At 36.0% G+C, this 122,338-nt stretch overlaps 1 protein-coding gene and 1 long non-coding RNA gene across 4 annotated transcripts; one reads left to right on the top strand and one right to left on the bottom strand.

Annotated features, from left to right (window-relative positions):
- Nucleotides 1-1,324: 1,324 nt before the first annotated feature.
- On the bottom strand, nt 1,325-94,759 carry clip2 (CAP-GLY domain containing linker protein 2). Of its 3 annotated transcripts, none has more exons than XM_030154178.1 (18): nt 94,219-94,759; nt 88,977-89,195; nt 69,587-70,092; nt 53,691-53,815; nt 44,019-44,232; nt 41,790-41,987; nt 41,590-41,693; nt 40,355-40,415; nt 34,811-34,915; nt 29,021-29,392; nt 26,299-26,874; nt 26,146-26,203; nt 21,162-21,245; nt 14,946-15,102; nt 7,429-7,588; nt 4,187-4,375; nt 3,921-3,980; nt 1,325-3,817 (listed from the first exon to the last, which is right to left on the bottom strand). In XM_030154178.1, the coding sequence occupies exons 2-18, from the start codon at nt 89,089-89,091 to the stop codon at nt 3,806-3,808; spliced, it is 3,096 nt and encodes a 1,031-aa protein (XP_030010038.1). In that variant the 5' UTR covers nt 89,092-89,195; nt 94,219-94,759; the 3' UTR covers nt 1,325-3,805. The 3 variants fall into 3 exon arrangements, with proteins under 3 accessions (XP_030010038.1, XP_030010039.1, XP_030010040.1); XM_030154179.1 differs by lacking the exon at nt 34,811-34,915 and adding an exon at nt 32,758-32,808; XM_030154180.1 differs by lacking the exon at nt 34,811-34,915 and having other exon boundaries at nt 94,219-94,757.
- A 6,216-nt stretch (nt 94,760-100,975) lies between these two features.
- Nucleotides 100,976-120,733, top strand: LOC115433353 (uncharacterized). The gene is made up of 3 exons (XR_003937344.1): nt 100,976-101,089; nt 118,198-118,203; nt 120,720-120,733. It is a non-coding gene; the product is annotated as an uncharacterized LOC115433353 (long non-coding RNA).
- The last annotated feature ends 1,605 nt before the right edge of the window (nt 120,734-122,338 follow it).

The following is a 122,338-nucleotide window of genomic DNA, read 5'->3' as shown; positions in this document are numbered from 1 at the left end:
ACTGTAATAATCATACACTATCCAAATTATGTCTATTTTGACTGTACAGAAAGTGTTCATACATGGACTGTGTGTCTTAAACAGATCAGTGTTTTTGTGATGTGATTGCCTAAAATATCTGTTTAATATCTAGGATGAAGTTCAGAACCTAAAGGAAAGGAAGTGAAAAATACATCATCTCATTATAATCTGTGTAGTTTGTGATATACTACTTATTTATCCATTGTTTGGAAGGATACTGAAATGTAACTACTCCCTATACATTTGATCACTTTCCACACTGTTGTGCATGAAGTTGTAATATAATATTTTTACCTCTTCTCATGAAATCATTTTGACAAAGTGATTTATTCTTGATAGTATAGTGTACCAGGGACTCAGTATATAATTATTGCATCATGTCAAAGGTGATTACTTAAGTGTATAAACAGGAATAATAAGAGAAATGTGTCCAAAAGCAGGATTATTCTATCTTTATGGGAAATAGTATATTTTGTTCCAAATGCATCCATGTAAACCTGGTAGTATAAGCCTCACAACAGTATTCAGCACTTACCAGTGTATCACTGTTATTTATTTTTTTAAATCCTCTGTATATCGACTTAAGATTGTAATAGATAGATTTGAAAGCTCAAAACAAAACACAAATGTGTTCCGTTTATGCCTGAAAAAGTCATATACAGACATAATCACTAATATTCTAATCAGTAACTAGTTATTTCCCAGCACCCGACATCTTCAAGTGATTTTCACCGTGTGCCAAAACTAGATTTGTTCAGATAAACTGTACTTTTTCCTCATTCCTTCCTTCATAACCAATGTCACCAGCATAACCAGTCTTCCCTCTAGCAAAAAAAGAGCCTGACATTTACCAAGACAAGGAAGTGAAAGAAATATATCTGGAGGTTAGAGACTCAGTAATTGTAGATAAACATGCACCGTCTGGATGAACCAGAAACTTGGCCCTATTTCCACATAAAGGGAATGCTGTGTTTTCTTTTGGCTGTTGGTTTAAGGATGACATCAGCTCATCTTAATGGCTAATATTCACCTTGGATGAGTGTGTGATATTCAAAACATTGTTTATTTTATCCAGTGTGTGAGTGTGTGGCTATGGAACGGCTAAATGGTTATGGTATCTGGCTGAATTTCCAAAACCAGACTTTAAAAAAAAAAAAAAAAAAAAAAAAGGGGGGGGGGGGATCTGACACCACTTTAAATCAGCTTTACAGAAAATTCATGTAACTGCTGTCTCAAAAAACCAAACATACAAGAGGGATATGAGCATGAAAAGAGTGTGAAATAAAACACCACCAGCCCTTGCCCACATTGTTAATATTTAATGACTCAATCTCCGAAACCATTGCAGCAATAATCTAAAGGGTCTGAACCCTCCAGCTGAAAAGATCATGTACAATATCCAATGGAAAATTTAGGTTTTTATCTTAGCTGACCAGCGCCTGTCCTACATATTTTGCTCGGGAAAACATTCCTCTGAGCTTTCAATCGGGCTCAACACTATGTAATGTCTCCAGTAAAGCAATAATAAGCTATGACCAACTACAAACAGGATCTCCTGGTTCAGTTGACAGATGACTTAAACAATATTTTGGAAGACTTACATTATAAATCTCATAACATATTTGTAAATGAAATCCAGACGTTGCGAACCTGGGGAAGGCTGAGTGGAACATCCACATGTGTGTACAGTAGTTTGGGTTTTAGCTCTGGTGACAGCCCTTCAGTAGCCCTGCTTAACAAAAAGTCAGTAAAGTAACCCAGGGACATTTTTAACAGCAATAAAACGGGCATCAAATATGAATGCTGTAACATATAAGATTAATTAATACTTAAGTACGCATGGAGTCTGAATTGATACATAGCCCACAGTAAATAAACCAACTGATCATTACAAACGTAGTCAGAGGTGTGTTTGTATAGGGTCAGACAGTTTTAAAGAACTGGAATAATTCGCTATATTCATAGTATAAACATACTGTAATACGACTCAGAGCAAAAAACAGCAGGACGCCAACTTTCAAGGATTTCAGTGTCAGTCCAAGCAGGGTGTCCACTGATGTGCGGTGACTAAAAAGGACAACTCAGACTTTTTTGGGCTCCTTTGGCGCCTCACTCAGTATCTCTAAAGAGGATTGGAATGAAGTCATCTCCATCAGAAATGTCAGAACCCAACACACACGTCTATGATTCAGACTGTAGTGTGGTAAACAGCCACCGGTGATTATCCAGATGTGAGAAAATAAGAGCGTGAAGCAGCTCCGAGGCTTCATGGTTAACAGGTTTTGGAGCTTTTCCGTGGAAAATACCTGTCACCGGACTGGAAGTGCCAAAAAAAGAAGCAAAAACCTGAAAATAGTTTGGTATACTTCCTACAGTCATTTTAAAAAAACTCTATCAAGAGCACTGATAGTGAATATTCTATTGTGGAAACTGATAGATTTTGGGAGTATCCAGATCCTTTGCTAAAGAAAAGTACTAGAACTCACTATTAAAACACTCCACTACAAGAAAAAAAACTTTATTCAATTCCTTTCTTAGGGTAAATGCATTTAAATTTTATCAGAAAAATGTACTTTAAGCATAAAAAGTGTAAGGAGTCACTCTGCTTTGAATGATCTATCAGTGTTTTACGATTACGCATGAGTTTTTACGATCTTATTATTGTGTATTAACAAGTACTTTGAGTTCATTTCAACTAATTTATATAATGTTGGCTACACTGCTCTGGAAAATCATCTTATGTTTGTACCGTCACTGTCATCCTGTGAGAATGATAAATGCATTAAAAATTTAAAAAAAAAAAATCAACATTTTTCATGAGCTCAAGAAAACAGGCTTGTTTTCAGCGTGACAATGAATTTTGAGTTAATTGAGTTTATTTAGTTTTTAAGGAGTTTTTACTGGGAATGAGATGGAGTAAATATCCCCCAAAGACAAATATAGTTGAGTAAAAAGTACAATATTTGCTTATGAGTTATGGTAAAGAAGAAATATATAACTACATAAAATGGAAATACTTAAGTTAAAGTATATAGTTACATTGCACCACTGAGTACACATTACCTGTTTTCCTGGTTCAAACCAAATACATGAATCTTGAAAAAAAACAGAGTATGGAGAAGATATGGATATGCAGTATATAAAGTTAGTCGACCTGGATTACCTTAAATAACTCGTAGTACTGTGAATACTCCACTGACCTTATTGAGATGACTTTACTACTTATGCTCTTGGAGAATTCATGTTTTTAATCCAGCGACCAATGAGCCAAATAAACTAAAAAGTCTGTTTTATCCTTCATGTGTTGCTCTGGATGTCACTGGCCAAGGCAATTTACTTATTCAGGATTATTACAAAGCTGAGAAGCAAAATAAAAGTAATAAATAAATGAAACAAAGCAACTGAGACTCGGTTCTTCAGTTCCTCACATTGTTGTCCATCAGCCGTGTTGCCTTCAGGGTCATAATTGTCAAAAGTTTCAGGGCAACTCGTAGATTCAAACTTTCTAACTACTGTAAAGCATCAAAAGTTGCCATGTTCTCAGGAGATGTACTGATAATATCTCTCCATCACCGTGTTCCATTTCTGTTCATGTTTTATAGTACTTTAAGCGGTCTTCATGATTGGCTAATAGGTGCTTTCTGCAACAACACATAAATTCACTTGAGACAGAGATTCGCTGATTTGGTTTTAACTGTAAACTGAAATTTTCTCCAGGCATCAGCTTTTCCTTTTATGATGTACTTCTGCCCGTCCCAGCTCAGTTTTATCTCTTCTGCTCATATCAGTGTTGTTCCTGTAAAGCACAAAATAGGATGTGTCAACACTCAACAGCATCATAAATATCACACAAATACTAGTATATAACTGAGAATATATTACAGTGAAAGAATACCAACATCTTGAGTACCGTCTGACCCCTGATGATGGATTCCATTGGCTGAATTTGCTCCATGCACCTAAAAAATACAATTAACAAATGTCCTTAAGTCTCATGCATTTATAACCACTTAATTTTTGGGGCAAGAGCTGGATTATATACACACGTTATTGCTCACATAATGTCTATGGTTATATAAGAGTGAATGAAAACCTCTCATCTACATTAACTTCATGTGTATTTTTTACGAATTGAGACTATTAATGCGACTCTTTTCCACTTTACCGGGCTTTTCTCTGGATTCCTGCGCATGGCTTGCACCAGCTGGTCGACCTGCTGGTTGTGTTCCAAGGCGTTTCTCAGGGCGTCCTCAGTGCTGAGGAGCCGCTGGCGCAGTCGGTTCACCTCCGAATCCAGGACTGAAGGATCCAGCATGGAATACCGCCTGTGGTCTGGAGAAGAACGTTCTCGACCCTGAGACAAACACACACAAAGACATGAATAGAATAAAGTTTGGTCTATATTATAGACAGGGTTTTTGCAGGTATCAGCAAATCTATTTTTTTTTTTTTTTTTTTTTGCGATCAAATTTTTATTTTCATTTTTAATTAACAAATTCAATCAAACAGAGGTATTTCCAGTTTTACAATATTAACTGGAATGGATTCTCAGAGCAAATCTAATTTAATGCTTTTTAATGCCACGTTAAAACAAACTTAATGCCCACGTCCAACTGCAGATACAGTTTTATAGTTTTATGACAGTTTACCATTGACAGGCTTTAACCAGGTTCTGAATAGTTCCTCCTCCAATCACTTCTGCTGAAACTTGCATTTTCCCATTTTTCTGACATTTGCTAATATTCCCTCCACTCTTTCGCCACAGCATGAGCACTCTCACAGCATGTTGCATTCCAAGCATCTGGTGTTGTGACTCCGTGCATCAGCCATAAACAATAGCCAATTAAAGGGTTCTACCTGTCAATCATCACACTATAGTTCCGATCAAAATTATTAAATGTTTATATAATCCAAATAAATCGTGAATAACAATGCTCTATCAAGTGTATTGAATTTTTTAATGCCTCTGGACATCGAATGTAATGCTTTTTAATGCCATTTAAGGCCTTAATTTTAATTTTATAATGACCTGCAGAAACCCTGATATACATATACGTTTAGTTTCTTAGTTTTGTCTTGCTGATCTGGTGAAGAAAGAATTTATTTATTTTTGATACAGTCCTACAAGACAGTGCAGTTAACTCTATATACAAATATGAAGATAAAAAAAAGGGTAAAAACTGAGAATATAAAAAATGTAAAACTGTATTGCACAGGATGGTTGAATATTTACAGAATAAAAAAAAATGATTGTGACACCTTGATTTATTCTTGATAGATAAAGTGGAACTGGGACTGAGTTATCCTTGTCAAAGGTGACGTGTATTTTTTTTTTTTTTAAATCCAAACTCAAAGTGCTGGAGAACAACTCAATGACTTGCACGTGCTTTTCATAGGTTGACTTGTCCTGCAAATTATTGTTTGTTGTAACATCCTGTAAATTTTGTTTGTTGTAACTGTATGAAGTTACTGTATGTTGTAACTATGTGTTGTGTTACATGCTGTCTCTTGGCCAAGACTCCCTTGGAAAAGAAGTTCTTAATTTCAATGGGATCTTTTTCCTGGTTAAATAAAAAAATCAAATAAATAAATAACCAGGCAAATATGACACAGTCAGGCCAACAAATGCAAACAAATGATTCTGTTAAGTTACAGTCAAATTAAAATACAATGCAGCGTTTTTATACCGCTGTTCTCCTTTGCATATTTTTCTGTTGTTTTTATCAGAGCTAAATGCACATAAAATAGTAATTTAACTACAACAGGTAAACACCAGTAGCCACATGTTCAAACTGACAGACTGTGAGGAAAATCTTCATTTCATTACTGCAATGTAGTTCGAGAATCAACCCCAACAAATGTTAGAGGTGAGAGAATGTCCTTAATTTTATCATGCAGCCCAATCTTAAAGCAGCATTGAACTAAATACTGACAACACCAACATGTCAAGTGGAATATTGAGGGTTACAACAGAATGGCACTGACAAATAAGAAGGTTGGCTCTAAAGCTGCATTTGGAACTAGGCACTGCTATGTCTTCTTCTCTTGCTCTGCCCCCACAGACTTTTTAGCATCAGCTGCCACTGAGGGCCAGACATGGTAACAAGTAAATAACAATGATTAGGAATTATTTGTTTAAGAGGCATGCTTTGAATCCTCAATTTTGAATGCAAATAATTATTCATTATTATCTATCTATGGTTGATTTGACAGGAACAGATACAACTACATAGATGAACTAAGAATTGCAGTCCCATTTAAGTATCACAGTTTTGTAGCAAATGTTAATTTGGGACATTTATCCCTAGAAGGGCTCTTACGGAATCAAAAAAAAGTAAAATGTGAAGTATGAAGTGAGTACAGTTTGAAAGAAATACAACAAAATATTGGAATGTTGATCAAAACTGATTACAGCAGGACATCAGGACTATAATTTAAAACACATTACATTTAGAATTGGACATGAGTACAGTATTATTGCTAAATAAACTGGGATTTAGTGGCTCTCTTGAAGAAGGTGAAGTTGGTAGCAGATTTCAGAGGATCAGGCCATGATTTAGCTCCTTTCAGAGAGTGAAGTCTGAGCAAAAGGTTTTTAACAGAAAGGGACTTTGCAGATGTGACATGAAGCTGCTGTGGTGGATCTGCTGCAGCTTTGCAGTTTATTTATGTATTTGCAAAGAAGCTGTGTAAAGTGTCTACATGTAGACCAGATAGTCACACCATATGACAAAGGTGAGAATATCATAATAAAGCAAGGTACAGTAAAATGTCACACAATTCCAGATTATCCTCAAACAGTTTAGATTAGCCTTAAATGTTTTACTCATCTTTTTAACACAGCTTTTAAAATCCAACCGAGAATATAAGTAATATCTCCTGTGTTATTTGAGTTTGCCTTTAATTCTACTGCTCCAGGATTCTGTTGCAAATAATTTTAATAGAAAAACAAACAGACCTAGCCTTTGGGTCATTCCACCTCAATTCAACAAGTGCCTCCTGCTCGACCATCTTAGATTTGCTTGAAATTTTTACCATATAAAGTTCAACACTAAAAAACACCTCAGCAAAAATTTCAGGTTGATATATCAAATAAATTTGAAGAAAAAAATTCATCAATTCAAGTATTTCTTGGTATTTTCTTTGTATTCAATGTCAGAATTGTCAAACAAAGCTCATACTTTTCTAAATTTGTAGCAAGTTAAGGCCAACACAAACAGAAATCCAAAAATAATTTTTATGTTTACATCTAAGTTATAATATCCTTTCACTGGTGCCCAATATGGTGATGACTGTCAGTCTTCAATGAGGAAAGCCAGTGGGTTAGGGTTGATACAACACAATCTCCTTTCACATTATCATCAAGTACAGTTGATTCAGGGTGTCTTATGTTCCCTTCTTTCTCACCAGTAGGAGCAGTTTTTCTCTTAAGGTCTTGATATCGTCCTGCAGTTTCTGCTCCTTGACCTTCCACTCAGCCTTGTGCACTTCTCGGCTCAGGTCCTTCTCCATGTCCCTCGAGTGGCGGTGGGATTCCAGGAGCAACACCCTCAACTCATTCAGACTCCTGGCACACAGAAGACAAATCATGGGAAATATAAACATGAAAACCATGAGTACTCAGCTCCTTTTTTCATTTTTACAAATCCCATTTCCCACTGGCTCACTGTGAACTGGATGGATTCTCATTCCCCCCACATGCCAAATTCTGGCTTGAACATACTTTACCACAATTCTGCAGTTAGTGCATGCTACTAAACTGCTAATCATTTCAACAACCGTTCTTAAAAGCTACAAAGTGCTCATTATTTGTAGAAATGTTGTACCTCTCACATAATCCATAAGAGGTCTCATTTGCAACAAACCTGAGAAATAACAAGAAAAGCTAATTCATTAAACACTAAAACCCTATGACTAATTGGGGGACAGTAAAAGCAGCAGTAAAGAATAAAACACAAAAAAAAAAAACATTAAGAGGAATTCAGGTAATAATCAATTTACAAAATTAGAACCAGTGCAGCTAGAAGTAAAATATAGTGAATTAAAAATGTACATAGCCCTAGAGATAAAAGATGAAACACTCTTATGGGTTTTCTGTATGCTTTTCCAATTTACAAGTTCACGATGAAAAAACTACATTTAACAAGATCAGTAAAAAACATGACACCTGTAATAGACATTATTTAAGTGTGTTCATTATATTGAGCAACTGCTACTTTTAAAGAAATAGTTAGAGAGCTGTAAACTGGAGATACGGCACAGTTAGCCAGTAAGGAATAGTATGCAAGACTTTACAGCTTGTGGTCATAAATAAACAGTCAAACTCTGCCAATTGTCTGCACTTAACGAATGAGACAGCGTTCAAGCTAATAGAACAAAAGGCAAGATGGACTATTTTCAGATTTTTTTCTCCCCAGTGGTTACTCTTTAAAGCACACATCCTCCTACCTAAACCACTGCTAAATTTCACATAAACGTTCTAGAACACAGTTGTCAAACATGCGGCCCGGGGGCCAAAACCAGCCCGCCAAAGGGTCCAATTTGGCCCCTGGAATGAATTTGTGAAATGCAGAAATTACACTGAAGATATTAACAATCAAGGATGTTCGAATCATTTTAGGTCAATTCAATCTCAACTGGGTCAGACAAGTAAAATACTATCATAATAACCTATAAATAATGAAAACTACAATTTTTTCTCTTTGTTGTAGTGTAAAAAAAAGTAAAATTACACAAAAATGTTTACATTTACAGACTAGCCTTTTGCAAAAAATGTGAATAACCTGAAATTTCTTAAGAGAAGTATGTGGAATTGTACCAATATTCTTCCTCTTACTAAATGTTTTGTGCATTTGTAAATCCACTGTGATCTGTAAGTTGTGATGCACATGTATAAATGATAAACTAAGGCGTAATATTGTTAAAATTGCACTTAGTTTTCTTAAGAAATTTCAGGTTGTTCGTATTTGTTCTTGTTATGTTCAAGTACGGTTCGTAGATGTAAACATTTTCATTATGGAATTTGACTTTTTTTCACTCAAAAACAGAGAAAAAAACTTTGGAGTTGACATTATTTATAAGTTCTTATCCTATTATTTATATTATTTTACTGGTCCGGCCCACTTTAGATCATATTAGGCTGTATGTGGCCCCTGAACTAAAATGAGTTTGACACCCCTGTTCTAGAAGAAATACTGTCCACAAAGTACATTCTGTCTGTTCCCAGTGATAGATCATTGTTAGAGACAGATGACAGTCCTGAATCACACTAGGAGGAGCGCAAAAGAGAAGCTGAGAATGGATTCATTTTATATGTTCCTTTCACACATGCTGCACAGTGCTGTTAGTGATTGGCTGAATGTACATACAGGGGTTGGACAAAATAATGGAAACACCTTCACCTCAAGATGATAATGCCCCAATCCATACAGCTAGAATTGTTAAAGAATGGCATGAGGAACACTCTAATGAAGTTGAGCATCTCGTATGGCCGGCACAGTCCCCAGACCTCAACATTATTGAGCATTTATGGTCAGTTTTAGAGATTCAAGTAAGACGTCGATTTCCACCGCCATCGTCTCTAAAAGAGTTGGAGTGTATTCTAACTGAAGAATGGCTTAAAATTCCTTTGAAAACAATTCACAAGTTGTATGAATCAATACCTCGGAGAATTGAGGCTGTAATTGCCGCAAAAGGCGGACCTACACCATATTAAATTATATTTTGTTGATTTTTTAAGGTGTTTCCATTATTTTGTCCAACCCCTGTACAAACACCTGAAGGTCGAAGCCTAGAAAAGACCCAAACACAGGAAAACATGAGGAAAACAGGAAATCCAGGTGGATGGCAGCAGCTCAGGTAAATATAAAACCACCCACTGATAGAAGGTCAAACATGATGATTAAGAAGGGTTATTATGCTGAGTCTGTGTAGTGTTCTACTCTGCCTGCCTGCTCCTAAGCAGAGCAGTAGTAAGCATGGCTCTGTCCAAATGTAACACAATCATCCTCTTAAGCTCACTAATTAACATATTATAGTACATGTGTTTATTCCATAAAAACTCTAATATCTGCTGGTTTACTTCCTTATTATCTTTACTGCTTGTACAATATGACTGATCTGCCAGCTTTTAAAGATGAAACCGTGTAATAATGTTCACAATGGACAAATGCACTCAGCTCTTCTGCTAAAAGCATGTTCTTGATAGAAACAGCAGTAACAACCTTAAAGAGGTTTTTGACGCTACCCTGCAACAACACTAACTCATGGGAGGACACCCACTGAATTTTCAATGGCCTTTATTGCATACAAAATAATTGCCCAGCGATGATGCACAGGCTAATATTCTGTTATAGCCAGAGGCACTTATTTTTAGTGCCTTGTAGCATTTACTAGCATTATAACCATCAATAATGTATGAAGTGCATAATGTAAGATAGCCAATAGTGTAATACAATTAGACCAAAGTGTGGAGCTCCCAAAGCACTGCAGAGAAAATGCACTGTCTGAATGTGAACGTGTCTGGACTTTAAGAAATGAAACAAGACTGTTTAACAAAACCTTTCACCTCTGCAGTGCTTTTACTTGAGTTTGAAATGTGGGAAAACCTGCTGGGAATATGATCACGTAAATAAAGACAGGAATTCTCACTACTATCATTGTGCAATTTTCACATCATCATCCTAAAGTAGTGGGGCTGAATCACTAGAAGGAAAATACTGACATGAAATACTGAATGCCTTTTCACCTCATCTGTATCCATTATCTGTCAGGTAAAATCTCATAATCAGTCTGATTCACTTAACAGACCATTTGGTATAAACTTGCTATAATTGTCTTAGTTTCGTATCTGCTTAAATTAACCTACTTTTATATTCTCAAAAAAATGTCAAGCACAGTCTCAAACAGAGTTGATTAAAGAGTGCACGACTTAAATAATTTAGTGTGTTATAAACTGCTTGCTTATTAGGATCTGTCACTACATGAACTGCAGTTTAGTCTAAAATACCCTGAAAGCATTAGTTGTTCTCATGAAAAAAATTCAATAAGACTCCTTCCTGAAATGAACACAAAGCAAACATAAGGACAGGAACCCTTAACTTGTTTCATGTGAACATGAGCAAATATGAACCCAAATTACATTAGAAGGATGTAATAAACAAAGATGGGAAAATAATAAATTACAAGCCACGTTTTATTTGGCATTTACTCAAGAAAACCCTGCATTTAACGACTGCATAACCGAACGAAGCACTCACATTCAAAAGAATCAACCAGTGATGTAAATGCATTCGAACGCCCATTTCTATGTTTTGCCATTTAGTTTTGCGCTGTAGCAAAACTTAAAGAAGTGATATTTTGCTTTTTTAAAATGGAATTATGCATTTTTAAAACATGTCCCTGTGGTCTACATAAACTGTAAATGCTATGCTTGGGTCTGAATTCTTCATTAATTCAGCTCCACAGGTCCATCTTCAACGCTATTTCTGAGTAATGACACCAGAAAGGTCATTTTGAGCGCTGGCCCTTTAAATGCAAATGAGCCACTCCACATACCACCCCCTCCAGGTTGTTGACTGTGCTGCTCTGTCCTGTTCAACCAACAACAGAAAATTTTAGGTAATCGGCTCGAAGTTTGGACATATTTTCAGTATGGACTACAACTGCTGCTGCTGACAAACAGTTATGTCGTACTCGGAGAAATGTTCATCAGAAATCTTGACCTTGTACGTGCAAATGTCGTGATGTAATTAGTTATAGACGTAACAAATTAAGGAGGTATTAAAACAAGCTGTAGAAATCCACTTGATTTTTGCCAAAATGAATATAAAGATAGCTTTGCAGCACCTGGAGGGTTCAAATTCAAACTTTTGGAACTATTAGGGTCCAAATACACAAATAAATGTACCAAAGACTAATAAAAGTAGGTTTAACAAAATATGACCCCTTTAAGTCAAAGTCTGTGGTTATTTCATTCTGCGTTAGATGTTCTGCTGCATTATTTAAGGAATGAGATGCCTTTAATGCTTTTGTTTACCTGAAACCTGCAAAGTACTCAAACACGAGAGAAAAAACCCATAACATTACTGAACTGCAGCTGCAGAGCTTATTTTATGCTGAATATGTGTAACGGTTCTGAAACAAAGACCAAATCTGCAGTAAAAACTCCATGTTCTCTCCACAGTTCTGTCTTTACATCGAAAAGTATGTGTGAGCAAACTGAATTGCCATTTAGTTAAAAAAAAAACCCAAAACACTAATAACATAAAGCATTTAGAATTTTGATGAAATAAAAACCTTAATATGGATAATATGAACATTTGCTGTTGTTAAGATGTGATAAATGTAAAATATTTTTAAGGTCTACAGGGTGTCCCATAAGTCTCCATACATAGGAGACATAATACATTCCATACATATATGGTTCTAGCATGTATTTCTTTATATTTCTTCTTTATAGTTCTTCAGCAGTGGAGGACACGCATTGAAATGTGTTCCCGACAAAATGGCAGTCATATAGAGCATATTATATAAATAAAAATGGTTTATGTCAAGAAACGTTTATTTTTCCTATGTATGGAGACTAATGGGACACCCTGTATATCTGTATGTCCGGATGCCTTTCTTCTGTACTGAAAAATCTATTTAACTACAAGTACGAATCAAAAAAAAACCTGAACCTGATCTAAAAAAAAAAAATTAATGGTCTTTCAAAACATTAATTGCTCCTATTACTGCTCCAAAGGAAAAATACAAAGAAGATATAGAAGTTATTCATTTTTGCTAAACTCACTTCATTTATCTGATAGGCAGTTAACCTTCATAGTGCTTTTGTGCGTAGCTGATTTAATAAAATTTAGAAATTCTTCTAAGGCACTTATTTTACATCCACAGTGGAGGACGGACAATTTTTTTTTCTCTTTTTTTTTTTTAGCTCAGTTTATTTCGAATATGCAACAAGACAAGTTAATCTTACCTAGTCTTTAGAAATAAAACAGGTTGTAAGAAGTCATGGAAGAAAACAAAAAAACCCAAAAACAAAACATATACATGACTTCATTTGCACATTCAAAAAGGAGTGGGAAGACGTGTAACTTATTTAATCCAACCCCCTCTCCACACATCAGTCTATCCTTTAGCTTCCAATCAGCATAATATAGATATTATATTAACCATTTATGAGGAATAGCACACTTTCATTTAGCAGTGACCTACTCCAGCAGAGCCTGAGATTTACGAGTTTAAATGAACAAAGTCCACAGTCCCACATTTTAATATTTTGTTAGAACACCTTTAGTTTTGACTATGACACACATTCACTGTGGCATCATTTTGATAAGCTTATGCAGTGTCACAACATTCATATCAGTCATTTTTGGACACAAAATGCTGCTGAAACTATACCTGACCAAGTGAATCAACCACAGATCATAACACTGCCCCCACAGGCTTGTACTGTAGGCACTAGGCATGATGGGTAATCACTTCAGACACCTCTCTTCTCACCTTGATGTGACCATTAATATGACCTGTTGAAACACATTCCAGTTTTTATGCTCTATATCAAACTAGTGGTTGTGTAAGAAACGAGGAGCTACTCACTGCATCAGCTAGTTATAATATATACGAAGCAGTGCCGTAAATATCAAATGGAAGGATCTGAACTAGACTTTTTCTTGGCCAGGATGTGTATATATGAAGAATTCCATAAATATACAGTCATGGAAAAAATTATTAGACCATCAAAAGTCGTCAAAAACAATGCTTATGCAATCAAGTACTAAACTCCTGTGTGAATCATGTGACTAAAACAGACAAAAGAAAACATGGAATGCCTAAAAGCACTGGTTTTGGCAGTACAATGCCATAGCTAGCTAGATTTGTATTTCATGATTGGTTAATTTGATTTGCATTTTTATTGTTTTTACTTTAGTTTATTATTTCAGTTATATCATATTTTTAATTATTTTTTTCTCTTTTTGTTTTCCTGTGTATTGTTTATTTCCGGGGAGTTATTCACATTAGCCTTTCTTGGCTTCTATCCTCTCCTGCACAATAATGTTACTTGTTTGAATGTTGTTGTTTTTTTTTAAATTTTCTCTTGGTGTTTTATGATGTGCAAATAAATTAATAAATAAATAAATAAAAACATACATAAATAGCTATTGATTGATTTTAGTAATTTTAGTAATTATGTCAAGAAAACCATGAAAAATTGATAGATATCAGCTCTGAAATTAAACTCTTATGAGCTATTTTTGTTGTTATCATTATATTTGTCCAAACAAATGTATCTTTAGTTGTATCAGGCATTAAAATGAACAAGAAACTGAAGAAAACAAGGGGTGGTCTAATAATTTTTTCCATGACTGTAGGAATGATTAAAATCCAAAATCCAAATGCAAAACATTATTCTAAGGTTAAGAGCTCTGTATTGGTTTTGTGTTTTTTTTTTGAAGGAAGAATGAGCAAGGAACACTGAACAGGGAATCTATATTTAAATATAAATGTAACAAAGAGTGATATTTGTACAACTAAGAAAGAACAAGTCTCAGATGAATAGTACAAGAAAAGGACACCGACTCCACTTATAATGCATTTTTTACTGAGCAAAAAGCTGCGCGAAGACAACAGTTGTAACACTGTTGGAGCTGCTGTTGCTGCTAATGTTGCTAACAACCAATTTATTCACAGGTTCCATTACTGGACATTTTTCAAGCTGATGATATTTAGACTAAAATCAATACAGCGCCTGTGGGTCTGAACCATGTTCCAGCTCTCTGAACATATAATAATAATGAGAACATGATATATTTTATGCATCATGTCTGCATGTGCAGGGAGATTATTTTTCACTCCAGTTATTCACAAAGTGCTGAGGCAAATTGTAAAATCAATACAGTGCTGCCTCCATGTTCAATTACCTCTCCTTCTTCAGCAGCTCCTGGCTGATGCTGACCAGCTGCCCAGATGCATCATGGGACTTCCTGGTCATAGTCTCCAGCTCTGCCTCCACACGCATCTTCTCCTTAACCACTGCTTCAGTTTTCTTCTCTCCTGAGCGGACTTTGCCTTCCAGCACTGATGAAGGAGAGACAAACAACAGCTTTTGTTGCAAGTTTTCATTGAAATGTTTTAATTTTTTGGCACAGGATATAAATACTCTAGACCAGAATCTCCATCTATTGCAAACCAATAATACTTAAAATAAGGCCACAGTATATTTGCTTAAAACAACACTGATTACTCTAACATTCGCACATCAACTCAATAACAGAATTTCCTTAACCTCTCTTCAAATGGCGATGCTTTGTAAAAGTAATTTAGATGCTCTTTTTGGAACATCTTTTTTTTTTAATATGATGATGACGACCCATATTAGTCTTTAATTTGTTACCCGTGTGTTGTGTTTCAATAATATTGTGGAGTGGGAAGACGAGTGGAGCGTCGGCCTTGGTCGACTCTGTGATCTTTGAGTGCTGTTCTGGGTTTTCATTTCTAAAGAAACCAGCACAAGCGAACATCTAACCCATTGTTAATTTAATTCCCTCTAATTATTTCCACTCAGATTGCCTTTTTAATTTATTTTGAAACAGACATAGAATTCTAGCTAAATTTCAGCTTCACGGTGCTATCTTTTTCTCCTCCGTTTGCTGAACCAGTTCTGTAATTATTTCCCCATTTGATTTCTCGACATGTAAATGTTTGCATTTAATTTCACTATCCACTGATCACACTAATAAATTGAGCTATTTTATTTGAACTGTTTAAGTGAACTGAAAGGTCTAGTCTGAACACAACGGTTAAAATCCAGAGATCAAATTAGATTTTTCTATGTATTTCAGCAATAAAGTTACATAGAGAATCGGTCTCTTTAATTTGATTTTCAACTTTACACTGAAAACATCTCTGTTAAATGTCACTTTTCTCTCCCTCCAAATATTAAACCTATTTTTCATCCAGGAATAGAAACAGCAATTAGGAAGTTGGCTCTGACTCTGTTTACAGTCACTTAACATTCATTTTCTCTTTAGGCACCAGTCACTTGTTAACAGTGCATCCAATTTTCCCTTATTTCATTATACTTACATAAAAATTGATACTGAAGCTTCACCAAAGTACAACTGACACCACAGAACAAGCTCTTTGAGAATAATATATCACTTAGATGAATTAAAGACCTAAATCCCTGGCAGATGTGAAGTAGATCCCTTGTGTCTGACATGAACATGCATGTGATTAATCATGTGCTAATTAATGCACCGTTCCTAAAGGTTACTGCAATACTTCTTGATCTAAATGTGTCTTAATCTGCCTCACCTTGTAACTTCATAAGTCTGGCAGAACTCTGATAGAACATGTCAGATTCTGAAGTCTAATTATCAGATGTGACTAATTTTTGATAGATGTTGCAATGTATCTGCTGCACAAAGCTGTTTTGTTCAAAGTAGGACTAATTTGCAGTGACTCATGGGTAAATGAAGACCCTTTTCAGGCATACATGTACATAAAAATGAGTGTAATGGGAAAGTAATAGGCTGTTGCTTGCTCTAGAAAATTATCATCAAACCATAAACTATGACCTGTGTGTTCCTCCGTTCACTCAGCGCCACAGGTGTCCCTAGTTGTTGCCTGGAAACAGAGGTATTTGTTCCAGGTTAGGTTTAGTTTTTTTTTTTTTTTTTTTTTAGGTTTTTAGATCTTTATTTTTGAAACCTGCCAACACTGCACTAATATAAACACCCCTGTCTATAATAATTATGCATCTATTTTCATATCATATAAAGCCACTTCCTTCTTTTGCATTTGCTATGATAGACAGTGGATTTTATTTGTTTTTAAAGCCCTCACTGGTCTTTTACTATCTTATATTAATTTTTTAGTATCTTTTAATGTAAGTTCATATCACACTCGCTCAAAGGACTGGCTCACACTGCAGGTTCCTTCAGTTCATACTGAATTGGGAAAGTCCAGTTTTTCTTACTGTGCACCTGAAACCTGGAACCCTCTCCAAAACCATCTGAAACTCACCCCATTTTTATCATTAGGACAATTTAAATCCTTAATCACTTCTTATTTTACCTCCAGCTGCTCCTGTTTTTAAGTAGATGTCTTTGTTTTTAGTTCATCTTTATCACTTTTACTTTTTGGTACTTCTAATATAGCATTGATCCAGAATGCTGCTGCCAGAGTCTTGACTAATACCAAGATTCTGGACCACATCACACCGGTCCTCATTGGCTTCCTGTGAGTCAAAGGATAGAGTTGAAAATCTTACTCCTGGTCTACAAAGCACTGAATGGCCTCCGACCCAAATACAGGGTGTCCCATAAGTCTCCATACATAGGAAAAATAAACGTTTCTTGACATAAACCCTTTTTATTTTTATATTTTATTTTATATTTTATATTTTTATTTATATAATATGCTCTATATGACTGCCATTTTGTCGGGAACACATTTCAATGCGTGTCCTCCACTGCTGAAGAACTATAAAGAAGAAACATAAAGAAATACACATTAGAACCATATATGTATGGAATGTATTATGTCTCCTATGTATGGAGACTTATGGGACACCCTGTGCATCCTAGACTTATTAGTTCCCTATGAAGCATCCAGACCCCTGAGGTAATCAGGGACAGGTTTACTGTGTGTTCCCAAAATCAGAACCAAACAAAGTGCAGCAGCATTTGGTTCTTGTGCTCCTCACCTGTGGAACAAACTTCCTGAATACCTGAGGTCTGCTCAAACTGTCAGCTCATCTAAATCAGGCCTGAAAACATTATTGTTTACTGCAGCTTTCCTTTAAACTGTTAAATAATGTCTTTTAAATGAACTTTAACATCACGTTTTATTGCAGATAATTTTAATGTCTATTTTAATTTGAATGTTTTTATATTTTAACTTTCTCTCATCTTAAATGTATTTTTATGCCGCTCCTGTGATGCATTTATGTTTTATGTAAAGCCCTTTGAATTCTCCTGTACATGAAATGTGTTATACAAATAAACTTGCCTTGCCATTGTATGTTTCAAATATTTTGTGTTTTAAATCCATAATTCCATCTTATTTTACCTCCAGCTGTTTCTTGTTTTTAATTTGTCACTTTCACTTTTCAGTATTTCTGATATGTCCATTGGATGTTTCAGCTATATTGTAAATGAGGTTGCGTCCTCAATATATCTCCACATTTAAATAAAGGTTATAATGATGATGATTTTCTTTATTTTACCAGAAGACAAATGTGAATACAAACTGTGAACAGGCGACTGATAGCGACCTGCAACTGTTTTCATTGTAGTTTTTATTACATTAACAGCAAAGTTCATTATTTCAGTTAATATTATTTTTCACTGCTCATTTTAGCTCTGGTCTTTTGTTAACTTTAACAACCCCGTGGCAGAATAACTATGAGCATTATCAATTTAGCTGTAATTTTAGAACTACATTTTAGATCTAAATTTGGACAATCATCTCACCCGTTATGACCCTGCGGGCATGTTTCATCTTTATATTGGATTTTAACTGTGTTTCCCTCTTTGTGCTTTTCTCCTTCCCTTCCTGATGGGAGGGAGAAAGCCATTTTTTAGCCTTGCTTTTCATCAACATTGGTCTTCAGAAATAATTGTAAATAACTTGATTCCTTTAAGTCCATTTAGAGAAAGGGGATAAGAAACTCTTATTTTGTGCCTATTCTCTGTTTGAATAGGTAGGTGAGAGCATGTATTTCTGTTAGGTAAGCTGTTTAAATATAGACTGTTCTGTTTGTTGTGTTGGATACATCCGCCCCGACGCTGTACTTTAATTTTGTAAATAAAATTATCATTATTTGGGGCTGCAATTTTGTGCAGCACTTGTCCTGAAAGCAGAGAGTCTCTCTTTATGCTCCATTCAAATGCTCCAAATCACGTATAACACGTATTATTAACTGAAATTAAACAAACTACAGAAATAAAATCACTCACAACAAAATACCTATAACTATTTTTATGGTGCCCTCCAAATGACTTCTTCTCTGTATTTATTTATATTTACACCTTTCCTATGTGATTTATCACCATTTATTATAATATTATAGTGAAAGCCATATATTTTCCAGTATTTAACTCACTGATCATGTACAGGGTGGGGAAGCAAAATTTACAATGAACATTTAGTTGTTTTTTCTCAGCAGGCACTACGTCAATTGTTTTGAAACCAAACATATATTGATGTCATAATCATACCTGACACTATTATCCATACCTTTTCACAAACTTTTGCCCATATGAGTAATCAGGAAAGCAAACGTCAAAGAGTGTGTGATTTGCTGAATGCACTCGTCACACCAAAGGAGATTTCAAAAATAGTTGGAGTGTCCATAAAGACTGTTTATAATGTAAAGAAGAGAATGACTATGAGCAAAACTATTAGGAGAAAGTCTGGAAGATACTATTAAAGAAGAATGGGAGAAGTTGTCACCTGAATATTTGAGGAACACTTGCGCAAGTTTCAGGAAGCGTGTGAAGGCAGTTATTGAGAAAGAAGGACACATACAATAAAAACATTTTCTATTATGTACATTTTCTTGTGGCAAATAAATTCTCATGACTTTCAATAAACTAATTGGTCATACACTGTCTTTCAATCCCTGCCTCAAAATATTGTAAATTTTGCTTCCCCACCCTGTAGATGTTCATAAAAGAAAATTCAAAGGTTATTGTATTGTATAGAAAAAGTGACTTTCTCAGCAAAATATGCCATTAACTGGATGTAAAAACAAACATCTACAACCACTGATAAGTCTCAAAATAAATAGGTTTTTCTGGTAAAACAATGTTGCAGAAGATGGTGTTTCGATATTCAATACGGAGCCTCTGAAGGCCCAAAAATAGACACGTCTGATGCCTGTAAAGCTGAGAAACAGCAAATTTACCTGAAATATTTACATGTTGATAGAATTAGTATTTCAAAGGTTTTAAAATATTTTAGATAGGTTAAGTTATGAGGGTCAAGGGCCAACTAAAAGCAAAATACTCTGTATGTTACGGCATGTATTTCTGTATTCGATTTTATTGATGTGTATTTTGTATTTTAATCATATAAATGCCTGAATGAGGGGTAAAAGGACGCATGATGCAAATTAGTTTCTACAGTATATTCGACATTTCAACAAGGTCAGCTGCATTGTCCAGGTTAAAGAAACAGGCAGTTACTGCAAATGTGTTGCATTTATACATGGCTCCAGATTAGAGAGGGGCAGATCCACCCAGCATCACTTTATTAGTCAGTATTTGAAGGTTATTCATAGAGATCTGTTATACTGCGTGTAATGACTCACAGCACGCAAAGACTGTTGAACATCGCTCCCAACTAAACTTAATCAATTCCATTATGATTTAAAGCCTTATTCATGAACACTGGCCCTTTATTCATTACTTCACCAAGTATCATTTCCCCTGATGAGATTTTTGCTAAGTGAATGAGATAATAACAGGCTCTTCATTCTAATACACTTGCTACAAATTTACGTGGCGCCTTCTACCAATAATTGCCCCCCCCCCCCCCCCCCCCGTGAATTATGAAAGGATTATTGCTGCTTTTATTAAAGTAAAACCTTAAACTTGCACTGTAGTGATGTTTATTTCATAGAAGTCAGTCAAGGCTGGAACAATTCAGCTGTTCTCCACTTTGTGCCTCACTGTTGAAATTATTTATAATCTGTTTTTCAAAGCGTGTCACTTTGATTATTTGATTTACACGAAGTCTGTTTTAAGTTCTTTTGATGTGAAGGGGCTTTTAGTTTTCAAGCAACAGCGAGACGACATATTTCTGAGTGATGATCAAAGAATGTAATGGCGGCGATGAACACGATGCGCTGTACACTCAAGTCAGCGTGACTGGCAGTAAGTGAAGTGAAGCCTCCAGTCACCACACATAGAGCCACTGCACAGGCTTAATATCACTGATGAAGGTCACCGAGTCAGCATGACACTGTAAGAAATATGGTGTATTTTTCCTCATGGACATGTTAATTGGCTGAGAGATGTCCTCTAGCAAAATAACAAGCCACAGACAATGTACTGTAAAAGAGTCTTTGTCCTGAATTTTTGGGAATTTGGGAAAGGTCAGTGACTGCTCTCAGGCATGACATTTACCGCTGATCTGTGATTTGAGGGCTTCAACCTGGGAGGTGAGAGTGGAGACCTCTTTTTCCCTTTTCAACAACTTCTCCATAGTTTCTGGAAAACAAAAACAAAAGGCAAAAGGTCTGTTAACATGGACAACCGGATGTATTTGTAGACAAACACACAACCCTCCACTATGTTCACAGCTTTGAATATAGTCCATTAGGCAAACATGGTAATGCACAGAAATACACCATAACATGTACTAAATCAGTGGTTCACAACCTTTTTTGCCAACATCACAAATTTCTAGCGACCCCAGAATTTTTTTTTGCTAAAATTTATTTGTTTTTGATCATTTAATAGTTTGCTATACTATGTTGCAAATAAACATTAATTTTAGATGATGTTTAATCTATATAATGTATATTATTATGGACGGAGGCAGTAAAGCCAGGTGTAGATTACTGCACAAAGTGAGAATTTGATTTTCCTTGGTCAGGATATGTACAGTCAGTCCAGCTTGGATTTACAAGGCTGACAATTAATACTGAACAAACAATAACTCAAACTATGAATTATGAAAGAGCTGCAGCATCTGAAACTGACCACAATGAACATTTGAAAGATAAACAGTACCACAGTGCTTCAGTTTCAGCTTCACAGTTTGTCATGTCTTTTATGGATTGTGATGGATTGTATCTCTCAACTCATCATATATTTTTTATTAGTAATTTTTTTTTGTTATCAATTACTAGAAATTTCAGGTGACCTGATTTGAATTCCAGGCGACCCCACGTGGGGTCCTGATTCCCAAGGGTGAAAAACACTGGACTAAATTCACCATGTTGTTAAACTGTCCACATATCCTTACTGTAGGTTTAAATGCACATTATCTCCTTATGTGTGTCATGAGCATGTAGATATTTTTTGCCTGAGGACTCAGACTGTTGTTGATAAGAAGTGTGAATTCTACAATTACACCATTTACATAAAAGTGCAGGTTCACATAAATTAAAAACTAATCTGTCTGTCTGCTAACAATTAAGCTACATTTCTTGACACTATTTTATTAAAGTGATTTATTCTGAATCATATTTCATCATTTTATTTTATTGTTGTTATCTTGAATCACTTGAACTACATTAATTTATGGCTGACTGATAGAACGGTGGTCAGATGTCTATATATTAATTTAAAAAGCCTTTTCTTGTGGATATTTGCTGAGCTGAGCTGTGCTAATGACCCGTTCTTAATGTGATTTCTGTGCAAGTGAAGATAACCTGACACTTTGGACATTTATCATATAAATGTCTATCCAAGAAACACTTTTTTGTCTGAAATGCTCAGGTTTTTTCACATTTCCTCCTCGGCTAAGACTGACCTACATGCAAAACGCCTCCAGAATAAAAAGAGTGATCCTTAGCAGTATAGTGGGTCACTGATGACGAAAAATTAAGTCAAAAGTGCTAGTTCACAGAGCAAGTTTTAATCAAAGAAATGTCTGTCTCTGAGCCATAAGTTCTACCTCAAAACACTGCACATTAGAATACATTCACTTTTCAGATTCCTTCTAGTGTAAGATTTATATATTACACAAAAACCTGTGCATATATTTATGTAGTAAAAGTTAATTAATCTTACCAAAGTATGTAAGATATCAAAAAAATATAGGCCACTGTTAATTAGTGTTAAAAGAAGCAAAGAGAGCACATTCTCACTTGATCTGTCTATCTCAGACTCATCCCATCCTCATATACAGGATTGTGCAAAAAGTCTAAGACCACCTCTAGGTTCATTGTTTTTTCAGAGTTGAAATAAGCAGACATTTTTATTTTTGATTCTTTTTTCTTTTCTTTCTTTTCTTTTTCTTCAGATAGAACAAAAAAATACAGGAACTATGCACACAGTCTTAAAAGACACATAAAAAAGCTGAAATAAATGTGTTGTAAAGGTTAAAGACACTATTTAGTGTGACCCTTGATGCCATGACAAGAAGCAGCACAAATACTTAGAAACATCTGACATGTGTTCGATGAAACCCGGTATAAAATATAAAAAAAATAATGCAATAAATCTCACATTGTCTGAACGAGGGTTAAAAACATATTAAGTGCAATTGGGGAGTCACACTAAATACAACCACTTTAGTTTATAGAAGCTGTTTTTTCCCTGAAACTTTTGTTTTTCCTGCTGTACATACTTCACATATATCCAGATCGGATCTTAACCCATAAAGACCCTGTGCTACTTTTGTGTTAGTTCCCAAATGAATTTTTCTCTCTATTTAACCTTTCTTAAATAATATATCCCCAATTATTATGATATTATCCCTCCTTTTTCCCCATTTTTAAGTATAGACTATGTATTTGTCCTATATTTAATTCACTGATCATGTAGATGGTCATGACAACTCAAAGTAGATTCGGAGGTTATTATATTAAAACAGAGAAAACTAAAAAAAAAAAAAAAAATTAAAATAAATAAATAAATAAATAAATAACAGACCTTTTCTGTAAAATCTATCATTAACTGAACATAAACCAAGTGTGTCCATCCACTGCCATTTATCCAATTCCATGGGTATTACTGGTCAATCAATGTTGTAGAAGATGATGACGTTTCCACGGTACCTATGGAGCCTCTGAACGTCCATGAAAAGATGACAAACTGCACTTTACACCAATTATTTACATGGATTGGTAGGATTAATGGATCAACAGTGATTCAATATCTTAGGTCAGTAGATTTTGTTCGCTGGTGGCTGTTTGGGTCCTTATGGGTTCATAGAGAGACTGAGAAACGCATACAGGGTGGGGAAGCAAAATTTACAATATTTTGAGGCAGGGATTGAAAGACAGTGTATGACCAATTAGTTTATTGAGAGTCATGAGAATTTATTTGCCACAAGAAAATTGACATAATAGAAAATGTTTTTATTCTATGTGTCCTCCTTCTTTCTCAATAACTGCCTTCACACGCTTCCTGAAACTTGCGCAAATGTTCCTCAAATATTCGGGTGACAACTTCTCCCATTCTTCTTTAATAGTATCTTTAAGAAAGTCGACATTGCTGTGTGATGTTCTATTGGTAGCATGTTCTAAAACGCCCCAAATAGCAGAATCCAGAGGTTTTAGATCTGGGCTAGAAGGCGGCCATAAACATGATTCCCAAAAATTGCTAAAGTTGGATTTGTTGCTGTTGTCAACAAGTGTTTTAGTGTTCTTGTGTAAGATTTTAACTTCAAATCATATTTTACTGCATTTCTAACGGTCTTGTTGTCTACCTCAAGTTCAACTGCCATTTTTCTCATGGATTTGGTTGGATCCTTTAGGATTTTGGATTTGAGAGCTTTAATAAAAGCTTTGGTACGTTTTTTTGTTGCTTCCTCCACTTCCAGACTTTCTCGTAATAGTTTTGCTCATAGTCATTCTCTTCTTTCCATTATAAACAGTCTTTATGGACACTCCAACTATTTTTGAAATCTCCTTTGGTGTGACGAGTGCATTCAGCAAATCACACACTCTTTGACGTTTGCTTTCCTGATTACTCATATGGGCAAAAGTTTCTGAAAAGGTATGGATAATAGTGTTAGGTATGATTATGACATCAATATATGTTTGGTTTCAAAACAATTGACGTAGTGCCTGCTGAGAAAAAACAACTAAATGTTCATTGTAAATTTGGCTTCCCCACCCTGTATGTGTGGTCATTAGAACTTTACTATACTTACTTTACTTTACTTAAGCTTACTTTATTTTACTTTACTTAAGCTACTGCCTCAACATTTCAATAACATTTTTCCTTTCAACACTGAAATCCACAAGTAGTAGTATCTCATAGTAGCTGTCTTATTAGAGCATCTTTTGCTCGTACCAGTCAGCCTCAGTTTAGTGTTCTATACCTAGGACCCAAAATATAGAATAATCTGCCAACTTTTCTTACGGAGCTTCCTCAAATTCAGTTTAAAAACGCTGTGAAAACTCTGCTCCTGAGTGATTGTAATTTTCCACATGGGATACATTTCTAAGTTTGGTATGTCGTGGAATTGTATTTGTTGAAAATGTACTTTTGTGCAGCTTGCAAATATTTTTTTTTAGATTTTTAATTGTAGTTGTGAATAACCTTTGAAATCTGGAGGTTGTTAAGCCCTCTTGTTAAGCCCCTTGAGGGTTTTTGGCAACCATCCATCACAATTTTTAACCAACATGCATTATATGTATCTTTTTGACTATGTGAAAAATAAATAAAAAAAAAAAAATACTAAAAACCAACAAACCTAATGTTGACATAAGACTTTTGCACTGTAGTGTATAAGTCCGAACACTGACTTAAAGCAGTGGAAAGTACATTAAGACAGAATCAATAAGTGTCCACTATGAACTGCATGGATTACAAATAAAACCTGTTCATATGGACACGAGGATGTAAATTTAATATATACTGGAAAAATGTGAAACGTTCCTTAAAATAATTCATACTATATTTTCGACATAATTTTCAAACAGGCATCTAGAATGAGATCACTGTACTGTTTTGTAGCTGCAGTTGTTTACAGGCTGTAGTGTCTTCAGTCTCACTGCATCCTTTATTTCAACTTTAACTTTGATTGCTGTGCTGCAAAAGACAAATCTTTATTGAAGAGAAATTACTCTGCATCATTAATCTAACGATGTAAGTAATCTCTTTCATTGGGAATCTATGCCCTATCTATCAAAACTTGACTCTCCTCAAATAAACACGGTGATATTTTAACGCTTGTAAAAGAAACACTACGTAATATTCTCTCTTAAATGCATCAGTCTGGCCATTAAATTGCAGTTGAAAAACACAAGAGGGCAGAGTGGTGTGTTTTGCTCCAGTCCAAAATTGTGCAAATTAACTTTTGAATGAACAGCTTAAAAAAAAAATAATAATGTTTTCAGTGGTTAAACAAGGAGCAGAATTTATGAAGTAAACGGAGCAACTGCAGTATATGAATAGATAAATAAATAAAATAAATGAACTTTGATACCTTCAATATTCTGTTTTAGCTTCATCTTCTCATCCGATATTTCATTATCCTCTATCACCTGAGAAAGGATAAAGTGTTGATTAAAGCACGGTGACTGCATTAATAATTAGAACAGCTGGTTTACTCATTTTTTCCATTTGCTGAGACACTAACATTTGCATCGTGGGATGTGTAGCGGTCCGCCTGGATGGCCTGGAGCTGGTTCGCTGTGACCCTCAGCTTTTCCTCCAGTTTCTGGATCTCGTCTCGGCTCTCCTCTTGGGCCTTTTGCAGAGCCTGGTAGTCCATCATCTTCTTCTCTGATAGCTCCAGCCTCTCTCTCAGCTCCTCTGTGCTTTTGTCCTGCTCCTTCTGAAGCTTCTCCATCTCTGCCAGCCTCTGCTCTGCCTTCTGGAGCTTATCGTTGGCCTCCTCCAGGGCGTGCTTCCCGGCTTTCGTGTCCACTTCGGTCCTCCATGTCTGGTTTCCCTCGGCCAGCTGGTTTCGGGCCTCCTGAAGGCGAGCGCAGAGGTCCTCGTGTTCTTTGGACAGAATGGCGGCTTCAATCTTATGTTTGGCCTTGAGGTTCTCCACCTCCAGCTGGTGCTCCATCTTCAGGCTCTCCAGAGAAGCTCTCAGCTCCTGGGCGTCCTGCTCTTGTCCTGCTGGAGAAGCATGATCACCACTCAGCGTGGCTCTCAGTTCCTCCACAGAGCGCTGGTGATCGTTTACTAAAGTGTCAAATTTGGCCTGCAGAGACAACGAAGAACATTCATCATGAGTATCTTACCCAAATGGGCCCAGCATGAACAATGCATTAACATTCAAGCAACATTTTCATTAAAGGCTAACTTCGGCCCCAAACTTCCCACTGTATAATTCTGAAAAACCTTAAAAAGTGGACAAGAAACTGGGATTTGTGAGGCAGGGGCTGTTCAGTGACACCCTGAGGCCGGACAAAAACACAGCGACACAAAAAAACAAGGCACCATATCTTTAGCCGTATGAGGGTCTGAATGGGTTAGTTTGGGTTGTTTTTACAGCTGTGGACAAGGACAGCAGCAGTAGTAGTATTATTTTACCAATCCAAAAAACAGACTCTGGTTTTAAATGTTCAATATGGGGACACTTCCTTCTTATTTTCAGGGTTCATACACATTTTCATGGTCAAATACAAGCGCTTTTCAAGAACTTTCAAGGGTGATTTTCACATTTTTCCAGCACAGCACCTTATCACTAGGGTAAAATACATATCTACAGGAATATATATACTCATGATTATTTTTTTCACTTTTTATCACAATGATGTAAATTGTATTATGCTATAAACATCTAAAATTATGTTTAAATAATAGCAAATACTTAAGAAATTAAAGGAGAATGCAAAGTTTTATTAAAAAAAAGGGAAGCTACTTGGCGTTCATCAGTCACACTCACACTGAGCCAAAGATTAAGATGAAAAGGTACCTAGAGTCGACCTAAGAGCACCCGCTAATTTTCTTTTTTGACATAGTTTTATTTTTCAAAATGTACCACCTTTCTGTAAGTAGCCTTGGCTTTCCATTTAACCTGGCAGAGTTAATATTACAAATAAATAGATAAATCACATCAGAGAGTTATAATTGCAAGCACTTTCAAGTTGCTGCTGCTTTTTACTTTAACAGTTTACTTTTATCACATGACTTTGGCATTTACAGTAAAAGCATTAGTTTGTATCCAAACTAATGGACCAATACAAGGTGTTCTGTGATGTAAGATTAGTGTTTGTCATAGGTCTGGTGGTTTTTGGAGTAATATGAACTGAAGAAACTCCAGGATGAAACTGAAGCTGTTCAGTTCCCGTCAGAAAATATGTGTGGTTTCAAAAACTCCACAGGCGTCTAAGCAGTGAGTTTTTAAATTCACTCATTCTTTATATAAATGTGAAATTGAATCAAGTTTATGTATGTAGAATCTCTATAAATCATTGCCTACTTTTATGTTAGTTCAGTTATTATTAATTATTGACAATACTGAAATGTTTGAATCTTTTCTTTATTTGTTGTGATATTATTTGGGTATGAACTAAAAATACTAATTATAATTTTAGTATTTGGTGATAAAGTCTCTTGCAAAAGAGACAAAACATTTTCAAGAGCAAAACCAGTCCAGTTGAACTTTGAAAAACTACTATGGATGAACGATGACTTGGGACAAATATGACCCAAACTAAACATTTCATGGTTTCAAGGTTTTTCTTTATTTTCAGTTTATTGTCAACAGTGTTTAAATTAGGGCTGTCAAATGATTAAAATTTTTAATCAGATTAATCACAGCGTTGCTGTGGATTAATCACGGTTAAATATCATTCATTTTTTATCTATAGTAATTTCATTTCATTTTGCATGAGCAAACAGACTCAAGAAAAAAGAGAATATATATGCACTTAATGTGTTTATTAAACACCTTCAGTAGTTTAAACAAAACAACTTGAAACAACTGTTCCGTCTTGGGTTTTTTTGTCCTCGTATTTTTATCCACAGGACCAATGTGCTGTTTAGCATCTTCCATCTTTATGGGTTGGTTCTGCTGCCTGTCACTACCGGATCAACTGACCATTTGTTCGTGCGAGACGCTAACTCTAGTTGGACAAACTGCCCAAAATACGTTGGCAGAGACGTTCAGAGTCATTCTCTGTTGCAGATTTGATTAACTGTGTCAAAATTTTTAATCAGATTAATCATGATGATGGATTCATCTGTTAATGCATTAATTTTGACAGCCCTAGTTTAAATCTTTTGCTTGTTTTTCTGTGCAGCCCAGGAAGAATAGCTTCTGCTGCAGCAATAACTAATGGGAATCCTAAGTAAATAAATCAAATAAATTCTAAATTCATTTAAATTCACAGAATAAATACCTTCCAGGAGTCCATCATTTCCATGTTTTCCTTGTTGGCCTGTTGGACTTTCTGTTTCATCTCGCTGATCTCCTGGTTCTGTTTCTCCACCACCACCTTCATGGACTCCATCTCCTGCTGACTCGCCGCTAACGCTGCCTCATATTTCTCCTTTAACTCACTGCTCTCCTTGTAGTGCTCACGGCCCACCGTCAGCAGCTGCTCGCGTAGGAGAACGGTTTCCGTCTGGGCGGCGGGTGCTGCTTCGCTGTCGTTGGCTTGGTGCGAGTCGGGGCCTCTCAGCTGAGCCTGGAGGTTCTCGATCTCCGCTCGCCTGAGGCTGAGCTCCTCCTCCAGCTGCATGATACGACTCTGCTCCTCAACTGTAGTTTGCTGATGAGGAAACACAACATCTGTCAGTGCTATTGAATGTTTATCTGACCAAAGGGTGATGAAAGTGACAAGTGACGCAGCCTGCAACAAAACGTCATTCCAAAGAAAAGACAGCGCTGGCTTTATGAACAGAAACAGGCGTCAAGAAAGGGAAACCCCTGAAGGTCCTTGCAAAGCTTGAAATAGTGGAAAATATACAGTGCAGTTAAATTACATTAAGTATGTGGACAGTGACAGATTGCTTTGCTCCTTACTGCATGAAAAAATCCTGCATTATTGCCATTTTAAATTGTACAACCCACACTTCTGACATCTTTTCACTAAGTTTTCTTTACAGTGTCGATACAGAGCACACTTTACAGAAGCTCTCCACCATAATGCAAAGGCCACGGAGGGCTAAACTGTGATTTTTCAGTTTCAAAAAAAGCCCTGAAGCCAATGAAATAAAACACATTCTCAGGCCAACAAAACTTAACCAAACTATTTTTTTTTTTGTCTGGACGGCTGGAAAGGACTTGTTGTCCTCTAGAGAACGATGGAGCTGACAGCTGAATAATGCACAGGCTGACTGAAGTGATTTCTCCCTCCTGCAACATCAGTGTACCTGAGCCTTAAGTCAGGAAATAAAGTTTATCCAGTATTTTGTTTTCGTCACACTTCATTTACCACCCTCTAGTAATGTACGTGGAATGTGCAACAGATATTTTAACTCAATTCATGGAACAGAACAAAATGGAAATAAAATATCGATCCTAATAAGTTTAAGTGTAGCTTCACAACAAAAACAATGGAAGAAATGACTGTGTAATATGATAGATGAGGCTTGCAGAACCAAATCTAGCACCAAATAATAATCCTCCACATCTGTCCTATTACATTTCAATCTCAGTACTATTTCCACCCTCAGGAGGCAGCTGTATTCAGTGAAAAAGCTTTAATAAACCTAAATCACTCTATCCACTGAATAGAGTTTTTATTCATCAGTTCAGATGTGCACTGTTCTTTTTAAGCTAAAAGTTTTTATCTGTTTTATCTGCTTGTCTGTTTTATCTGTTTTATCTGATTTTTGTTTGTTTGTCTCATGCCTTCTGCTGTAATGCTTTTAATGTTTTATGTAAAGCACTCTGAATTATCTTGTACATGAAATGTGCTATATAAATAAACCCGCCTTGCCTATCCAAATGGCAGCTATTGAATATGTTCTTAACACAGAGGCTTTTCCTTATGATTACAGAGGTTAGACAGATCACAGAAGGCATTCTGTGCACTGCCTGAGCCAAAGTAATGTAAAGTCAATTTGGAAACGCTAACTAAATTAGGATCCAATGGCTGTAGTCGGCCAGTTGTTCACTTTATATATGCTCTATGTTTCTATATACATTACAAAAATATACATTACAAAAAAAAAGATCTAAAATGATGTGTGCCAAAGTTTTTCACAAATCTAGAGGAAATGTGTAAATGCAAACAACACCTAACCCCTCAGAAAACCCATGCTGCACAAATCAAAACCTTACCGAATGTATTTTTCTCATTTCTAGTCAAAATATCTCATCACACTTAAAATAAGACATAATCACCTAAAGAGTTACTTTTCAGTGAGATATAAGAACTTATCTTTAGACAACAGAGGTTGAAAATCTTATTTTAAGAAATCTTACCACGATAATTTTCACTTGCTCCATTGGCAGATTTTTTTTTTTGCTAAATTCAAGATTTTTTTTGTTTAATTCAAGCAAAAAAAATCTGCCAACGGAACAAATGAAAATGATCTTGGTAAGATTTCTTTAAATAAGATTTTCAAGATCTGTTGTCTAAAAATAAGTTCCTATATCTCACTGAAAAGTTACTCTTTAGGTGATTGTGTCTTATTTGAAGTGTGATGAGATATTTTGACTAGAAATGAGAAAAATACACTTGGTAAGATTTTGATTTTTGCAGCGCACAAAACCCCCTGATTTTAAAATTCGTTTAAACTAATGTTTTGTCCCCAAGCCCTATGTTCCTGGCCTTTTATCTCCTGTCATACATGCAGTCATGAAGTGCTGCTTTTTAGATCAAAAACAAAGATGACAGAACATTTGCACCATCTGTAATCTTTCAAAACATCTTCCCAGAAGGGATCCAAGAGTCTATTTCATTTCAGGTTCTTCTAAATAAGCTTTAACATCATGGGAGGGAGATGACTCCTGTAGATGAATGTATCCATGAAAACGTTAATGACGTTAAAGTTTGGATAGAACACTTTCTTTAAACTGAACAATAATCCTTAACCTACTGAACCTCCAACATAGTACCAACAGAGCTTAAGGCTAACAAACTTTTGACCCTCCGAGAATGTGGGAAAGTAAACAAAAGCTTCCCTGGCTAAGGCTAATGATGTTCATTTTGTCTTCTGTTTATGTAATTATACTTTTCTTTTTTTTTTTTTTTTAGGTAACATCTAAAAAAACTAGACCTTGTCTGAACAAAAAAAAAAAAAAGTATAATTAGCTTCCCTGGCTGTTATATTTCTAAAATTCTGCACCATCAAAATAAAATAATTGGGCAAACTGGGTGGAATACAGTTTCCGTTGCTTTTAATCGAGGTGTATGTAAAATGTCTGATCTGTCCTGTAATTTAAGTATCATTTAAGTATTTCATACAATAAGTGACCTTTTCAACCATCACATCTGGAATATTTTCAATTGTCCATATATTTTTGGCCATACGGTGTAATTTCTGTGTTTTATTTCAGAGGCTCAAAGCGCTGGCAGCACAGTGTGTATGAGCATCCAAACAAACCAATTACACTGATTATATGATACAGCTCGTCTCATATTTAACTCGACAGCTCACACTTAAACACTATAGTCACTGTATCACGTTGTTTTGAAGTAAAGAGACAAAGCAGCATGTGTCACTGTCCAAATATTTGTGCAGCTCGACAGTAGGTGCAGAGGAAGGTGAGTGTAGAGCGCAGCCATTGTCTGATCATCTAGAAGCAGCCAAGCAGATACAATAAAGCCAACAGCAAAACCTCCACACAGTGACATCGCACACACAAAACATCCTCCACACACTTTGATCCAATTAAAACGAAACAAGATTAAGAGAGAAGGACCTGCTGCACGGTGCAACTGATGTTAATTCCAACCATCTGGGAAAACAGTCTACTCAACAATCTAGAGTTTTACTAGTTGATTCAAATGAAAAGTGTTGTCTAAATTGCATTCAGATTGCGGCACAATACAAAAGGAATAAAAGAGTAAAAGAGTCTATGCAAGGTTAATGTCCTCGACAGCATCTGAAGTCAATCTGAAGTCAAGAATTGAAATAGCTCAGCAGCGATCAAAGCCAAAACAAGATCAAGTCTTTTTTTCACCTTGATTCTCTTACCCAACCTCAAGGATACTGCATCATGAGTGCCTCTTCCCTGTTGGCAGAAGCAGACCTTACTGCATATAGAGATCTATTCTTTCAAAGTGTTTTGTTATCTTTTGATGCTTAAAAATTGAAAGCGCCAGGCTGTACGGTTTGATTTGTGATGCCGTGGACTGTTATTGAAAGGGGCTTTCTGTGCAGAGCGACTTAAAGTGGTGTAAAGGACGTCCTATGCTAAATTCAACAACTGATGCTAAGTGGACATTAACACCATGATTTGTCTTGCATCCTTAATTAAGTGTTCGCTAATGAATACCATTAACAATTCAGCATGTTTTATGAGTAGTTAATTGCATAACTCCAACCAATACGGTGTCTCGGTCTATAAAGGAAAGGGATTTAGATGAGACGACTCTCAAAGTGCAGCTGATCCAAGAAACAACCTTTAAACCGATGGACAAATTAACATGTTAACAGAAAACAAACACCAGCTTGTGCAACAGAACAACATGGAGAAAGCTGAAGCGGTTCAACTGGCGCTGTGTTTCCTATTGAAGGTAAATTTGTCAAGGAAAAGCATTATGGATTATTGTGCAGCTCTTTATAGGGTGAGGGAAACAGATTTTCTGCAGCTGTGTTTCGGTGCAGCTGACTTTACTCTTCAGAATATGCTCATTAACTGTTTTTTTTCATGTGCATATAGTGTTAATGTGTGCTCACAGTACAAGTTACACACTCATATTCAATATAAACAACTGTGGTATCAATTCCAAACTCAAGGTCATGATGTAAAGGCTTGTAAATGCACAAAGCCACATATTTATAGCTACTTTGTCCAATATTTATAATAAAAAAGCTAATTAGCGATATTTAAAGAGTTATCATGTTTGTCTCTTTATCAAAAATGTGTAATAATTAGTATTTATTTTGACTTAATTTGACTTCTCTTTCAGTTTGTTGCTGGTTTAGTTCCACTTTCATTGACTTTCAATCAGCGTTTAAAGCTCATTAAAAGTGTGACGCTCCAACAAATTCTGTACATGCTTTGTCTGTTTTTATCCCGATTCCATGTGTGAATGGATTTGACATGCTGCCATCTTCTAGCATAAAACTTCAACACCTAAAAACAATGATCAAAAAAGATTATATCCTCCTAAAATATTAAGCGTATGTATCGTATCAAATGAGAACAATGAAAAAAACATAAAAGCATTTTTCTTCTACTTTAGTGAGAGTTATAAACGCCCACAACAGTCTCAGTTTGTTCTCATTTATTTTATTTATCAGAGGTTTTGTTACACCCTATTTATATTTTTGTCATTACTTTTTATTATTTTTAAACACATTTTGTGCTATCAGACTACTGATTCTTTTTTTTCTTTTTTTTTTTTTAAATTAAACAATGAAATGCAATGCACATTCAGCTACTTTTTTTTTTTTTGGTAAAGCAAACCATCAACCACATGTAGTGATATGTGGCAACTTTCAGATATAAATTAGAAACTTCTTTTTATTCAGTTCCTCTGTGTGCTTCTGTTTGGGTATTTTTCTTATCTTATTAAAATCCTTAGAACAAAAAGTGTTATATAAATCAATGAGGCTTTGCTTCGCATTTTTATGATTTAATTAGATTAATCTTCTTCTAATCTTGTAATTTTAACTAATATTTTAAGCTTTGATATGAGCCGTCTTAGAGATTATTAAACTGGCACTGATGTTATTGTAGATATAATCACTTTATTTCTCTGATTAAGAAGATTAATTGCAAAAATGAAGTTTGATGTTGACTGTGAACTCTGACTGTAACTTGTTTCTGTATATGAAGTTAGTAATATTAAATGTGAAGCATCTTTATTGATATTCAAACCCTAAAAGGACTCATTTCATGTGTATAGTGGAAATAAGCCTGATCACCATAAACAGCTTGACTTATGATTATCACACTACAATCAACAAAGAAGCAAACGGGTGCAGAAGCACACAGGACAGAGGCTACAGGCAAATGACTTGATATTTCCTTTCTTTTTTTTTTTTTTTTTTTTCCTTTTTTTTACCCTCCTCTTCTCTAATTCTTTCTGAAGCGCCTCTGCTCTCGACTTTTCGAGGAGCAGACTCTGCTCAAGCTGACGAATACGGGCATGTTCCAATTTCGTCTGAGTCTACAGAGAGAGAGAGACACAAAGAGGAAGACAGAGGGGAAAAAGAATGGTAGAAAAAAAGACTCAAAGAGAAAGAAATCCATGAAGATCAAAGTGAAAGGATAGAGATCAGAAGAAGAGTCAACAGATACTGATAGGACAGGGCAGGGGGAGAAATGCACTGAAACACACTCACTGTGGATACATGGATAAGATTCTTTATACCTGATTAGAATGAATATGAAAAGAGATGTCAACTTCACTCTTTACATCAACAGTAAATAAAAACATCCAATAAGGAGCCATAAGATGAGTGTTTAATCAGAACAGAACTTTCTGACAGACACAAAGGACTTCGGTCTGCTCTGAAGCATCTAAGCTGTGGGAAAAATAACAGAAGAAGAAAATTCAGTGGATACTGGCTTTGTTCGTCTTTTCAAACTCTAACAACTTTCTGCTTTGAGGTGTTCAACAGTCCTAAATCTTTTAAAGGTTCAAGTACAGTGTAAGATTTAGGGGATCTAGCTGGAAAAGTAGAATATCATATTAACAACTATGCTTTAATTAGTGTATAATCAACTGAAAGTAACGATCATGTTTTCAGCACTTTACATTGAGTCCTTTACATCTACAGTAGCTCAGAACAGAGGGATTTTTACCTCCACCAAGGAACGGAGGAGGTTATGTTTTCATCTGGGTTTCTCTGTTTGTTTGTTTGTTTATCCGTTTGTTTGACTGTTAGCAAGATAACTCAAAAAGTTATGGACGGAGTTTCATGAAATTTTCAGGAAATGTTGATACTGGCACAAGAAACAGATGATTAAATTTTGGTGGTGATTGGGGGTGGGGGGGTGGGGGTGGACTGATCTGCCTTGGCGGAGGTCTGTGCTCTCCGAGTGCTTTTCTAGTTCCTCATATTTTCCATTTTATAGAGTCATGTCCAGCATTAAGCCTGGAACACACCACCATTCTCAAAAGTGGATTGTGGTCATGTTACTTTTTGATGTTAAAGGAGATACAGGGTGGGGAAGCAAAATTTACAATATTTTGAGGCAGGGATTGAAAGACAGTGTATGACCAATTAGTTTATTGAAAGTCATGAGAATTTATTTGCCACAAGAAAATTTATATAATAGAAAATGTTTTTATTCTATGTGTCCTCCTTCTTTCTCAATAACTGCCTTCACACGCTTCCTGAAACTTGCGCAAGTGTTCCTCAAATATTCGGGTGACCACTTCTCCCATTCTTCTTCAATAGTATCTTCCAGACTTTCTCCTAATAGTTTTGCTCATAGTCATTCTCTTCTTTCCATTATAAACAGTCTTTATGGACACTCCAACTATTTTTGAAATCTCCTTTGGTGTGACGAGTGCATTCAGCAAATCACACACTCTTTGACGTTTGCTTTCCTGATTACTCATATGGGCAAAAGTTTCTGAAAAGGTATGGATAATAGTGTTAGGTATGATTATGACATCAATATATGTTTGGTTTCAAAACAATTGACGTAGTGCCTGCTGAGAAAAAACAACTAAATGTTCATTGTAAATTTTGCTTCCCCACCCTGTATATGTAGTATTCTTATGCCGAAATATTCAAATATCAGCTGAAGGAAACATTATGTGCTCAGATTAAAGAGTCCTGCAATGTATTGGATTGCAGGCATATTCTGTATTTGAAATTTAATAAATATATCTAAACAGGATTGCAGGAATATAAACTGAATCTTTTCATATCAAAGGTCCAATGTATTTCTGTGACCAACAGAGGGAAAAGTGAGTCACAACTTTTAGAGTCAAAGAAAGTAACAAAGTGATCAAATCTAGAAACACTGCTGTTGTTTTCACCACTGGATACAACTCTACATGAAAACAATAGAGTTTGATGTTAAGATGTGTATTGTTTATTTCTGGGGAGGTATTCACATAAGCCTTTTTTGGCTTCTGTCCTCTCCTGCACAATGATGTTACTTGTTTGAACGTTGATGTTTTTTAATTTTTCGCTTGCTGTTTTATGATATGCAAATAAATAAAAAAACTAATAAAAATAAATCACTGTTTTTTCTTCACAAGTGAGTTTGATTCTGAGGATTATGCTATAAATGCATTATGTGATGTTGTTATCTTTGCTGAGTTTGCCATTTGTTGATCCACAGTTCAGACTAAACTGTGACTCCATTCCAATTCCAAACAAATCTTAAGTGCATTATCGACAATGCAAACCGAACAGAAAACAGAGGTGATAAGTGGTTTTCCTATAGCTGTTTTCTGCCTAAAACAGAACTAAGCTAACAGAGCTATAATGTAAACTATCAGTTGATGCAGCACCTGAAGATTCTAAGCCACGGTGTTATTTTGAACTCTCAAAATTGCAGGCAATGAGTTTTTTATTGGAAGGTAAAAAATTGATGATCCCATAATACAGATGTGTGTAAACAATACAGTCTGTGGATACGTAGCATAGTATTCGTTTGTGGTTCTGGGACATGACTGCCCCCTTCTGTTGACAGTTTGGAACATCAATACAACATAGAGCCTCTTTCCCAGGTTTGAGTGGCTTACGGCTTATTGTGGCAATGTATTTTCTACAGAATGCAAGACCTATTTCTCATACAGAAGATAAACAATTTGGCATGAAAAGCCCAGGTGATGATGGTCAAACTGACTTCATACCAACAACGTTTGACATAAATGGCACAATTTACTGCAGTTTCCATGTCTAGCATATATCCCAGACATGATGTTCTCTTTTTGTTGCTCTAATCCTGCTTGTTATCCTTAATTAAATGTAAGATGAAGTTCTATCATATTGCTGGCCATTATAAATTGGGAATAGCTTTATAATGCAGGCTGACATTGATGCAATAGCACAGTTTGAGTACTGATGCCCTCAATGAAAAAAAACATAGAATGGAAAAATAAATACTGGCTCTACCAAGGGCATTTCACCTTCTGGATGAGTTTGTCTGCAATCTACCACTTCACCAATAGATACTACTGAATGTTACACACAGTGAACCTTTAAGGGCTCCAATGACACAGACTAGTTTCGTTTGTGTCGTTACATGGTTTAGAACATTGCTTTCCTACTGAACAGATTAATAAAGGTTTATACCACTCTACCTTCACATTAGTCTCTTCTAACTGAGGTGTTCATGTTAAGATTTTTTTGTGATTGTTATTAATATATTCTTGCCCATACAGTTGGAATAATCTTCTTTTAAGACACACTCCTCTTTTTATTGCTATTTATACACATCACCTTTGACCAGGTCCAATGATAACCTACTCAGTCCCAGTTACACTTTATCTATCGAGAATAAATTACAGCGTCACAATCCTTTTTTTTTTTAATTCTGTAAATATTCAACCATCCTGTGCAATACATTTTTACATTTTTTATATTCTTAGTTTTTACCCTTTTTTTATCTTCATATTTGTATATAGAGTTAACTGCACTGTCTTGTAGGACTATATCTGGAGTATATATTTTGCACCTTATACTTGATCTAAAATTATCTGTTTGCTGGAGAAGCACGACAGTTGTTCCTTTTTCTATTATTCTTTTTTAAAATTTTTGTCTTGTTTTATTTTTTCCCTATGTTTTGTATTATGTTTGTGTCTGAAATAAACTAAAACTAAACTAAAAGCTCTCCAACTTTGTTGTCCATTCAGTATAATGACAATAAAGGGCATTCTATTCTATTCTATTCTATTCTATTCTATTCTATTCTATTCTATTCTATTCTATATCATGAGAAGATGTAAAAATATTTTATTCCAACTTTATGGGCAACAGTGGAGATCCATGTAAACACGTTATGTGCAAGCTGTGTTTGAATTGATCTTATTATGAAGAGTAAAGAAACATGCATTTACATTTCAATGAGGTGACATCCACTTGCAAAATAATCTTTACAGTAAAGATGAACATTTTCCTACTCATTTGTCATATCTAAATCTTCAGTCTGTATGAATGACGCATAACATGCACTCGAACACATCACTATTGAGAAACAAACGCATTATTATTGTAAAGTGACTGCACTATTCAGATAATGTCTCTGTGGATTACAATTATACACTGTCTGCTGTACGTTTAAGTGCACTCCAAGCTTTTTACAAACTGTAACTCATTTCCTCTGTTATTCTCCTTCTTGTGGCGTCTACTCAGTGCTGGGATGGTTGACTAAATATCTACATTCTGAGGCATTCAGTCAGTCTTTTGTCCACAGAATGTCTGAGAACTGGTAGTATTTTTTGAAGTTACTGATCACTGTTGCTAAATTGCACACTGTGCTGTCCCAAATGAGTGTCTTTGTATAAACATTTAATGTCAGAGTGCAGAGGCAGCAGACGGAAGCGTCACACTCAAAAGCGAACAATTTCTATTTACCTTCCATTCAACTTCTTTTTGAAGAGACACGGTGCAGAAAGGCCAGAAAACGGACCTTATCTTACTGCTTTCAGACTTTTTTTTTTGCATAAAATAAGCCACATTTGTCCTTTTTTATTCATGTTTTTTCAAGTAAATCCACACAGTTTGGTTGACCTGTCACTGAATGCTTGCGCTTTCATGTCCATACTGCTCGTGTAAGCTGACAGCCGGTAGGCGAGCTGTCAATCATCAAAGCAGAGGGAGGGGGGGGGGGGTCAAGTGTCTGTGGCAGCAGATCGTGAGAGATTGAACTTAGTGTTTTAACTCCCGTCATTAAACCTGGAAATCAGACAGGTTTATTTGTGCTCGTGTAAACATTTACGTATGCACATATTTAAACTGAAAGTTTGGTTTATGCATCATAGGTTGCATTTCAGATCAACAACAACTCAGTGCATGTATAAAATGTTTTTGCATTTAAGGTTTTCCTTGTATTGATCTAAAAGTTTTACATTACATTGAAGGTATTGATGGAGATAGTCTGTCTGCTGCATCAACGTCTCAGGGAACATTATGTCTGTAGATATGCTGTATATTAGAGCTATACTAACGTATAAGTAAGGATCAAAAAGAACTTACATTTATTACATTAACAACTTAGCGGGGCTGGGTAGTGCACCAGCTAATTGAGTTTTCGCTTCCTGAAACTGTAAACTGTGTTTTGTCTTAATCAACAAAACATCATAATACAACACATTTTGTACTTGGGTTGAACTTAAAACAATTATTTGTATTTTTGTGCCACATTAGTTATTGTTGTTCATTATTATTATATATATTTCAATGGCAGCTCACTGCTCCTAATGTGCTAATGCAAATACTAAAACGCAGAAACTGAATTTCCCTACAGGGATAATAAAGTGAGTTAACCTTAACCTGAACTGATATTGTACATATACTGCGTTTGAAATCATGTTCTGGTGAGACGGGAGTTCATGTAAACCGGAAGAAACTGAACACTGATGGTAACACATATTGTATATTCCATATTTCATACAGCGTTAATGCATGAAGTTAAATACCTCCAGGTCTCCTTTGGTGATGGACTCCTCCTCCACTCTGAACTGGAGATCCTCCACCTTCCTGTAAATTGGTTTATGGAGTTGCAGCAGAGAGGACGAAAATATTAAAGTGTTATGAATTGCAGAAGAACATGGAGTTTTACATCATCAAGTCCATCAAACAACACAGGGACGGCTGTCTGTATAGTTCATGAACTGTTTCCAGAGCGTCAGGTTATACTTCTAAAATCATGATACTGCACACATGCTTCAGGAGGAAACAGAGAATGATGCATGTTTTTATTCGTTTTTTTTTTTTTTTAAGTCTCACTGCGGTGAAAAAAATGACACTATGGAAATGATTATTATTTCAGAATTCTAGTTACATTATGATGAGAAAACAAGTTTGATATGTGAAATATACCAGCATAGACCTTAACAGCACTCAATTTAACAATTAACTTTAACTAAAAATGTTCTAAAAGCACAATACTGATGTAACTTTAATTAAGTTTCCTATTGGATATTGTAATAAGATTTTTACTGATACTGATTCAACACCTCACTTCCCACTGATAGCAGTTTTAATATCATCTTTGCCTGAAACCATCCTTTGTATATTCCAATTTCAACATAAAAACCTTGAGTTTACATTCTAAACATGCGTTTTCAGTCGGCTAACATGGCACAACATTTGTATACTTACCACATGTCCACATTATTTTATATTATTACTCATTAAAACTATCACTCACCAGTTTTGAAAAATGAGACCTATGTGAAAAGTCTGATATTATTGTCAAAAAAGTTAATACAATATGTCTCTGGGGCATTTTACTCTTATTACTTTTTAACTGAATTTGCCATCAGGTTAAGTTTTGAAATGTTCAGGACATAAATTACTTGCTGCTACAACTCTTCTGTGGGGTATAAAGATCGGAGGAATGCTTCGATAATATCTATCTATAATGTAAGCTTTCCCCTTGTTACCTTTTCTTTTTTTTTTTTTTTTTTTTTACTTTTTTTTTATTAGTGAAAATTAGCAAGACATTGTGGACAGAAAACAACAACATCACATAAACAAAGGGAAAATCAAACAAATAAACAAACCAAAAACAACAACGACAGAGTAATGACAAACAACAACAATGACAACATCATATTACAATGAAAAAGATCATAAATGTAAAGAGCAACTAAACAATATAGCTTGGTTAGGAGCGATAGGGAAAAGGGGAAAAAGGGGCCTTTATTACCTTTTCTCTTCTTCAAGCTGATTGGCCAGTTCCAGTTTATCTTTCTGAGTGGCAGCCAACATGGTTTTGACTTGCTGCAGGGTACTTTCATTCTCTGTCATGTACTGTAAACAAAATTATGTGCAAGTGTTTCAACATATTGGCAAAAAAAAAAATCCAGTTTGTTGCTTTTTTTGTGTTGACCACCATCTGTTGCGTACCTGCATGTGCTGTGCTTTGAGCATGCTCAGTTCCTTCTCCACCTCGCAGATGCGGCTCGTGGCTTTGGCCACCTCGGCTCGCTCCAGGTCTCTCTCTGCCAGAAGCTGCTCGATGTGCTGCTGTTTCTCCTTCAAGGCTTCCTGGAGCGCCGTGGTACCGGAGATTTTCCGGGCATAGCGTGATGATGTCTCTGTCAACTGAAGAGGAAAAGAAAAAAACACTTAATCTTAAGTAAAGTGGGTCCAGAGGAAGGAAGGAAAGTCTTAACTGATAACATAATGCAGAGTGGGAGACAGAAGGTCAAAACCAGACTGCAAGGATTAGCAATGAAATCACAAACACAAGCTTCCCAGAGGTGATACCAGATGCAATAATTTATTTGACCACTAGATGGTGCTCTTTGACAGGATTCACTAATAACACATGAGCCTCAATTTACACCATATTCAGTTCATTTACACTAATAAGACTTAAAATACTCTTAACAAGCATTCGATATCTTACATGGGTTAAATATATAAATATATTAAACTATGAAAAGTCAAAGTAGTCACTGTGTAGTAAAATTGTCAGTGTTTTATTGTTTATATGACGTTTTTGGATTAATTCTACAGTAGCTGTCATGTATTTTATTTCAGAAGATATTTAATGTAATTTATTTACTGTTTCATCTAAACCACTGTATAAAATTCTATAAGATCATCACGTTTGTAACATGACAGCCCTACAAGAAGCACATCTCTGTGAAAAGTCAACTTTTCATGACTCTGAAAAACAGTTTTCAGCTGTTGATCTAAGACGGTTTTAAGAGTTTTCACAGAATTTTCAACTCAACCCATTAAGGAGGAGATGGATCATTTCAAAAATGCAATCTGAAACGTAACTAAAATGAAGTACAGTAAGTTAATTTTTATACTTAAATAAAACTGTTTTGTCCTACATACTGCTCATGAGAACACATTTATTCAGACACAACCTGATAAAAAAGACAACTATTTTCAGTTCACTGCTGAACATTTCATTTTGGTATATATTCCCATTGTCAGTTCAGATAACCTAGTTGCTTCATTTTATTTCTTAAGGATAAACCAGATGTATCAAAATCTCAGCGGATTTTCCCATGATGCTAAGCAAAGGAAAATTGGGTCTAAAGGGAGGCGCCCCAAAAAACCCACAGATATGCCTTCAGTTGAGGAATAATGACAAGAATATTTTTAATTGTCAAAATCTACTTCCAGAAGGCCCTAGATGATTTATCAACAATTCTGAGAATATATTATATATGATAAAATTATTAGTAAAATCACATCATCACCATAAAAGAGTTGGACATAATGCACAAACAAAGGGAATATATATAGAAATGGGTTATTAGAAATGGTGGCTTTCAATGCATTTAGTCAAAGAATATGTGGATTTCATCTTAAATCTGTACTGGTAGATGCTTCTTTGACATCATTTTGTTTGTTGATTTTATTTTCAAGATATATGCAAAAAGAAAAATGAAAGTATTAATGAATTTATCCAAGGTAAACTTCCGACATCATCTGTACAACATTCCAAATCATTACCATAATGTGCCATACTCCAGCCAAGACTTCAGGCTTTGCTGTACTACTTTTCACCCTGATAGATGTTACGTTTTTAATCCCTTTGTTTTTAGATGCAGTACCTGACTGACCTCAGCACCTGTACACATCATAATATGTACATATTAGTGATGCAGAGTACAGATATGCACTTAGTGTTGTATATCCAGTATCTTCAGGAGGCACAGTGAGTCAGGTTTTTTGCGCAGTGGTCAGCCTGACCAATCAGAATAGCTGCATTTAATGGTGTCAGACACTGCTGCAAACAATTAAGCAAAGTAAAGAGGAGGGTTCTTCATCTGGGATCTGGCATGCATTGCTGAGACTAAAATCAATGTGAGATACCCTGATGCCCCATTCATTTTAGCCTGTTGCCAAACATCCTGGAGCATATTAGTCTTGAAGACCCAGCGTGCTGACAGGAGCTACTGGAGTTTTCTGTTAGCTGCAGGAGCTGCTCAGCAGAAAAGACAGTATTCCACATCAATAAACCACATCTTCTTCTGCCTTTCAAATTTTTTCTGCAATATATATTTACAAACAATTGGAAAAATCCTTCCATCTTCGGTATTTTTAGCCCATTTTCTAACGTAGAGCTGCAGCAGTAGGTATGCTAAAGCTATGTTTTCATTATCTTACCAGTCCTGCTCTGCTCGGTCGCCCTCCCACAGAGGACGCCACCGAGCTGACGGAGCTGATGGAGGAGCTGCTGGGGCTGTGGGCCAGAGAGGAGACACCCATGGCCACCCGCTTACTTTTCTTGGCCTTGGCTGGACTGGTGGAGGGGAAGCCGATGCGGATCACCTTGTGAATCGGAGCAAACAGGCCAAACTTGGGAAGACACTGAAAGTATCTGTAGAATGGAAAAGAATGAAGACTTAGAACTGCTTAAACCCTAGAAGACCTAAAGAGCATGTACTGATCTATAATGTTTAACACTTGTTTATCCACTAATCCTATCAACACATGGAAATAATTGAGGTAAAATAAAGTTTGTCATATTTTCATGGTCATCAGATATGACCCATTTGGACGTTCAGAGGCTCCAAAGTGAACGTAGAAACACCGTCATCTTCTACAGCATTGATTCACCAGTAAATCCTATGTACTCTGATAAACTACAGTGGATGGAGACACTTGTTTTATGTTCAGTTAATGATGTATTTTGTTGAAAAAAAATCACTATTTCCTCATTTTTCCTGATTTGATCTATTAAGCTTTGGATTTAATCTGAGCTTTTATGAACATCTACATGATCAGCAAATTAAACAAAGGAAAATACCCAATTTTCACTGAAAAATGCAAAATGCAGATGATACTATTAGAATAAATATTGATAAATCTTTTGAGAAAAAAAAAAACAAACATTGGAAGTTGGGACAAAAATACCTGTGTATGTGTCTAGGATTATTCATAAGATGAATAAGTGAAGGTGAAAATATATTTTTTTTTGCTAAACTAATTCAACGGTAAAATTAATGTAGTTTGACTAGACTTGACAGCGATTGTGGACGCTTATTTTCTTAAACAGTTCAGGATATATATAAACTTTGAATTAACTCTGAGCTATTATAAAGATATACATGGTCAGTAAATTAATTTTTAATGAAAAATTATACTAAATGATGATGAATCACTTAAGAAAGGTTACACGTGAAGAAACCCCTCCCCACAAAAATAGGTTTTTAAGTGTTAAAATGATCATCCTAAGATAACGTTAGCTTTACTATAATTCACAGAAGTTACAGTCACATGTGTTTCTTATGAAATGTCTAATGACAGAAAATACTGGGGCAGTAAAATGAGGTTATGCAGTTAGTACTAAAAAAGACAGAACACACTCCATTTTCAATTAAAAAATCTCTCAGGTTACATTAATGAACAAATGAAAGGTTTATTTTCATTTACATTGAGCTTTTCACAACAGATGAAACAAAAACAGGCAGAGTGTGGGATAAGTATACCTCAGCATCTCTCTGTCATTATACATAAAAATACTCTATAATGCATTTATATTATTTGACTTGTGACCAATTATGCAATGGACACAACTATAAATGAAAAGAATGGAGTTAGATGATGAAATCACAGAATTTCTTCTAAAATGTAAAAATAACAACTGTCCTTTATTCTATAATTCTATTTTTTATTTTTATTATTTTTTTCCCCTATGTTTTGTTACGTTTGTGTCTGAAATAAACAAAAAAAAAAAAAAAAGGGAGAGTTTATGAGGTTTATGAAGGTATAAAGTTATCATGTGACGTTATTATCTTTGCTAAATTGCTGTTTATTGATACGCGGTTCAGATTAAACCGTGACAGTTCTGACCTCCTCTGGATGACCCCAAACGGATCTTTAGTGCAGATATTGACAACACAAACTGTACAGAAAACGGAGGTGATTTGTGGTTTTACTGTGGCAGTGAGTTAAGCTCACAGATAAGATAAGATGGAACTTTATTGATCCTACAACAGGGAAATTCACTGATTAAGGCAGCAACAGGATAAAGTGTACAGCAAAGAAAATGTGCCTGCAACATAAAGATAACACCAAAAAAAAAAAAAAAACGTAAAAATAAAACTGTAAAGACGTGTAAAGTGTATGTAACATGTATGTACATATTTACATAAAAAGTCAAATTTACGTAACAGAGCTCTAATGTAAACTATCAAATTTGATCAGACACAGATATTTTGAGCGATTATCTAAATAACCAGCTATGACTTTTAGTTTGACAAAGAAAACTTAACAATTCCATAATACAGATGTGTGTAAACAATGAGTTTTATACTTTATTCAGGGCTCTTCCAGGTTTTTACAAGTTAAATTTAAGACTTTTTAAGACCTTTTAAAGACTACTCAGAACAGAATTTAAAACCTATTTCACAGCCATACCAGTAAGAATTCTGGACTCCTAGAATTTAGGAAAATGTATTTATTTACTGCACCACCTTGCACTGGAAAAAATCAAAATCTTACCAAGTGTATTTTTCTCATTTCTAGTCAAAATATCTCATCACACCTCAAATAAGACAGAATCACCTAAAGAGTAACTTTTCAGTGAGATATAAGAACTTATTTTTAGACAATAGATCTTGAAAATCATATTTCAAGAAATCTTACCAAGATAATTTTCACTTGTTCCACTGGCAGATTTTTTTTTTGCTTGAATTAAGCAAAAAAAAAAAAAAAAAAAATCTGCCAGTGGAAGAACTGAAAATGATCTTGGTAAGACTTCTTGAAATAAGATTTTCAAGATCTATTGCCTAAAAATAAGTTCTTATATGTCACTGAAAAGTTACTCTTTAGGTGATTGTCTTATTTTAAGTGTGATGAGATATTTTGACTAGAAATGAGAAAAATACACTTGGTAAGATTTAGATTTTTTCCAGGGTGATTCCCACTGTTCCGAGTCATTTCTCACCATGGGCTGCAAAGTTAGTGACAATTGGTTCCTCATTTCAAAAAAAATTGTCAGGTTGAAAGGGGTGGAACTGAGTCGACTAACATTACTTTCTTTGCAGCCTGGACATTTCCCAGACACATTTAAACACAATACAGCAAGTTTATGGCAATATAACTTGAGACCTATCATATCAGATTTAATACCTTTTAAAGACTATTTACCTCCGCCAAGGACAGCAGAGGTTATGTTTTCATCTGAGTTTGTTTGTCTGTCTGTTTGTTTGTCTGTTAGCAAGATAACTCAAAAAGTTATGGATGGATTTTGATGAAATTTTCAGGAAATGTTGATACTGGCACAAGGAACAAATGATTAAATATTGGTGGTGGGGGGGATGGGGGACAAAGATGACTGATCTGCCTTGGCGGAGGTCTGTGCTCTCTGAGTGCTTTTCTAGTTTAAGATATTAAATGCAGATTTGTAAATTCAAGACTTTTAGGACTTTTTAAGACCCCACTGGAACCCTGTTTATTCAGTGAGTGATGCAATCTGTGGACACACTGCGTTTATTCCTTGGTGGTTTTGGTAGAACTAAGTGTGTTTTGGTACGTGACTTCCCTGCGGTGGAGGGATTGGAATATTAATACTACATATAAACACATTCAACCTTCAATTTGTTCACTGTTGTTTACATATATATTTCCTTCCTTGAGTTAGTTATTATTACCTCCGCCAAGGAGGTTATGTTTTTGCCAGGGTTTGTTTGTTTGTTTGTCTGTTTGTTTGTCTGTCCGTTAGTGTGCAACATAACTCAAAAAGTTATGGACAGATTTGGATGAAATTTTCAGGGTTTGTTGGAAATGGGATAAGGAAGAAATGATTAAATTTTGGTGGTGATCGGGGGTGGGGGTGGGGGGGGGTGGGGGGGGGTGGGGGGGCACTGATCAGCCTTGGCGGAGGTCTGCGCTCTCCGAGTGCTTCTAGTTTGTTTGTTTGTTTGTCTGTCCGTTATTGTGCAACATAACTCAAAAAGTTATGGACAGATTTGGATGAAATTTTCAGGGTTTGTTGGAAATGGGATAAGGAAGAAATGATTAAATTTTGGTGGTGATCGGGGGTGGGGGGGCCCACGGGGGGGCCCACTGATCAGCCTTGGCGGAGGTCTGCGCTCTCCGAGTGCTTCTAGTTTGTTTATTTATTCGCCAGCACAACTAAGAAAGGCATTGGTAAAAGATTATATGTGTATTTGTATGTTGTGTATATGTATAAATATATGTATGTGTATATGGATGAATGAGTGTGTGTGTGTGTGTGAAAAATAGATATATAAATACAGAGAAGTAATGTAAAAGGAAGAGGGACATATATTATTAACAATATTGTAGGGAGAGGGGGTGGGATTAAATAAATTGCACTTCGTCCCACCCCTTTTTGGGCGTGTAAATGGAACTATTGTGCTTTTCTTCTGTCTAAGATTGTTATGATTCTTGATATTTGTATTATTATGTACGTTTTGCTAGTGCATAGCTGTTAAATTTCATTGCATGTTCGGAATAAATCACTAAATCACAAAAAAAAAAAAAAAAAAATCTCAATGTGTGGTTTTTAGTGACATCTAGGGGTGAAGTTGCTAACTGCACCTGACTGATCACACCTCATTTTTCCCTACAAAATATAAAATGCCTTATTACAACTAGTGTTTGCTTAGTCCGTTCTATTTTTACTAAACAACACACTACTCCGGTTCACCCTCAGATACAGGAAATGCTAGTGATATAATTGAATGATGGACCAACTATAAAGTGACTCCCTCTGTATCACCATTATATCTTGCAGTAAATGGCTCATTCTAAAAAAAAAAACAAAAAACCAAAAACGTGTCAGTGGGCTTTTACAGCCTTTACAGCCCACCCCATAAACTGGTGGTTTGACTTGTTTGCAGTATGTGGGGGAGTTTGTGCACTCATGGACATTGTGTGTCATACTTACTCAGATTAGTTACAGCTCATCACATAAACAAGAGTCTCACACGCAAACAGAAAGGAAAGACATACAGTAGATTTACACGTAACAACCAGCCCTCCCAGTTTTTCTGCTGTTGTTTCTTAGGGATAGGAAAGTGGTGATAATTATAGTTGACAGCCTAATTACACATGGCAGACAGCTTGGTTTGGTAACTTCTTTGTGCTACTGAAGTCGAAACTAGGCCTACTTATGCAGACAGCAGAGGAGATAATAGGTGTAAGACAGAATCCATCCCTGCAGTTTACCTACAAACAGGCTGGGCTAAAGCGAGCCAACACCATGATAACCCATCCATCTCATGCTGGGTATCAGCTGCTACAGTCGGGGAGGGGGTTTAAAACACCATTTTGTTGTTTGAATAGATTTCAAGCCTCTTTTATTCCAACTTCAATAAACGTTTACATGGCAGCAGAAATAGGAATAGAATCGATATAACCCACAGAGCTCTATTTCTACTTTTATCTATTCAGGATTGTCTGTTTCTCAGCTGTGATGCCTCTGTATTTTCCATGAATCATAGATGTGTGATGGTGTCTTTTTACTGTCTGTTTTGATGTCTTTTTATCCCCTATGTTTATCTTACTCCGTCTTTTATGTATTTGGAATGTTTTTTAATGTTTTTTTTTTTTTTTTTTATTCCCCCTTTAAAGACACAGCGGGGGTTGAAGCCTTAGCCCAATTTCCTGCAAAGTGGGACACAGAAGTGAACAGTGAGAGTAAATATTGAATAGTACTGATATGTTGAAAGGACCAAAAGCATCTAATGATTAAAAATGTTTAATAACTTTTGAACCACTAATTCTATCAATAAATTATGGTAAAATGCAGTTTCTCAGCTTGTCTGTAATATAAGACAGGTCTTTTTTTGGATGTTCAGAGGCTCTGTAGTGAATGTGGAAACACTGTCATCTTCTGCAACATTAATTCACCAACAAAACCCATGTAGTTTGACAACTGTGGGGGTTGTAGACAGTTGAGTTTTTTTTGATACTCACATTTTTATTGACGTTTTTCACATTTTAACAAAGAGATACATATTCAAATCATGTATTCCATAGTAGAGTCAGAGAATTAGAACAGATGTGTTAAGTAAAGAAAAAAAACAGAAGAAAAAACAGTCACGGTTACTGATATCTATCATCCAAAATAGGGATATAACAATATGAAAATTTCATATGGTTATTGTGACCAAAATTATCACAGTTATCTTTATTATTGTGGTATTGCTGAAATTGTGTTCAAAATGTTCAAAAAGTACTAATACACATACAGAGAGAATTTAACAAAAGTTGTATTTAAAAATAAATTAAAATAAAAATAATTGGCACAATGTACCTTCTGTTGGCAGAAACGTTCAAATATTAACCCTTAGTGGTCTGAGCCTATTTTGTCTGTTTTTCAGTACTTCTGATTTTGCCTTTAAATACTACATAAACAAATGTTTACTATACCCATGTTTGGTATCTGTTTTTTTCAGCACAACTTCATCTATACTGAACAACAAAAGAAATGCAAGTTTTGGTCGTTAATTTAGGCAAGAGTTCAGCTGTCCTGTTGAGTTGTCAACTGAGATACACATTAAAATAAGTGAGTTGTAACCATTGGAGCGTGTGTTTGCAGGCAAACACAACCACGAGTGGTGTTGAGCACATGTACAAAGTATTGGAGGTGCGGTACGTTTTGACTGATATGGTGGTGGGAGCAACAAATGGGAGTGGCAATTCCCTTTGTTTATCCGGGGGCTATAAAAAGAAATGGTAAGATTCAAAAGTTACTGCATTACCACGATGCCTCGCCTGAACGATAATCTGAGAGAACGCACCATTGGTATGCTTGATGCTGGTTTAACGGCTCACATCAAGCACAGCTGAACTCTTGCCTAAATTAATGACCAAAACTTGCGTTTCTTTTGTTGTTCAGTATATATCATCTGTCTATTATTTTTTTCACTTTAACCTACTATATCAACACAAAAGGACAAAAAACACACAAAAAATATAAAATGTGTATAATTTATTGCATAAATAACACACAGATGCTTAATGAACCTTTTCAAAGACTTTATAAGTGAATATTGGTTCCAAATATTAGGTATATAAAATTAAAATTGTAATAAATTAAAACTATACTCAAATAGTTGACATAAAAACAGATCTTTACATGGGCATTTTTTCCCCTAAAAGTGCAGTAATAAAACACGGTTATCATGATACTTAGAATTTAAACGCTAATACTAACCGTCTGCCATTTTACCATGGTTTATCATTATACCGGTAATCAGTACATCCCTAATCCAAAATGAGGTACATACATTTGAGGTAGACCCTTGTTTTATACTTAGTTAATGGTAAATTTCACTGAGAAACTCTCTTTTGTTCACGTCTCTCTGTTTTGATATAATAATATTTGAATTCATGCAAAGGTTATTTACTTAAATATAAGACAATAACTGATTTTTGCTGAGAAAAAAAAAAGAAGAAGCAACACACAGAGGATAATATTAGAATTAATGGTGATAACCCACTTAAAAGGGGTTAAATGTTAAAGCTACATCCCATTCAAATAGTCAAGAGGCAGCAGGCTGATAAAGCAAACACCCAGGTCAACAGAGTGTAACACTTTTGTACAGTATTCAGCATAAATAAACTATTAGTAGCTGGTTTTAGCATTAGTAGCTTCAGCTATTTCCTGCCAAAGGTTGAAGCATCTGTGCTCCTGGAGTGTTTTCTCTTCATTAGTAGAAGTGGAGCCAAATGTCACTGTGCTGTTTGGATGATTTGGCCTTCTTATTTAAAGTGTAACTTTCCATTCTCAATCCACCCCCTGAATGATTCTGAAAACTACCACAAAGCCAGAAAGAAGCTGAGAGTATTGTAATGAGCATCTGAATGTCCAGGTCTGGAGTAGTTCAGGGACATCCGTATAACTGAGAATCAGCAGATTCATATGAAAGGGTTAGTCTGAGCTTTTCTTCCTGCTGGTTTTACCAACTAAAACTCTATATCCACCTACCTCTACACTATATTTAGAATATTTCCACTGCTTTTTCTTGCCACCATACAGTCTTTTCCCATGGGAAACTGAAGCCCTGAAGTGCCCTTACACCAACCAAAGTTCCACGACAGAAACAGCAAAAGTCTGCAGCCTGTATTTTTACATCACTGTGGTGTTTTAAGACGTTATTTTGGATTAAAGCCAACAAACAAATTAACCAACGGAGGCAGTAGGTGACGAGTGCTTGTGCAGGTCAAGTGGTTATAAATAGAAAAATAAAACTGCTTCAGTTTGATAAAGTGGGAAATTAATGACCTGAAAACCTCTGAATAGATACAGTAACACTGATTTTTTTAATACAAATTGAATGATGTGGAGTTGAACCAAAACAACAGAAAAGTACAACTCTGAGTCATCATGGAGGTGACAAGAATCAAAAAAGAAAGAACAGGAAGTGGTGAGTTGAGCTGTTTTCACTTTTTTTTTTTATTTATTTATTTATTTTTTACATGTTTGTCCAGTTTTATGGACATAATCACCAGCTCAAAAACTGTTTGGTGATTAGTATTAGTAAAGGCTTAACATTGTATTACTTGCATCTTTAGGGCAGTCTAAATTCTTAATTCCACCATATTATTAACAATTGTTCTTGTTTTAAATGATTGGTATGTGATTGGTTTAAGTTTTTTTTTAACTGAATTGACCTATTTGTTTTTTCTTATGTTGCCACTGAATACACATGTTAGTATAATTCCTTTTAAATTCTACTTTTTAGGTTTTTACTGATAACCGTTAAAGGAGAGATACACTAGAGCAGGGGTGTCAAACTCATTTTAGTTCAGGGGCCACATACAGCCTGATATGATATAAAGTGGGCTGGACCAGTAAAATATTATAAATAGTAGGATAATAACTTTTGAGTGAAAAAAGTAAAATTCCATAATGAAAATGTTTACATCTACGAATTGTACTCGAACATAACATGAACAAATATGAGCAATCTGAAAATTCTTAAGTAAAAAAAGTGCAATGTTAACAATATTATGCCTTAGTTTATCATTTATACATGTGAATTACAACTTAGAGATCACAGTGGAGCTACAAATACACAAAACATTAAATAACAGGCAGAATATTATTAAAATTACACATACTTCTCTTAAGAGGTTATGGAAACATTTTTGTGTAATTTAACTTTTTTTTTTTTTTTACACTAAAACAATGAGAAAAATTTACAGTTTTCATTATTTCTAGGTTATTATGATAGTATTTTACAGGTCTGATACACTTTAGATTGAACTGGCCTATAATAATTGTTAATATCTTCAGTGTCATTTTTGCTTTTCACAAATTCATCCCAGGGGCCAGACTGAACCCTTTGGCGGGCCGGAGTTGGCCCCCGGGCCGCATGTTTGACCCCTGTGCACTAGAGCTAAAACTATAATAGTTTTCTAAAAATGTCATATTTATGGACTGTTGTTAAAATGTGTCCCTTAAGGATCTGGGAGGTTGGGCTAAATATTTAGTATGAAGTATAAACACACATTCGGAGTGATGCTTTTGCTTAAAATCAGCAATTCAGAGGACTTTTTGTAAGTAGCGCTCAAAGGTGTCTGCAACCATTTTTCACTTTTAAACAGTTTCCTGCTAAAGAACATCGAGCAGCGTGCGCTAAGATAAGTTATGCTTCTGGAGGATCTGAGCGGAAAAGAAATGTGAAGAACAAAATGTACTTCCAAGATGCACTTCCTGAATGATGCTGACCAGGTTTAGACCGGCTAAAAATACATATACAGAAGAACATAAGGACAGAACTTCCTTTTAAGGGAAAAAGGCAGAAGAATTTGTGGAACTTGAAGCGTATGCAATGTATAGAAATGTGTGTTTACCTTGTACCAGCCACAGCACCATCATTCTTCCCGAGGGGCTCATCCAGCTCGACTCCACACCATTCACCCTTAGCGAAGTCAGTCTCCCCCATGTAGCGTATGACCCCCATTTTAGAGCCTCCCACCTGAAACACAGAAGAAGAAGCAGCTCTGACTGATCCGTAATGAAAGAAAAAACACGCAGAATCAGAATAACGCTCACTACATGGGTGACAAAGAAACACTCCTTCAGTCTAAAACATTACCAGGGTATTGCATCATCTGTCACACATGCCTAGGAATTATTATTTATTATAATGCGTTTAACACAACCTGGGGAACAAATCCAAATCCCTAAAGCAAAATACCGGTGACTGACCACTTAATACCTATGTAGTCAGGAGTCCATTTCTGAGAATTTTCCAAGAAGGGACACAGTCGGAGTATGTTTTAGTCATTAGATTTTCTTAGAAACACCCAGCAGCACTGCATACCCACTCAAAATTTAGAAAAAATGGAATTTCTTTACACTAGTGATTATATTTTTTTGCTGTACAAAATAGAAAATGGAAATTGAGCTCATCCCTTTTAGCCAGGAAATAGTGGAAGAAAAATAATAATAAAAAATGTTAAAAAAAAACAATAAAGTAATAGCTTAGCCTTTACAATAATACAAAGACAACTAATGAATTTACAACAGAAATAAAAAGGTAAGAATGCACTTTTCACTGTTGGCCCGTTGTACGATTCTCTTTAAGTGGAAGGAACCTCTGCCACCCACTTTTGTGCAATGGGTGCATGATTTACTTTTCTTTTTAAAGTTAGAAAAGATTAAGTTTTGTGGACAAGTTAAGTGGACAAATTAATTTTTTTTATTAATAATGGACTCCTTTTTTCTCTACTGTCAACAAGAGTGCCCTGCTGTCTCCTATGTCCTTCTGACAGAGAAATGTATTGTTAGTATAAATAATATTAACTCTTAATCAGCCCTGAGAATTGTAAAAAAGGAGTTGATAATATTGTTGTTGTTTTTTTTCTCTTTTATTGTGTTCAATAGGTTTGTAGGTTTGTTGTATAATTTGTTGTTTTTGTATTGTGTCTGTGTGATACCTTATGTCTAAGTACATGTTTAAGTAAATATATAATTTAAAATAAAAAATATATATATACAGGGTGGGGAAGCAAAATTTACAATGAACATTTAGTTGTTTTTTCTCAGCAGGCACTACGTCAATTGTTTTGAAACCAAACATATATTGATGTCATAATCATACCTAACACTATTATCCATACCTTTTCAGAAACTTTTGCCCATATGAGTAATCAGGAAAGCAAACGTCAAAGAGTGTGTGATTTGCTGAATGCACTCGTCACACCAAAGGAGATTTCAAAAATAGTTGGAGTGTCCATAAAGACTGTTTATAATGGAAAGAAGAGAATGACTATGAGCAAAACTATTTCAAGAAAGTCTGGAAGATACTATTAAAGAAGAATGGGAGAAGTTGTCACCCAAATATTTGAGGAACACTTGCGCAAGTTTCAGGAAGCGTGTGAAGGCAGTTATTGAGAAAGAAGGAGGACACATAGAATAAAAACATTTTCTATTATGTCAATTTTCTTGTGGCAAATAAATTCTCATGACTTTCAATAAACTAACTGGTCATACACTGTCTTTCAATCCCTGCCTCAAAATATTGTAAATTTTGCTTCCCCACCCTGTATATATATATATAAACAATGCACTTTTTTAAGCAGCATAAAGGCCACTTTCCCTGCCACACTATTTCAGATTCCTTTCTTCTGCTAATTGTTTTTGAGGTCATTTCATGCAATTTGTGAAACAACGCAGTAATCTGAAGAAAAGTGGAGTCTAATTCCAACCGTCTGCTTTCTGTGCCACATCCTGCATCTGTGCCTTCCTAACAGGAACATTAGTTTCCTTTTAGGGAGTCAGTTTCAAGTGCTTTTGGGGTCAGCAAACGTGCAGAACAGTTGCAGAACGTCCTCTGCACATATGGGGACCACATGCAACACTGGTCACTGTTCTGCAAGCTTTTCCAATCCTGCTGATCCCAGAGGTGTATTTATCTTATATCTCACAGGTCATTTATTCTATAATTCCAGTTTTTGATGACTTTAATATTATTAGTTTTCCTAATGAATTCACAGGTGGACCCCGGGAGAACCACATGAATTCACCCACGCAGGTTTATTGAACTGAAATAAAAATTGGAGTTCATTTTAACCATAGGGTCCTGTTTTAAAGTATGAAACTCTACAGGGACACGTTTTCAATAGGCTCCATAGATTCTGTCAATGACCCCAGATAAGATGATGTTTGTTATAATAAAATGTTTAATGGACATAAAATTAACTGTATATGACCGTGCCATGGTTCAGTTATATGTGTCAGTCTCCAAAATATTGAATCTACTGAAGGTAATATACTACAGTGACCAATATTTACTATACACACTGGCCTATATTTAATGTTTCTGGTGCATTTTCATTACGCAACGCAACAATAAACATGTGCAAACTGGGAAGAGACACCTTCATATTCTTATGTCTTCATTTTCTCTTGCCCCATCCATGTCAATGCAGATATTTTTCTAAACAGCTGTCCACACAACCTTCATTTAATAAATATCTATGTCCACATGACAACACAAAAACGACCATAATTGGTACAAATAACCAAACAAACCCTTGCTTCTATTAGACACAGAGGCTTTAATCCAGTGGTTCCAAGCCTTTTTTGACTTGTGACCCTATTTTAACATCACAAATTTCTGGCGACCCCAGACATTCAAAACAGAGAAAAATTTTTTTTTGCTAAAATTAACTTGTTTTTGATCATGTAATAGTTTGCTATACTATGTTGCAAATAAACATTAATTTTAGACAACATTTAGTCTATATAATATATATTACTAGAAGCACTCGGAGAGCGCAGACCTCCGCCAAGGCTGATCAGTGCCCCCCGCCCCCCAACAAACCCTGAAAATTTCATCCAAATCTGTCCATAACTTTTTGAGTTATGTTGCACACTAACGATCAGTGCCCCCCCCCCCCCCCCGATCACCACCAAAATTTAATCATTTCTTCCTCATCCCATTTCCAACAAACCCTGAAAATTTCATCCAAATCTGTCCATAAATTTTTGAGTTATGTTGCACACTAACGGACAGACAAACAAACAGACAGACAAACAAACAAACAAACAAACAAACCCTGGCAAAAACATAACCTCCTTGGCGGAGGTAATAATTATGGACAGAGGCAGAAAAGCCAGGTATAGATTACTGCACAAAGTGAGAATTTGATTTTCTTTGGTCAGGATATGTACAGTCAGTCCAGCTTGGATTTACAAGGCTGACAATTAATACTGAACAAACAAGAACTCAAACTATGAATTATGAAAGAGCTGCAGCATCTGAAACCGACCACAATGAACATTTGAAAGATAAACAGTACCACAGTGCTTCAGTTTCAGCTTCACAGTTTGTCATGTCTGTGTCTCTCAAGTCTCCATATATTTTTTATTAGTAACTTTTTTATTTTTTTATGCTAAGGGTGAGGGTGTCTCCACTGAAATCTTGCTCCATCATATTAGGTAGTGATGCAAAGACAGAAATGCCCATTTCTTCTAAACTGCTCCTCTTCAGATCCATTTATTTTATTGAATCTCTCTGCAGAATTTCTTTAGTTCTACTCCATAAATGTCATTGCCTGTACTGTATCCGATGGTTCAATCAATCAATTATTAAGGAATATGACATGCTTTTTTCATGAAGTATATAAACAATATTCAGCTTTTATTCTTATAGACCCTATCGAAAGAGAGAAATTCAGGTTCTCACGAAAATTACATCTTATCAATTAATCATTAATTGATCGATAAGGTCAACCAACTAATGATTAATGGATTAATTGATAATTTGCATCCCTAATGGAAACCTAGTGTAAAAAACAAACAGAAAAGGGCGTGGTGTGCTACTATTCAGTGTTCTACTGTCAGATTAATATTCTGCTCCTCTGTTGACTTGTCTTTCTTCTAAACCGCTGAGGAAAAAGAGAAAAACGTGGCGAGGAACACTGTGTTGTCGCAAGACATTAGACTGAGAAGCTGTTCTGTCAGCATGACTGGATGATGTCTCAGTGACTCAGTGTCACAGTGCCAGCAGCATTGGACAGCCAGTCAGCACACTCAGCTCCGTCTTGGCTCCCGCTATTGCCACTCTCATCTAAATGCTGTACTCAGAGGTGGTCACAATACAAAGAGACAGTGAGCGAAGCCTCCAGTTCGGGTGTTCACCGCTGTATCAGTGGCTGCACTTCCACAAAAGGGAAAGACGACGTTTACAGAAGCTGTATGCAACAGCTGACAAGTAACATAAATGTATGAAATTCTCAGCGTCAGGAAAATCCTTGTGATTAAAGACCCCAAATGAGAAGTTGGCAAGAACACATCACATTATGGCCATGAGTTGTAATAAAACACTGTGATCAGGATGTTATGAGCACTTAAAGCAATAGTAAATCAGTGAATTTTATGGTAACAGCTGGTACAGACTTCATGGGTTGCTTTGAGTATTTACATGCCTACTAAGTATAAAATTACCCAAAATTATCACCACCTTATAAAAAAAAAAATCGAGATGTATTTTAAAAAGGTGTCAAATCTACTATGGGAAATGATTATATTAATTGTTCCCTTCCTGTATTGCTATTTTAATTCTCTCTTTTTGGACTGAAGGTGCAGTATACAACATTTGTGCTGATTTTGTGCTTGCATGGACTTTATTTCGATGCTTTATCTTCTTGTATTCAGCATAAAATCTGCAAGAATGTAATAGGATGAGAGTCTACATGACACAGCATGAGGTAATTCTGACCAGGAGAAGGACTTTGGTATACAGTATGTAGACAATAAACCACACTATGCCATACTATGGAAATTATGCTGCAGACCAATCCTCACAATACACTCATAAACAACAACGTACACAAGTATCCCATCAAATGACTTTATAGAAGATTTTACAGATGAGAGTTATAGATGGGTTACCGTTTCATACTTTCATATTGTATGAGTTATTGAATTGAAAATTTGCACAAATGCTTTAAAGCAAAATAGAAAAAAAAAGCATTTGTATATAAGTAAATATGTAGTAAGATCAGGCTTTTCCATGAGGTCATTTTACACAAACTAAACCCTAATCAGTGAATACACATAAAATAATACATGGCTGTTTCCGTGGCAAGACTAAAGAAAATGCTGCAAATTCAAGGGAGATGTACGATCCAGTAATTTTTGAGTTTATCTGATACTAAAAAGTCAAAATAATGAAACCTCAGCCTCATTAACATTTCAACAGCAATTATCTCCTACAAGAACTTCTCACAAACAGAGCATTTTGCTAGTTTCTCCTCACTAATTGGAAACAGATGAGGCTGTCACTCCTCTAATAAATTGCCATAGTTTGACAATGATGGGGTTGTTTGCTTGTGTTTCCAATGTCTGTCAATCAAATGTGATCAAACCAGCCATTAGTCAATAGCTGGGAGTTAAAAACATTCAATTACTTTTAATAACGACTGGTAACGATCTGTTTTTGCTTAACTTCACCACTAAAGCCCAAGGCTATATTTTATTCTGCCTGCTTGAAAAAAACAAATTCAATGTGCAATTATATAATCAAAAAGAAAATACATTGTCAAAATGACCTCAACTGATTTTCAGATGCGTCAGGTCTGGAGTATGATTAGAAAAACAACTTTAAAATATGAAAGAAAACAAAAGCTACTGGGGAAAAAATTAGCTTCCATAAGCCAGAGGTAGTATATAATTTGACCTCCCTTTGCATTTATCATGTCTTTAACCTTTTTGTTCAGACAATATGGGATTTATTGCATTAATTTTCTGATGTTTTATACCAGGTTTCATTCAACACATGTCAGATGTTTGTAACTGTTTGTGCTGCTTCTTGTCATGGGGTCAGGGGTCAAACTAAATAGTGACTTTAACCTTTAGAACCCATTTAATTCAGTTTTTTGTGTGTCTTTGGAATCCATTTAGTTCCGTTTTTTGTGCGTCTAAGGCTGTGCACAAAGTCCCTGTATTTTCTTGTATCTATGGAGAATGAGAAATAAATGTGTTCATTTCAGCTCTGAAAAAACAGCAAAGCTAAAGCTGGCCTATGGCTTTTGTACAGTACAGTGGGTATTTAAAGGGAACCTGAAGTGAATTTTCATTCCTAGCTATTTCAAAAGATCACATAGAATGCCAACAGTTCCATCAGGTAACTTACATCACTGTTGTCAAGTACACGCAGTACTAAGTCGCTGCTCATTCAGTCAGACATGGTCAGTGACATGTTGCCTCCTTCATGGGCTGTTCCAGCACCAGTAGTGACACAGACTCGTTGTATTGTTCGATTACCTGGGCTGTGATGGACTGGTCACTGACCCCATTCAGCAGACAATGTCTAAGATGACACATTATCGACCAGTGCTGGGTCACGTCCCTACGACAATGGCAAAGCTTATGGCTGCACAAACAACAAGCACAAACTCGTGCTTTCCACTTTTAATCTCGCTCACTGACTGCGACATGTTTACTTGCACTGATCACCCTGAATCAACGCCAGTATGTCACTTCTGGCTGGCAGTGGCTGCTCCCCATAGGTTCTGCCCCCACCTGTAATTCACATCATAAAAAGGTCCAGTGCGGTGCATTTTAGGGATGTCGCAATACCAAAAATTCAGGAATCGATACTGATACCACTAAAAGTACACTATTCTCGATACCAAATTGATACCATGGTAAAAAAAAAAAAAAAAAAAAATCAGAAGAACCCATAAACTTAAATAAGAAATACTTTAAGTATTTGCATATAAATGAATATTGCTGTTGCCTCTAACTCTCTCATCTGTTGCACTGTCAGTCACTGTTTTCTGCTTTGAATGCACAGATGTGATTGGCTGAGTGGTATCACATGGGATGGTTCTAAATACATGTAACTGGTCTGTGTGTTTCCTCATCTACTCTGCTGTATGCTGCCCTGGTTAAAATACAGGGGTTGGACAAAATAATGGAAACACCTTAAAACATCAACAAAATATAATTTAATATGGTGTAGGTCCGCCTTTTGCGGCAATTACAGCCTCAATTCTCCGAGGTATTGATTCATACAACTTGTGAATTGTTTCCAAAGGAATTTTAAGCCATTCTTCAGTTAGAATACCCTCCAACTCTTTTAGAGACGATGGCGGTGGAAATCGACGTCTTACTTGAATCTCTAAAACTGACCATAAATGCTGAATAATGTTGAGGTCTGGGGACTGTGCCGGCCATACGAGATGCTCAACTTCATTAGAATGTTCCTCATGTCATTCTTTAACAATTCTAGCTGTATGGATTGGGGCATTATCATCTTGAGGTGAAGGTGTTTCCATTATTTTGTCCAACCCCTGTAGAAGCGCTCCACCACCGGCTGTAGGTCCGGGTCTGTATGGGGCAGCTTCTGGGTCCAAATCCAGACCCTGGGTCCAGACCCTGGGTCCGCCTGTTAGTGACCGTTGGTATAGCTTCTTATTGTCAACATTTAGTATCGGCGGTGGTCCGAAAGGGCCAGGCTGTAAAAACTGTGTCGGACCATCAGACCGGTACCAGTGTGGAGCCCTGATGGTATCACATGTCAGATGTTAAATGTTGAATAACCGAACTCAACTTGAATTCTTTAAACAAATCTGGGTTCCCGTCTCAAAGGTGCTTTGCTAGGTTTCTGGTATCCCCCCCTTCGTTTTGAGTGTTTACACAGTGGTTTATGCGCGTCCATAACCATGTTGTGGTCGTCTACCTGAAATACTTCCACACATGACTTTTGGTCCTTTTTTGTCCATTAGACGAGGCTGAGCATTAGCTGCAGCTGTGTCCATTCTTTCATGAGCTGCTGTACCTGTTGCATGTGTACTGTCGGTGCACACTGCCCCCATCAGTTCCAGAAGAGTAGTAGCCTACCGATGGTATCGATTCTTACACAGGCATAGGTTTTTCCATTTAATAAAAAAAATGAGTACTGACGATTCTTTTTTCTTCATAGTCTCGAATGGTATCAGGAGTACTGGTTCTCATGACATCCCTAGTGCATTTATGGCAATTTTTTACTAAATTTGGGCCTCTCTTGCTTATAAGTAATACACAAAGAACAGTTAATGGTCGTAAGCATGACCAGTACTGGTACCCTTTAAAGGTGGACCCCAGGTAGAAAGGCTTGCGTTCTAGTCCACAGCTAAAGGGGACCCTATAAACAATAAGCTGACAGTTCATATTTCTATAATAACAGTTTCCTGGCTGTTCCCATCTGATGCTCTTACAACTGTCAAACTGGTGTTTAAGTGCAATTTCACGAACTTCCTCCCATCTCACTGGCTTTGCCCTCCTTCTAAAACATCACATGCAATCCACCACAAAAACACTTATTTATACTCGCTCAGCCTCTGCAGCAGCACAGATGCCTCTGGTTAAACACCAAAGCGAGCAGAGGGGAGACGTTTCTGTGCTCAGACGTCAAAGGTGCCAAAGCCAGCAGAGACAGTAATCATGTGTTCAGCCTCAGAGGTTTTTCCTGTTTCCAAACATTTGTGCACTTCTTTAGGAAATATTCTGAGTAACACCCTCTTGAGGCAAACGGCTACTATTTAGTCACACGCATCAGTAAAATTTGACCTTAAGATAAACAGTTTGCTCTGGCGAGTAGGTCGGGGCACGTCACTGCTTAAAGCCAACACAACGGGAGTGAGAATATAAAAGTCTACTCCTGCTACTATCACATAATTTAATACCCAGAGGAAAACACTAAACGTCTGTTTGTGTCCACACTGCGTAATCTGAGTTCAGAATTTGTGCACATTTCACAAAATTTTGAAACCGGTGTTATATTTCATCTCCAGCGGAGGGGCGTGGGACAGCTGCATGGCATCGCATCCAAACCTCTGCAGTAAGATAGATTACACAGGGAGAGGCTTAGGAAATGGATGGATTCACTGATCAATGTGTCAGCAGTGGGTTCTCCTCTCTTAAGTGCTGAAAGTAATCCGGAGTGATTTACAATACTGAGGGGATACAAGGGATCGTTACATCAGATCAGTAGGAAGGCTTCTGTGTGGAGGATCTGAGGTAACTGTCCCTTGTGTCCATCAGTAAATGGAAAGCAATCTGACCTGTAGCCAATAATTCCATGCCCTGAAAATCATAGTATATGCATCACATGACTGTCACAATACTCACATTTTGGTTGACAATTAACTGTTGCACAAATAACTGAGTTTTTGTCTTTTTAATGCTTATTTTATGCCACTGGTATAATATAAACCCGACAATTAGGGATGTCCTGATCCAATGTAAAGATTAGTATCGGCTGCCGATCTGGCATTTTTTAGAAGATCAGATCAAATCGGATTTAGCCACAAGATTGGGCTGATCTGGGCCCAGTTCGGGGGGGGGGGGGGGGGCAAGAGGGGGCAATGCCCTCTTAAACAAAGGTCCTGCCCCCTCAAATGAAAGTTGGGGAAAAGGAAAATGAGCTACACAACAGCAGGAAACTTAGAGGAATTAGTAAAGCATCTTAAGTTTCACTTTCAGTTTGTACGGTTTTATGGTCTGCGTGTAGTCATTGTGAGGCACGTACGGCATGGAATGCACCCCCCATAATCCCTGGCCTTTCCATAGATGCGCTGTAGCAGGGGTATCAAACATACAGCCCGTGGGCCAAAAAACGGCCCACCAAAGGTTCTAATTTGTCCCACAGTATGAAGTTGGAAAGTGCAAAAATTCTACTGCAGTTATTCAGAGTCAAAGGTGTCATACTTGTTTTAGTTCAGGTAGTCCGAAGTAAAATATTAGCATAATAACCTATATACAGGGTGGGGAAGCAAAATTTACAATATTTTGAGGCAGGGATTGAAAGACAATGTATGACCAATTAGTTTATTGAAAGTCATGAGAATTTATTTGCCACAAGAAAATTGACATAATAGAAAATGTTTTTATTCTATGTGTCCTCCTTCTTTCTCAATAACTGCCTTCACACGCTTCCTGAAACTTGCGCAAGTGTTCCTCAAATATTCGGGTGACAACTTCTCCCATTCTTCTTTAATAGTATCTTCCAGACTTTCTCGTAATAGTTTTGCTCATAGTCATTCTCTTCTTTACATTATAAACAGTCTTTATGGACACTCCAACTATTTTTGAAATCTCCTTTGGTGCATTCAGCAAATCACACACTCTTTGACGTTTGCTTTCCTGATTACTCATATGGGCAAAAGTTTCTGAAAAGATATGGATATTAGTGTTAGGTATGATTATGACATCAGTATATGTTTGGTTTCAAAACAATTGACGTAATGCCTGCTGAGAAAAAACAACTAAATGTTCATTGTAAATTTTGCTTCCCCACCCTGTATAATGACTCCAAATTTAAATCACAATTTCATAGTAAAAAGTATTGGATCAGTATCGGCAAAACTAATCATAAAAAAAAAATCTGATCGGATTGGAAGCAAAACATCCAGATTGGGACATCACTACCAACAATAGCTTTTATTTGCACATAAAGAAAAAGAATAGACATTTATAGGCAGTGGAGACGAAAACAAAGTAACACCTATATTTGTGTTTTCCTAAAGCTTTTTAAACAAAAACTGCACTGCAGATATCGTAAATATCTTAAATGTACAAAACCAGACTTTTCCATACCCTTACAACATATTTGGTTGCTAATATTTAACTTGTCAAGAGGCAAATTTGTGTCTTGATACTTGTATGTATACAACTTATATGTTTCATAAATATTGTAATGCTAAATATTGCCAAATCTTCTCAAATTCTTCTCAAATACAGAAGAAAAAAACATGGATAAATTTCTAGTGGCTGTGATACAATATGCTGCCAGTTAAGCAAAATAGTCATGTCTTCTAGTTTAACTTTAAACATTTCATTAAATAACCAATTTCTTACTCAAGATCACTCATCTTATGTGTTACTTTCCAATCTAACGTCACTTAACAATAACATGGTCACTGCTGGTGTGTGTCTCTTTCACAAGTGTGATACGAAGACACCATTTGCACAATAAAAGCTTTGTTAAGCGATGAATGGTATGTATCCACTGCTAAGCTAAAGGGGTTTCATTTCATAAGTTATGACAGTGTTGCATATGTAGAAAAGCAGTATTGCAGTACTTTAAACATGACAAACCTGAGCAGATCAAAACAAGGGTTCCTATTAAATATGACCATTTCTAATAGAGGAAATTAGAGATAAAAGTCAGGGTCTGATACAATCCTCCTTCAAAGAAAGGCCAGGTACCTTCTGTAGCTGAGGTAAATAAAGGCCTTGGTCTATTTGAGGGAATACGACATGTGAAAATGCACAGATTTAGGTTAAACAACATCCAAACCCCCCAACCTCAACTACTACTACAACACCTTAGTTCTCCAGAAACCCAGGGAAAACCAACATTATTATTAAAATGCACAAATATGGTAAATTACTGGTGTTTGGTACCGATACAAGTTACATGACTTGAGATGAGGATGGTACAGCAAGATGATCTCATTAAAGAGTGGTCCTCAAATGTCAAATGGCTCAAAGAAAATGGAAAATGTGACAATGGCATTTGTTTGGTTTGTGTCCATTCAGCTATTTTATACAGGTGAATGACGACAATTCCCACATATACAGGGTGGGGAAGCAAAATTTACAACGACCATTTAGTTGTTTTTTTCTCAGCAGGCACTACGTCAGTTGTTTTGAAACCAAACATATATTGATGTCATAATCATACCTAACACTATTATCCATACCTTTTCAGAAACTTTTGCCCATATGAGTAATCAGGAAAGCAAACGTCAAAGAGTTTGTGATTTGCTGAATGCACTCATCACACCAAAGGAGATTTCAAAAATAGTTGGAGTGTCCATAAAGACTGTTTATAATGTAAAGAAGAAAATGACCTTGAGCAAAACTATTACGAGAAAGTCTGGAAGTGGAGGAAGCAACAAAAAACGTACCAAAGCTTTTATTAAAGCTCTCAAATCCAAAATCCTAAAGGATCCAACCAAATCCATGAGAAAAATGGCAATTGAACTTGAGGTAGACAACAAGACCGTTAGAAATGCAGTAAAATATGATTTGAAGATTCAAATTCTAATGACTCTCAATAAACTAATTGGTCATACACTGTCTTTCAATCCCTGCCTCAAAATATTGTAAATTTTGCTTCCCCACCCTGTAAGTTTGATAACATAGTTGCAAAGATGTGACAGACCTATGCACAAATACATGTCAATAGGAAAACAAGCACAGCCTTCTCATTTGTAGAGACATACAAGCGATATACAGCAGAAAACAACATTTTCACTGCTTAGCAATTAATGATACCTATCACTGAAACACTAAAGGGAAATGGATAAAGACGCGTTGCATTTGTAGATCTGAAGAAAACCATCTTCATTTCAACAATCCAGGACATGCATGACCTTAGACACGATCAGGGTTTCCATTCTTTCCCTGAAATTATTTTCCGGGACATTTTCAGCTGCTATAGAGACAAGTTATCACGTCATACACTAATCCATTCCCTGTCTCCCTCATTCTCTGGAAGTGTTCTTCTCTACAGTTGTAACTTGCATTTACCCAGATTATTTCTATGTTTATTACTCAGACACTTGATGAGCAGTCTATGGCTATAGTTTATCTATGAAAAAGAATTATGACAAATGTATCATAGAATAATGCAAACACACCCACAGATTACAGTGTAGCACTTCATTAGCCTGACAAACTGGAGTTAAAATGTTCAACTGGGCAATTCCAAACTCAAATTTCTCTTCTCTCTTATTTTCTCTCCTGCACTTCCTCTAAAATTATTTGTATATTTTCAATAAATCACGAAAAACAATTTCCTTTGTTTCATCTCAGTTTAGGCACACAAGGTAGGGGGAGGATAAATAATTTTCCAGGATAACTTAACCGTTTCTTATTTTACCAAATGCATCATAAGTCATTTGTAGCATGTACTGTTGCTTGGTTACAGAGTCTAAAAAGTGTCCACTTAAACCTTTGGGAGTTTGTGTAACATATTTTGCTGTCAATATGGAGATAACATGAATGATCCAATGTGTAGCAACAGGTTACAGTTGCTTTGGCACGATGCACAACACATTAAAGATCTATTATGTTAATATGAGAAATAAATATTTTTGCAGCAGGACATATCAGGTGACACCTGGCTGCCACATTAGGTGCTTAATGTTAAAATATTAATTATTCAAAAGAGCAAGCATTAATAAGTATCAATACCAGCATATCCGCTGAAATCTCACTTCATCATGTCAGTGATGCAAAGACAGAAATGCTGATTTCTTCTAAACTGCTCCTCTTCAGATCCATTTATTTTATTGAATTTCTCTGCAGAATTTCTTTAGTTCTACTCCATAAATGTCATTGCCTGTACTGTATTCAATGGTTTAATAAATCAATCATTAAGGAATATGACATGCTTTTTTCATGAAGTATATAAACAATATTTAGCTTTTATTCTTATAGATCCTATCAAAAGGGAAATTAAGGTTCTCAGGAAAATTGCCGCTTATCAAGTAATCATTAATCAATCGAAAAGGTCAACTAATGATTAATGATTAATCAATAATTTGCATCCCCAGTTGGAATACTTCTGTCTTTAAAGTAGTACAATGTTGCGTTGTAGTCTTACAGTGAAGGAAATATGTGAGTCGTTTCTGTATTATATTTGACAACTTATGTTAAAAAAAATTACTAGTCAAATCATGGATTGTAATTGTGAGAAAAAAGAATTGGATGCTGTCCAGATTGCCTGTCCTGATGTATTATTGATCAGATGATGCAAAGAAAAGCTCGAGGATGAAGGTCTGACAGAGGTTGTGTGAAGGTTGAGCTCTAAAACAAGAGAGGAAAAGGAAAAACAGAACTTCCCTGTGGAGCTCAATCATGTATCACATTACACTGCATGAATCCATCCTCACCCTGAGCTGCACGAGACTGTGACTCCCATCCACGGGGACTCTGAAGCATCATCTCATTATGAAACATTTATTAAAACTCCAGCTTCACACTGCCACATGCTTTGTGGATAGGGGAACATACCATTAACTAGTCTGAAATAATGACAGTGCATATGAATAATCTAAATAGTCATTTTTTTAGCCTGAAATCCAGAGATTTAAGTTGGATTCAGCCATTGTAGAGCTGTACAATTTGGAGCTATTATTGTGTGCAATATTGTGATCAGTAATATTTGAGTCAGTTTACTTGCTTGTCAAGAAAAATGCACAGATTACTCATTTCGAAATATAAAGTCAAATACACGCACTAACACAAGCATAAATAATACAAATGTCACTAAATCCTAAATATTATACATAAGAGTCTGCCTTCCTTTAATATTTTGTTGTGGAAATCTAACTTAAATTAAATGCCAACTTAAAGGTAAAATATCCATTGCACATTAAAAATGTGAATATGAACTCAATTTATACAGGGTGTCTTTTCCAGGATAAAAGTTCCAATAAACCAAGAGCATAAAGCACTACTGCAAACCGAGTCATCTTATCATCATCCTCATCATTACATCAAAAGCCAAAATAAACACACAGCAAAAGGCTCCAAAAAGACAAAAAAACAATTAAACAGGGAGCTACTGGTATTCAGCAAACCAAAGGTACTCATGGAGAGAGTATGAACAATTGGAAAAAGACAAAAACCCAGGTATTCATTTGGTTGGAAAATTTAAAAAATGTAAAAATCCTTTATTTCATCAGGGCCTATAGATCAGTTCATAGGGACTGGAGTAACTATGCCGCTATGAATTAATCGACAGACCCTCATGAAATAAAGGCTTTGTACGGTTTTCTAAATGTTCTAATCAAGCAAAAAGCCTGGATGTCTTTTTCCACACTGCCTAAATAAACAATTCACATGTGCATTCACACACTCAGCATATGTGAACATGTAACTAATCAGCTGAAGGCGTCATCTATCCACAGACAGATTAACTGGTGTCTGTTTGGTGGCGAGTATGAGATTACTTTTATAGTTGTTTATTTATTGCCAGTTGCATCATCATCCCAAATGCTGAACTATGTTACTGTACATTACAGATTTCCCTCTTATAGTGGAGACCCAGTAGCACATGATTCAGTAGGAAACAGCAAAAACACATACACCAACCAAAGTCACAAAGAGACACTGCAAGAAGTGTACTTAGGCAATTACTGAACTGCAAACCAAAGCACTAGGTAATGAGGTAGTTTTTAAAGGTCAGATACCTTTATAGCTTCATTAAAAAAGTACTTCTTTGTGCACTGCCAAAACTTAAAAGGGTACTTTATAGCTCTATGTAATTATACTCTAGGCTTTCATAAATACTTGCATTAAGTTTAAGAACTTGTCACAGTTGAGGACCTTCAAAAACATTTTTCTCCTTGTATGTATCAAGCCTCAAAGTCACTTTATTACTGAATCCTGCATTTACTAAAGCAGAATAAACTACGGGTAGTGATACGTCCTGTTCAAAATGCATCACCTTAAAACTGAAGCTGTTTCAATTTTAGAAGTGGGCACGTTTATGACTTTGGAAACTTTTGGAATATTAATATTATTTTGACTTCTTTTTATTTTTTTGGTTTTAAAGGTTTTATTTTTGGTTCCCACCTCTGCATTTACATAATAACATAGTTTAATAGAAAGCTGGCAAACATAGTGTATAATATTCCTATTCATATTGCATTGGCTTTGAAATGTGAGGAATTCAAACAAATTAAAATAAACCACATCAAACAAACCCTAAACCACAAAATGAACCTTAACTTACCAAAACACGGTCTCCAACTCTTAGATCCTTATCCCCGCCTTTCTTAACCGAGCCGCTGTCGGACATATTGGACCCCGACTCGTTTCCTGTTTTCACTGCGCTGTTCAGGAGGCCCTCTCTGAGCGGCACTACCACCCGCTGGCCAGAGGCGGCGCCGCTGACACCCTGCTGACTCAGGTTCTGGGCCGTGAGCGAGTCGGTGGAGTGGCTGTCGCTCCCCTCTCCGACCGGCTGTCGGTTGAGCTTCGAGGGCCGCGTGAAGATGCCCTGAAGAGGCTGGCACTCAAAGTAGCGCACGCCGCCCACAGAACCATCATTTTTGCCAACTGGGTCATTCAGAATCACTCCCGCCCACTGTCCTGGAGCAAACTGGGTTTCCCCTAGGTAGGCGATAACACCCGGTTTGACACCATTGACCCAGACCTGTTCACCGACCGTGTAGTCCCCCAAGACATCATCCCCTTCCTCAGAGATTTTAGTGGGTGTGGTGGGTTTAAGTGGAATGCCTACAAAAAAAACAAACAAAAACACATTGAATGTCAACAGCACAATTACATATGTTTTTTATATATAGTCTTTGTTCACCTTTTTTCTTGTTGTTTCATTTATCTCCTGTTTTTCTTACCACTAGATAAGTATTGGATTAAATCTGAGATTGATCTGATGTGGTTTAGACTGTTTTAGTTACGTCTCATTCACAGAAACTACAAGATGTTCCTTTTGTGAAATGTCATCTTCAAAAAAAAGTGGATGGTAAAGGTTTTTTAAATTAATTAAACTGCGCAATGTTTGACACTTTGGCAAATTTGATTACTTAGCACACAGGTGTCAAACATGCGGCCCGGGGGCCAAATCCGGCCCGCCAAAGGGTCTGATCTGGCCCCTGGGATGAATTTGTGAAATGCAGAAATTACACTGACCATATTAACAATCAAGGATGTTAAAATCATTTTAGGTCACAGGTGTCAAACATGCGGCTCGGGGGCCAAATCCGGCCCGTGGGACGAAATTTGTGAAATGCAAAAATTACACTGATTAAAATTAACAATCAGTGGTATCAAAATTTTAATTCAGGTTCCACATACAGACACATACAGATCAATTAATTTTCAAGTGGGTCAGAACCAGTAAAATATTGTCATAATAACCTACAAATAATAACAACCCCAAATTGTTTCTTTGTTTTTTTTGGTGTAAAAAAGGTCAAATTAGATGAAAATGTTTACATTACCAAACTATACTTTTATAAAAAAATGAGAATAACCTGAACAAATAGAAACAAACAGAAATGTCTTAAGAAAAGTAAATGCAATTTGACCAATATTCTGCCTGTTACTAAATGTTTTGCGCAATTGTAATGCACATGTGTAAATGATAAACTGATCAACCGAGGCAGAATATTGTTAAAATTGCACTATTTTTTCTTAAGACGATTCAAGTTGTTCATGTTGTTCAGATTTTTTCAGGAACTTTGTAGATGTAAACCTGATCATAATATAATTCTTTTTTCACTGCTATTATTTTACTGGTCCGGCCCACTTGAAATCAAATTGGGGTGAATGCGGCCGCTGAACTAAAATGACTTTGACACCCCTGACTTAGCATGTATGCAAACAAAAGTTTAAAGTTACAAATGACGTATTATTCCATGTAGAGTGGACTGTGTGTAAACTATACATTGTATGAGAGATTTCATTGCTTGTAATGAGCCGAGCATGTTTAAATGTTGCCATTTTGATGGATTGATATATATCTTTATTTCGATCACGTAAATGACAATTTAAAAACAGAAATGCAAATAAATGATAATCAAGAGAATGAGAACAAAACTAAACAATAACTTAAAACTGCAGCGTCATAAGCTTTTAAATGTACATGAGTGAAAAGGAGTAGGAAGAAGTATAAACTTATCTAATCCTACCCCTTCAAACTTTTCCATACTTACTGAAGATAACACTGTCCCAAATTTATCAGCAATTTTGAAACATTTACATTTAGTTACTCATCCATATTACAACACATTCACCATACCCTGCAAAACAAACACATTATGGAGTTTATTTATCAATATACCTCTGGAAAATCATTTCTTTATGCCTCTTTTTAAACACAATCATACTGGAAATTTGTTTTAGTTCTGCACTCAATCTATTCTACAGTTTAACTCCCCCAACAGTGATACAAAAGTTCATTTTAATATCTTGAGCTAATTTTGTCATAATTAACCTCCTAAGACCCAGGAAATGTCAGCAAAGTACAAGCTTTTTTTGTTTTTTATTAAATACGTACCTATATTGGACACATGATGCAACAGTTTTTTCAGATGCAGTTTTTGATTTTTTTATGGAATGTCCTTTGTGGTGGACAGTTTTCTTTTCTTTGTCTTTTTTTTTTTTGTATAAAGTTGTGAAACTCTTGTCCACAAATCTGGACAGAAAACCCATAGCTGGGTCTTAGGAAGTTAAGACCAACTTTTTCCATTTCAGTTGAGTTTACATTATTAGTATGGGCTGTTTTACTTCGAACATTCTTCCTTAAAATTCCAACATTTAATGCAATGCGTACACTAAACTGAATTAAAAAAGTTAAAACATTACATATTACTTTGTGCAGAGCTGATGTTTGCTGCACACTGACATTAAATTAATTCTTGCAATACAATAATTCACTTTTAAGTAGCTGCTGTACCAGTTGTAAACACTGCCTACATTGTGAGAACATCCTCATTCACAGTCCTGCAGAATCGCCTTCACACTATTCATCCCCTCTGACTGTGTAATGCCAGAAAAAAAAAAAAAAAAAGCTTGTGTGGCAGCATCCAGAACAACAGTGCATTTTGTGCAAGATTAGGCATTACTCTAATTCCGACTGAAAAGTGGGTCAGAGAGAGACGGTATCTGTGATGTGGTGGTGATTAACCCTGCCATGCCTCTGCGATATCGTCTGTTTGACACATAGATGAGCTGCATCTCTGTTCTTTTTTTTTTTCCACATCAGCCTGTAAACTGAGCAGGGCACCATTAGCACGCGGTCTGCTGCATCACACTGCCAGTAAAAGTCGGTGTGTTTCTGTGTGTGTGCAGAGACGGGTGGTGCCAGGCCTGTCTCCCCGACACCCTGAGACTGAGCCTGGGGCTTTGTGGGCCCCGGTGCTTGTGCTTTCTGCCCCAATTGCTCCCATATGTTGCGATGCGAGACGCAGGACCGATGCAAATGGGTACGACTTCAAAAAGGTTTTTAACTGGATGAGACAGTCTGAAAGTTTGCAGGAATTTGCTGCTTCCACCGGATGTTTACTTTGGGGAAAACTGTTGCTGACAGTGCTGTTAAGTTCTTAAAGATGAATGGTGGGAGTAAAGCATTTCCACAGCTGCAGTGTGAATGTTTGGCTTAATACAGTCAAAAACCTGGATCTGGGTTTCAGTTTGTACCTGTTTAGTACACATGTGTCAGCTACTAAAAGCACTGATGGCTGTAATAGGAGCAGTTATTGATCAGTAAAGTGTGGAAATGCTTGTTGCCTGGGGTAAATGTACATGTACCATCAACAGTAGACTCTGTGCGTTTGACCCATATTAACCAGAGCTTACAGTAGTTAGTACAGCACCGCTGGATCATGGTCATAAAAGAAAGAAAAAAAACCCATAAAACTGACTTTTTCAAATATTTTCCTTCAAACACTGGATTCATCTGAGCTTAGCTGAGTCTCACCTGTGTCATTCACATCTGAGATGCTGTTCTCTATACAGGGTGGGGAAGCAAAATTTACAATGAACATTTAGTTGTTTTTTCTCAGCAGGCACTACGTCCATTGTTTTGAAACCAAACATATATTGATGTCATAATCATACCTAACACTATTATCCATACCTTTTCAGAAACTTTTGCCCATATGAGTAATCAGGAAAGCAAACGTCAAAGAGTGTGTGATTTGCTGAATGCACTCGTCACACCAAAGGAGATTTCAAAAATAGTTGGAGTGTCCATAAAGACTGTTTATAATGTAAAGAAGAGAATGACTATGAGCAAAACTATTATGACAAAGTCTGGAAGTGGAGGAAGCAACAAAAAACGTACCAAAGATTTAATTAAAGCTCTCAAATCCAAAATCCTAAAGGATCCAACCAAATCCATGAGAAAAATGGCAGTTGAACTTGAGGTAGACAACAAGACCATTAGAAATGCAGTAAAATATGATTTGAAGTTAAAATCTTACACAAGAACACCAAAACACTTGTTGACAACAGCAACAAATCCAACTTTAGCAATTTTTGGGAATCATGTTTATGGCCGCCTTCTAGCCCAGATCTAAACCCTCTGGATTCTGCTATTTGGGGCATTTTAGAACATGCTACCAATAGAACATCACACAGCAATGTCGACTTTCTTAAAGATACTATTAAAGAAGAATGGGAGAAGTTGTCACCCGAATATTTGAGGAACACTTGCGCAAGTTTCAGGAAGTGTGTGAAGGCAGTTATTGAGAAAGAAGGAGGACACATAGAATAAAAACATTTTCTATTATGTCAATTTTCTTGTGGCAAATAAATTCTCATGACTTTCAATAAACTAACTGGTCATACACTGTCTTTCAATCCCTGCCTCAAAATATTGTAAATTTTGCTTCCCCACCCTGTAGTGTTTGAATGGCATAACTCGACTTCACAGCTACATATGTTAGCTACTGTAAATGCAATAACACTTAAAAGTGTCACCCTTCATTCCAGTATTTGTACTACCGTGATATTTTGTGGGGCCAAAAACTATTTGGAATGTCTCAGCATGAATTTTATCCAGGTACTGACCTGCTCTGTAGTCAATGCAAAGCAGATACTGGTTCACTTATCCACACCTTTTGGACATGTCCTAATCTTCATAACTATCGGACATCTATATGTACTACATTTTCAAAAGTAAATGACATAAACTTTACACCATCAGCCCTGACAGCACTTTTTGGAGTGATTCCTCCAAACATTCATATTTATAAAATATTATTCAAATGCTATTGCACTTGCATCTCTACTTGCACGATGTCTTATACTTTTGAGGTGGAAACAGGAAACCCCTCCCACACATGAAAAATTGATTGTAGACATCATGAGGTTTTTGCATATGGAGAAGATGAGATGTACGTTAGTAGGATCAACTGCAAAATTCAATAAAGCATGGCAGCCTTTTCTAAAATACACACAAACTTATAGAATGAGTGCTTTATCATGACTTTAATACCAAATCACCACTCATCACCTGGACAACTGTAGGTATTGTACATATTTTATTTTATTTCTTTTTTTTTTTTTTTTTTAATTAATAATTGTCATTTCTTTAATATTAGTTTATGTATTTATTTATTTATTTTTGCTTCTGCTATGTTGTCACATCTAGAATTTGTGTGAATGCTGTGTGCTTCCTGTTCATATTCCTGATGTCTTTTGATATATATATTTACATGTTTATGTTTATATCTAAGTTGGGGGTGGGACCTTATGTTAAGGACAGTAAAAATGTACACACTGTATGAGGCATCCATGTTATGCTGTTGAAAATCCATAAATAAAATTATTTATTAACCCTTAATAGGTAACCTGGGGTCCCAGCAGACCCCACGTTTTTAATTTTTTATGTTTTCACGCAGTAAAGGAGAATTGTACTTCACGCAGTAAAGGAGAATTTATTTGGAAAATAAAGCACAATTTTGTTTTATTTTTTTCGTTTCATTGCTATCCTTTCATACTATAAGCAATAAAGTACCGTAGCTGTGGGGGGCACCATGGTTACCTATTAAGGGTTAAAAAAAGAATGTCTCAACATATGTCAAATTAGTGCAGTACACCAAAAAATACCAGGATGTCACATAGCATCCGGTCAAATTTTCCAGTATGTTTTTTTGTGGCTAGTCGAAATACTGTGTGGGTGTAAAGCAGTTACAATCTAATGGTGATAACAGAGTCAATCGTCAAGGTGCAATGATATATTATTGTATTACAGTATGTTCCAGCTGTCTGCATAGTACATGCAACATACTGTAGCATGAGCTGAAATAAAGAGGTGAAAGTATGCCACCATGAACACTGTAATCTGTCTGAAACAAACACTCAGGTCATAACATCTTTATGAGGGATCCACTGATGCACTGGCTGATATCTTTATTTGCATACAGGAATTCATGGGGCAGCACTGTGGTGCAGTGAATAGCACTGTCACCTGACAGCAAGAAGGTCCTGAGTTTGATTCCGACACCAGAAGCCATTCTGTGTGGAGTTTGCATGTTCTCCCCGTGTTTGCGTGGGTTCTCTCCGGGTACTCCGGCTTCATCCCACCATCCAAAGGCATGCACTGATAGGTTAACTGTTTAATCTAAATTGCCCATAGGTGTGAATGTGAGAGTAATTGGTTGTTCGTCTCTATATGTCCAGTTTGTTATTAAAAATGAGAATCAGTTCTCAACTTCCTAAAACAGTGTTTTCCTGTTATGCACCATGGTCGTGGAATAATCTTCAAAAAACTGTAAAAATACATACATTTATTTCTATTAATGATTTTAAACATATCAGAGAATGCAGTGAAGGAGGAATGTCACTGTTTTTCTTGATGCCATTATGGATGAATAGTTGTTATTGTGTTTTATTGCTCATTGTGTATCATGCACAGTATGTGTTTTATGTTTTTTGGACTTTGTATGGCTGCTACCTTGGCCAGGTCTACCTTGTAAAAAAGATTCCTAATCTCAATGGGACTTCCTGGTTAAGCAAAGGTAAAATAAAAATAAACTAATTTACCAGGTTAAATTAAGGTAAAATTAAAAAAACAATACATAAAATTTCATCAAAAGCAGTGGTGATGTGGCAGTAGTACTGAAGGCATTTATCTAGTGTATTAAAGTTGGGTTTTTTTTTGTTTTTTTTTTAACTCTATGATTGAATTTAAACTCATTGAAAAATAATGCAATATAGATCTGAAACACCACTTTATACATAACATATAATGAAGTTTTCTTTGTTTCATTTGCACAAAAGGGGGTCTAAACAACAACAATAACTAAATAAACAGAAAATAACATCATGTATCACCATCTGCTGTGCACCCAGCTAGAATCTGCCAGTGCAAGGATGCTAGCACTTCTGTGGCTAATAGCAGGGAAGTTTATGTGAGCCAAACCACCAGGAGTAAATAAAAAAGGTAGATCTAATTCAACTCCTGACAATTTAGTGGCATCAGACTACAATCCAACTGCTACAGAATGGAGAATGGTAGATATAATAATATGTATAATAAATACAATTACAAGTGATGAAAGATATTCATAAATAAAAGGTATAAACAGAAAACAAAAGAAGGAAAAGATAAACTGGCAGAGAAAAGTGTTGTCCTGGAGGTTAAATATAAAGTTAGGGATTACCGATAAAATCTACAAAACCACGCTCCTGATTTAACTTGATTTACAATCAAATTGCTGCCCCATCAGCTGTTATTGGACAGAAGTGTGAGGTTTTGTGAGGCGAAGGATCAACACTGACTCTTGGATGATCACCATTGTCAGAGACTGAATACCCACAATTCAACATGAAGCTTCTGTCCTGTGCAAATGTCTTTGGTCACCTTAAGCTTTAGCGTTTTTGCAGCATTGTAATGAGCGTGCATATTTAATTATGACTTAATACGGAAAACTACAAGAATCTACAAAAAAACTCTGAACAACTACATGGCTTCTACAGGTTAAAGTCAGTATTTAATGTGACCTGTGTTCCCACAACAAAAAGTAGCCTGAATAATAAGACATGTTTGACTTAATACCAGAAAATTATTGCAATCTCATACCTGGGAAAAAAAGATATAAACACTAAATACTTGACTTTCTGTTTTGTGGAATCTCTTCTTTTTCCGACTTTTAATGCTGTACATATCAGATTTTCCCTGTTTGTAAAGAAACTCAGAATTGCCTATGTGTGGTTAATACAACTTTGCTGTAAACAATAAACCCAATGGTGTTTTTTTTGTCAGACTTTCGTAAAAGCTTGGTAAATTATTGACAAAATGAACTGAAATCTGTGAGGGTAACATAACAGAAGTGTCAGAGACTGAATACCCACAGTTCAACATGAAGCTTCTGTCCTGTGCAAATGTCTTTGGTCACCTTAAGCTTTAGCATTTTCGCAGCATTGTAATGAGCATGCATATTTAATTATGACTTAATACAAGAATCTATCAAAAAATCTACACAACTCCATGGCTCCTACAGGCTAAAGTCAGTATTTAATGTGACCTGTGTTCCCACAACAAAAAGTAGCCTGAATAATAAGACATGTTTGACAAAATACCAGAAAATTAATAAAATCTCATACAACCTGGAAAAAAAAAGATTTAAACACTAAATATTTGACATTCTGGCTTGTATAAGCTTTTTTTCCCTAACTTTTAATGCTGCACCTATCAGATTTTTCCTGGTTGTACAGAAGCTCAGAATAGCCTGTGTGTGGTTAATACAACTTTGCAATAAACAATAAACCTAATGGTGGTTTTTTTTTGTCAGACTTTTGTGAGAGCTTGGTAAATAATTGACCAAATGAAGTGAAATCTGTGAGGGTAACATAACAGAAGTTGGTGCAGTTACTTCACAGCTAAAAACACACTGTCACACATTACGTGAGATCTAACCTGACTAATGGTACAGTATTGTTGTGAGGAGCACACCAGTAAACCCAGTGTAACATTAAAAAACCTGAGCTAACCCATGATTTGTGTTGCTGGGGCAACATGAGAGCGAGGGTAAAAGGATCCTCGGCAGAAGGAAGACTGGAAACACAGACCTTACTTTCACTATTGTGCTTGGCCACCTCCCACCACCATCTGAATCCCACTATTCATCAGCTCCGCACAATGAAACCTCCACAGCTTCCTCACGTCCCTCCCCCTCCTCCCCCCAATTATCCCTCCATCTCTCCCTACTTTGGTTACACACACACCTCTTTCTCCGCTCTCTTTAACTCTGTTTATTTACGATCCCGTTGCACAATGGCTATCATCTGTGCTCCCTAACTTGTTCTTTTTGTTTTTAATGGGGCTTATCAGTCAGTGAGAGCTCATAGTGCGCTGATGCCTTCACCAGTGGTTGTGTGCAGTCAGAGTTGGCAGCTGTGTCAGGCTGACCGGCAGACAGTAACAGATGGAGGGGGCTGAGCCTCAGTGGGTTCATGTTTTTGACTTTTGATAAATCTGTTGCAGTGAAATCTACTAAGTCTCGAGATGAGGCTATTTAAGACGTGTGAGAAATCCGCACCTACACTGTCAGGACTTGTTTTTGAAGGGAGAATCAGAGTTGAACCCCATTGAAGATGGGACATAAAAGAGTTTGGGGGTACTTTTCAATAACTGGTTGGTTGTAATATAATCTATATTTTATCATTTATGTTCTAAACCAGGGGTGTCAAACTCATTTTGGTTCAGGGGCCACATTCAGCCCAATTTGATCTCAAGCGGGCCAGACCAGTAAAATAATGACTTAATAACCTATAAATAATGACAAATCAAAGTTTTTCTTTTTGTTTTAATACAAAAAACCCCAATTAAATTATGAAAATATTTACATTTTACAAAAAAAGATGTGAATAACCTGAAAAAAATAAAATTTCATTTGAAAAATTAGTGCAATTTTAACAATACAGGGTGGGGAAGCAAAATTTACAATGAACATTTAGTTGTTTTTTCTCAGCAGGCACTATGTCAATTGTTTTGAAACCAAACATATATTGATGTCATAATCATACCTAACACTATTATCCATACCTTTTCAGAAACTTTTGCCCATATGAGTAATCAGGAAAGCAAACGTCAAAGAGTGTGTGATTTGCTGAATGCACTCGTCACACCAAAGGAGATTTCAAAAATAGTTGGAGTGTCCATAAAGACTGTTTATAATGGAAAGAAGAGAATGACTATGAGCAAAACTATTACGAGAAAGTCTGGAAGATACTATTAAAGAAGAATGGGAGAAGTTGTCACCCGAATATTTGAGGAACACTTGCGCAAGTTTCAGGAAGCGTGTGAAGGCAGTTATTGAGAAAGAAGGAGGACACATAGAATAAAAACATTTTCTATTATGTCAGTTTTCTTGTGGCAAATAAATTCTCATGACTTTCAATAAACTAATTGGTCATACACTGTTTTTCAATCCCTGCCTCAAAATATTGTAAATTTTGCTTCCCCATCCCGTATTATGCCTCGACGTATTATTTATACATGTACATTACACTCAATGCTACATAAACATTTCGTAACAGGCAGAATATTGTTAAAATTTTGGAGTTTGGAACTAAAATTTGAACAATTTCTACAATATTACATCTCTTATTATTAACACAACTACAGATCACAGTGGATCCATAAATGCACAAAACATTTAGTAAAAGGCAGAAGATTGTTAAAACTGCACATTTCAGGTTGTTCATCTTTGTTTTTATTTATGTATTTATTTGCATTTTATTGTGAAAGAATAGTTTTGTAAATGTAAATATTTTCACAGTGTAATGTTTGGGTTTTTTTTTTTCACTTAAATTTTTTCCACATAATTTTTCACAAAAATGTGTAGTTGTCATTATTTATGGGTTTATTGTGTTGTTATTTTTACTGTAGATCACACTGGTCTGTATGTGGAAACTGAACCAAAATGATTTGGACAACCTGGACTGTTCAGATTAATTTTTGCATTTTCATCCCGCAGGCCGGATTGGAACCTTTGGCAGGCCAGATTTGGCCCCCAGGCCGCATGTTTGACACCTGTGTTCTAAACAGTAACACCAGCTTTCATTTTGCTATATTTGCACTATTTAGCTCCATTACACCTTGTTACCGAAGTACAAAAAGTATGAACCCACCCGACATCACTATAAAGATAGTTTGGTGGGTCTCTGTTATGTTTAAAGAAAAATATCTCAAGAATATCTTGACAGAATGGCTTAAAATTTCCCTTCAAATCAAGGATGAATTGAAGAAAACTTAGATTACAAAGGCTAAAAGTCAAAGACACTCTGACCTTACATCTGTCCAATCTTCTTAACTTTAAATCTCAATGGTTCACTCAGCTGCAAGAGGGAACTGATTAGAATTTGGTGGCCAAAGGTCAAAGGTGAAGGTCCCTATAGCCTCACACAGGACAATTTTGGCTATAACACAAGAAGTAGTACTGTAAATAAGAAGAAAACTTTCACAATCATGTCATAGTATTATGTGATGATGTGATAACATGTTATATCCAGATGGTCAAAAATCAACTTCATGATACTTGGCAAAGGGATTTCTATGCATTTGGTAGGAATGTTCATTAAGGATGAATCTATTTTAGTGGCCAAAAGACAATGGTAAAAACTAGTTTTGAGTCATAGCTGGATGGAATAGTCAAAAGGAAATACAACCCCCCCCCCATCATATCTTATCTTATCTTACATTAACCAGGTCATTGGTTAAGGTTAAATAGTTTTTTGTTTTTATTAGTTATTCATCATTTTGTCATACAAAACATAAACAATTGGCAGCAGATAATAGTCACAATCTAATAGTAATGATAATTTAGGTTACAGTTATGAAATAACAATCAAGTTACTTAATTCATTTAATTTTTAGAGCAGCAGTTTATATGGCACTTCACAGGACTATAAGAGAAACCACAGGTTAATTGTATTTAAAGAAACTAAACCATTTGCCCTGTCTTATTATGTCAAGTTCAGCCTGCAGCCTCAGCATAAATGTTAATCTCTCCATTTTGTGAATTTCATCAACAATTTTCAACCAGTCCTCCAGCACCGGTGGATCAACTTGAAGCCATTTTCAAGTGATTGTTTCTATTGCTGCAGCACCAAAGATTCTTAGAAGGTATTTATCGCTTATTGTCAAATCATCAGGAAGACCTCCTAACAATAGTGACAAAGTGGGATGCTGTTATTTAAAACTCAAAATCTGTTCTATTTTTATTCCAACATCTTTCCAAAAAGTTTTAATTTTCATACAGGACCAAAAATGTGGGTGTGATTTGCCTCTGTGTCCCCACAACCCCTCCAGCATGTAGAAACATTTAAGTTTCTACAAAACTGTTGTTTTGGCGTTATAAAGAACCATACTAAATTTTTCCAACTAAATTCTGACCAGTAGGCTGAAGAGGAGTTTAAAGTAGCAGAATCACACATATTGTTCCATTGTTACACGATATAACAGTATTCAATCCTTTCTCCCATCTTTTTGAATAAAATCTGTTGAGTTTCCTTTGCCTTGGTTTAACAGTTTTTCATGCTATTATTTTTATTTTATTATTATTCTTTGTATCTATTGAAAGTAGCTTTGAAGCACACACATGAAGACGTGATGAGAGGTGGAACATCCCTTTTTTTTTTAATACTCTTTATTTTAATGTTTTAAATCACTTTTACAGTGCAGTAACAACACTAAATAAAAAAAAGGGGAAACACACAAAATATAACAAGGGGGATGTTGTTCCTTATACATTTGACTGCTTTTCCATACTCAATCTGATATCAAGAATTTCTGTCCTTGAATATGATCCATTTCTCCCATCTTCGCTTAAAAGTTCCCATCTTAATCCTCAGTTGAAATGTTAATTTTTCCATGGAATACATTTCCTCTATAATGTCCAGCCATTGTTGTGGTCGAAGAGGGTCACTTATTAACCAGTTCCTTGTGACTACCGCTTTGGAAGCGAGAATTAAAATATTAAATAAGTAAGTATCTTCTCTTTTAATTATGTCATCAGGTATTAGACCAAGGTAGATAGTCTGGGGGTCCATTGGAATTTTATAATTTAAAATATTCTCCATTGTCTGAACAACATGGTTCCAAAACATTTGCATTTTTACACATGTCCGAAAGATATGCAAGTGGTTGGCATTCATGTGACCACATCCTCTCCAGCATTGCTGCTGTTTTCCCAATTGTTTGCTTTTAATATTTGGTGTAATAAAGAAGCGAATGAGGTTTTTCCAGCCAAATTCTCGCCAACCTTTAGGAACATCCCTTTTACATCTGATGTGACTGACACCCTGGCTTTCCTCTATTCATTACACCTTAACAGGCTGAAACAGTTGTTTAAAAACCAGTAAAGTAAACTTTGCCAACTTCTGACAGAGTGGCCTCCTTTCTCCAGATCTTCCCAACAAAGACCAACAAACAGGGGGTTGAGATTTGGAATGAGAGGCCAGGTCAGTGTTAAGACTATCTGGGACAGGAAATTAATCCCTCATCTTCTCAGAGCAGCATCAGTATTATCCCACAGATATATAATTAGTCTCATAAGCAAACTGAAGCAGGATAACCTCATTTAACAAGAATTAATTCATTATAAAATGAAAAGAAATGGACTGCAGTGCCTAATTCTAGATTTCTGCATATGTGACCAATCGCTATGAAAAATGAGATAATTTCCCAGTTAAATGGTTATAGCATATCATCAGGAAGCAGTATTACATTCATTAGAACTTGTGGTTAAACAGGATGTTTATATATAGTGAGAAGAAACACAGAGAAGAATTTACTCAAGCTTAAGTCCCATCAGTGTGGCTACCTAACAGCTGACTGACCCAGGACAACAGGCTTCAGTCCTGTGTGCAGCATCAAGGGATTAGGGTGATTTTATCTGATAATGGATGGGTTCAGGATGATTTCACACACCATCTGAGAAAACAATGTGACCTCCAGATGGATGCATGGAAAGGACTTGTGTTTACTTGATCAGTAAATTCTCTAATGGCTTTAAAATACTAAAAGAAAATACCCTTATCGTGCTTAAAATTGTGTTTTAGCATCAAATCTGCTTCCAGTTAGGTATCTGAGAAGACTGGTTAAAGTTACCAAACACAATATTGTAAGACTTTTATAAGACTCTCCTAAACTTTGGAACAATCTGCCTCTCCACATCAGACAGGCATCCACTCTGTCTGTTTTTAAGTCCCTTCTTAAGACCCATCTTCTCTCCTTGGCCTTTGAAACCACATGAGATGTTTGAATGTATTATTTTAATTCAGTTGTTTTATTAGGTATTGGTTTATTGTTCTTATCTGTTGGTCTTTTTAAACTGTACAGTGTTTTATGTTTTTAATCAATTCTTATATTTTATTCTTTTATCCAGGTTTTATCTATTCTTCTGTAGTTTTATTTATTTATTTATTTTTAAATCTATTCTTGTATTCTACTCTGTTATTTTGTTTTTTATTTATTTTTCTGTACAGCACTTTGGTCCACTGTGGTTGTTTTAAAGTGCTTTACAAATAAAGTTGGATTGGATTTCGAATGTGACTTTCTGATCATTTCACTAGATCCAGATAACCGGATACCTCAGATTAAGAACAAAATATCAGGTAATAATATTCATACATTTAACAAAATTAAAACTAAACAGTTAAATCATGTTTATAGAGATGTTTCTGGCAATTATACACAATCCAATCTGCAATGACACCTAGTAACTTAAAGGCTGTATTTGATGCCTTGCAGGTCCAACCTTTATAAAGCCGGCTACAGATGTTACAGGTTACATATGCTTTGTAATATTCCACATTTTACTAGTTAATGTTGAAGTTTTGCTCATTTGTTACTGTTCATTAGATTGTACAATAGTTTTCTGGAGAGATTTGGCTCTGTGGTCACTTTTTGTTGGATTTTTGCCTCAATTTGGCCTGATACAATGACAGTAATTTTTTTTTGTTAGGCAAAAACAATAAATAAACAGAAGGAATAAACACTACATCTATGATCTATCTTTCCATGGCAGCTTGTAGTGTTACATATTACTTATCTAGACTTTTTATTTCACCTTGAATTCATTACATTAATTTGTTCCAGCAGAGTTTCATAACTGAACTGGAGATATTTTTTATGCTTCTCATTATAACATGAAACGTCTCTGTTGTGTTGTGTTTTGTTTCTCCGCTGTCTGATGTCATTCCATTCCTCAGCAGCAAAACATGTTACACAAAGTCCTGCAGGTTAAAGTGGATGACCCAAACAGTTCTAGTGCGGTCAGACTCATCTCTATGAACTGACTTAAATACACACACACACACACACACACACACACACACACACACACACACACACACACTAGTTTACAGCACACAGTTGTTAGAAAACCCTGTAAAACACTGTATTTATACTGGCATTCTGGCAACTGAAAATGAGTATTAGTGGAGTAGGATAGTTTGAGAAGCATGGGAAACAGGAGATCTGTACGGTTCCTGCGGAAAGCTTTGTTTTTATGCCAAATTAACAATGTCCATGACATAAATTTGACAGATCACCCTCCCCTAATTGTACCCTTCTGAACCATTAGAAGTCACAAGCGAGCACCATTAAAGCTTTTGTATACGTCTTAAATCAGCAAATGGGTATATTAAAGCTGAGAAAATCTTTAAAATAATAGAAGTAACATTGCTAACATGTAGTAAGTCATTAGTGACAGTGTACAGCAGTGGTTCCCAACATTTTTTTAGCCTGTGACCCCATTTTAACATCACAAATTTCTGGCAATTTCTGACATTTTTTTAACTAATTTGTTTTCAATCATGTACTAGTTCGCTATACTATGTTGCAAATAAACATTAATTTTAGTCAACATTTAGGCTATATAATGTATATTATTATGGACGGAGGCAGAAAAGCCAGGTGTAGATTACTGCACAAAGTGAGAATTTTATTTTCCTTGGTTAGGATATGTACAGTCAGTCCAGCTTGGATTTACAAGGCTGACAGTTAATACTGAACAAACGAGAACTCAAACTAGGAATTATGAAAGAGCTGCAGCACCTGAAACTGACCACAATGAATATTTGAAAGATAAACAGTACCACAGTGCTTCAGTTTCAGCTTTTTATGGGCATTGTGATTGTCTCTCTCAACTCAAATAATAATAATAATAATAATACATCAGTTTTATATCGCGCTTTTCTAAGTACTCACCACATATATTTTTATTAGTAAGTTTATTTATATTGTTTTATCAATTACTAGTAATTTCAGGTGACCCCACGTGGGGTCCCGACCCCAAGATTGGAAAACACTGGTGTATGGTTTAAAGCATCACCATTTCCTGTAATGAAACAACTCTTTGAACATATAATATGAGCTATGACACACATGTAGTAGCTTCTGATAAAATGCCTCACAAACACACGACACAGATGCTAATGAGGGAAAAGTGCACTTTTAGCCAAAGAAGGCTGGCTATTCTTCTGTTCTACTCTTAAGCTGGAAGCTGTAATTTAGCAGAAATAGAACTAACATGAAACCAGAGGGAAGGGGCTGTCATGTGATCTAAAAGTGGCAAGGATAAACATTTGAGGTTGTGAGGAGACAGGGGATGTAATTTTAATTCAGAGAGTTTTCATGTAACAGTCTATGTAGGAGCTGCACCAACAAAGTAATTTACCATCTACCATTCTGTCTCAATTACGTCAGAAATACCGTATTGAAGGATTGACTGCGTAACTACAACAGTGAGTCTCATATATCTGTCTGACATTATGGACTCTGTGTTGAATTCAGCACTATACTGTTATACACTGCAATGTCACACAACAGAGTGAAGCTGCTGAATGTTCTTTTGGAATAAAATGTCAGAAGTTTTTTGTCTCATAGAATACTTGTTAAAGCCTGAAACAAAAACTTTAAACTATTTTTATATCTACCACAAAAACAGCAAATTCAGGGTAGAAAGGCAATAATGGCATCTAGGAGTTTTAATGCCTGTACGGGACAAAAAACATGACAGTTTAATTTAAGGACCTTTCTGCATTAGAGAAACAGTGTTGTCTGATGACTAGTAGCGAGGCCTGAAGGATTTGCCAGCTCAGACATATTTGCAGTGGACAAATCATCTCTAATACCAACACCCAGACAGAAATAGTCATTGCCGTGGGATACAAAATAAAGGTAAAAATAAAACATAATTGAACAAAACACAGACACACTCATTCATTCTGCCACAGATTGAATTTAATGCTTCCCCTCCTACATTTCCAAACATTAAAGACATTTTTAGACCTTGCATTGAAAACCTAAGACTTACTGAGGATCGGCTAGGATCCTGGAAATAGTTAATAATCAGTTAGTTATACATTTATGCATGTCACGTCACTTTTTTTTTTTTAGCTAATGCAGCTCTTGGGATATTTACTGCTGATTGCTGGCCTGGCATTTCAGTCTGCAACATTAAAACGTAAAATAGCATTAGCACAGCAGCTACTGAAGTAGAGACTGAGCTGCCAGCTGGATTTATGGAGATGATATCTGACACATGCAACTTAGGTTAAGCTGTCAGTTTGTAACTACTATTCATTACATCATAAGGCTAGAAATTATTCAACATTTAACATAAAAGCAGGGTTAATTATTAGAGCATATGTCAGTTATGTACAATAGCTATTATCAATCAGATCATTATCATAATTCAGTCTTGTTTAACATGTAAACTGTGAAAGAAAGAAAGAAAGAAAGAAAGAAAGAAAGAAAGAAAGAAAGAAAGAAAGAAAGAAAGAAAGAAAGAAAGAAAGAAAGAAAAGGAATTTTAAAGGGGTCATATTTTACTAAACCCACTTTTATTAGTCTTTGGTACATTTATTTGTGTATTTGGACCCTAATATTACATATTGTTTGAATTTGAACCCTCCAGGTGCTGCAAAGCTATCTTTATATTTATTTTGGCAAAAATCGAGTGGATTTCTACAACCCGTTTTAATTCCTTCCTAATTTGTTACGTTTTATAACTTGTTACGTCATGGCATTTGCACCTATAAGATTAAGAAATTCAGACGAGCATTTCTCAGAGTACGCCATAATTGTTTGTCAGCAGCAGCGGTTGTAGTCCAAACTGAAAATATGTCCAAACTTCGAACCTAAAATGTTCCCTTGTTGGTTGTATTAACTAACTCAAGTGGCTGAACGGGACAGAGCAGCACAGCTAACAACCTGAAGGGGGTGGGGTCATTTGCATTTAAAGGGCCAGCGCTCAAAACAACCTTTCTCATGTCGTTACACTGGAAAAAATCTAAATCTTACAAGATGTATTTTTCCCATTTCTAGTCAAAATATCTCATCACACTTAAAATAAGACATAAGACAGTTTTCTTTTCTTTTTTTTTTTTTTAATTCGGCAAAAAAAATCTTGAATTAAGCAAAAAAGATAATAATAATATAATAATAAAAGATAACTGAAATAAGATTTTCCAGATCTATTGTCTAAAAACACGTTCTTATATCTCACTGAAAAGCTACTCTTTAGGTGATTATGTCTTATTTCAAGTGTGATGAGATATTTTGACAAGAAATGAGAAAAATACACTTGGTAAGATTTGGATTTTTCCAGCGTAGTCATAAATAGGGTTGAAGATGGGCCTGCAGAGTTTAATTAATAAAGAATTCAGACCCAAGCATAGCATTTACAGTTTATGTAGACCACAAGGAAATGTTTTAAAATGCATAATTCCATTTAAAAAAAGCAAAATGTCACTCCTTTGAAATAAATCTGAGGTTATGATTAAACCCTGGAAAAAAAATCAGTCCAGTTCCATTTTGCTGAATTGATTTTATGTCTATGTACTTTCATAAAGTCCTAAAAATTGCAGATTTTGCAGTAACATCTCTGAATATGGCTACATTTACCCTTTCATATATCTCACTCTATCAATTTCCCAGAAAGTGTCAGACAATGCATTTATGGTGCTGATATATGAAGTCAGTGAAACATTCTCAGCTGAAAAGGATGTATTGTAAATAAGAAGTATTTCTGAATAACTGGATCCCCATTGTGTTGCATTTCCACTTGATATAACCTTTGTTTTGTCTGTTCAGTTCAGTTATCTCTCTGCTCTCTGGTAGAACCTGAATGTATGTCAAGATATTACCATGTATTAGGTCACTGACTGAAGCTGATCAATTCTGAACTGCATGACCCCAGTGGGCTAGGATCTGAAACACCCATGGACTATTAACCCCAATAAGACTGATACATATGTTACTCTATTTTCTGTCGTCTACACATGTGAAAACTAAACAATAAGAAGTTCAAAAAAAAAAGAAAGAAAAGAATGTATTGTCAACTTACAAAATGCATCAAAAACTCTACACAAAAGAAAATAATAATAGCCCTCATGGGTATCAGTATACTTATTCTTGCCTTAAATGCAGAGATGACTGTGTGAGTGCACATTACCGTAAATTTCACATTACCCAGTGCACCTCCTGAGCCTTTATACTATAAGAGAACTCTAATCTGATGCAGCTGTGTCCTAGTGACTCATTAACACAAATAAACCACTTCCTGTGATGAGCAAAAGTAACTAAAAGTGAGTGACTCCTTCTGTTCCGCTGAGGTCACGGGGAGGAAGTAACTTACTGTCTTTTGGGACGACAGGGCTGGACGTTCCACCCGCCGAGGTCCTTCCCACTGGGCTGGAATGCTTGGGCCCACGGCCAGGGATTTTCAGTCCACTGGATTTGAGCATATTCATTCTACAGTAGCAGGGAGACCAGGACCTGTGAGCTTCTCCCTGGATGAAGGCTTATGGACGAGGCACTAGATGTAGAAGTGGGGGCTGCCGCTCTCCATGTTCAGCTGTTGGGATGCAAATAAGGGGATAAGTTCAACAAAATGGAAAAAAAAAATGGTAAAAACTCTTCAAAACAGCCTCCAACGCTGAATCAAGATGGATCATACTTTTGGATACAGACAAGACCAAAATAGAGGAACAGAATCTTTATCCAAACTATACACTGTGCATGTGCAATATCAACAAACAAGAGTGAATCATAACTGAACCATATAAACCCTCAAAGACAAAAACAGCTGCCAACCATCTAAAAATGTGTAATAGCTTCAGAGCCACAAATCATATCAACTAGGTTCAATAATTCAGATAAAATGCAGTTTCTCAGCTTTTCAGCAGCATCATATCAGACCCATGTAGATGTTGAGAGGCTCCTTAGAGAACATGGAAACACCGTCACCTTCTGCAACACTGATTAATCCGTAAAATACACATAGTTTGACAAACACAAGTGGTTGCAGATGTTTGTTTTTCTGTTCAGTTAATGATATATTTTGCCGAAAAAGTCACTTGTTTCCCAGCTTACATGATCAGTAAATGAAAAACAGGAACATACTTGGAAAAAATGCAAAATGCAGAGGATAATATTGTAACAGAGGGTGATAAATCACTTAGGAAATGTTAAATGTAGAAGAAATATCTACTTAGAAATCCCCACAAAAACAAGTGTAGGTCTCTACGGGTTAACAATATACTACAACGAACAAACTGGTTGCATTTTGAGCTGCAGGAACTCATGCTGACGAGTCCTACCTCAAAACAAAGTCGAAGAATCACACGGATTTTCAGATTTAACTCCTCTCTGATCCTTGTTATTGTTGTTATTTAACTTTAAGGTTTTACGAGACAATAACATTAACAATAACTGCTTTGATACCACTGTCTACATTTCTAATCTTGATTCCTGCTACATGTGAAGCTTTAATTGTTCCGTGTACAATAAACCTGCTAAATCTTTCCATGTTATTTCAACATAATTGTAATTGCACTAATTGGTGAATTTTGTGTGATATACACAACAGGAAGCATTTCCATAGTTTTGCGTTGGGTTTTTTCCCATGTGAGGCATAAAAATGACTGAACTGCTTGGTTTTGCATGAATTAATATCAATAATAGCATTTACTACGGGTTAATATTCACTTAAAAACAGATTTATAGATACTAGTCCACATTCCATTACACCTGCAGCCAAACAGCTGCAATACCAATGATGGAATGGAGCCCGTATCCTGATATATTGGGGTTTTGTGTCACTATTAATTTATTACTATTAATAACACATGAATCGGTGCCTCATAGTTAACAAAGCCCCTCCAGCAGATCACTAACATGACCGAAAGCCAATGTAGGCCGGTGCCCATGTGGATCATGGCCCGAAGACCATTAAGGATGATATAATGGTGTTAGAGCCTACAATAAACAACACACATCTGGCTGAGGCTTTAAAACTAGACACTGGGTATTACAGCAAAATGCAAACACACCTCACTGATAGCCCTGACATCTAAAAAGGCAGTTCGAGGCTATGCACTCCATTAAACCTTTCAAAGATTCTATATTTTGTGTATATTTCAGGTTCAGTTAGCCTAGATGCTCTTCATGCAGGCCTGAATAATTAATTTCCGTAATAGAATAGCAGAATCTGTATCCCAACTATACACTGTGCATGTACGAGATCAACACACAATGGTGTCAATGTGCATTATGTGTTAAAAAAATAATTTAAAAATCAATCACAACTGAACCCTTTAAGACAAAAACAGCTTCCAATGACCAACACCATCTACAGATCTACAATGGACAATAAGTTTTAAACCACTAATCATATCAATACAACTGAATATTTCAGGTAAAATGCAGTTTCTCAGCATCAGACTGAGGCCTTAAAACTAGACACTGGGTATAAGAGCAAAATCACACCTTATTGATAGCCCTGACACCTAAAAATCCAGTTCACTCTATTAAACCTGTCGAGGATTGTATATTTAGTGATAACTTCAGTGAAATATCAGGCCTTTAAGGGTCGACTGCTGTGATTTTTCAGTTCCAGTTAGCCTAGCTGCTCATCATACATTCCTGAATAATTAATTTCCTAGTTAGAATAGCAGAATCTGTATCCCAACTATATATTGTGCATGTACAATATCAACACACAATGGTGTCAATGTGCATTATGTGTTAAAAATAGAAAATAAAAAATCAATCACAACTGAACCCTTTAAGACAAAAAACATCTACTGATTTACAATGTGCAATAAGTTTTAAACCACTAATCATATCAATACAACTGAATATTTCAGATAAAATGCAGTTTCTCAGCATCAGACTGAGGCTTTAAAACTAGACACTGGGTATAAGAGCAAAATAACACCTTATTGATAGTCCTGACACCTAAAAATCCAGTTCACTCCATTAAACCTGTCGAGGATTGTATATTTAGTGATAACTTGAGTGAACTATCAGGCCTTTAAGTGTTGACTGCTGTGATTTTTCAGTTCCAGTTAGCCTAGCTGCTCATCATACATTCCTAAATAATTAATTTCCTAATTAGAATAGCAGAATCTGTATCCCAACTATCCATTGTACATGTACAATATCAACAAACAATGGTGTCAATGTGCATTATTTGTTTAAAAAAAACCCCAAAACATTAAAAAATCAATCATAAATGAACCCTTTAAGACAAAAAACATCTACTGATTTACAATGTGCAATAAGTTTTAAACCACTAATCATATCAACACAACTGAATATTTCAGGTAAAATGCAGTTTCTCAGCATCAGACTGAGGCTTTAAAACTAGACACTGGGTATAAGAGCAAAATCACACCTTATTGATAGTCCTGACACCTAAAAATCCAGTTCACTCCATTAAACCTGTCGAGGATTGTATATTTAGTGATAACTTGAGTGAAATATCAGGCCTTTAAGTGTTGACTGCTGTGATTTTTCAGTTCCAGTTAGCCTAGCTGCTCATCATACATTCCTAAATAATTAATTTCCTAATTAGAATAGCAGAATCTGTATCCCAACTATACATTGTACATGTACAATATCAACAAACAATGGTGTCAATGTGCATTATTTGTTTAAAAAAAACAAACAAAAACAAACATTAAAAAATCAATCATAACTGAACCCTTTAAGACAAAAAACATCTACTGATTTACAATGTGCAATAAGTTTTAAACCACTAATCATATCAACACAACTGAATATTTCAGGTAAAATGCAGTTTCTCAGCATCAGACTGAGGCCTTAAAACTAGACACTGGGTATAAGAGCAAAATCACACCTTATTGATAGTCCTGACACCTAAAAATCCAGTTCACTCCATTAAACCTGTCGAGGATTGTATATTTAGTGATAACTTGAGTGAAATATCAGGCCTTTAAGTGTTGACTGCTGTGATTTTTCAGTTCCAGTTAGCCTAGCTGCTCATCATACATTCCTAAATAATTAATTTCCTAATTAGAATAGCAGAATCTGTATCCCAACTATACATTGTACATGTACAATATCAACACACAATGGTGTCAATGTGCAATATTTGTTTAAATAAATAAAAAGCAATCATAACTGAACCCTTTAAGACAAAAACCATCTACTGATTTACAATGTGCAATAAGTTTTAAACCACTAATCATATCAACACAACTGAATATTTCAGATAAAATGCAGTTTCTCAGCATCAGACTGAGGCTTTAAAACTAGACACTGGGTATAAGAGCAAAATTACACCTCATTGATAGTCCTGACACCTAAAAATCCAGTTCACTCCATTAAACCTGTCGAGGATTGTATATTTAGTGATAACTTGAGTGAAATATCAGGCCTTTAAGTGTTGACTGCTGTGATTTTTCAGTTCCAGTTAGCCTAGCTGCTCATCATACATTCCTAAATAATTAATTTCCTAATTAGAATAGCAGAATCTGTATCCCAACTATACATTGTACATGTACAATATCAACAAACAATGGTGTCAATGTGCATTATTTGTTTAAAAAAAACAAACAAAAACAAACATTAAAAAATCAATCATAACTGAACCCTTTAAGACAAAAAACATCTACTGATTTACAATGTGCAATAAGTTTTAAACCACTAATCATATCAATACAACTGAATATTTCAGGTAAAATGCAGTTTCTCAGCATCAGACTGAGGCCTTAAAACTAGACACTGGGTATAAGAGCAAAATCACACCTTATTGATAGTCCTGACACCTAAAAATCCAGTTCACTCCATTAAACCTGTCGAGGATTGTATATTTAGTGATAACTTGAGTGAAATATCAGGCCTTTAAGTGTTGACTGCTGTGATTTTTCAGTTCCAGTTAGCCTAGCTGCTCATCATACACTCCTAAATAATTAATTTCCTAATTAGAATAGCAGAATCTGTATCCCAACTATACATTGTACATGTACAATATCAACACACAATGGTGTCAATGTGCAATATTTGTTTAAATAAATAAAAAGCAATCAGAACTGAACCCTTTAAGACAAAAACCATCTACTGATTTACAATGTGCAATAAGTTTTAAACCACTAATCATATCAACACAACTGAATATTTCAGATAAAATGCAGTTTCTCAGCATCAGACTGAGGCTTTAAAACTAGACACTGGGTATAAGAGCAAAATTACACCTCATTGATAGTCCTGACACCTAAAAATCCAGTTCACTCCATTAAACCTGTCGAGGATTGTATATTTAGTGATAACTTGAGTGAAATATCAGGCCTTTAAGTGTTGACTGCTGTGATTTTTCAGTTCCAGTTAGCCTAGCTGCTCTTCATACAGGCCTGAATAATTAATTTCCTAATTAACACTTGATTTCCCTGAGAGCTGGCTGCAACGTGTGGGATGATAATGCGTACCTCCACAAAATGAAACACAACGCCTGTTTGATCCATTGTTGTAGCTACTGCGGCAGCGTGCTCCAGACTGCCCTTCACCCAAACACACAGTCCCTCCCAGCAAAAGAAATGACACCAAAGTGCAATCACAATCGCAAAAACACTCACCATCCTATATGAAAATTTAAGCATCCGACTGTGGTCCGAGCAGCGGGGCCAACTTTGGATTTCCTTGGCAGATGGAGCAGATGAGTGTCTGCCACTCCCTGGGATGCAAATATGGATGCTGAGCACAAACTGAAAGGGAGAGTCAGCGCGTGGACCCGTGGATGATGGCAACAACTGCACACTGTCAGCAATACACCGGTGATGGCTTAGCAGTTAGCCTGCCGGTTCACCAACGGGATGGGAGCTGAAAAAGACGCTAAAATCATCGTAGTTTGAGGGGCTTGGATACTGCCACGCAGGTCCCGACGCTTCCCGGATTCGAAGGCAGCATCAGCAGCAGGAAAAGACAACTTTTCTACCGCCTCACATCCGTCTAAGGCTACCAGCCCAGTCTGGGATCCTTAGCTGTGTTTTTCCGGCCCCTTGTAAGCTCTCAGTCCTGTGGGTTTGTGGGTTAGCACAGCCTCCCTGTGACTCAACCCACCGGCGAGACTGAACAAAGGGGCTGGGAAAAAAGCAGAGCCTCCTGGGGGAAAGATGAGAGTCCAACTCAAGTCTCATTCCATCTACGACGAACTCCGACTGAAAGCGCACGGATTTAAGATCGGCCGTGATTACAGGCAGAAAATGAGCACGATTCAAACAACTCACAACACTGTTATGAGTCTATACCTCTATGGTTTTATTCGGCATCGATATATTTCACAAATATGCATTTTTTTGTTATTAATATGTCACATTTATGATGCACTTACAATGTTACTTACCGCTTTAGACGCGCGTCAACAACCACACTACAAACAGTGCACTAAACACTAAAGTCCATACTAGTAGAAAGAAATCGAATATGTTTAGCTTCTGTATATACGCCGATTTTAAGGTGAGTTTCTACCCTTTATTATAGGGTCATAATTCCGGTTTTAGAAAATTTCCTCAGCCACTAACAGCTAATGAAATCTTTAATTGATCAAATTCCTAACGTAATCTGGTGTAAGAGTGAATACAAGGCGTAACTCGAGTATTCAACAGAATTAAAGTGTAATAATAATAATGCTAATAATAATTTGGATGTGATGGATTAAAAGATGGTACTTTAAAGCAGACACAGTAATGGGAAAACCCAAACACGCGTGGGAGTGATTCATTCCCATATTCCCTTTATTGCATGGGTGGGGCCAAACTGTTCATAATGGCGCTTCCGGCTGGATTTGAAGAGCTCTGATTGGCCAGCGAAGTGAGGAGCCGAGTTTTAGAGCGCTGTGATTGGTCAGATTGTCTGTGTCTGGGAGTGCACACATTTGACAGCCGTGCCGCGAAAAAAAAAATACTTGTATTGCTGCATTATTATATTACAGAGGAGGTAACTGATCTTTGTTTACAGTGCAACAATATGAGGGTTACTTGTATGGCAGGGTTTCAACCTGAGTACTGTTAAGCATAAATTGGAGGTATTTATACTTGAATAAATCTATTTGACATAACTTTAAACTGAGATATACTTCCAAATAATGTTTTAACCCCACCACATTTACCTGTACTTTATCAGAGTGGTCATCCTGATCAGCACCACAAACAATTATTTGTAACTGTCTTAAATAAACACTTATTTCATCCATTTGAGGTTGTGGTCATTGTTCATGAAAACAAAAATGTAGCAGTCACTGTTGCAGAAGATGACAGTGTTTCACGTTCACTACACAGCCCCTGAACGTCCAAATGGATCATATCTGATGATGATTTTGTGTTAAATGAAAAATTAAGAATATATTTAAGTATAAGTTAAAAAAGGGAGTGTATATGCAGGCTAATATGCATATGTACAGTGGTGTGCAAAAATATTAGAACACTTGTCAAATCTTAAGAAACTGGTGGTTTATTTGTTCCCAGAGCCTGAATTTCACTTTTTTGCCATTGCAAAAGGTAAAGGCAAAGGTACTGAGAATATTTCACCTACAAATTTATCAGTCCAGTCTTTTTTTTTTTTTTTTTTTTTTTTTTTTTTTTACATTTTACTCTAATATTTAGTGTGGCCCCCCTTGGCAACAATCTAAGGAAACTCTCTGGAATGAGCTTCTGAGAGTGTGGAATGACGCTGGGGTTGAAACTCTCAGAAAATACATTGACACAATGCCAGAAAGATGCACTGCTGTGATTGTTGCCAAGGGGAGCCACACTAAATATTAGAGTAAAATGTAAAAAAAAAAAAAGGACTGGACTGATAAATTTGTAGGTGAAATATTCTCAGTACCTTTGCCTTTACCTTTTGCAATGGCAAAAAAGTGAAATTCAGTCTCTGGGAACAAATAAACCACCAGTTTCTTAAGATTTGACAAGTGTTCTAATATTTTTGCACACCACTGTATACTTATTGTTGTTATATTACATATTATTTTTCATTATCTTTCTGTCTCTGCCCATACTTCACCCTGACCTCCCTTTCACAAAGAACACAAAGAACAAGAGAATCACCTGAAAACTTTGTCACAAGTAAAGCTTCTGCATGGTAAGACATGCAAATCTACAACACATGTATACATGCTAAAAATTTTTAAAACAGTTTAGTTAGATAACACATATAATTGGAGAGTTGATCTTTGACCTTCATCTTTATCTCCAGAATGCACTGACTTCTTCTGAAGTTGTCTGGCAAAATCCCTAAAGAAGTGAAAAAAAAAAAAAGTATCATAATTAGTTTGTTTTCAAAGAAGTTGCAAATCCATGTGTCAGTTATCAGCCCCCTTTTACATAGCACTTCTGTTATGGGAATATTTTGTCTTTATTCTGGAACATTTGATGATGTATTGCACCAGGGGAATTAACCCTTTCATGCATGAATTGTGAGAACCTTAGTCAATATTTTTTCTTGAGTGTTTTTGTTCCTCTTTAGGCATGAAAAAAACAACGCAATTGATTTTTTTTTTTTAAATGAAATTATTTTTTGTGGAGTTACAAAAATGTCCACTCAGCTGGACACCATGCGTTTAATTTTTGAAGCAAAGAAACATGTATTTAAAAATCATCATCAGAAAGTGATAAACTGTGTGAAAACTATGAAATAAAAATATTTTTAATGCAGCTAATTGCTAAATTGCTACTGTTTTCTCACATTTCATCACAATCTAATATTAGTTATTACTCATTTCATGGAGATAATATCCTCTTGAGACCCAGGAATTTGACAGTTTTAGCTTTTTTACATTAAAAAATTGTCTTGATTGGAAACTGCATAATGCAACAATTTTTCAGATACATTTTTAAAATTATTTTTATTGATTGATTGATTTTTTTAATGGAATGTCCATTGCAACGCACAGTATTTTTTTTTTTAAGTAAAACTGTCAAACTTTTGTCCCCTACAGAGGACAAAATGCATTGCTGGGTCTCAGGAGGATATGCACAAAAAAAAAAAAAAAAAAAAGTTTCTTAATTACAGTCTAATAACAATTAGCAATTGATTTACACTAAAACATGTCACTGCAGATCAGATTTATCATGAGCAACAAAGTTACAATAATTGTATGAACTGCAGTGTTTTGGATGGTGCATGAGTGTCCACTGTGTTGGCTGATATGGAACTAAAACAAAAAAACCCATGAATATACAAGAGAACAGCTGGAGAATAACTGTCCGTTGGAGTGACCACTATGCATGAAAGGGTTAAAAAATGAGCATGGGCTGTGTACAGTAAACAAACATATCAACGTGACCAGAAAGATGTCGAACTGGGGAGATGCTGAGATCCGTGAGCTGCTGTCACTTTGGGCAGAGGACTCTCTTCATGCTAACAATTGTGAAACGGTTAAAGATGGGCCGACTCTTGAGAGGTTAGCAACACCGCTATGCTTGGGGTATTTCCGAGGCAGAAGTTATATGTCACACTATACACTGCGCTGCGTCACCATCCCTTTGATTCCGGAATGCAGGTCTGCAGTGTAAAAGTCCAGCCTGTCTCACCTCTGTTACTCCTTTGACTTGGCTGTGGAAATCGGTCAGTGGTGGAAAAAAGGTGGGATCACCATCTTGCCTTATTTCCAGGATCTCTGTGTAAATGTGGCTATTGTCTCAACAGACCACTGTCACCATCAACATCTCACCATTGGAGGACGCTTTTCTCAAGCCCAAGATTTCATCAGCTATGTTCAAGATCAAACGTAGCCTAGTTCTTGCACTAGGCTTCTAACTTCAGATCATTTGAAGAGTTGCACCAGATGAAACATTTGCAACTTTAAGATCACGCCCAGTCCTTAATAGGTGAGAAGTCCTGTGGTTGACATAGCATTGCATCATTTTTTAGTGTGACATTATGTGGTGGATGAGGAGGAGGAACTTTTACAGCTATTTTGCATCATCACCGCAATCTTCATCATAGATTAATTTCACTCCTTGGACATTAATGATGACCCTTAGTCACAGATATGTTTTAATCTCCAAGAGCAGAGGATTAGTGACCAGCTTGCAGCAGACTTGCACTATAACATGGCCAAATCCCTCCAGTGGAAACTAATGTCAACATAGCATTACACTATGCCACAGGGCTTTAAAGGTGGTAACTTGGCAAAATCTAATATTAGACTCTAAAGTTATAATGTTGGCAAGAAAATCAATGATAACTGTAAAATCAGAAGCTACAGACCTATGATAGTTTGATGGTGGAGTCTATATATGACCAGTAGGGTACCATCATATAAGCCTCTTTCCCTACTCTTTATTATTGTTTTTAATTTTACATTATCTGTACAGGATGGGGAAGCAAAATTTACAATATTTTGAGGCAGGGATTGAAAGACAGTGTATGACCAATTAGTTTATTGAAAGTCATGAGAATTTATTTGCCACAAGAAAATTGACATAATAGAAAATGTTTTTATTCTATGTGTCCTCCTTCTTTCTCAATAACTGCCTTCACACGCTTCCTGAAACTTGCGCAAGTGTTCCTCAAATATCCAGGTGACAACTTCTCCCATTCTTCTTTAATAGTATCTTTAAGAAAGTCGACATTACTGTGTGATGTTCTATTGGTAGCATGTTCTAAAACGCCCCAAATAACATAATCCAGAGGGTTTAGATCCGGGGTAGAAGGCGGCCATAAACATGATTCCCAAAAATTGCTAAAGTTGGATTTGTTGCTGTTGTCAACAAGTGTTTTGGTGTTCTTGTGTAAGATTTTAACTTCAAATCATATTTTACCGCATTTCTAACGGTCTTGTTGTCTACCTCAAGTTCAGTTGCCATTTTTCTCATGGATTTGTTTGGATCCTTTAGGATTTTGGTTTTGAGAGCTTTAATAAAAGCTTTGGTACGTTTTTTGTTGCTTCCTCCAATTCCAGACTTTCTCGTAATAGTTTTGCTCATAGTCATTCTCTTCTTTCCATTATAAACAGTCTTTATGGACACTCCAACTATTTTTGAAATCTCCTTTGGTGTGACGAGTGCATTCAGCAAATCACACACTCTTTGACGTTTGCTTTCCTGATTACTCATATGGGCAAAAGTTTCTGAAAAGGTACGGATAATAGTGTTAGGTATGATTATGACATCAATATATGTTTGGTTTCAAAACAATTGACGTAGTGCCTGCTGAGAAAAAACAACTAAATGTTCATTGTAAATTTTGCTTCCCCACCCTTTAGATTACCACTTCCCATATTTCTTTGTCCTAATTTATGTCTCTCTTTACTGTTTGGTGATTAAATCTTTAAGGCTTACAACTGGTTTTGTGTTGACTTACAAATGAATTTTTCTCTACATTTAACCTTTCTTGAGCGATTTATCACCATTTGTTATAATATTGTCCACTGCATTTTTTTCCAGTGAAAATGAGATATTTTCTCATAATTTACTGATCATGCAGATGTTCATGAGTAAAATCAAAGATTGTTAAATTAAAACAGACAAAACTGAAGAAAAAGTAAATTTTACGCTAAGATAAATTATTTACTAAACATGAAAACCAGTGTCTACAAGTGTGCAATGTCATTTGTCAAACTCCATGAGTTTTACTGATGAATCACTGTTGCAGAAGATGATGACGCTTCCACATTTACCACATTCATAATGGAGCCTCTGAATTTCCAAATGGGCATCTGAAGTTGTGGTTCTTGCTCATGAAATAAAAAAAATACAATGATCCAGTGCGTTTGCATCATATACTGGCAATTTTTGTTTTTGTCTAAATCATGTGGCCTATAATTTTAGATAGATGGATAAATATACTTTATTGATCCCAAACTGGGAAATTGTAGTGCAGCAGCAGCATGACAGACAGCAAAAATAAAAGATCAACGAAGAATACAAGAGCAAACACACTATATATAATAAATTAGAAGTATAAGGTGCAACAATACACTGTAATGTGTAAAGTAAAATGGAATTGTTCAGTAATATGGACATAAAGTGTTTAGTGGAAACAGGTTTATGACGGGGTTTGAACATCAGGCAGAGGTGAGTTTACTGTACAGTGAAATGGCATGTGGCAGGAAAGATTTCCTGCATCTGTTCATTGGACAGCAGAGCGGTAATAGATTTTTTGAGAAGGTGCTCCACTGTCTGTCCAGTGTGTGGTGGAGAGGGTGATCGCCATTGTCTATAATGGAGATCAGTTTCTTGAGCGTCCTCCTCTCCACCGTAGTCTCAAAATTGTCCACTTTCACATCAGTTACAGAGCCAGCCTTCTTGATGATTTTATCCAGTCTGTTTGTGTCCCTGGCTCTGATGCTGCCGCCCCAACAAACAGCAGCAGAGAAGAAGACATCAGACTGGTAGAATATCTCCAACATCTTGGTGCATACACTGAAGGATCTAAGCTTCCTCAGAAAATAGAGTCGACTCATCCCTTTCTTGTACACAACCTCTGTGTTGGATTTCCAGTCCAGTCTGTTGTTGATCACCACCCCCCGGTATTTATATTCCTCCACCTCCTCCACAGTCTCTCCTCTGATCCGCAGTGGCTTTGAAGGCGTCCTCTTCCTCATGAAGACAGTCACCATCTCCCTGGTCTTGTTGAAGTTCAGCCTCAGGTGGTTCCATTCAGTCCACTCCACACAGTTATCTCTCAGTGTCCTGTACTCCCCCTCCTCTCCCTCTCTTATACACCCCACAACAGCTGAGTCATCAGAAAACTTCTGCAGATGACATGACTCAAGAGTTGTGCTGGAGGTAAGTGGTGTATAAGGTGAAGAGGAAAGGGGAGAGCACAGTCCCCTGTGGAGCTCCGGTACCACTGACCGCCACATCAGACAGGACACTGCCCAGATGGACAAACTGCGGCCTGTCTGTCAGATAGTCAGCAATCCAGGAGATCACTGAGCTGCTGACACCCATCACCTGCAGCTTCTCACCCAGTAGCAGAGGCCGGATGGTGTTAAAAGCACTGGACAAATCAAAGAATGTGGTCCTCACAGTGCTTCCTCCACCATCCAGGTCCATATTGGCCCACTGCAGCAGGTAGATGATAGTGTCATCAGGTCCCAAATGGAGCTGATAAGCAAACTGCAGAGGGTCTAAAAAAGTCTTCACCTGTGGCCTCAGCTGGGCTAAGACCAGTCGCTCCAGGACCTTCATTTCATGAGCGGTGAGAGCTACTGGTCTGTGGTCGGCCAGGTCAGATGGAGCTGACGTCCTGGGGACTGTAATCAGACAGGACATCTACCACAGCACCGGTACTCTCTCCAGATTCAGGCTCAGGCTGTACAGGTGTTACAGTGCAGAAGACAGCTGGAGGGCACAGGTCCTCAGTGTCCTGGGGGAGATACCATCAGGACCTGCAGCCTTCCACTGGTCTAGTCTGTCCAGCTGTCTCCTATTCTGACCTTTAGACACTGTCATGAGGGGGAGGGTGCTGTTGTCTTCAGTGGAGGAGGAGGAGAAGGAGGAGGAGGAGGAGGAGGAGAGGTGGTGCATGTGAGAGAGGGGGGAGGGGCTGAAGTGTGTGGGACAGTGCGGGTGTGTAGGAGTCGGGGGGGTTGGGGGGTGACAGTAGGTGAGTTAAACCTGCATAATTTTGTTAATAAAGACAATGTGACGTGTTTATCATTTGCTTCACAGTCAAATAAATAAGAAGTGATAAATAAAAGCAGATAAACACTTTGTAAGGCATGGTTGAAAACTTTTTAAAAAAAAAAAGAGATTTATTTTTCTTTTTAACAAAATTAGTTAGCAATCATGAATAAAATTAGTTTTGTCCACAGTCCAGACCAAATGTTCTACCAGCTGCAAATGTTTGTAGTGAGACATCAGAGTGAACTTTTATGGATGTAAAATAATCTATTTGCAGCAGTGGTGAAAGTGCAGTGTATTGATCTGACAGTGCTGTGAAGTCACTGAATTCAGGTTGTGTAAATAGATGATAGCATCTGTTTTATGAGACAGATGTATCTAGTGATATAATGGTTTATGGGCCAAGGTCAGTATCTTCTATACAAGAGCGATGGACCAAAAACAATGATCATTATAACCTGCCTTTCCACTGTCCATTTGCAAGAACAAAATGCAACAATACATGCAATTAGTCCTTTTAACCTAAAGTGAGTTTATGTTATAGATTATCTATATATTCAACTGATAGGACAGATACAGTATATATGGTAGACCCACCTAACTGTAGAGCTAAACTGAAATATATCTGTTCTATTTGGCAGAGTTTTTACTTGCAACATGTGTTTCTAGAAGAGTTGTTATTTTATTTTTATTTATTTATTTATTTATTTATTTATTTATTTATTTATTTATTTATTTATCTATCAAATTAAGAAATAAAAACAGTGAGATAAGAAAAAAACCTGACCATCACAAGAGCAAAAAGTTAATCACACCTGAGTCCAGAATAGAAAAGGCCCACATTTTTAGAGAAAACATGTAAAAACTAACATGAGTAGAGGTTCATAGATGAAATGAATCATAATTTGGTAGCTCCCTTAAAAGTTGATCCGTATCATAAATGTGAGAATATCACTGAAGTGATGCAGAGTCAAATGTCAGCTTATTTATGCTAAACTAGAAAGAAATTAATGCTGTTTTGTAATACTGACAGTTTGTGAAAGTTTTACATTGTATTGTTTCCTCATTCAGTAACAGATGTGACAATAACAGGTGAAACTTATCCAGGAGTTGGATACCCACTGGAATAGTCCCTTCCACATGTTCATGCATCTGTTTAAGCTACGATAACCTGCAGGACAGTCCTGCCAGTGTTCCCAGTGTGGAGCTGTCAAGAGGACAAGAAGCTTTAAAGCCGAGGCGATATCACGACTAAACACACCTCAACACACACAAGAGGAGAGTTCCACCAGCACCGACTCTGGCTCTTTCGGGATGCACAGACCTGGATCACTCTAAAGATATGGAACTCGTGGCTGTCGAGCAGGAGTGTCAAACATATGGCCCACTGGCTCCCGGGGTCCAATCTGGCCTGTGGGATAAATTTGCAACATGTGAAAATTACACTGAAAATATTAACATTCAACAGCATCAAAATAACTCAGGGGCCACATACAGCCCAGTCTAATCTCAACTGGGCTGGACCAGCAAAATACTAACACAATAACCAAAAAGTACTGACAGCCCAAAAATATCCTCTTTGTTTCAGTGAGAAAAAAGTAAATTTACATGATGAAAATAGATAGACAGGTTCCTATTGTCATTGCACATGATTATACAATGTAATAATGCAATACAGGGTGGGGAAGCAAAATTTACAATGAACATTTAGTTGTTTTTTTCTCAGCAGGCACTACGTCAATTGTTTTGAAACCAAACATATATTGATGTCATAATCATACCTAACACTATTATCCATACCTTTTCACAAACTTTTGCCCATATGAGTAATCAGGAAAGCAAACGTCAAAGAGTGTGTGATTTGCTGAATGCACTCGTCACACCAAAGGAGATTTCAAAAATAGTTGGAGTGTCCATAAAGACTGTTTATAATGGAAAGAAGAGAATGACTATGAGCAAAATTATTACGAGAAAGTCCGGAAGATACTATTAAAGAAGAATGGGAGAAGTTGTCACCCGAATATTTGAGGAACACTTGCGCAAGTTTCAGGAAGCATGTGAAGGCAGTTATTGAGAAAGAAGGAGGACACATTGAATAAAAACATTTTCTATTATGTCAATTTTCTTGTGGCAAATAAATTTTCATGACTTTCAATAAACTAATTGGTCATACACTGTCTTTCAATCCCTGCCTCAAAATATTGTAAATTTTGCTTCCCCACCCTGTATAAAACGTTTACTTTGGAGCTTGGCCAAGCGAGTAATGGAGTGCGAAATCACTGTGCACCAATACTAATCATCCATATCTGTTTTTAAAAATTAATTTAGCAGCAAACATAATAGCTCACATTGTAGGTCTAAGCAAGCACTTTAACATGCCTTTAAGGAATAATAACCAAATATTTAAAAAAAACAACAACCATGAATTGATTATTACTGACAAAGTAGCAGAGTGAGGAAAAATATACAGCAGTTATTCAAGGTTTGGAAAAAATGCCAAAACATGCTGTTCCTCAAGGAAAGTGCAAATATTTAGCATACCACACTTTTCTTAATATATGAGAGTACATTACATCCAAAAATGAAACTGATATCATTTTTATTTTAGTTTTAAAAGACAAATTCATGGTAATAGAGTGAGAATCCAGAAAAGTAACAAAGTGAGGTGTTTGTTCAGTGTGATGCACCATAATAATAATAATCAAAGATTTTATTAAGATACGAATAAAATTATCAGTCTTTGGTGACATACGTTTCTTTACTTTATTTATATTTAATACACATCTGGCTGCTGTTTTTTTTTTTTTTTTTTTTTAATAATAAATAACATTTAAGATCACTAAAGCATTTGATTCTAATGAAATATAAGATTAGACACAGACATATATTTAGAACATATTTATTTACACATTGTTATTTACATTCTGAATTTATGCTATATATATTCATTTACAACCTTTACTATTCTTAATTTACTCTGTATTCTCATATATTTATTTCTTATATATCTAGTTCTAATTCAGGTACAAATTAAACAAACGCAGTTTTAGAAACTAGAGATATATGTCTTCCATGCTGAGTAATAAAAAATATTGTTTTAGAGAAAAAAGAAATTGACCCTGATGTTCATTTCTGCTTGGCCAGGCCCTTTGACAAACGATCCTTTCACAAAAATATGAAACATGAACAAATACACATAATATAATAATAATAAAAAAAAGATTGAATTTGGTTGTATGTAGCCCATGAACTAAAATGAGTTTCACACTCCTGCTGTAGAGGCACCTCACAGTTGTAGAATGAAGTTGGCTGATGTAAGATCATTAAACCCTACAGTACAAGTGTTATAGGCAGCTAGAACAGCAGCTACAGGCCATTGGATAGAGCAGACTGTGTTTATGTATTACATGTATACACAGCATATATCCTCAAACCTTCTGGACCGATAATATGGAGAAGATAAGGAACATGACAGTGACTGATGATGCAACAACAGAAATGACAATTACTTCAGTAAATGAAACTTTCCCAAGTCCGCAGAACTTTATATCCTAAAAAATGTAAAAAAAAAAAAAAAAAAATCGGACACTTTCACAGCATAATTGCCAACATCTCCCATAGATCCACCTCCTCTGTCAGAACAACAGAGAAGTCTTGCAGGTTACTGTGCATGGGTATATTTCTAACTGGTGGATTCATTTTTGCCCCTATGGGCTTGTCTCATTTCTTTAAATGAGCAAGGATGATGAACAAGGTCTCTGAAGTCATTACAGGCTGTTTTAAGACACAGTGACGCTGCTGTCTGTGACATTTTGACCGTCTGAAAATGTGAAAAAAAAAAAAAAATCTAATGGGCTAAATTAAGTCTTGAAGACCTAAACAGCCTCCAGCAACTAAAAGCAACTACTGAGCTAAAATGTTGAATAACTTTTGATCCACTAATTCTATTTAATTTTTATTTTATTTTTTACATTTTGAATAACCCCCCCACCAAAAAAAAAAACAAAAAACAAAAAAAACTAACAAAGATAGATAAGTAAATAAATAAATTAATTAATTAATTAATAAACATTTGAAAAGGAGCAGGATAAAGTCCAACTTATATACTTCTGCCCCCTTCCCCCATCTTTTTCTACTGATCACAAAGTCCCATGTCAGTTACATTTACATTTACATTTATGCATTTGGCAGACGCTTTTTTCCAAAGCGACTTACAGGGGAAAACCAATCAAATCACTCAATCAATTTTTTATTTATATAGCGCCAGATCACAACAAAAAGTTATCTCATGACACTTTATATATAGAATTGGTCAAAACCAGACTCTAGGCCAATTTACAGAAACCCAACAGAATCCTCCAGGAGCAAACACTTGTGACTGGTGACAGTGGCGAGGAAAAACTTCCCTTTAACAGCAGAAACCTGGAGCAGACCCAGACTCCTGGAGGATGGCCGTCTGCCTCTGAGTTCCTCAAAGTAACTTAACAAATCTTACACATGTCAAAATAAATTCTAAACAATTCTGCACAAAATGCACAAATATTCTACAAATCAAAACTAAACTCTGTCCATTTCATAACTGCATTTCATAACAGTGTTTGACATATCAGTATAAACTCCGTCCATTTTTATCATCATTCATTTATTATCATTTATATAATTTAAGTAAAATGCCATTTCTCAGCTTTTCATGGACATCGGATATGACCCATTTTGACATTTAGAGGCTTTGAAGTGAACATGAAAAATGGTCATTTATTGACCAGTAAAACCCATGTAGTAGAAAAATGACTGGTTGTTTTCTTAGTTTTTAAGTATTTTGATATAATAAGTTATGAATAAACACTGAGCTTTCATGAACATCAACATGATCAGTAGATTAATTATAGAAAAATACCAGATTTTCACTGAAAAACGCAAAATTCTGAGGTTAATATTATAAAAAATATTAAATACGGAAAAAAAAAATCATTTCAAAGTCGCCACAAAAATAATTCAAGATCCGTAAGGGTTGATAAATAGGATATATTGAAACAAAAACATTTAGAGCAGTAAAAAACTGAGCTTGAGAGCTCCAAGTGTTTGTAAATTTTCAACCTAAAAAGTACTTTTGTGGCACATTGAATCAGGAGTGTTGTATGTGTTGTATGTATTCTTGAAAATTGCAATAATTATTGACCGTTTTTATTTTATTTATGTATTTCGAACAAAATAAAACAAAACGAAGCAAATTAAGACAAAAACAAAAACTAAATAACGTTTAAATGAACAGAATCTATCTTCAAGTACATACAAGTCTGAATTCTGCATGTTCGAAAAGGAGTAGGAAGAAGTATAAACTTATTCAATCCAACCCCTCAAGTGCTTTTACACCTTTATCACTAACTTACTACATGAATCAAACAATACATTTTTCCTAATTTTAGCATTCAACCACAACAAATACATAATGCAGTAACTGAATTATACACAACAATATGATCATAGCAGTACAGTCATACAAACAGACTCAACAATTCAACAATTTTCTTCAGTAATTACAGCAGATTTATCAATACAACATTATCCATAAACAAACAGCTCTCATTGTCATTATTAAATACTGTACCTCTCAAGAATCAATTTTTTAATATATATTTTTTTAACTGAACTATGTTTGATATTTGTTTTATCTCCACACACAATTTGTTCCACAATTTTACTCCACAGATGGTGATACAGAAACTTTTTAATGTAGTGCGCACTTTATGAATCTTTAAATTTAATTTTCCCTGTAAATTATAGCCTCCCTCTCTTTCACAAATCAGTTCTTGAATATTGCCTGTTATTCTTTGCTTTTTTTCATTATTTGAATAGTTTTGAACTCCACAAGGTCAATGAGTTTTAAAATTTTAGATTGTAAAAAAAAATTCACGTAAGGAAACAGTGAGGCTGATAATGGTTGCAGTGTACAAGAGAGGAGGACTGAACAAGCGTCTATATTTAGAGTCTTAACTGAAGGATGTTTAACCTCCCCAGACCCAAGAAATGTCAGCAAAGTGCAAGCTTTTTTTGTTTTTTAGTAAATAAGTGCCAATATTGGAAACATGAATATGCAACAGTTTTTTCAGATGCAGTTTTTAAAATTTTTATGGAATCTCCTTTGTGGTGGACAGTTTTCTTTTTTTTGCGTAAAGTTATGAAACTCTTGTCCAGAAATGTGGACAGAAAACCCATATCTGGGTCTTAGGAGGATATGTTCTAAGAGACTTTAAACCGGTGGTTCCCAACCTTTTTTGGCTCATGACTAGGGATGGGAATTGAGAACCGGTTCTTTTTGAGAACCGGTTCCCAGTAGCTCGATTCCGTGGAATCGTTTGCCTGCCTGTTTAATGATTCTGCTTATCGATTCCGCCTTCGTTGTGCATGCGCGATGACGTCACATGTACGTTGCATTGTTTTGGTCAGAACGTAGCTAACATGGCGTTGAGGCAAAAACGGTCTAAAAAGACGACACCAGGTCCACTGGAACACTTGCAAAGCTTCCATGTCTTCAAAAGGGTGGAATCCCTCCAACATGCTCAAACATTTGTCCACAGCATGTGAATCATTTACAGGAATGTCACGTATTTAATTCACTACTTAGCAGCGCTTGTGACTGTAGCGGCAGAGTGAACGCCGGGCGGGTTCCGGTTCTGGTGCGGGCAGCAAATGTCGTACCCAAATACAAGTTTCCGAAGGTAAGAAGGGAAAGGAAATGAGGTGCACAACAACGGGAGACAAGCCGAGCCGAGTTGAACCGGTTCCACGTAGTAGAAATGTGGCAGTTAGCTAGGACTAAGCTACTACTCTGGAATGGCTATCATGGCAAAATATTATCTATAGATATAGGCCATTTCAAAATGCATCACTAAAACTTGCCCCCTTGGGTGGTACCAGTATTCCAAATATCTGGTCTTGGCCCATGGACTAAATAGAGGAATTAGTAAAGAGTCTTTAGTTTCACTTTCACTGTAAACCCCCCCCCCCCCCCCCGCCCGGCGTCATCTGTGTATTTGTACATACTGTATATGTTATATTTTCTGCGCAGAGATGGAAATATAAAAGACAGTTAATGCAAACACATTCGTTTGTGCTCTTTTATTCCCTCACCCAATGAGAATTGATAAGAGAATCAATAAGGAATTGGATCGATAAGCAATATCGATAATGGAATCGGAATCATTAAATTCTTAACGATTCCCATCCCTACTCGTGACCCCATTTTAACATCACAAATTTCCAGTGACCCCAGACATTCAAAACAGACATTTCTTTTTTGCTAAAATTAATTTGTTTTTGATCATGTAATACTTTGCTATACTGCGTTGCCAATAAACATTAATATTAGAGGACATTTAGTCTATATAATGTATATTAATGTGGATGGAGGCAGAAAAGCCAGGTGTAGATTACTGCACAAAGGGAGACTTTTATTTTCCTTGGTCAGGATATGTACAGTCAGTCCAGCTTGGATTTACAAGGCTGACAATTATTACTGAACAAACAAGAACTCAAACTATGAATTATGAAAGAGCTGCAGCATCTGAAACCGACCACAATGAACATTTGAGAGATAAACAGAACCACAGTGCTTCAGTTTCAGCTTCACAGTTTGTCATGTCTTTTATGGATTGGGATTGTCTCCGTCAACTCACCATATATTTTTTATTAGTAAGGGTTTTTTTTTTTTTTGATCAATTGTTAGAAATTTCAGGTGACTCCATTTGAATTCCAGGCGACTCCCCAAGGTTGAAAACCACTTCTTTAAACCCTCTGTGAATAATTAAAGGTTTGACCCTCATGTGAATTTTGATGGGATATAATTGAAAAATACAATTATATACAAGAAAATTGCTATATCTTTGGTTAATTTAAGAATTCAACACTGGGTGGCGAACGTACTCAACACATCTGCTCTCTGTTTGTATCTGTATGACACTAAGCTGTAATTACTCCATGTGACCAGCAGGTGTCCTCAAAGTACTCCACATTGAAACAGCCCAGTGGTTACCAAGAGCAGTTTCTCCATCACTACACAAAGAGGAGGTTTCAGACTTGTTCTTTCGATGTGATTAATCCTCCAGACTAATTTTCACAATTGTCTGTATCATTTAGGTATATGGTAATTATTCTTTCCTCTTCATTTCAGTCCATTAAAAAACCCATTCATTCTTAAAACCACAATACTTTGCCAAATATGAAGCAATGTCTTCGCCCTGCAGCATCCATCAAGACAAATTTAGTCTGTCCTGTCCCCCCAAATGCATCACTTAACTCAGTTTTAATTAACATAGCATAAGGATTTACTGTCCTACAATGACTAGGATCATTTCTACTGGTATAATGAAAACAGTAATTACTTAAATGCACTGTAGAGTCTGATTTAGTGATTTTTTCCCCCCTCTGTATTCTTTGATTATAGCAAGAATTTTATGCTGAATACTTTTACATGGATCTTCCAAAACAATAACAGCCTCTGTACAAAGGACTGGAGTCTGGACAGGGATTCCTTTGTTATTTCCTGCTGTGACCTATTGGAGCCACTAGATGTCACTCTGACCACACTGATGTACGATCATCCCTGCAGGTGTTCATTCAGGGGTTTAAAGCCCTTCAAAGATCCACCAGACATTTTTAACTGTGGTTCTTCTTTGAATGAAAGACAATGACATAGAATGAATGGAATTTTAATTGTACAAATAATCCAGGTTTGGGGTGTATCTACACTACGTCAATGCTGTTGCACTAAAGCAGGGGTGTCAAACTCATTTTAGTTCAGGGGCCACATTCACCTAAATTTGATCTGCAGTGGGCTGAACCAGTAAAATAATAACAAAATAATATATAAATAATGTCAACTCTAAACTTTTCTCTATGTTTTAGAGAGAAAAGATTACATTTACATTACGAAAAGTTTTACATCTACAAACTATCCTCTCAAAAGATGTGAATAACATGAACAAAACTGAAAAAATAAGTGTAATTTTAACAAAATTCCGCCTCAGTTTATCATTTACACATGTACATTATAACTTACAAACACCCAAAACATTTAATAACAGGAAGAATATTGTTAAAATTACACTTATTTCTCTTAAGACATTTCAGGTTGTTCATATTTGTTCAGGTTATTTACATTTTTTGCAAAATTATAATTTGTTTTAGTGTAAATACATGAAAATATTTACATTTACAAAGACAGACATTTGCAGTTGTCATTATTTCTAGGTTATTATGATAGTATTTTACTGGTCCCACCGACTTGAGATTGAATTGGTCTGAATGTGGAACCTGAACAAAAAGGATTGTTCATATTTTAGTGTAATTTTTGCATTTCACAAATTCATTCCAAGGGCCGGACTGGACCCTTTGGCGGGCCGAATTTGGCCCCCGGGCCGCATGTTTGACACCTGTGCACTAAAGTATTTCTACTTTATGTTACTTTATACCACTATTCCACTACATTTCAGATGAAGATATGTAAATAATACATAGTCACTCATTACTTTTAACATGAGGAACAATGGTATGATTAAATGCTTTTTTGTGTGTATTTGCTAGGGGGAAAAACTGAATAATATAAGATTTTATGGTAATACCACCTATTCTGTTTAATGAGTATTCTCACTTTTGCTTATAATAGTTATTACATAACACATGCAACTTTTCCACTGCTTTTTTTTTTTTTTTTTTTTAAAGTTCCAATTGTAGATTGATTTAGCTTTTTCAGTTCTGCCATTCTTACTCATTTATTTTGGTGTCAGTTTAGTTTGGTTTAAAAAAAAAAAATGCTCTGCCAAATTTTAGTTAATCTGTTTGTTTAGTTATGATACTTTAACCCTAAAAGGCCCGAACCGCTGCTGGGGACCAAAAGCATCCACTGATCTAAAACATCAAATAACTTCTGAACTATTTCTATCAATACTTGTAAATAATTCAGCTAAAATGCAGGTTCTCATCTTTTCAGCCTCATCAGATATGACCCATTTGGATGTTCAGAGGCCCTGTAGTGAACATGTAGTTTGATAAATGACAATGGCTGTAGATGCTTGTTTTGATACATTTAGTAAAAAAAAAAAAGTCACTTTTATAAAATAACCTTTGAATTTACACTGAAGTTTATGAATATCTTCGTGATCAGTAAATTAAATATAGGAAAAGACCTAATTTTCACTGAAAAAAAAGGAACATTGTAGAGGTTAATATCACAATAAATGGTAATAAATTGCTTAGGAAAGATTGAATGTAGAGAAAAACTAATTTGGCAGCAATTTCTAGGTCTTAAAGCAGTGGTTCCCAACCTTTATACCCCTTTAGACCCCATTATAACAAATTTCTGGCGACCCCAGACATTCAAAACGAAGAAATGTTTTTGCTAAAACTACTTTGTTTTTGATCTTCTTGTTGTTGCACGTAAAAGTTAATTTTCAACGACATTTAGGCTATACAATGTATTATATACATACATATACTCTGTTCGGTCTGGTTTTCTGACTGTGACTGTGTCCTGGCAGGTTGAAGGATAGTAACGCACACAGTCGCATGATCGGGTCAATCAAGATATGCCCTCTCAAATATTATATCCTGCATTTAATTTGAAATTCATTTTTATGAGGAAAAGTGTGTGGTGTTTTAATCATAACGAAATATATATTTAATCATTAAAAAATGTATTGGTAATTTTTTGTTTTTATCAATCACTAGAAATTTCAGGCGACCCCATTTGAATTCCAGCCGACCCCATGTGGGGTTGCAACCCCAAGGTTGAAAAACAGTGTCTTAAAGGGTTAATGTAATTATCACAGAATAATCGACACGTACAACAACGACTATTGGAAACAGGTCATTTATGAGAAACAAAAAATGACATACTTAAATCTATTTAAATTCCCATCAGTACAAAAGGATTAACCACAACCCAGTAAAATAAATTAAACTGCAGAGTTTCTGTCAGTTTGGACAGATGAGACACAATATTCTGGTGAATAACAACATGAAGTTAGTTAAAGCTGCCCTGGAGAAGTGAATTGAATCCTCACTGAGAACGACTGGAAGTCCCTCGAGGACAAGACACCTGACATGTTTGGGCTCAGAGCTGGCACAAACACATTTTCAACTTTTGACAAACACTGTATAAAGTATTTTGTTATTTGACGGAAAAATGTAACTTTGTGTGGATAAGTTACATCCTCACAGGCAAAGGTATTAAAAGTGGATCTGTTTATCTGTGCCCGCAACTCTACGACACATGTCAACTTAAGAAAATTATAAAAGACAGGTTTGTGGCGGTGATCCACATACTAACATTTCTTCACCTGTGGGAAACGTTTGACAGTTTTTGTCATTTGAAGGTGGGTATTGCTTTGAAATCATCACACATATTGCAGCTTTAGGAAAACAAACTAGTATTGTAAAGCAGCAGATCTGAGCACTTTGTTCTCATACTCAAATTGGACAGTTATTTTTTTGGCCTGTTTTTAAGGGTCTGTGATTATTTGTGCCAATTTTCTCACAAGGTACAAGTCTACATGTAAAAGAGAATTCCTGTGGTGTCACAGTCAGACAAAATAACTGTTGATTTCAGGAATTGCAGGGGTCCACTTACCTCCCTCCACATCAACTGACAAATACTGGATTTTTATTTTTTTTTCCCCTGTTTTTTTAGCACAAACTTCCTGACTCATACAGTGAATACAGAGAAACTTTCCAAAGCAGACCATGAATGCATCTTTGTTTTCATAATATCTGAGTAAATAACTGTTTTTGGGCCACTGTTTTATTATATAATAACACAAAAAAAAAAAAAAAAAGAAAAAAAAAAAAAAAAAAAAAGGAAAATATAGACTTAAATGGTGTCTTTGCTGAGTCACTGTTTTATATCATTCCATGCTCATGTGTTTTAGTTCTTTAACCCAAAAAGACCCAATGCTACTTATATATCACTTCCCAAATTACATTTTCTCCATATCTCACCTTTCTTAAGTGATTTATCACCATTTATTTATAATATTATCCTCTGTATTTTGTATTTTATCAGTATAAATCAGACATTTTCCAATATACATTAAAGTTGAGGGTTATTATATCAAAAATAGAGAAAACTGCAGAAAAAATTACTTTTTTCTGCATAAAACAAGTGTGTCCATCCACTGTCATTGATCCAACTCCATGGGATTTACTGGTGAATCAATGTTGCAGAAGATGGCGGTGTTTGTACGTTCACTACAGAGCCTCAAAACGTCCAAATGGGTCATATCTGATGACCATGAAAAGATGACAAACTGTACTTTACACCAATTATTTACATGTATTGATAGGATTAGTGGATCAACAGGTTTTAACATTCTAGATCAGTAGATGGTTTTAGTTGATGATGGATGTTTGGGACTTTATGGGTTAAGTTTGTTATGATATTGTCAGTGATTGAAATAGAAATAAATGAGGTTTAATTCATGAAAAGACATAATTACAGCAGTTTATATATGAACACGTTTGTGACAGGAGTATACTCTGGCCTGTTACACCGGGTCTTCATTTGCTTTAGGGTTGATTTTAAGACTTTATGGATTACTTTCAAGCTTTTCATGGCCTAGCTAGAGATTATGTTTTAGACCTTTTAACCCCAATAGAACTGATGCATAGTGTTGGATAATGTTCTGTCTGTACCAGGGTTCACAATGGAAACTAAAGGGTCTGAGTCAACATCCACCTTGAATTCTCCTATTATTATGTACTTTCACCAGAGGACAAATACTGGTTTTATCCATGTATGCACTGTTTTATGTTCTCTTCTGTCTTTTATTACCCTGCTCCCCAAAGGGGAGGCAAGGGGTATCGTTTTTGGTTCTGTTTGTTTGTTTGTTAACATTCCAGCAGCAAAACTATTTTTTGAATTCATACCAAATTGGGTTTATAAATTGACAGTGACCCAGAATAGATCTGATTACATTTTGAGAACAGAAGGTCAAAGTTAAAAAATTTTAAATGAATTTTTAATTATTATTATTATTATTATTATTATTTTTTTTTTTTTTTTGCCATTTACTTACAATGGGCAAAATGCCAAATGTCTGTAGCAGCAAAACTGTTGGTTGAATTCATACCAAATTGGGTTATAGATTGCCAGTGACCCAGAATAGATCTGATTACATTTTGAGATCAGTAGGTCAAAGTTAAAATTTTTTATGAATTTTTTAAATCTTTTTTTTCCACCTTTGACTTACAATGGGCAAAATTTCAAATGTAAATTGCAGCAAAACTGTTGGTTGAATTCGTACCAAATTGGGTTTATAGATTGCCAGTGACCAAGAATACATGAGGTTACATTTTGGGAAAAGTAGGTCAAAGTTGAAATTTTTAAGGATTTTTTAAATATCTCTTTTTTTCTTCCCATTTACTTACAATGGGTGAAATTTCAAATGTCTACAAAAACATCAATTTTGTTTCAGTTTACTTCAAACTTGGCACATATATACAGGCAATTGATATGCTGACTTCAACACATGCACAGACATGATGACATCAGATGGATCGATGCCAAAATAAGCTATAATACATGTGAGGGGTGGGGTTTGTTAGTGCCTGGCACCACTTGTTATTCTGTGATTTATCAATTTCCTTCATAAAACACTACGTTGTATTTGAAAAATGCTGTATAAATAAAGATTATTTTTATGATGATTAATAAAATGATGAAATTAAATATCCTTACATCCTGAGGAGATGACTTTTTATGTTTATTATGTGTTATTGCTCCTATTGCAACCAAATGAAGCTTCATTTTCCAAAACGCAGAAGTTCAAACCCAAAGTTTGTGTTCAACTGAGAATCTGGGGCTTGATGAGGCAGCAGGGTAGGAAAAAGACAGATTGTAGACCACTTCATTAACACAAAAACCCAACAAAGCAGAGCAACCTTTTATCTGAGAACTTCATGTGAGAGAATGGGTAGACTTCAGTGACGTGTAAGACTTAAACTCAGTACATTTCTCAGAACAAATACCGTACATATTGTCCTCAGCACAACAGTTTTTATAATACTGGAACAAAAAAATATCTGAGCAGAGCGTTTCACAACACTGAGTCACAAAGCAGTGTTAACAGTCAGTGTCCCTGACCTGTGCCTTCCTATTCAGTCTTCTTAGAAACGCTGAAAGAATACTTTAGTTTGTTTTTCTACAACTTTACGTTTTCACATAGCTGACATAGTTCTTGTTCAGTTCCATAAAGATCAATTTCTTAAAAAAACAAACAAAAACAAAACAAAACAAAAAAGACAGAAAACATGTTTATTCTGCACCTGGAAACAAAAAAGACATTATAGTGTAATAAAAATGCACAGCTTTATATTGTTTTTTTCAACCCAAAGACATACTGTTCGATAACTTTTGTCCTCTGAAATATTGATTTTCTTTGTAAATGGAACGATGGTTCTAAACTGTTTGCGCCAACATTACACTTGTAAACTCCTTATGCCAGGTGAAAATGGCATCAAGTAACTGAAACGTTTTAAAATGCTTGATAACATTTTGTTTTTGTTGTTGTCACAGAGTGTAATTCCAACATTACATTTCAGTATTTTGTAATTCAAGAGGTGTAAGAGGAAATGAAAGTTCTGCACCTTCTCTTGACTCTGTTTACAAGTTGTATGAGACAAGACAGGACAAGACAAGATAAGATAAGATAAGATAAGATAAGATAAGATAAGATAAGATAAGATAAGATAAGATAAGATAAAATAAGATAAGATAAGATATTCAGACATCCAGGAGGGACTTGGGCATGGTTTGGGCATCTAGTGAGGATGCCTCCTGAACGCCTCCCTGGGGAGGTGTTTCGGGCGTGTCCATCCGGGAGGAGACCTCGGGGCTGACCCGGGACACGCTGGAGGGATTATATCTCTCATCTGTCCTGGGAACGCCTCAGGATTCCCCTGGAAGGGCTGGGGAGAGGGTGGTCTGGGCTCCTCTGCTGATGCTGCTGCCCCTGCGACCCGGACCCAGACAAGCAAAGACGACAAATATGAGTATGAGTACAAGTACCAAGATAAGGTAAGGTAAGGTAAGATAAGATAAGATAAGATAAGATAAGATAAGATAAGATGCCTTTATTGTCACTGTGTTCATGACACAACAGAATTGTGAGATCATAAATACTACATCCCACATACAAAAATATGATATAAAACTAGCAGAGCGCAGACCTACACCAAGGTAGATTAGTCCCCGCCCCCATCACCACCAAAATTTAATCAATTGTTCCTTGTGCCAGTACAAACATTTCCTGAAAATTTCATCAAAATCCATCCTTAACTTTTTGAGGTATCTTGCTAACACATAAGCAACACCCCCCCATCACCACCAATACTAGAAAAGCACTTGGAGAGCGCAGACCTCCACCAAGGCAAATCAGACCCCCCTGATCACCACCAAAATTTAATCATTTGTTCCTTGTGCCAGTATCAACATTTCCTGAAAATTTCAGGAAAATCCGTCCATAAATTTTTTGGTCATCTTGCTAACAGACAGACAGACAGACAGACAGACAGACAGGCAGGCAGGCAGGCAGACAGACAGACAGACAGACAGACAGACAGACAGACCCTGATGAAAACATAACCCTGTAATAATAATAATAAAGCAGTAAAAAAGAATAACAGAAAAAACTAGAAGCACTCGGAGAGCGCAGACCTCCACCAAGGCTGATCAGTGGCCGCCCCCGTGGGCCCCCCCACCCCCGATCACCACCAAAATTTAATCATTTCTTCCTTATCCCATTTCCAACAAACCCTGAAAATTTCATCAAAATCTGTCCATAACTTTTTGAGTTATGTTGCACACTAACGGACAGACAAACAAACAGACAGACAGACAGACAAACAAACCCTGGCAAAGACATAACCTCCTTGGCGGAGGTAATTATGTACTAAAAGTGCAAGAACACGATGCCAATAATACATTCACAGGTAAAAGTCAGCTTTCAAAAGAAATTCTACACTGTAATGGAATATTTGAAGAACATCTTTTTAAAAAATGATGCCATGTCCACCTTCTTTACAAAAAATCCTGTCCACATGACCTTAGTTTCACAAAATACCTCAGATCAGTACAAACACTCAAGCCATTGTTAAATTGTGGACACTGTGGATAATACGGGTGACAGCACAGAAGTCATGAAGTTGAGCATCTACAACAAGTTCATTTATTAACTTCAGTTACTCCTGGTGTTTGGTTCAGGTTGATTTTGGCACAATGCTCATACATGACAGTCTATATGTAATGTTTCAGGAGCCGTTTCATTACACAATGCAACAAAAAACATGCACATGTTGGAGTGTGACGCCTTTGTTTTCTAACCTCTTCATTTTCCTTGTTCACACACAGACAGTTTTTAAAAATCTCAGTTTTTGCGACCTAAAGCACCGTTTACGTGTGGACGAGAGGCTTAAATGGATTTTGCCGCTTTGTAAAATATCTGCATTAGTGTGGATGGGGAATGAGACTCTGATGTTCATGGTAGCTCTCACTTTTCCATTATGACATCATGAAGGTAAAAGTAAGAATCTTTTTTTTTTTTTTTTAAATCATGCCGTATGCTGTACTCTGCTCCTAATGTATTTTAGGAGTAATATACAATACGACCAAAAAAAAAAAAAAAAAAAAAAATCTAAGTTTCACCTTCATGATGTAATAATGGAAAGGTGGGAGCTATCATGAGCATCAGGTCGTCTATCTCTATATTCTGTGTTTTGCTTTGGATTAAGAGAGGAGAGCTGTGGAATGAGTCTACAAACTCTTGCATTTCCTTCCCCCTTCACATTCAGCTTTCCACTTTCAGCAGATGGAGGTGAAAACATCTTGACAGTGTCAAACCACCGTGGTTTAACAGTAGCTTTGACAGTTAGTAAGAAAATGTAAATACGTCAGCTTTAAATTTTTACTTAAAATATTCAGAAATGAAGTAAATATAATTAGCACACTGTTTTGACTGAACACCCTTGTGAAATTATGCATATGCATTAGGTAGAAGAAACTTTTCTAATTAGATGTTACCACACGAGTGCTGTTTTTCTGCTGAATCTTAAGTTTACAATATGTTTGAGCTTTCCACAGTATGTCTCTGCAGATTGTGGGTCAGCTGGCACAATTATATTTTCAACTTTTAACAACACATGCACTATAAAATAATTTGCTCACATTGCTGTAACTGTTAGTAAATTCAACTTTATATGGACCATTAAGGGGAGTTTGTGTTAGTGGTCTCACAGAGTATGGGTGTACATATGAAATCATGTCCTGTGGTGCAGCAGTGAGGCAAAATGATTGTTGATTTCCATGGGTGCAGGGGTTCCTATTCCTCTGATCATGATAAAACAGTCGAAGCTTTTCATCTGTTTTCAGTACATTCCATATTATTAGACATATACTGTGGATTTCTCTCTGATCAAGACACAGCTCTGCATCGAAGTTCTCATGGTATAGGAATAAACTGTTACACTGAATGTCACTTCACCGTCCAGCGATAAATACTTTAAATGTATAGTATCTTAGTGTTAAATGGGGTGTTTTTCCAAACCTTAATTGCTAGTGCAGGTCACCATATGAGATGTCTTTATACAGAGGAATCCTGGCAATTAAAAGGTTCAGTGTGTAAAATAATAAGAAACGTTGTGTTTTTGTTACCATAGAATGGGCAATTTATATCTACAGAGGATGCATTTTGCACTTCAACACTAGACGCTATTAAAAATCACACATTTATCCTTTGTAAAAATACATATGAAGAGAAAAAAACATTTCATCATGAAAATTAGAAACATATTATAAATAATTTGATATTTGCAAACATCACAAATAAAGACAAATATGGAAAAAAAACTTTAACATTTTAACATTTTCTATAGTTTATTATTTCTCCCGCTACCTCCATTATAGTTTTTGTTACTTTGCTTACACACTAAAAGTGAATGCTTTGACAAAAGAATCCTAACTGAAACAAAAAACAAATTTAACAATGTTATAAACAGAGGAACCAAATGTTTGCTCTTTTGCCACACACTTTGTGCAAAAACACCACAGACTATTTCTGGTAATAGACCAAACTGACAACACATGTACACATTCAAAAACACTTATAGACCAGTTGAACAGCAGTCGTCTGAGTCTTAGATGGACCTTAGGTAAAATCTGCACTTTGTAAAAACTCTGCAAATGTGGAGGAAGTGAGAGGAAGAGGAGGAGAGAAGAATGAGGAGGATAAGTACAAGAACAAAGGAGGGGACCAGACAACAGATGGAGAATTCCAGTTCCCGTTGATCACGTACATGCTAAAAATAAATTCTTGCTCAAAATCTTCAACACTGTAACTATTGTAATTACGCCTCAAAAGCATGACAAACGCTAACATGTTTGTCTGCAATTCTGCAATAAATCACTACTCACATGTTCTTATATTAGACCCACCATTAAAAAAAAAACACTCAGTGAGAAAACACCTCTGTTCAAAGTGCAAAACATATCTAAAACTGGCAACATGCACACATTTGACAACACTTTCCCACTAGTCGAACAGCAGTTGTTCTCAAGCCTCACAACTACAAATAGATCTCAGGTAAGCTCACCTCTTGGTAAGAAAAATGGAGGAAGTGAAGAAGAAGAGAAGGAGGAAGGAAAACAAGAGACAGAAAGAGAACTATTTGACAGTATCAGGTTGCTATTTACCCTGTTACTTATCCACTGATGACATTGTTTGTGATATGGATGAGAACCAAACAGAGCGCAGCATCCATAAACCATCTACCCCATCCCTTACAATCTCATTTTACCATTTGCAGTGTAACAATGTTTACTATTGCGTGTAATGTAAGTTTTTTCCACATGAGTTTGCAGTAACATACTGAATTGATTACTGTACTGAATATACTTTTCTTTGTTGTTGCTGTAAAAGCTGCAGTGGTAAAGACAGAAACACAAGCAATTCTATAAGGCCATATTATTTTCCTGAAACCTCATATTTTTGTGTTCATTGAGATGCAAGTGTAAGTACTGAACTGGAAAAATATTTCACAGATATTTCTAAGAGACATACATAATACTAAAGATAGTGGTGTTTTACACAAAGTAGGTCATTCAGATCATTCATGGTTGTGCATGTATGAAAAAAAATGTTATTTTGAAAAGAGATAATTAGGTTTTTATTGGTGAGAGTCATTTTGGCTTTTAAGTGACATGTTTAGCAACAAGTGCTGTATGTTGTTTAGTTTGTGAGTAGAGTCCTGTGTCTGTTTCTGCAGTAAATGTATATGCAATCAGCAAAAATTGTAAAGGCTGGTGTGTGTTGCATATGAGGGTATGTAGAGACCATACATTTGCACGTTCAGGTTGGAGGACACATGGCTTGGGTTTTGATTACTCCTGTTCTCCTCATTTAAATGAAGGGTGAGTAGCGCCGTTACAAACAGGAGCCCGTTGGGTCTTTGAACCTGACATTCGCAAAGCAGACACTAGATGTGTGAAGCAAATTTGAAGCTAACTTTTAAAAAGTCACAAAAATGAAAATGCAAATCACGTGTGTTTCAATAATGTGGACTGGATTAACGCTGTGGGCTGCATTACACATGGCTCTAATAAGCAGAGTAGAAGAAGGAGAACATTCTGCTCAAAGATCCTCCATCTTCAAAGACCATGAGGTGTAAGATTCATGTATGATGTTAAACAGTAATTACTTTCTGTCTCATAAGTGGGCGTGGTCTAAGGGGTTACGAACATTGTATGTCTAGGAGATAGATCTAAAAATTCAAGATTCAAGACTGCTTTATTGTCAGTGTATACACAGAGCACTGGTGTAGTCCAGGGTATGCGGTGGTATACCTACTTATTTTTCAGTCAGTATTGCGTATAGAGCAGTGGCAGCTGCTCGTCTTTCAGACAGGGGAAGCTCATTGTCGGCTTACATAAAATAAATAAATAAATAAATAAATAATTGTCAAGTTATTTAAACATAAATTCAGCCCTCCATTCCTTGAAAATGGTTAGTGACCTTATCGTACCAAGTAGGCGTCTTTTCGAGGGACTGGACCAGTGTCCTCTGAATGTCCAGCAGAGCTG

The sequence above is a fragment of the Sphaeramia orbicularis genome, chromosome 14 (genome assembly GCF_902148855.1).
Source record: "Sphaeramia orbicularis chromosome 14, fSphaOr1.1, whole genome shotgun sequence".
Lineage (NCBI taxonomy): Eukaryota > Metazoa > Chordata > Actinopteri > Kurtiformes > Apogonidae > Sphaeramia > Sphaeramia orbicularis.
The sequence above is the reverse complement of the archived record's forward strand: the minus strand, read 5'-3'. Positions and strand labels throughout refer to the sequence as shown.

What these genes read in the sequence shown, in the direction of transcription:
- clip2 (XM_030154178.1), bottom strand. Translation starts at nt 89,091, where the DNA reads ATGAATATGCTCAAATCCAGTGGACTGAAAATCCCTGGCCGTGGGCCC. An exon ending in GGTGCTGTGGCTGGTACAAG is followed by an intron (nt 44,233 to 53,690) that starts GTAAACACACAT and finishes TCCATTCTACAG; the next exon opens with ATACTTTCAGTGTCTTCCCA. An exon ending in GAGAAAAACTGCTCCTACTG is followed by an intron (nt 4,376 to 7,428) that starts GTGAGAAAGAAG and finishes TGTTTGTCTCAG; the next exon opens with GGTCGAGAACGTTCTTCTCC.